This window comes from Melozone crissalis, unplaced genomic scaffold, assembly GCF_028551555.1.
Source record: "Melozone crissalis strain CALT ecotype California unplaced genomic scaffold, PUWL_Pcris_2 ptg000034l_1, whole genome shotgun sequence".
Lineage (NCBI taxonomy): Eukaryota > Metazoa > Chordata > Aves > Passeriformes > Passerellidae > Melozone > Melozone crissalis.
The window spans coordinates 5,383,989-5,504,265 of NW_026535812.1; the positions used below are offsets into that span (position 1 = coordinate 5,383,989).

Below are 120,277 nucleotides of genomic sequence, written 5' to 3' on the forward strand. Positions count from 1 at the left end.
CAGTGCAAATGATCCTTCAAAATTCATCTCCAGGGGTTTTATTCTGTCTCTGCACAAACAACAGACCTTTCATTGTAGTTCAGCTCATGACTCCAAACACAGCACCCATCCTCAGAGAGCTCAGTCCTCTCCATGACTTCCCCTTTCCCTTGGGAAGCCAGCAGAGCAGCAGTTACAGACTGATGTGGTTGTGTTTTACAGGTCACTTATGCAAGTGTTTCCCTGTGCTCTGGCAGTTGGAGCTGGTTTATGGTTTACCACGTTTTTTCAGAGCCCACACACAATACAGGAATGGAGATAATTAATTGTAGGAGTCACTGTATCCCATCCTTCTTTCACAAAAGCACAATTGGAGCATTTGCCCAGGAAGTGGAAAATATTTATGTGACTTTCTCTCTGAAAAAGTATTAAAATCCCCGTTTTCACTGGGATAAATGAGAAGCAGAAAGACGTACTGAGCAAATCCCACACCCTCTAGAGAAGAGATTGTGGAGCCCCTGCATCCACCAAAACTGGAAGCAGGAAAAAGCAGGACTCTCCCACTCCTCTGAGGGCTTAGATTGCCCTGGGCAGCAGCAGCAAGCCTGAATTTCTTCAGGTGGCAGAGATCTAACTCTTGTCTCCCATTTTCTGTGCAAATGGCTTTACAATTCTTGGAATGTCACCAGCACCAGCCAGCAAAGGGGCTGGGAAGCTCCAGGTACCTTTCTCTTTTCCCAGAACTGAGCAATGCTTTTGCACACTGAGCTCACCTGGACGCTTTTATTGAAGATAAATATATTTTACTTCTAAAAAAACCAGATTCCTCTCGCTGGTATATTCTCATATGGATAAAAATAGATGGATTTTAATCATGCTTACATTGCAGATCCCACAAGCCAACTATTTTAATAGATTCAGAGTCCTTTTCTTTGGGCTTGGAACAGGCTCAACACCAATAAACCAAAAGACTTAGCAGGATGTTTTTGCCTCATTAAAATGCTTTGTGCCTTTGGCTCTATTCTGTTTCTTTCAGTGCTGGTGTGTTTTCATAGATCCTCATCTTGAAATTGTGGGAAGAGTCAGGAAAAAGGCTCTGGAAAGGCAACCTGTCCTCCTCCCATCCAACCATTCCTGGGTGATTTCAGAATCCTGGCCAGACCATTTGCTCTCCAGCAGCTCCCACCACATGGAGCCCTGTATACCTGAAATTCAATGAAAACTTTCAAAAAATAAAAAAATCCAAAATATTTTAAATGCTTATGTAAAACCTGAGGCATTCCCACGTTGACTTCTGTGCTAAGAAATCTTTTAAAGCCCCAGAGACAGCGAGAAGGGATCCTGGAAGCAAGAAGTGATCCTGGAAGCAAGAAGGGATCCTGGAAGCAAGAACCGGCATGGGCCAGATCTTGCCCTAGTTTGGATGACAGCTGCAGGATCCTCACACATTTTCACCAGCTGATTTAAATTTTGTCTCCATTGTGGCAAAAATCCGTGGGCATTTTCTTGCTTTGCGATGACTGTACTCAGCTGTTTTGCTTGCATGAGTAAAATGAGCTGCATTTCCTTGGGATTTCCCTGTGAAGAGGAAGTCTGACCTTGAACCACTTCCATAGGTCTTATTTCAGCATTTTCTTGAGCTGTGGGTGACAGGGCTGGACACTGATGGGTCACAGCAATGAATTCTGTCCCGTTTCCTACTGGAGGTATCTCCTTGTGGGGCAGGGTGAGGGTTAGGTCAACTGGAAAGGAACTTAATATCTCTTGAACCTCATGAAAAGCAAAAGGCACATCTTGGAAAACCATCCACAAGCATTTTTATGGGGTGAAAGCTGTATGGATAATTTACAGCCATGCATTTCACTCACAAAATTGCATTTAGATTGGTGATATTTGCATCTCACTGCCCATACAATGAGATTATCCCTCCTGGACTGGGCAATAGATCCCCTCTCCCTCATTTCTAAGCTTTGTCCTGAACATGCAACAGGATTGTCATTAAAGACTCATTATTGTGAGCAGAGTGGAGCCAGCCAGGGAGAAATGTTCCTGAATGAATCATGGGGAAAAGGCCTCGGCTGGAAAACACCACTGCCATGCTCTGCTGTGGGGAATGGGTGACTAAACACAATATAGAGATGGACTCATAGACCCATTTAAGTTAGAAAAGCCCTGTAAGATGAAAGAGTCCAAGAGTTCCCCCAGCACTGCCAAGGCTTCCACTGACCCCAAGTGCCACATCCACATGGCTTTTAAGTCCCTCCAGTAGTGGGCAACTGAACAGACTTTTCTATGAAGAAATTTCACTTCATATCCAATCTAAACTTCCCCTGGCACAACTCAAGGCTTCTTCCTCCTCGTCCTGTCCCTGTTCCTGGGGAGCAGAGCCCGATCCCCGCCGGCTGTCCCCTCGTGGCAGGGAGTTGTGCAGAGCCACAAGGTCCCCCCTGAGCCTCCTTTTCTCCAGGCTGAGCCGCTTTCCAGCTCCCTCAGCCTCTCCTGGTTCTCCAGCCCCATTCCCAGCTCCTTTCCCTTTCCTGGACACGCTCCAGCCCCGGGATCTGCGGGGCCCGGGCGGGGGTGCAGGGGCGGCGCCGACCGCCAGGTGTCGCTGTCGGAGCGGGAGAGGGGAAGGGAAGGGAAGGGAAGGGAAGGGAAGGGAAGGGAAGGGAAGGGGAAAGGGAAGGGGAAGGGGAAGGGGAAGGGGAAGGGGAAACGGAAGGGGAAGGGGAAAGGGAAGGGGAAAGGGAAGGGGAAAGGGAAAGGGAAGGGGAAGGGGAAAGGGAAGGAGCTGGGATCACCTTACTGCACCTTCCAGAGCTAAAGGGGATCTGGGAGAGCTGTAGAGGGACCTGCACAAGGGCCTGGAGTGGCAAGACAAGAGGAAATGGTTTCCCACTGCCAGATGGGATACTGGAAAGAAGTTCTTCCGTGGGAGGGTGGAGAGCCCATGGCACAGGTTGCCCAGAGAAGCTGTGTCTGTTCCATCCTTGGAAGTGTTCCAGGCCAGGTTGGACAGGGCTTGGAGCAGGCTGGGATAGTGAAAGGTGTCCCTGCCTGTCTCAGGGGGTGAAGATAGGGGATCTTTAAGGTCCCTTCCCACCCAAACCTGATTCTCTGATTTTATCCCTTGGGAAATTGTTCCTGTTCACCTCCAGCTCCAGACCAGCTCTTGCATGTGGTCAGACAGCTCTGGCACTCCTGGCATGGAGCACAGACCATGGCACCATCGTTCCATATCATGTAATTAACAGTGGGAATCCCAGGAGAGAATAAACATTGCTGCAGATCCAGATTCCTCCAGGAGATACGGGAGCCAAAGGTGCCGGATCATTGCAGGGTTTTAAACCCAGCTGGATTCTGGCATGCCTGTGGCTCCCCTGTGAACTCCTGCTGGTACCACAGGGATACATGAGCCAGACTTGCATCACCCTGGCCAGAGTGGGAACTCCAGGCTCCCGATGCTGTGCACTGCCTCTGCATGAGGAAGGGAGGCTTTTCCAGAGTGCCACGGACACCAAGCACAGGGAGCAACCCATGTGTCTAAACCTGCTCATTAAAACTGCCCACAGAGTGGCTTTAAATACCCAGGGCACTGATAGCAACAAGCCCCTCCAGGATGAGGGGAGCCAGGATACCTCACTGGCTGCAGGTGTGCCTCTCACCCTCACTCAGGCTCTGCTTGCTGCTCAGCCCAGCTCCATTCTCACCCTGCAGCCAGCCCTTGCCTGTCCTTGCTCAGCCTCTGCAAGGCTCTGATCCTGTAACTTAAGGGTTGATATCCCACTCTGCTGTTTGCCAGCTCTGCTCTGGGTCCTGATCTCAGGATCCAGCCCTGCTCTCAGGATCCAGCATCTCCTCTGGAACAGGCTGCTCTCCACATCCAGCAGGGATGTTTTCCTTCCAGCCCCTCTCCTGGAGCCCGGGACCAGCTTTTAACAACGTTCCCGAGCAGTTCGTGGTGCTGCAGAGCCCCAGCTGGTGCCAGGAGTCATGGTTTGAATAACACACAGTAAATATTGGAACGGCCTGTGCTGTGGAAAACTCCTCAGACACCAGTTTCTAAGGATGATCTAATACATTTCTTGGACTCGCTCGTCCTTCTCATTACTCTTCTGCATTTTTCCCCCCTCCTATTTTTCTTCCCTCCCATCGAAATGTTTTGGTTTTCTCCTTTTATTTTTTTCCCTGCTTGAGTCTCTGAAATATGCAGCCATGGCAACAGGCCGGAGGAGCGAATTCCCCTGCTCCGCCTGCATGTCCTTGGGGTCTGCCGGGGAGCCAGGGGTGAATTCCAGCCATTCCCTCTGGCCGGGAGCGGTGTTTGGTAAACACACGCGTGCCAACCCTGCCCGGCTCTGCCAGCCTGGCAAAGCCAATCCTGCCTTTTCTGCCCTGATCCCCCCCGGAGCCAGGGGCACCCTCCGGGCTGGCATTCTTTGGGAGCAGCACCGGGGAGGAATGCGAGCCCCTGGCGTGCGGACAGGAGCTGACTGACATTCCCGGGCCCGGGTGAAGAATGTGGACACAGTGTCCGCTCCAAACTCCAGCAGCACTGCAGTTCATTCACCCTGCGTGGAGGAGGGGGACGCTGGAATCTGAGCGGGGCTCGGCCCTCGGTGACCAGGCTGCCGTAACCTGGGGCTGATGTCTTCTCTGTCACTTTTTGTCGCTTCCAAGGATCTCCCCACGTCATGCCATGGCATCTGGGGACTCGTTTCGTCCTTGTTTTGGTGGCGCCGTGGCCTCTGCCCCTCAATGTGCAGCTGCGTCAGCTTTTTCTTGGAAAAGCTGGGGGAACATGAGGATGCTGCTGGTTGAGGAGTTGGGTTCAAGGCAGCAGGCAGCTCTAGCTTTGGAGAAGCCAAACCCATCCTCAGTGAGCTGCTGGCAGGGAAGGAGAGCAGCACTTGGGGACCAGCACCCCATTTGATGGGTGTTACTTAAAGACCTGGACAAAGCAGTGCAGGCTGGATGTATTAAGCAAAGCCAATCTGTTTTAGCATCAGGAACCAGAAGTGAGTGTGAATTCAAGCCCCAGGCCCATAGCTGGCTTTCAGCTCATCTTTCCAAGGCTGCTGTAATTCCCCCTGCCCCTCGGACACACCCGGCTGGGGCTATTTATACCCTTTACAATGTTACACACTGCTTGGATTACTGCATGGCATCCAGGCTGCTTGGAACAGGGTCCCACCAGCATGAATTCAGTTCCCACCAGCTCCCAGGTTTGTCACTGGGTGCAGCGGGGTTACTCGCTATTTACTCCAACTGGATTGTGTGGGGCTTTGTGGATTAAAATAGCAAAACTTCAGCACTAACAGCCATACAACATGGTTCAGGCTGAAAGATCCCCACTGATTCACCACCCTCTTGCATCAGCATTTCAACACCAGGAAATGCTGCTCATTCCACAGGTTTTGGAGGACTGCGAAGCCCCGAGATTGCAGCGAGGCTGAGAAAGTTGGGGAGTTTTGAAAGAATTTGTGGAATTTCTGCACAGAACCTGAATGCAAGAGGAGAGTTTCCCCCAGCCCATGGGTAACTGTTTGAGAACAGGATAAAATAAAAGAAAATATCACAAAATCTGCCTTGGTTCTGCTCCTGGGGAGGGGGTGAGTGCAGCAGCATTGCCAGCCCGCTGTGCCAGGAACCTCACAGTGTGGGACCACAGGCTGACCCAGCAGCATTCCCAGCTCAGGCTCCCATCCCTCCCTACCTGCCAGCCTCTGGAAAGGCTCCAGGTGTTGCACAAGAGCCCAGCAGCAGCAGCAGCAGTTTGTTGCAGAACCTGCAGGAAGAGGCAGCGCTTGCCTGGGCACGCTGGAGCCAGCAGCACTTTCTAGTCATGCTCTGAAAGTCTGGCCTGGGGAGCACACGGGGTTACCTGGCAAACTCAGTCTCCAGGAGGGAATCATTGAACCCCAGAGGGGTTTGGGTTGGAAGGGATCTTAAAGCACATCTCATTCCACCCCCCTGCCATGGGTAAGAACACCCTCCACCATCCCAGGTTGCTCCAAGCCTTATCCAGCCTGGTCTGGAACACTCCCAGGGATGAGGCAGCCACAGATTCTCTGGGCACCCTGTGCCAGGGCCTCACCACCCTCACAGGGAAGAATTTTTTCCCAATATCCCACCTAACACTGCCCTCTGACAGCAGGAAGCCATTCCTCCATGCCCTTGCTCAAAGTCCCTTTTCAGCTCTCTCAGAGCCCCTTTAGCCACTGGAAGGCTGCAGAATTTGGGTAACCCCAAACCTCTCTCTTCTCCAGACTGTTTTATGGTGGTAGAGCTCACCCTGGAATGCTCCTGCTTTGTCATCCCAGGGTTTTGTTCCTTGGCCTGTGAGTGAGATGTGGCAGTCTGGGGCATGCAGAGCCATGCCTCGGTTGTGCAGCACGTGACTGTGTCTGTGTGTCTGTGTGTCTATGTGTCTGTGTGTCTGTGTGGGCAGCCAGAAGGACCCACAGCACAACAGGAGCCTGGATGCTCAGGATTCCATCCCTAAGTGTCCGTGCCATGCTCACCCCAAGGATCCCTAGTTCTACCCCAAGTGCTGAAGCCAGGAGAGGTTGTGGAGCTGGAAATGCTCCAGCCCTGGGGTTGTTTTCAGTGTTCTCCCACCTGGCAGGGCTCCAGCCTTCAGGGAGCACTGGGAGTGGAGATGGACCATGGACTGGAGATGGTCTTTGGACCACGGGAGTGGGGATGGTGTTTGGTGGAGCATGAAGAGCCTGTGGTTTGGAAGGGCTGGGACTGGTTCTCCTGCCTGGACGCAGCAGAGGCTGAGGGGGTGGTGTGATGGGATGGGATGTGATGGGATGACTGTCCTGCCTCACCACAGAATGACACTTTCTCCAGGCTCTCTCCAAGCCTCCCAGGCCAGCCCATGGTGCAGCAGTCTCCAGGGAGATGTCCATTCCCATTCACTCCTGTCTTCCTGACCACAAAGCCATGAGCTGGCTCCCTGAGCTCTGCTGCAGCCGTGGCACACATCCCTCTTTTCCATGGGTTTTCTCCTCCCTTCCAGCTGTTCTGGACCTTGCAAAGCCAGAGTGGATTTTCCTGCATTGCCTGCCCAGCTTCCCTCACACTCTCCTGGATGCAGCAGCTCTGTGGCAGGGTAGGGAATCACTGCCAGCAGCAAATGCCTGGCATAGAAGAGGAGGACAGCAGGGATTACACCCTGCAAGCAGCCGTAAACAAGAGAGCAGAGTGCAAAAAAAAAACCTCCTGGAATTTGCAATCCAGTCTTCCTGATTGCCCTGTGCTGGGTGCTGGGCATTCCTCCCCAGTGATCCATGGGCATTCCCAAACCATGATGGCTCCAGGCACTGCTCAGCCTTGGAGCCAGCTGAGCACGGGGAAGGAAAGCAAGGCTGCTGATTAAACAGACACAGGGAGATGGGGAGAAAAAAGGATGGAAGAGGAAGGAGCAAGGACCAAAATATTGGGGCTTTGGGGCAGGATGAGCTGTTTGGGTCATAGGGATGGAGCCAGGCGGGTGCTGCAGACACATTTAACTCTGCAGGGACACAACCCAAAATAGCTGTCATGGGTAATGTCTCCTCCATGGGGGCTCTATTCCGGGATGGAGCCGTCCTGGTCTGGGCATGGGGCAGCAGCAGCAGCTCAGGAATAGCCTTGGCTGGTGAGGGCAGCCCCACGAGCATCTTCCTTGCTTGTATGCATCCAGCATTCCTCAGGGAGGGTCCAGGAGAGGGACCAGCCAGCCAATTTTCCATCTGATTTCATTTTCTTAGAATTTCCTCTCATGGTTCCATTTTTTTTCCCCTCTCTAATTCCACCTTTTTTTTTTCCTTTTTTTTTTTTTTTTTTTTTTGAGGCAGCTGGAAAAAATAATGTTTTGGTTGCCTTGGAAACACGCTCCTAAACTTTTGGTGGATCCAAGACATGCCTGGAGTTCCAGGATGGCCAGTCAGGGTGGTGGGGGCTTGCCCTCCCTTCCCAAAAGTGGCAGGAGCTGCTCTCCAGAGGCTCTGCACACACGTGGCCCTGACCTACCCTCTGTCCCGACCCCTGTTTACTCTGCAAATACAGCATTGCTTACAAATTCCTGGGACATGCCATGGGAGCTCTAGGCTGGGTAGTGTTACTTCATGCTGGACCCTGTGCAAGAGGAGGGAAAAAAAAACCAAAAAAAAACAGGATCGCACTTTAAGGCTGTAAAAATGCGGGTGGGAATATTTTCCAGGCTGTGTCATTTTCCATCAAGGCCAAAATTCACATTCTGCCTTTCTCTGTTTGTGTTTTTCTCCCTGAAACTTGGAGATGATTTTTTTATTATTATTATTCTCCAGCTTTCTCGAATGAAAAATTAGGAAATTCAAGGAAAGTGATTCTCCCCCTCACCATGTTTCAAGGAAAATTTGTACATATACAGTTTCAAGTGTCAGGAGTTAAAATCTTTCCTTTGGCCTGAAGCCAAATGTTTTCCTGAAAATTTCTGTGATTTTCTGGGAAAGTGGGATATGGGCCCCTTCTCTTTCTTTCACCAACACACATTCTTAAATGCTTGTTTATTCAGAAGAGTTTCAGCTCCAAAGCGGGGAGGAGAGGAAAGGAAAATCACAATGAAATGTTTCCCCTGCAGTGGGCAGAGAAACCAAACATCCAATTTTTTCCTGGAAGGAAGAAGACAAGTTTTTTTCATTAAAAAGAAAAAAAAAGAAGAAAAAAAAAAAGGGGAAAAAAATAACCAAAACACCCCAAGGCACTTCTGTATGAGAAAACACTTGAAACTGAAGTTTCACTCGAAATGGCCTGAGCAGCATTAGTGTGCAGTGACTCTGTACTGGGAGAGAGAGACCTGGGGAATGAAGCTGGGTGGGTTTGAAAGGCTTTCCCTGCCTGAGGTGATGGCTCAGCCATCTCCATCTCCTGCAGCTGGATGTCGTTTCCCCTCCAGCTGAGGAAGTGCCCTTTCCAAGCCCCTTTGCTTCCAAATGAGCTTCTAATGACCACAGTTTTGCTCCATCCAGTTAATTAATCCCTGGTTCCTTCCAGATATTATTCCAGAGCATGCTGCAGCACCCTGTGGTGGGACATGGCCCATCATCCCAGGGACCTGCCCTTCACTCCATGCTGCATCCAGCCCTGTGTGCCAGGACCTGCCACAAACCTCTCAGATTTTCCAAACTCAGCAAACAACCAAAACAAAAAAAGGAACCCATTAGATCTAGCAGTATGTTCCTTTCCTTTCCTTTCCTTTCCTTTCCTTTCCTTTCCTTTCCTTCCCCTTCCCCTTTCCCCTTTCCCCGATCCAGGAAAAGTTTTCCAAGGGAGGATGAGGATGCAGGAAAGGGAAGGAAGGAGTCTCAGACCTGTCAGGGGACCTGTGGAGGGAACCAGGGAACACCTGCTGCCCGCAGGGCCTGGATGGTCAGGCTGTTCTCATGGCCCTCTCAGCTCCCACCTTCCCACACCATCCCCGGAAAAACCTCCCAGCTCCTGGGGATGCCAGGTGAGGAGGCAGCACCCCATGGCCCTGTCCCAGATGTCCGTGTGAGCTGCACCCACCAGAGTCCCACCCCCACCAGTGCCTTCAGCATCCCTGGGCACCTCCAGCATCCCCAGAACCTCAATGACCCCCAGAAACACAAGGATCCCCAGCATCTTTGAGCATCCCAAACCTCCTTGAGCATCCCCAGTGCCTCCAACATCTCCAGCACCTCCAGCATCCGCCTTCTCAAGCATCCCCAGCACCTCCAGCATCCCAGGAACCTCCAACATCCTGAGAACCTCCAACATCCCCAGCATCTCCAGCATTCCCAGCACCTCCAGCATTCCCAGAAACTTCAGAATCCTCAGTGCCTTCAGCATTCCCAGCTCCTCAAGTACCCCCAGCACCTCCAGAGTCCTCAGTGCCTTCACCATCCTCATCCTCCAGCATCCCCAGCACCTCCAGCATCCATAGCATCTCCAGCATCTGCAGCACCTTCGGCATTCCCAGCTCCTCCAGCATCTCCAGCACCTCCAGCATCCCCAGCTCCTCCAGCATCCCCAGCACCTCCAGCATCCATAGCATCTCCAGCATCTGCAGCACCTTCAGCATCCCCAGCACTTCCAGCATCCCCAGCACCTCCAACATCCCAGGAGCCTCCAGCATCCCCAGCACCTCCAGAATCCCCAGTGCCTTCAGCATTCCCATCCTCCTCAAGCATCCCCAGCATCCTTGGGCATCCTCAGCACCTCCAGCATCCCAGGAGCCTCCAACATCCTGAGCACCTCCAGCATCCTCATCCTCCTCAGGCATCCCCAGCACCTCCAGCATCCCCAGCTCCTCAAGCATCCCCAGCACCTGCAGCACCTCCAGCATTCCCAGCTCCTCAAGCACCCCCAAGCTCTTCTGGCATCCCCAACACCTCCCTGAGCATCCCTAGCTCCTCCTGCAGGGAAGGAGATGAGCAGGATGCCTGCCCAGCGCTGCGCCACCTCCAGGCTCAGCCCCGAATCCCGTGGTTGCCGGCCACGGGGAGCAGCGGGAGCGGCTCGGGGAGCGGGTGCGAGCACAGACAGCCGGGGAGCTCATCCGCCTGGTTTTTCAAGGTCACAGAGGTGGTGGGAAGGAAAGAAAAGAGAGCGAGGGAAGAGAAAAAAAAAAAAAAAAAAAAGTTGACTCAGAAACCGCAGGGAATTTTTTGCCTTTTTAGAATACTGGGAAGAGAAAAAATAGCCGCAGTTATTCAAAGCATCCAGGATAATAACAGCCTGTTTACTGTTTGCATGCAAAGATGGCAGGCAGGCAGCACAGCGCAGGGAACAGGAATGAGGAATTCACCGTGGCTCCGACCGCTGCTGCTGAGCCCAGCAAAGCAAACCCTGCTTCTGTGAGAGCAGGAGCTGGGCAGCCCCACCGTGACACCTGGACAGCCCCAAGGGTCCTGGAGGAAGAGTTTCAGGGGGCCCTGGGGCTGGGGATGATGGGGAGGGAGCTCCCAAGCTGGAATATGCTCCAAGTGAATGGAGCGTCCCAGAGGGTGCCATGGCCAACCCCTAAATAATGACCCCCATCCTGCCATCCCATCCCTGCCACAGAGGCACTTCTGATGCTCAGCAGGCATCTCAGCCACCCCCTGGCAGGGCCATGGGAAGCCAGGGGGACAGGGGTGCCAGGATTGAGGACACACAGATACAGAGATCAAAGACAGAGAGGTGCAGGGTCAAGGGAATGCAAAAATGTTCCTGGTGATCCTGGCTGTGAGAGCAGGAGCTGGGCAACCCCACTGTGACACCTGGACAGTCTCCACCTCCCAAAGATCCTGAAATAAGGGTTTCAGGTGGCCCTGGGGCTGGGGACGATGAGGACGAAGATCCCAAGCTGGAATATGCTCCAAGGCTGAGTGGATGGAGTGTCCCAGAGGGCGTCATGGCCAACCCCTAAACAATGACCCCCATCCCATCCCATCTCATCCCATCCCATCCCACCCCATCCCATCCCACCCCATCACTGCCACAGAGGCACCTCCAATGCTCAGCAAGCATCTCCAGCCACCCCCTGGCAGTGTCATGGGAAGCCAGGGGGACAGGACACTGAGGACACACGGATACAGAGATCAAATACAGAGGGGTGCAGGGTCAGGGGAATGCAGAAATCAAGACATGCTGGCGCTCTGAAGGGAGGTGACACGTCGGGGTGGCTCATTCTGCAATGGAATGCAAATCCCGATGAAAGGAATTCGGGAAGGGAGCGTTGACCCCCTGGCAGAAGAAAGCCCGGGGGGCACCCCCCAACAAGCTCTGGACACAGAGAGGAGCCTGGAAGCCCGGGGGACCTCGGGGAAGGGGGTGGGATGAGAGAGGGAGGGAGGGGGAAGGGAAGGGTTCAGCAGGACCAGCGGGGAGAGCTTCATTCCTGCCGGTCCGACGAGCAAGCCGGGACTTGAGGCGAGAGAAAGCACCCGGTTTGCCTGGCTGGTTTGCTGGGAAGAGGCTGCAGGGCTGGCCCACAGCCTTGGCAGACTTCCCCCACCAGGATCAGGGTTATTTGGAAGGGGGAGGGGGGGTGAAATTCCCTTTCTCCCAAATTCTGGTGAGGATTTTTTTTGTTTTTTAAATTTTCCATAAGGAGAGTGTGATGAACTTGTCTTTCCCCATTCAGCTCTAGCATTCAGCAAGTGGAAAAGGAGTGGGAATGCACAAGGAGGTGAGGAGGAAGAACCAGGGCCCACAAAGGACATGCCAAAATTCAAGGATGCTCCAAGGACCAAGTTCCAATGTTCTCCAAAGAGAAATGAGGAAAAGCGGGAACCACAGCTGCAGAGAGGCTGCAGTGGTGTGGCACCAAGGCAATGAGGTGCTCCTGCCTGGGAATAGGGCTTGGTGGACAGCCAGGGAGCCCCAAGGAAATCCTTGGCTTTGTCCCAGCCCACTGTGACCACAGAGGGACCAGAACTCCCCAGACAGCCCTGGGGCAGCAGAGCCATCTCCCTGTCACCCACAAGAGCTGCTGCCTCGGGATGGGGCATCCCACCCAAAGCCACCAAAGTGACACTTGGAGCAGAGCCTGCTGGCCCTTCCCCATCTCTCCAGGGATGTAGATGAGGATGACAGGAGGAGTCTCATGGACCCAGCCAGCAGCTCTGCAGGCACCTCCAGCATCCCCTGCCAGGGCATGGGATCTCTGTGTCCTAGACAGGATGCAGGGATACAGGGATGGAGAGATGAAGGACACAAAAACAGAAGGACACAGGGCTGCAGGGACACAAGGATCAAGGACGCAGAGATCACAGAGATGGGAGCAGGAGGTTTGGCTCCCACCTGGTGTTTCAGCTGTGCCATGGTGACAGGGACACGGGATAAAGGACAGACACGGGATAAAGCACAGACGGGATAAAGCACAGACACGGGATAAAGCACAGACATGGGATAAAGGACAGACATGGGATAAAGGACAGTGGGGCCAGGCAATGCTGATGGTGAAATCCAGGGAGACAGAGTGGGAAGGGCAGGCGGAAATGCCTGTGGGGACAGAGCAGGTGATAACCCACCCCCACAGCAACTTCCATAGCCAAGGTGTGCAGCTCCTTTGGGATGTTGCTCTGGCTGAACAGCATCCTAACAAAGCACACAGCTCCTCGAAAAGCGTGGCAGGAGAAGCTGGGACCTCCTGTCTACCTTCTGGATTTAGGAATTCTCTCCCTACAACCCAATTCCTGTACCCACAGGTGGGCTTTGTGCTTTTTTCTGACTGCCAGAGGCTGAGAGCCCTGGGGGGTGAGGATCAACAGGCAAAGCTCTCAACAGGAGCCCATTCCCTGAATCCCTGGTCTCAGAAAGCTCCTTGCAAACAGCCAGACCTGCAGCCAGGCCACTCTGCATCCGGATTTGGGTAAATAAAGCACGGGGTGTGAGAGCTGTGGTATGCCAGGAATGCTGCCGGCCTTCCCGGGCTCTGGAGCAGGGAGCTGGGGGAGGCAGGGCAGGTACAGCCCTGGCTGGAGGCCACCAGGATCCCCCAGACATATTCCCGACCTCAGCAGTTCCCTGTGAGCTTCCCACCCCGTTCTTCCCATCCCTGGCCCCGTTTCAGGGTCTTTTTCAGCCTTCTGCATGGGCAGAGCTGATTTCCCTGCTCACAACACCCAGGAGAAGCCATTGGTGCATAGGAGGATCCCAGCTCCAAGCTTCACATTGCTCCAAGCCTCCCTAACCTGCTCCTCAGGGATGGAGACCTGTCCTGCAGCCACAGAAAGACCCAAATTTTCAATTTTTAGCCATACTTCTTCCAGATTCCTGAATGGGAAGGTTGGGGCTCAGCTGGGATTCAGCATCACTGTCCCACCAAGACCAGTGATCAACTCAATGGAGTCCTAAGGCATCCTGCCCAGGGAAGGGGATGGAATCACCATCCTTGGAAGGGTTGAAAAACATGTGGATGTGGTACTTGGGGACATGGTTTAGTGGTGGCTTTAGCAGTGCTGGGTTAACAGTTGGGCTTGATGATCTTGAAGTGCTTTTCCAACCTAAATGATTCCATGGTTCCGTGGAAGAGCTGGCAGCAAAACTGATTTCTGATGCTGTTGTTCCACATAATCCAAGCTAAACAGCATTGCCCAGCACAAGAGCTCCCGGTCCCCAGGGAGAGCAGGATAACAAAGATGAGCTCCCAGTTAACGCCAAGGGGTGGCACAAAGGGAAAGCCTTGGCCTGGCTGGAGATGGCAGAGTCCTCAGGGATGTTCCCTGGGAAGCATTAACACCACAGTTATCAGAAAATAAAAGTCCAAGTCATGGAAAACTTCTGGTCTTCCGGAAGATCAAGGAGCCAGGCAGAGTGGGAAGGGCTTGGAAACTGCTGACAAAGCCTAGGAGAGCTTGGAGATCAGATCCATCCATGCTGGAAGACATCAGGGATTCTTTTAAACAGTTTTCCATGTGGCAAGGGCTGAGGAGGGCAGGAAGGGGTTTTGTGAGGAAGATCCCATCAGGATGTGGTTATGGGATGCAGAGATCAAGGACAGCAGGGTACAAGGATGGAGGACACAGGGATACAGGTTCATGAGGATGCAGAAACCAAGGACACAGGGATGCAGGGATGCCAAAGTAGGAAGGAAACCACATCAACACTTTCAGGCAACTCCACCCTTTTCCCCCCATGAAGATGAGGGGAATGGCATCCCAATGGGATTTTGGGGAATGCAGAAATCCTCCTGAGCATTTTTCCCCTCTTCCATGCAGCTGCACCCCAAATCTCTGCCCTGGGGAGCTGGGAAGGACATGTGAACCAAGGGGTCAGCACTCCCAGACCCTCTTCCCCTGGGGGCACCTCCATCTCTCTGCATTGCATGGAAAAAAAGAGAATCCACGGATCAATATTTGGGTTTTTTTATTAAAATATTATGTTGTTATACCAAGTGGAATGCTACAGCAATCTCGGTATAGGGTGGCATAACGAAACAGCCAGGTTTATGTTTAAATACTTAAAGATAACTTAAAACGCACAAACGAGAACTTGTCGTCTTTGGCAGGAAAAAAAGTTCACAGCACGAAAAAAAATACTTAAAAAGAAATACCAATATTAATATAAAATATATTAAGTCATGGGGTTTGGGTTTTTTTTTTCCTCTTTCATAATTTTTTGTTTCTTTTCCATTTTGTAAACAATGCACGAGAACCGAACGCATTTTTTACGTGTCTGGGGAGAGAAAAATAAAAAATGCAGTTGGCCAGCAAATGCACATGTTGAAAGGGGAAAGAAATAAAGAAAAATATATATATTTACATGAAGGGCAAGGATGGGAAGCTCCAAGGAGCAGGATGTTGGCGCTGGCTACAAGCAGAAGCCAGCTGCCAGTAGCCAGGGGACGCAGCCGGAGAAGAGTGGCACATCCCGCTGCCTCCATCCTCAGAGCCTTTCACCTCCACTTTTCCTCCACCCTTCATCCCCTCCATTGTCATTTTTGTTTCACTGTCACCCCGTCACAAAGCCTGTGACAGGCAGGATGCAGGTGATGGGAGTTTGGTGCTCCCAGTGCTTGGCTTGGCCACGTGGATCCGGGTGGTCGATGGGACGCGCAGAGGATCCCTCCCAGCTCTGCCCTCGTGCAGAGAGTTCAGCTTGTGGGTACAGTTCGGGCCATCAGAGAGGGATTCTGCAGTTGGAAGCCAAGCACCTGGCTGGGTGCAGATGGCCAGGACCCGGAAGTGGGAGCTGGGATGGGGATGAAGTTGGGATGGAGCCAGGATGGGGATGGAGCCACCGCGGGGTCCCCGGGCTCCAGCGCGCCCTGCGCAGCCAGGGACCCGTGTGGGCACTGAGGGGACAGTGACCCTGCCACATCCTGGAGTCACTGCTGAGACCAAGGGGACACTGCTGAGCTCCCGGCTCGGCCCCTCCTTCCCAGACACTTCTCCATCCCAGCATGCTGGCAGGAGGGGTGGAGAGACCACCGTGCAGCCCTGGGTGGCCTTAAATCAGGATCTCCACCATGTCAGACAGGTCTAGGGCTCTAGCAGTGGCCGAGCTCTCTGCGAAGAAAGAAAGGATTTACAGGGATTTGCAGGGATTCAAACACACCCAACCCAACTGGGGCCTCAAAAATGCCTTAAAAAATTGCTGATTTTGTGCAAAGTCCATCCCAGGGATGCTAACCCCACATGCTGGGCCATCCCAGCTCCCTGCCCTGTGCCATCCAGGGGGACTCACCCAGCACTGCGGTGCCCTCGCCCTGCTCGCTGCTCCCGGCCGCTCCGTCTGTCTGCGTGCTGCCGTCCTTGCTGCCGTGCTTCGAGTGGGACGGCAAGGGAAGGGCAGTGGACACTGCTGTCCCTTCAGTGGCAGCTTTGCCTGCTGGAGGAGACTCTGTTAGGGATTCAAGGCAAGGGATTCGAGTTTTTAAGGCCAGATTAGACAGTGGAAGGTGTCCCTGCCCATAGAAGAGGGTAGAACAAGATGAGCTTAAAGGTCCCTTCCAACCCAAACCATTCTGTGATTGCTGGCTGATCCTGGAGGAATCACCCCTCCCCAAGCTCTCCAACTCCAAAACCACAGGAGAAAATTGCAAGCAGGTCCCCAGTGCCAAGTGAAGGTAGGGAGCGGGCAGGTGTCCCTATTTACCTGTGCTGCCACGGGAGCTGCCCTCGGATGACCGGTCACTCTGGCCAGCCCCTGGCCAGCTCGGGGCGGCGGAGGCAGCGAAGATGGAGGGCACGGATTTGGCCGGCCGCAGGGAGCCCTGAAGGGCTTTGCTGGGGTCCCTCCGCGAGCGCTGCTGCAGGACCTTGATGACAGCATCCTTCTCCAGGATCTGGGCATGAAGAGCTTTCAACCTGGAGAGCAGGAAAGGCAGAAGCTGGAAGAGGAGCTGGATGGGGAGAGGAGGATCCAGGCACTGCCCAACCAAAAAGTTTGATGCCAAACGCCTCTGGCAAGGTGGAACTAACCTGTTCTCCATCTCCTGGTGCTTGTGGCTGGCCAGGAGCAGGTCCTCGTTGAAGCTGCTGTTGGGGGAGTGCCGTGGCGAGTGGCTGATGAGGGTGGTGTCGCGCTGCGCGGCCGCCGTGGCCGCGGCGTCCATGGCGAACTGGCGCATGGTGCACTCCTCCAGGTACTTCTGCTCCCACTTGGTCATGTCGGCCTCCAGCGCCAGGATCTTCTCCTCCCTCTCCCTCAGCTGCTCCGACAGCGTGTGGGCGCTCAGCTCCGGCGTCCCCCCGCTGGCCGTGCCCGCCTGCCTCTGCAGCAGCCAAAACAGAGCCCCAGTGAGGATGGGGAGGTGCTGGGAGCACGCAGCACCCGCCGTGCCTGGCTGGAGCCGCCGCGTGTCACAGACATCTTTTATGGAAAATCTTTTTTTTAAGCTTTTTCCTCTTGAGAACAAAATGTAAACAACGGTTATCAGCTGCTGTGGAATTCAACAGGTGGATCTTTGATTGGCCCATGTTAGCTGTTTCTAATTAATGGCCAATCACAGTGAGCTGGCTCGGACAGAGTCTGAGCCACAAACTTTTGTTATTATTCTTTCTTTTGCTACTCTTAGCCAGCCTTCTGATAAAATCCTTTCTTCTATTCTTTTAATATAGTTTTAATATAATATATATCATAAAATAACAAATTAAGCCTTCTGAAACATAGTCAGATCCTCATCTCTTCCCTCATCCTAACACCATCACAGCTGTGCCTCGCCAGCACCCACCTGCTGAGCCCGCAGCATCTTCAGCTCCTGCTCCAGGCGGGTGCGGAGCCGCAGCTCCAGCTGCTCCCGCTTCTCGCAGGCGGCCTGGAGCTGCCCCAGGGCTGCCTGCAGCCGCTCCACCTTCTCCACGTAGGCTCGCTTCTTCCGCAGCTCGGCCTCTGCCTTGGCCGCCCGCGCCTGGGCGCTGCCCAGCGCCTGCTCCAGCAGCTCTGCCCGCCGCCGCTGGTCCTCGTTGGCGCTGCGCAGCAGGGACACCTCCCGCTCCAGCTTCTCCTTCTCCTGCTGGTGCTCGTAGCCTGAAAGGGAACCCCACAAATCTCAGATATTCCACTTCCCTACAGCTATGAAGCACAGTGGAGATTCTTTGCTTCCCAACATCTGGCCATGCCACCCCTTCCTCCAGATCTTCCATCAAACGGGGGTCAGGGGCATTCCAGCCGCTTGGGCAGATGGCCAGAAGCCTCCACGTGCCACATTCCAGCCTAAATTTTATCTCGGGAAGGGTGAGACCTGCCTGGTGTGAATCCAGCCACCTTGGGGAAGGGCATGGAATTCTTCCTACTAACACGAGTATCACATCTCTCTGCTAAAATTTAAGCACATTTTCCCCCTCAAAAAAAGCCCAGGCTGTCATGGCTGCGAAGCGCAGGAGGGAGGAGGGAGAGAACGGCCGGGCTGGCGTGGGGCGGGAGTGCGGGCTCGGTGCTGGAAGAGCCGGAGCCGCGGCAGGAATGTGGGGAATGCGGGTCACGCCGCCGGCCGGCCGCCGGGATTAATGGCTCGAGTCCAGCGCCAAGAACTGCTCCATCCTCCCTGGGGAAGGGCGAGAGCTGCCTCCCGACACCCGCCTCCTCCTCCTGCAGCCGAGCCCTGCTCGCAGATGCCCGGGGAGCCAGGCAGGGATGGGTGTCCATCCCCCGGGACTTACTCTGTGCCAGGAGTTTGGCCACGCTGCCCTGGCTGCTCTCCTGGTTCTCCTGGTTCTTGCTGGCCAGCTGCTTGTTCGCCGATTCCAACCGCTCTGATCCAAAATAAAAAAAACCTCAATTAAGATTTAAATACAAGATTTGGGCTGGAGGAAGGAGAAAAAACCTTGTTTCCCATGGAAACAGCTGGAGAACACAAAACACCCACAGGGAGGAGGACACAGAGGGTGCCTCACCTTTCAGGTCTCGGTTGAAATCCTGTAGCCGTCGCATCTCACAATCCCTCTTGTTCCTCATGGCTTTCTCCAAGGCTTCCCGCTTGGAGGACGCCTTGACGAGGTTTTCGTAATCCTCCGAGATGCGCTGGATCTCGCTCTCCAGCTGGGGCGGAGGAAGGGACAAGCCAGGGTTAGATATTCATGGAATGAGGAAAGGCACATGCCAGCCAAAGCCCAGCCGGGGTGCTCAGCCCAACCTGAGCTGCCAGAGGAACTCAGTGCACCCCAAATGCACTGTTTTGGGGGGAAAACTGATTTTTTTTTCCGGTCTTTTCTCTCATGGAAGAGTTTCTCCGCAGAATTTTGGCTCTGCCACAGCCCAGCCACGGGGAACAGCCGCCCCTTATAGACGGGCACACAAAGGGCTTTCTGTGGCGGCCGGGATGGGGGGACAGGCGGAGGGAGAGGGTCACTGGAGAATGGGCTCCTTCTCCCCAACCCCGGCTGCCGTGCTGCAGCTGCTCCGAGGGGAACGAGCCGCCAGAGGGAGGAGGAGAAAGGATTTAATCCTAAATCACTAAAGGGGGTGAGTTTTCACAGCAGCAGCTGGTCGAGCATCCCCCGGGCAGGAAGGCACACGGGAAGAAGCTGCCACCTTTCCCTCACCTTCTGGATGCGGCTCGCCTTCTCGGCACAGCTCTCCAGCTCCCGCCGCAGCCTCTCGTTGTCCCGCTGCAGCCTCTCGTTGTCCCGCAGGACGGCGTCGGCCCGGGCCAGGCGGCTGCCGGCCGACACGGCCTGCGCGCTGACCAGCGCCTCCACGCCCGCCGGGGCCAGCGCGCCCGGGCACAGCGGCAGGAACGCGGCTGGCACCGAGGTGGGCAGCACCCTGCGGAGAGCCAGGAGGGGGGGTCAGGGTGGGCAGGGTGGGAGAGGTGGGTGCAGCTCCAGCATCCCATCAGGCACGTGCTGGCGTCACCTCAAAGGAGGTGGAAGCGCCTATCCTGCTTTTTAGAACTGGGAAGGGCTCGCTGTCTAACCACACATCCCATCTTGCAGGGATGCCTTGGCTTGACCCCTCCAGCACCTGGCCAGTGGGTCTGGATGGGCTCCCAACCCTCCAGGTTCCTCTCTTGCTGGGAATGCTGCAGGCAGCCTGGCATAGGATGCACCTTGGAGGCCGGCATTTTCCTTATTTTCTGTGCAAACCAAAGGCTCCTGACCCAGGTCCCCACTGCCAAACTGTGGATGTGTCCTTTTTATATTCAGAGAAGCCAGGCCAGCCTGGCTGCCCCTTGTGCCACTGCTCCAGCATCCCAGCTCACCATCCCTGCTGGAATCCCTGAGCAGGGCCCGGCCCCGCTGCGCTCCCCCGCGGGCTGCCCGCCAAGGGCTGCATTCCTGCGGGATGATATAGGAGCAAGGAAGAATAAATACATCTTCCCCACAGCTCCCCTTCCCCTCTTTGTTCCCTGCAAGGAGAAGGTTTTCCTGCTGGAGATGCTATCGCTCTCTGCCTGGATAGATCAGCAGGACTGGGAGCAGTGTGTCCTCACATTGAGCCACCAGTTCCCTTTTTCCCATCATTTTCCACACTGGAAGAGGTGGTTTCCAGTCCTCCTCAAATTCCAGGCAATGCCTGGACCCCCAGATGTCCATCTCACAGTCACCCTGGGGCTTAGCCAGAGGCACTGAGCTGCCAAAGGGACCACAGACCACCTGGCACCAGCCCAGGCTCTGCTCAGCAGCAATTCCAAGTATCATGGACATTCCCAGCTCAGGACCATGGCATGGGTTTCTGTGGAGCAGGGAGCATATTTGTATTTCATCCTGCCCCATACCTATTCCACATTTAGCTGTTTCCTGGGCTGCTTCCAGCTCCTGGATTATTCCCTAAGTTACCCCCAGCTCCCTCCTGGTGCATGGAGAGGAGGCAGGGTCTGCTGTGGGAATGGGATTTTCTTCACTGGTTGGAAAAGCCCAGCCATGCTGAGGGAGCTGGGGACTGGAGCAGAGTGGGGGGCTCCCTGCAGGCCTGGGCCAGTGAGGACAAAAGCAGCTGCTCTGGGCCCCCGCTGCCCTTCCAAGCATCCATCCTGAACATCCCTGAGAGGCATCCAAAAGCAGAGAGCCCAGGGGTCACAGCTTTACCTGATGTCAGGATGCTGAAATGCAGGACCTTCCCGGGAGCAGGCTCGGGGCTCAGCCAGGTAAGCGTCCTGGGCAGGGATGACATAGGGATACTCCGGGGGCGGTCCCCGCGGCTCGGTGCCCTCGGGCTGCTGCCCGCGCAGGGGGACGAGCTGCCGGGAGAGCTGCGGGAAGCTGTGCGACGCACTGATGGGGCTCTGCGCCTTGGCCCCGTTCCTCTCCAGCGACATCCGCATGAGCCGCTCGCTCAGCGACCGCACGTGGCCGTGCTTCAGCTCCTTGAGCCCCTCGTCGGGGCGCCGGGCGCCGCTCTCGGCCCGCGTCCCCGCTCCGCGCTGCGATGCCAGCAGCTGGGAATGCGCCTTGGCCTCCTCGTAGGTGGGCAGCTCCTCGCCCTTGGGCGGGCACAGCCGGTAGACGCTGTTCTCCAGGTAGACGTGGTCGGAGTGATGCTCCTGGCCCTGCGGCTCCTGCCGCGTGGATTGCTGCACCATCTGGCTCTCCTCGGGGCTCAGGCTCTCCAGGGAGGAGCGGGGGCTGCCGGCGCCGCCGCCGCCGCGCAGGGCTTGCTGCTGGATGGCCAGCAGAGTGCGGTTCTCCGTGAGATTCCCATAGCGCAGCTGCTCCTGGATCAGCCGGTGCAGCACCGTGCCGTTCGAGTCCTCCGCCGTCCTCATGTCCGTCCGTGCCGGCGGCAGAGCCACGATTCCACCCGACGAGGGGAGTCCCGGGGGACCTCAACAGCGACTGGGCACGCCGAGACACCTGCGGCAGGGAGAAACGGGATTGTTGGGAGGCAGCCGGGGCAGGACGGTCCGGATTCTGATGGACACGGGAATGTTTGCCAGGAATCCGGCCCGGACGTGCCCGTGGCGGCACTTGGAGAGCGGAGCAGCCCAGCACCGGCACCGCATCTGGGGCTGGCTCGGAGCTGGTCCCCCATGGCCTGGGATAAAGCGGGGGATAAAGCGGCCCCACAGGACCGGGTACAGAGCCACCGGGAGATGGATAGAACCCCCCATCCCCGGACCCGGAGGTCCTGGACTTGTAGCGGTGTCCCAGTCCCGGTGAGGGTCCTGGGATTTTTCCGTGGGGAAGGGGGAATGTTCCGGTCCCGTTTGGGAGGGTTCCAGGAGGGTTCCCAGTCCCTGGGAGTGGATCCGGCATGGGAGAGGGTCTTTTCCCCGGGACGGTCCAGGTGCCGGGGGGGAAGAGGCGAGTCCCGGTCCCAGGGAGAAGAGTCCCAGTTCTGGGAGCTGGGGGCCGTCCTTTTCCCCTGGAGGGATCCCAGTCCCGGCTGGGGCCTTCCTTGGGCCAGGGGGGTCCGATCCCGGTCAAAGAGTCCCAGTCCCGGCTGGGAGGATCTCGGTCCAAGGGGGTCTCGGTCTCGGGATTGCTGGTCCGGGTGGGTCCCGGTGCCGAGGGAGGGAGGTCCCGATCCCTGCTGGGGAATTCCCGGTGCTGGGGAGCGTCCTTTCCCCAGGGGCATCCCCGTTCCGGGGGGGTCCCTGTGCCGCTCGGGGGTCCCGATCCCGGTCGGGGGCGTCCCAGTGCTAGAGGGGTTCCCTGTGCCGGGGGGGAGGGGGTGCCAGTACCGGGGAATTCCCGGTGCTGGGGGGTCCCGATACTGCTCGGGGGATCCCGGTGCCGGTCAGGGGGGTCCCGGTGCTGGGGAATTCCCGGTGCCGGGGGTCCCCGGTGCCGGTCGGGGGTTCCGATGGCAGAACTCACCGTGGCATGGCGGAGCGGAGCGGTGCTGCGGCGGCTCTGAGCGTCCCGGGGCCGCGGGGGCCGGGCCGGGCTCTGCTATGCCCGGAATGCGGGGCCGGTCCCGCCCCGCTCCGCCCCGGGGCCGCCGCCGGCGCAGCAGCGCGGCCGGGAGCGGGAGCGGCAGCTGCGGCCGGGGGGGCGGCTCTGCCCGCCAGCTGTCCCGGGCCGTAAATCTGCCCCAGCCTTTGTCTGCGGGGCCGGGGCAACCCCGAGCCTGCCCGGCCCCATCTGCTCTGCCCCCTCGGGCCCCCCTTCCCGCATCCCCCCTCTTCGCATCCCCCCCGCCTCGCATTCTGCGTCCTCGCATCCCCCCTCCTCTCATCCCCCTTCCTTGTGTCTCTCTCCTTAACATCCTCCTTCTCACATCCCCCCTTCACATCCCCCACCTCACACCCCTGCCCTCTCATTCCCCACCTCACATTCCTCCTCGTGTCTTCCTCCTCACATCCCCCTCCTCACATCCCCCTCCTTATGTCCCCCTCTTTTTATTTCACATCTCACTTCTTGCATCCCCCGTCTCGCATCCCCCCCTCCTCGCCTTCCCCCTCCTTGCATCCCCTCTTCACATCCCTCTCCTTGCATTCCTCCCTCCCTGTGTCCTCCATCCTCACACCCCCTCTGTTTGGGGATGCCAGCTCCCTGTGGATGCAGCAATTCCGGCCAGCTCGTGTCTGCCTCTGCGTGTACCCTGCTGCTCTCCCAGCCTCAGTTTCCCCTTTTGGGCTCTGCCACCCCCTTACCTGTGGGGACACAGGGATGGAGGAAGCCATCAGGGGCCAGACTCCCCCTTCAAAGCCCCCTGGCTCATCTCTGGTGGGACACTGAGCATCCCCAGCCCCAAAGCAGTGGAACACCAGCCCCATCCCAGCCCCAGGCTGCCGGTGCAGAGCCCACAGACCCCGAGAGAGACGGCAGATGGCCGGAGGGGAGGCGGTGGGGAGAGGCAGGTGCAGGGGAAAATTGCTTATTAGCTCCGGGACATTAAGCTCCCATTCTTTTGAGGGAGCTCAAAAAGCATCTTCTGACTGGCACAGAGCCAGGAGGCTGATCTGGGAGGGGGACATGGGGGTCTCCAGCCTCCTCTCCTTGTTTTTCTGCTCCATCACACGCTGGTATCACCCCCGAGGCACGCAGGGTGCAATAGCAGGAATAGGGCTGCAGGCACAGCTCACTACCTCTGAGTTATCTCCCAAAAAATGGGGAAAAAATAAATCTCCAATGTGTAGCAGGCACCAGACTCAAAGCAGGGGAGCATGGAAAGAAAATGCAGAGAGATGGAGTCAGTGCTTGGAGGAAGAGGAGCACCTAGAAGCTCAAGAAACACATTTTCCAGCCCAGTTTTCCCAGTGACAAGTCAAATCCTCATGGATGAAGGTTGAAATGTGGGAATTGGCACCCTGTAGCCCCAGTGAGGGTCTAGTTTGGTGTGGGGAGGAGACGAGAGCACAGCACCTGTCCCTTTGTCCCCAAGCATGTGCAAAGTCTGGAAACTAGGCCCAGCACCTTGGGATGGATGGATGGATGGATGGATGGATGGATGGACAGGACTTGGAGAAACGTGGTCTAGTGGAAGATATCCCTGCCCCAGGCAGAGAGTGGAACAAGATGAGCTTTAAGGTCCTTTTTGACCTAAACCAGTCTGTGATTCTATGGATGAACAGATGGATAGATGGATGGATGGATGGATGGATGGATGGATGGATGGATGGATGGATGGATGATGGATGGACTCCAATATCCCAAGCCCAGCAGCAGCATCTCCAAAAGGACCCAGCAGTGGTTCTGCCCTGCTCTTTCCTGGATGGATGGGGCTCCCACCTGAGCTCCAAGGGAGCAGCCCAGCTCCCCCAGCACCCAGGATTCCTCTCCTGGCTCGTCCCCCTGGCCTTATCCATGTCTGTGTCACCCTGCTTCCCTTCCTATCCTAACACTGCCCTATTTCTGGCGGCAGGAAACCCCTCCTGGGCTGATAACACCCCTTTGGAAAGTGATCTGAAGAGTTTCCTCTCCTTCTTTCTAATACTGAAGGTAAGAAAAGTCTTAATCTTTTGGTTTTCCCAGGAGAAGGCGAAACAGCAGCTGGCCCTGGGGGCAGTGGTGGGGGCACCTTTGGCTGCCTGCAGGGACCCTGTTCCCAGGTGGAGCATCCCGGAGGATGGGGCAGGGCCTCGGGGACGTGGCTGGAGGCAGCGCAGGTGCCGCGGTGTCCCAGGCTGGGCGGGGTGACACACGGCTCCGCAATGCCAGACCCTCCCACTGACCTCAGCCCAGCCTTATCGCCGAGGCGGTGGAGCCGGGAGAGGGAGCCAAGAAAATACTCGTGGGATGAGATCACCTCGGCTGTCTTCAGGCTCCCAAAGTGCCTCAGCCCTCGGCCGTGCTGAGCCTGGAAAACTGGGGCGTTGTGGGCAGAGGAAGGTGCCTGGCATGGAGGGGAGGTTTGCAGCCTCAGCACATCTCCCAGGGAAATGGTGACACTGGTGACAGCATCCCGTGAGCCCCAGTGACAGTGTCCTGTGACCATGCTGAACCCCTCAAACCTCTCCATGGCAATCTTCCTGCTAAAGCTTCCTCCAGGTACCTGCTGCTTCTGTCCCAAACTCTGGATTCAGAGTGCAGCCAGGAGTTGGAGTTGAAGGAATTGCACAAGTGATGTTTCCCCATGCTAGGATTCCCCAGGCTGCCCCCAAAGGGAGTTTCATCCCCATGGGGAGGGAGCCAAGGCAGCAGCCCAGCCCCTCCCCTGCTCCCAGCATCCCATCCAGAGGGACCCTGTCCTCATGGAGATACCCCACAAGCCAGCAGGCCTGAGGCCAACTCATCCTCCCTGTCCTCTCTCTGAAATCTGCATCATTTTGGGGTGTCCAGGTCTGATCCCCCCTGGGAATGTGTGACCTGGAGTGCTGCTGTGCAATTTGGGTGAATTCCCTTCCCAAAACCCCAACAGGGAACACTCCTCAATGTGGGCAGGGCATGGGTGGGATTGGGATCCTCCTGGTTGTGCCAAATCCCCTCACTCTGCTTTGCTGCTTTGTGGCTGATATGGCTCTTCCTCGGTGGAGGAAGGAGTGGAAAGATCCCTCTCCACCGAGGGGAATGGGAAGGAATGGAAAGATCCCTTTCCACCCAGGGGAAAGGGAAACAAAGGAAAGATCCCTCTCCACCCAGGGGAAAAGGAAGGAATGGAAAGATCCTTCTCCATCAGAGGAAAACCTTGTTAGCCTTCGTGGGGACACAACTCGAGCAATGAGGGCACCAGGACTGATCCCATCTGAAAGAACAGCCATTCCCAAGACCCGAATCCAGCACTGTTCCCATCACTCTGGGCACAGCCAGCTCCTCCAAACCTCAGTCTCTCCCAGGATCAGATCCCTGAGATTCCCCTTTTTTTCAGGGGGATGCTGGATCTATCCCAGGTAAGGATCACAGAAAGTTGGAGTGCTCCTGTTCCTCCCCTCCACTTTCTCCTGGGTTCTCTTCTCTTTTGTATCTGATCTGTAGATCCCATATGGGTAACCCAGGGCACATCCCCACCCCCAGGACCTCCTGCCACAGTTCTTCATCCATCAAACACTCAGGGAGGTGATGCCAAAGCCCCTTCTTAGGAATTTTAAAAGGGAAAAATGTGGCTGAAAACAGGGCCAGGACCCTCCTCTTTCTCATCTCCCCTGCATTTTAATGCCCCTGAGTCATTTCCATTCCTGGATGTTAAATTGTTCTTTTCTGCTTTCCTTTATTTCCCTGTTTCCTGCGAGGGGTTTGTTCCTGACCTGCTAGCCCCAGTGGGACCCGGTCCAGGGGACGCTGAGGAGATGCCAGCAGGGACAAAGGTGAAGCCAGGAGCCACCACCCCCAGGGGACACAGCCCTGCATTTCCATAGCAAAGCCCCTCACTGTTGTTTTGCCGCCTTTGAGGAATTTTCTCTTTTTCCTGAGAAATTCAAAGGGCTGGGTGTGATTTCCTGCCCACCTGGGGAGGCTCCACCTCCTGTCCCGGAGCTCGGTGGGGATGTGGGGGGACACAGAGACACCAGGGAAGTCTCACAGTGCCACCAGCAGCACCTCCTCACTGATTCCATCTGCCCACCTGACCCTGGAGCACATCCAGGTGGGTGGGTGGGTCTGTGCCCCCTCCCCGGGGCCATGGGGGGGGATTTGCACCCCAATTTGGAGTCACCCCTTGCAAAAGGAGGGGGCAGAACTCTCGGGTCGGCTGTTAATATTCTCTGCCCTGAGATGTGCAGGGTGTCTCTGCTTCGGCCTGCGCAGCTGAAGAACGAGCGTGGACTCTTCAGTTTTCAGTCTTGAGGTTGTTTATTAATTCTTATCTATAAAATTTTATTTCTGCCCAGCCAAGATCTGCTCAGCAGGGCAGCCACAGGCACTCTGACCACCCTTTCCAGTCCAGCCAAGCTGGGAAGGTTTCGTTGGGATAAATGTCCTCCTTCCCAGCTTAGCCAAGGTGGAAAATTTTGGTTGGAATAAATGTCCCCCTTCCCGGTCCAGCCAAAGAGAGAAGATCTGGTTGGAATAAACATCCTCCTTTCCAGCTCAGCCAAGCTGGGAAGGTTTGGTTGGGACAAATCTCTCCCCTGTCAGCTCAGCCAAATTGAGAAGATCTGGTTGGAATAAACGTCCTCCTTCTCAGCCCAACCAAGGTGAGAAGGTTTGGTTGGAATTAACATCCTCCTTCCCAGCCCAGCCAAGGTGAGAAGGTTTAGTTGGGACAAATCTCTCTTGTCCCAGCCCAGCCAAGTTGGGAAGGCTTGGTTGGGACAAATCTCCTCTGTCCCAGCTCAGCCAAACTGGAAAAGTTTGGTTGAAATAAACGTCTCCCCTCCCAAACCAGCCGAGGTGGGAATGCTTGGTTGGGACAAATCTCTCATTTCCCAGCACAGCCCAGGTGGGAAGGTTTGGTTGGGGCAAATCTCTCTTTTTCCAGCTCAGCCAAAATGGAAAGGTTTGGTTGGAATAAATATCCTCCCAGCCCAGCCAAGATGGAAAGGTTTGGCTGGGACTCATCTCTCTTTTCCCAGCCCAGCCAAAATGGAAAGGTTTGGTTGGAATAAACATCCTTGTTCCCAGCCCAGCCAAGGTGGGAAGATTTGGTGGGAATAAGCATCCTCCTTTCCAGCTCAGCCAAAGTGGAAATGTTTGGTTGGAATAAATGTCCTCCTTCCCAGTCCAGCCAAGCTGGGAAGGTTTGGCTGGGACAAATCTCCTCCTTCCCAGCTCAGCCAAAGCGGAAAGGTTTGCTTGGAATAAATGTCCTCGTTCCCAGTCCAGCCAAAGTGAGAAGATTTGGTTGGAATAAACATCCTCCTTTCCAGCTCAGTCAAGGTGGGAAGGTTTGGTTGGAATAAACGTCCTCCTTTCCAGCTCAGCCAAGATAAGGAAAGAAGAAGGTTTGGTTGGGACAAATCTTTCCCTTCCCAGTCCAGCCGAGGTGGGAAGGTTTGGTTGGGGCAAATCTCTCTTTTTCCAGCTCAGCCAAAATGGAAAGGCTTGGTTTGAATAAATATCCTCCTTCCCGGCCAAGATGGAAAGGTTTGGTTGGGACAAATCTCTCTTCTCCCAGCCCAGCCGAGGTGGGAAGGCCTGGCTGGCCACGGCGCGAATCCCTGCGAGCGGAGCCGCGTGTTTTATCCCGATGATACAATAGAAAATGCCTGTGAAGTCCCGGCCCTCTGGAGCATTTCCTTAGCTCTCTGGAATTTCCGCTTGGTCCTTCCTCTCCCAGGCTCTTACCGAAAACCGATGTCACCGCACAGCTCTGGAGAGCAGCCAGCCCGGGGGTCCCTGCCCAGGTCCCCACCACCGTGCTGGGGCTTTGCAAGGAGCTCCTGGAGGGTGTCAGCCCCGTCCTCGTGCCCCTTGATTAATCACCAAAGGCCACCCTGCCAATCAAGGAAAGATTTACAAGGCAGGCAGGAAGCTCTTGTTTTTACAGGAGTGCCTCAAACACACGCACACAGTAGGAAAAGCAAACATTCCAGGCATACCAAGGGATCCACGGGATAAAAATTCCCCAAACAGCCCAGATTAAGATACTTGGCTGCACATGGAAACACTAAAACCTGGGCTCAAGGATTTAATTGTCTTATTTAGCAGCGAGCCCTGTGGAACAACCTGAGTGGCCTGGGAACAGCCAGCCCTGGGGGGCAGGGAGTGGGGTCACTGGTGCTGCCCTCCCTACAATAAAGGTCAGGGCTGGCCCCCACCCCTCTCCCAGCTCCATATGGTCACCAGAGCCTTGTGGCAGAGTTTAATGCGAATTTTTCCTTTGGAAAGGCTCAGCCCAGCTCCTGGGTGAGTCAGGCAGGGTCGCTCTGAATCAACAGAGAGCTGAGTCCCAGCCCAGGGGAGCAGGGGGAGCCTCTGCTCCAGCTCCAGCCCCGACACCCCCGGGCTCAGAGGGGTGCTCATGGTGCTGTGTCCATCCCTGCCAGCTCCCATCCTGCCCTGAAGGCTCTGGAGACAGTGGGAACACTCCCATCTTCTCCAGTCCCACATTCCAGCCCAGAGAAGCCACAACTTTGCTGTCTGACAGTGACATTTTGGTGTATGGATTTTACAGGACCATGAGAAAGGCAGGAGGGAACTGCTGGCCCTGGAAGTGTCCAAGGCCAGGCTGGATGGGGCTCTGGACAGCCTCTTCTGGGGGATGGTGTCCTGTCCCTGCAGGGTGAGAAAGCAAGAGGGCTCAGACATTGTTGTGAGATGGAAATATCCTCCCTCTGGAAGGGTTGGGGCTCCCAAATATCCTCCCTCTGAAAGGGCTGGGGGTCCCCCAATATCTGAAAGGTTTGGGGGCTCCCCAATATCCTCCCTCTGGAAGGGTACAAAGGCTCCCAAATATCCTCCCTCTGGCAGGGTTTAAAGGCTCCTGTCTCATCTTTCTGCAAACCACACCACAGAGAGTGGAACTGGACCTCACCTGTTACAGATGGTTTGTCCACTTCTGCCCCAAATCCAGCTGCCAGTGGCTTGTCCCAGCAGGATGCTCTGCTTGCACTCATGGATGGCTTCTGGAAGAGCAGAGGGACTGGCAGGGAAATAAATCCCCTGGTCAAAATGGGAGTTAAAGGGAAGCCTGTGCTTGAGATCACAGAATCATGGAATGGTTGGGGTTAGAAGGGGCCTTAAAGCCCATCCAGTTCCACCTCCTGCCATGGGCAGGGACACCTTCCACTATCCCAGGTTGCTCCAAGCCCTGTCCAGCCTGGCCTTGGACATTTCCAGGGATAGCGCAGCCACAAATTCCCCAAGCAACCTGTTCCTTATCCCGAAGTGCAGCCCATGAGTGGAGCTGCCTGCCCCAAAATGTCACCCCAGCCCCTCTCCTGCAGCCCAAGCTTTCCCAGAGCTCCCCATGGCTGTGGGGATGCTCCATGGGATACAGGGGTGGGATCACGGCTTGCATTGCAGCACATCATGTCATTCCTGTGAGCAGCTCCTTGTGCTCCTCCTCTCTTTCCCCTGCTCATCACCAGCAGCAGCCCAGGACCAGCTCATGGCTGGGGCATGGATGCAGCCCTTCAGCAGTTGGTTCTGTCCCAGTAAACATTAGCTTTTATGTGGATTGTTTCAGCATTCTCTGGACACTGCCAGGGCTGTTTTGAGTGTGCAGCCCTTTCCCAGAAGCCAGCACCTTCCCTTTCCGGGGCTTTTCCAAGTGCTCTGAGGCTTCCAGCTTGGCAACTCACATCTGAAGTCACTGGAGAAGCCGTCCCAAGGGAGATGAGCACCACAAACAGCTCAGGGACCAGGGATCCAGCAGCTGTTGGTGGAACAGCATAAAGAGTAGCGGGTCTGGAAGGAAGTGTTGGTGAGGATAATCCCCTGGGTCAGGGATAAATTCCCTGGAGTGTGGGGTTCAGGAGAGCTGATGTCAGGGGGGCCATTGCTGTCACCCAGCCCGGACACTGGGCAGGCTGGAGGAGTCTGTCTTCACACCAGGAGAATTCCCAAGGGCTCCCAAGTTCAGAGTGGTGAAGCCTTTGGGCTCTTCCAGGAGATCTCTGGCATCCTGGGCATCTCCTGCCTCCTGGCTGGGAGGGCCTGGCAGTGGCAGGTGGGGAAATAATGGGGCAGGTGGAACTTCCATCCTGTCCTCAGAAAGGGGTTGTGAGGCCTGCCCAGGCTGCTTCACTTGCCCTCTGTCCTGCCTTGCCTTTCTTTACTTTGCCTTCCCATTCCTCCCCATCCCCTGCCTTTCTTTCCCTTGTTTTCCACTCTCTTACCTTGCCATGCCTTCCCCTTTCCCTTGTTTTCCCTCACCATGCCTTCACTTCCCTTCCTATCTCTTGCTTTGCCTTCCCATCACTTCCTTTGCTTTTCTTTCCCTTCCCTTCCCTTTCCCTCCCCTCCATCCAGGTTAACCCCCTGCCCTACAGGCACAGCTGTTCCACCTGCACTCGTGTAAAATAAAGGGATTTAAAAGACAGATTAAGCCTATTTGTCTTTGTATCACTAAAATCACCTGTGTGCCTAGAACCACCCACCACTTCCCAAATTACCTCCCCAGTGGAATTACTTTGTTATCCCAACAATTTGGGACTGGAACCCCACTGCAGTCACACGAAAGCTGCACTGAAGGTAGAGAGGTTTTGAGCAATGCATAAATAATGAGCCATCATTAATAAATATTTATGGAAATTCTCTGCTCCCCCTCTGCTGTAGGAGATGGGACAGATGTGATCCAGGTCTGTTGAGCAGCCAGGAACTGGATTTTGGTTTGCGTGCATCAAATATCATCACTTTGAGTCACAACACGTCAGTGCTCTGAGCAAGATGCTCAGGGGCAGAATCGGGATGAAGTCATGGAGGGAACCAGCAGCTGCAAAAATACAGGGATTGGGAAATGCAGCCGACGTCAAACTGCTCTGGGAAGGCATGGCAGGAGTTACAACACAGGCACTCCTGGTGTTTTTTGGGGGAAAAAATAAAAAGGGGGAACTTTTGCTGCACGGAAAGCAATAAAAGAAGAAAGAAAAGAAGAAAGTTCTCTCAGTCTGGTGACATTGTTTTCATTAAGGTTTAATTTATTCATGTATTTGGTTATTGGTGTTTCAGAGATTGTGATAGTCTGCACATCAACACTGCGGAAGAGAGAACCAGCTCATGTAATTCCACATTCGTTATTCTGTGTTTGGGATAAACTCATTCCAGCTGCACAGGTTACCGGGACGTGGATGTGCACTGATCACTCCCACCCCACGGACACAGTCTCCGCCTCACGAAAATCCAATCACAGGCGTTAAAAACAATTTGTCAGCCCTAAAATCCTTCTCCTTTCTACTGTCCCGGGAGAATGAGGAAGGGATTGAGGGCGGCTCTGCAGGTCCTGCGTGAGGCTGCCGTGCCCTCTGCTGGGCTCCGCATCCAGGCTCAGCCTCCTGGAAATTAAACCCCAAAAATAACCAGGAAGGTCTGTTTAATTGTGAAAAAATGCATTTTTCACATTAATTAACGCAGACCCCACCCTCGTTTAGATTCCCTGCGGAAGCTCCTGCGGGCAGAGCTGCCCCAAAGCGCTTCAATTTGCCCCTTTTCCTCCCTGCTTTGCTTCAAATAGGCTTTTTGCTCCTGAGAAAAATGCTGGAGCCAGCTTGCAGCCAACAGGAAAAGCATAAAAAACCCCTTTTGCCACCGAAATTCGGGAATAAGGAGCAAGCATTACTGCACGGCTGGCTGTAGTTGCTACACGTGCTTGTTAGCCAGGAGATACCAATCTATCAGCAAAGTGTTGCATATTCCCGGGCAATTTGTTACTTTTAGGGCCCCTCAACTGGGTTGGGCTCCCAAAAAGGTTCCTTCTCCGTGATGGGCAGCACATGGACCATTGGCACCCCATCAACGGGAATGACCCAGCGGCGCCGTTCCCGGGGCGCCGCCCGCACCTCGCGCTGGAAGCCGCGGCTCGAGCCGCTCGGTCGCGGGTCAGTCGCGACAGCAGCAGCGGGCGAGTGCGATGCCGAGCAGGGGAACTCACCGATGCGAGCCCAGCGCCGCTCGGTGAGCGCCGGGGAGAGGATTCCGCACCGGGGGCACACAGGGGCCGGTCCCTGCTTTTCCTGGTATGCCGTGGGTTCTGCCCTCCGGGGAAGAACCAGAGCGCCGGGAAATGGCCAGCGAGTCCCCACCAAAGCCCGAGGGCCGAGTGCCGGAGCAGGGAAAGCTGAGTGTGCCAGGGCAGAAGCTCCTGACCCGGCAAGGGGACAAAGCTCTCGACTCTTGGAGTAGGGAAACCCCTTGCCTCTGGGAGAGGGCAAAGCCCTGACCCAGCCGTGGTAACACTGGGGGAGAGAAAACGGGGCAGGAGCAGAATGGGCAGAAATGGCCCAAATTGTGGCCGGGGAGTGTTGTAGAACACGCGCGCACGTGGCTCCGGCCCGCCGGGCGCGGGAGGGGCGGGGCGAGGCCAGCAGGGGGCGGGGCGTGTGTGATGTGGGCGGCTCCACCAGGGATGTGGGCGGGGTGTGTTGGGCTGTGGGCGGGGCTGTCGGGGCGGGGCGTGTGTGGCTGTGGGCAGGGCCATCAGGGTTGTGGGCAGGGCGCCATAAGTGCTGTGGGCGTGGCGTGTGTGGCTGTGGGTGGGGCGTGTGTGACTGTGGGCGGGTCCATCAGGGCTGTGGGCGCGGTGTGTGTGTCTGTGGGCGGCTCCATCCGGTTTATGGGCGGGCCCCGTGTGTCCGCGGGCGGGGCGTGGCCGCCGTTGGCGGCGCGGGGCGGGGCCCGGCGCCGGAAGTGCGCGCGGTCCATGTACCAATGGCTGCTCGCGGTCCTCCGCGCCCTCCGCGACGCCGCCCGCCAGGCCCCGGCCTCGGCCCTCGCCCTCAGCCCGGAGCCGCCGCGCCGAAAGAAACCGGCCCCCAGGTCAGCCCTTCCCTTCTCGCCGCGCTGCTGCCCCGCTGCCCGGCCCGGTCAGCCCCCTCACGGCCCGCCGCTCCCCGTGTGGGTGTGGGCAGCCCCTGATTAAGCCCAGGTGTTGCCCATGAAGCGGCCCGCAGGTGCGGAGGCGATTGTGGGTCGCACACACCGGTGCTCGCTGGCTGTGGGTGCCAGGTGTTCCCAATATCCCTTCATTCCCTTTCCGCAGGCACGGGGAGCGGGGCTGGGCATTTAGGGCCGGTGTATTGGGGAGCAGGGCACACACACACAGCCGTGGGTATGGGGGGCTGCGGGCACGCCATGGATCGAGGCTGGGGGTGGATAAAAGGATGGTGCCTGCCCACATGTTAACCATTGTGCTGCCGGCGGCGATGGCCGAAGCCCCTGGGTGCCTGCTGCTCTGTGGGATGTACGGACGGCACTGTGTGCTCTGGGGCTGGGGAAGGCGGCTGCTCCCTCCCTCCCTCCCTCAGTGCCCCAGGACAGCGACAGAGACCAGGGAATGTCTCTGCAAGGAGCCCCGCGTTGTGCCCGCAGTTTGCACCGAGGAGCAGCTCGGAAGGAATTAGCTCTTGGGGAGGGGGGAATAAAAATAGGAACGTTCTTTGTGCTGTGTTCCTAAAGGAGACGTTTTTAACGGACTTAACGATGGTATCAGCCGGTGAAAATCCTTGGGTGGGAAAGGGTGAGGCTGGGGATTGTTTCAAGGGTTTGTCCCCGAGCTGACTCAGCAGGAAGCTGCTGGAGTGGATGTGAGCAGGGCTGGCATTCCCACCTCGCATTTCCTGTTCTGCCCAAACTTTCCTTTGAGTGGCGTGAAATTGGATGGCTTAGTGACCTCTGGAGTGCTTCTTTCCTGGAGGAAAAGGGGAAGCATTGCATATTAAGGCATTTTTTGGTGGTAGAGGCAAACACAAAGCACGTGGAGGCATTAACAGAAGGAGAAAATGAGGCCTGGTCTGCTTTAGTGGGGTGATCAGCTCTCTGGGAGGTGATGTTGGGGAAATAGGAAAGCCCCCTTTGGAAGTTGAGTTGTGCTTGCAAAACATTGTTCTGTCTGTTCTTCCCCCAGTGTTCTGTCACCTGTGGAAGATCCTGAGGAGATCCCTGCAAAGAGGCCAAAAACAGGTATAGCCCCTCACAGAGAGGTTTTATGTGCCTGATTTTTGGGTTTGGGGTACCTTAGGGAGCTCTGGATTAGGTACTTCAGGAAGCTGTGGGTTTTTGAGCCTCTCCTGTGGCTGGAGGGACCTGGGCCCATCGATGATGTGGCACTTGGGACATGGGGCAGTGGTGGCCTTGGCAGTGCTGTGGAAACTGTTGGACTTGATGCCCTTATAGGGTTTATCCAACCTTGATGATTCTGGGATTTTCAAACCAAGTACAAGATGGGAGATCCTGGTCAGATGAAGGCAGGAGGAGAAGCAGGGAACAACTTTCCATCCTGGGAGGGCCATGGATAAATCCTGGCAGGGCATATCCCAGCTCTTCCTGGCACTGAGCCCTGCAGGGCAGCACAAAGAGCATTTTCAGTCAAGGCTGTTGCTGTTCCGTGGGGGATGTGGAGCTCCCTGATTCCTACTTGGGAGCAAGATCCTGGGGTGCTGCTGGGCTGTTGCAGTGTTGTTGAAATGAGTTTTCTGCTCCATGTGGGATCAAGGAGCTGGGCTTGGGTGGAAGCAGGAGTCCCAAGCCCCATTTCCAGTCCCATTCCTTATGGCCTGGTGGTGTGGTTTTTCCAGAATGTCTCTCTGGGACTAACAAGGAGCCTGAAGAGGTCTCTGTGGCTGCCAAGTTGCCACAGAAGGCAACAAGTAGAAGCCAGGAGACTGAAGAGAGAGATGACTTTTCCTTCTCTGAGTCTGAAGATGAGGTGAGCAGGGATTTTGAGCAGGTGTGGGACCCTGTGTTACAAAAGTGGTGCCATCAGTGCCCCTGCCTTCTGCTGCACCCCATGGGCAAAATCATGGGCTCTGAGTCAGAACACAGCTGGCTGGATTTCAGGAAGGGGAGGTGCTTGCTTGGATTCACATTCAGGTTATGCTCACCCTGGTACTTGCTTTTATTTCAGGTTGTGTACATTTCTTCTGACTCTTCGTTTGTAGCATCTGCAGAGGATGAGGACGCAACAGAACCTGGTAGGGCTGACAGCAAATCCTTTACTTGTTCCTTTCTCCTGGTGCTCTGGGGGCTGGTTGCTGAAGGCAAAATATCTGGGTAGCACCCAGGAATAGTGGAGGGTGAGCTCTGTTTCTTCCCTGCATCCTCTGTTGCTTCTGGATTGGAGCCAGGGCTGGGAACAGGCTCCCCAGGGAATGGGCACAGCCCCAAAGCTGCCACAGCTCCAGGAGAGTTTGGAAAATGCTCTCAGGGATGCACAGGGTGGGATGGTTGGGGTGTCTGTGCAGGGCCAGGGGTTGGGCTGGATGATTCTGTGGATCCCTTCCAAGTGGGATATGCAGTGGTTTATCCCAGGATGCTCATGTGGTTGTGGATCCTGGATATTAACTGCCTTGGATGCAGTTCTAGTGTGTCCCAGTGCTGGCTTGCCAGAAAGAAATTGTTGTAAATGCTGATTTTAGGTAGCAGAGCCTCAGAACCCTTCTGTATTAGGCGTAGGCTGGCGAAATTCTGTAGTTGCCAATATGAAAATATCCTGAAGCAACATAACACAAATAATATTAGAAGTTGAGGGATGAAATGGGAGTAATTTATCTTTGGTGAAGCTCTTTAAATTCACATAACTCCTGTTTTCCTGACCACTTGCTGAGGCTTGTGCTCTTCTCCCACAGACGAAATGCCTTGTGACACCAACCCGTGCATGACTGAGGAATCACCATCCTCTCTTTGTAAGAGAGTTCCATATCTGAGGTAAAAAACCTTCTGTTTTCTTCCACTTCTGCTTTTTAGGGTTTCTTGCCTTTCATTTTCATCCTTGAACTTCCTCTGTTGCCCAACATCCATATTTGTGTCCACAGAGCAACATTTTTCCATATTCTGTGACTCCTCCTGGCTGCCATACTGAGTGAGATCTTAGTTATGTTCTTGCCTTTGACCAATTTTAAACTTTCCCTTTAAATCCAGACAGTTGATGGACTCAGAAGATCAGAGAAAAATGAACAAGTTCAACACTCTCACCCCCTGTGGTACGAGGAAGTGTTGAACTTGGGAAGAGGCTGAGACCAGGAATGCTAACAGAAAAAACCCACAACTACAAAAAAAAAAAATCCCCAAAAACCCCAGAGAATTTCCATTTCCCCAGGGAATTCCATTGGGAAACCCTTTTATGTTTTTCCTCTAAGGATGTTCAGCTACTGCCACAAGTCACCTAGAGAGATATTGGAAAACCCTCCCCAACATGGTCCTGGGCAGCCTGCTGTTCCTCCTTGAATCAGGAGGTGCTAATTAAAACCTAATTAATAAATCAGGAGCTTTGAATGGTCTCTTAACACCATTTCTTCTGCCTTTGTTGTTTGCAGCCTGAGCAGGAATAACCACATCCGAGCTGCTCCTGAGAGCCCTGTCACACCCAGGCCCCCCATCAAGGAGCCAGGTCCCCACTCTCCAGGAGTCAGTGGCACCAGGAGGCCTTTGTGTGCTGCTGAAGAGGTAAATTGGGGAGCAGGGAATTGTTTTGGGATGAAACAGCTGTGGAGTTGCTGTACAGTTAGGCTGAGACAAAAGGAAGGGCTGGGAGTGCTTGCTAAAGTCTCTTTTTTCCTTCCCTTCTGCAAGGATGTTCAGCAAGCAGAAAATAAGAAATACAAAGAGCTCTTGAGTCTGTTCAAAGAGAAATATTCTGGAAGACTTACTTCTCCACGATCAGCAAGACTCAACAAGTAATTATGAGCAAAATAACCCTTAACTTTCTGGTGGTGAGTTTGTTGTGTGTGGAAGGGGAGGAGAATTGATCTTTCCTACTCTCAGGGTTCTGGACAGAATCAAATGTAATGATTGGAATAGTGGAGACAGAAAATTTGACTCTTGTATGTTCAGTGTGTCTGAGCTGAAAGTGGCCAAACTTCTGGATGTAAACTCCTCAAAATGCCCTTTGCATCTTGTCATGGAACCAGTGACAGCATGGCTCTGTTGAGGATTAAACAGCCTAATTTTACTTTATATATTTCTGTTGCTTTCATTTAGCCAGTTGTGTACAAATAGCCGTGTGCTCTGCAGTGAATTGAGGTGCACTGGTAACAAATCACCTGTAAAAACTCTGTCCTTTTCTTCTGCTACACCCAAGAGTTCAAACCAAGGAACCAGGGATGACTGGGAGTCCCCTGAAAGAGCAAAAACCCAGAGGTGCCTCTCCACCTGTGCCACAAAGGACCAGTGAGTATCCCCAGGGCTGCTCAACTCTTGGTACAAGTCCAGCCCAAACAGGGCATTTTCCTCATTATTGGCTAAACTGGCTTTGTGAGGGTTTTACTGAAGGGCAAGAACTGGTTTAAAAATGGTATTTGGGAGCTGTGGCAGTGCAGTTTGTAGCTGGATGTGACCCCACTGCACAGGAGAAGGTTGTACCACCTGTTTTACCTGCTTTTTTTGTACCAGGGGAGGGGGATATTTGACTCTGCACCCTCAGAGCTGCACTGTAATCCCTTTTTAGTGCTAGACAGGACTATTTCCATAAAAGCAGAGCTTCCAAAACAAGTAACCTAATTACTTGTATATTTAATATTGCCCCAGGGTTTTTTTTCCCCCCCTGTTCATTACTTAAACACTTTTTCATCACTAACTCTTTCATATCTTGGACTTTGTGACATGATCATATGGGGATTAAAATTATTTCTGAGCAGGTGCCAGGGTTTGAACTTCGGAGTTGAAAATGCTGATGAAATGTCTGTGATGTCACCCAGAAACTCAGAGCTCTGTGCAGCTTCTGGATTGGGAAATCACCTCTCTGTTCTCATACTGCTGCTTCTCCCTGCAGGTGTCAAACATGGGGATGTTTTCAGCCCCCAGCTGCCTCAGAGGGGTGTCATGATCAGGTGAGAGTCTCTTCTAAGCATGGCTCTTGTTTCTTTTGGCTGTGTCTGCCTCCAGCAGCCCAGTCCTGTCCAGTGTCTCAGTGCTGGGGGAGAGGAGCAGCTGGTTTGAAGAGCTGCTCACAGCCAGTTGTCCCTCAAATCCAGTTCCCCTGTCACAGCTGGGCAGGTGTGGGATGTGCTGGGTGTTTTTTGGGAGAAGGAAGTGGGGGGTGACAGCCCAGGTTGTCCCTGGGTTTGCAGAATTGGTTTTTGCTCCCCAGAGTCTTTCTGCCACACCATGAATGAGCTGGCTTTGCATTTCCTGTGCATCCTGAACAAAAGGAGTAGGGAGCTTGTAAAACCTGGGGGACTGAGGCAGTTTTTGAGGCTTGCAGGATGCCTTGGGTTGGAGTGGATCCAAAAGGGAGCGTTGCTGTCCCCCAGCAGGGGCCAGTGAATTCTGGTGGCAGGATGGGAGTACAGGAGTGAAGGGAAATGGACTTTTGGCTGCAGCTCCAGGGAGGGATTTTGCTGTGGCTGCTTGGTGCCATCCTCTTCCTCCCCTCAGAGTGCAGATGGGGGCAGAGAGAGGTTTGGTTGTGGCAGGTGTGGTTTGGGGTGATTTTGTCCCTGTTCTCTTTCCCTTAGACACGAGCACTGTATTGAGCTGTGCATTTGTCCTGAGTTAAATTGTCACTGTCCCCTAAGCTCAAGGGAAGAGAGAAAATAACTTGTGGAGTGGCATTTGTCACCAGGAGATCACAAAGCACTTGATAGAGGAAGAGCTGGTTGCTTCCCTGTTTTCCAAAGATTAAAACTGAGGAAAAAAAAAAAAGGAGTTTGGCACCTGATGGTGGCAGAAAGTTTGTGAAGCTTCCAGCTCTTCTTTTGTCCTGGTCTGGCTGCTACAAAAGGAGTGGGGAAGGAAACTGAGATGCTGTCATGTGTCAGAATCAGCCTTGAAAAAGCATTTCTTATGCAGAATTTTGGAGAATTTCATGGGGCAGTGTGGCTATCCAGCTCATTTCTCTTTCTTTTCTTACAGTTACTACACACCACCAGAAGACTCTCGTGGTCAGGGAAAGCGAGAGAAACGAGCTGCTTCAGTGGTAAGCTTGAGTTTAGTCACTGCTTCACTTGGCTTTCTGGAAAATATAACTCACCTCTGCTCAGGATTGAGATCCAAAATAAAATTTTAAGTGTGGAAATCAGAAATACTTACCTTGATCTCAGTTTGATACCTGCATGTGGAGGCTTTGTTGGGGATGTTAATCCAAGCCCAAGGAAAACCCTGCCTCTCTGGGCACTGTGGGAATGCAGTCACCAGTCAAATGTGACTTTGGGGATTGCTGCTGGGATGTGTTCACACAACCCCTTGTAGTTTCTTGCAGGATTCTCTGCCCTGTCCCCCCAACAAAGCCCTTGTGCTTCTCTCTGATTTCTGTCCTTGTGCCTGGCAGGGCCAGCGTGAAGCTGAGGTCCCCCAAAGAAAGTTGTTCCAGTTCCATGTGACACCTGTCCTGTCCAAAGACCTCTTCTTTGTGGACAGTGAGCCACTGCCATGCCTGGAAAAGCCAGGAGATGACCTGGCTCCTCTGACAGAGGTACCTGTGCTCAGCAGCAAGCCAGTGCTGGGGCTGGTTCAGCCTGCAAGGCTCCTTGCTCTGGCACTAGGGCTGCACTTGGAGCCTTCTGGGGGGCTGGTGTGCTCCATGTGCTGCTCCACCAGCCCTTCCCCACTGAATCCTTTCTTCCAGGCCATGGAGAGTGAGATCTCTGCTGCCTTTGACAGTGGTGAGCCTGAGGACATCCTGAGCAGGGCCTTCAAGCTCACTGTCACCCGTGAGGACATCTGCACCCTGCAGCCCCTGGGCTGGCTCAACGACAGGGTATGGGATCCTGCACTTGCTGGGAAATCCCCCCTTCCCTGGGCACAGGAGTCTTCCAGGAGCTCCACTGCAGAGCCCAGAAATAGCTGTGCACTCCTTATTTTGGGTACTGTGTGGGCTGCTGTTTCTGGAAGCTTTCACTTGCATGATGCAGCTCCCAGGAGTCAGTCTGGGTTATCAGAGTGGGTGTGGGGGCTTTAACCAGCAGCACAAGTCCTCAGTGTGAAATTCTGGGAGCAAAAGCTGCCAAGCTGGAGTTTTCTCAGCTCAAGGGTGGCCAGCAAGGATATGTTGCTATCTTTTTAATTTAGTGTCTTATCTCACATCTCACTTTGCTTCTCTCTGTTCCAGATCATGAATTTCTACATGGGTCTTCTGGTGGAAAGAAGCAAGAAGGAAGGATATCCAGCAGTCTATGCTTTTAATACCTTCTTTTATTCCAAGCTGAGCTCTACTAGCCACAAGGGAGTAAAGAAATGGACTAAAGGTGTGGATATCTTTGAGCATGATGTCATCTTGGTGCCTATTCACCTCAGAATTCACTGGACACTGCTGGTGAGTCAAAGTGGCTTTTTATTTAGGGGATTGGGAGAACAAAACTAGCAAAGTCCTTTAGTGTTTGGGGTGTGCTTTGTCTAAGTCACCTTCTCACCCCAGGTTGTAGACCTCCGAGAGAAAACCATCAAATACTTTGACTCCTTGGGACAGAAAGGAGACCACATTTGTAAAACTGTCTTGTGAGTAGCTGCTTTTGCTTTTTTTATCCCTTTTGCTTATTTGTAAGGCCTTTTCCCCTCCCCATGTGAAGTGTTTGTGCCCTGTCCCATGGTGCTCCTCACTTTGTACCTCTTCTGTATAGAATCCTCCAGAGTGTCAGAGGTACAAGTTCTCACATGTGCTGCACATCCTGATGTGTCTTTGTCACTAAAAGCCCTTCATCCAGCAGCTTTGTAGGGTGAGAGCAGGAGAGCAGCCTCACAAAGACAAATCCCAGAATCAATGAGGTTGGAAAAGCCCTCCAGGATCACTGAGCCCATCCCATGACTGATCCTCACCTTGTCACCAGCCCAGAGCCCTGTGCAGAGCCTTTCTGCCCTCCCCACTCCCACCCAGCTTGGTGTCACCTCCAAAGGCACTGAGGGTGCCCCAGACCCCTCATCCAGGTCATGGATAAAGACATTACACAGGGCTGGGCCCTGGGGAGCCCTGCTCACACCCCTCACTGTGCCTCTAAGATTGGAATTTTCCCTCCACATTCCTTAAATCCTCTGCTGTGAGGATCCTCTGGCATTTCACTGCAATTTATCTTCCTGACACCTTTCAACAGCTTGTTGTTTTTGTTGTTGTTGCCCTAAATTAGGGAGATGAAAAGTGATTTTTGTGTTGTTTTCAACAGAAAATACTTGGAAGAGGAAAGCAGGGAAAAAAGAAACATTGAATTGACTGCTTCTGAGTGGACTCTTCACAGCATGGGCACAGAGGTATGGGAGCAATGCCTGGATTTGGAATGGGAGCTAGCACTCCTTGTCACAGAGGATTTAACACTGCCCAGGCAAGCAGAGGGAGATGATGTGCAGTTAACTGGGACTGTTCCTTGGGTTTGGGAGTGGTAAAGGGATTGTAGAAATAGGTTTTTAGGAGTAGGTGTGAGTAAAATGTGTGCTACAACCAGATTGCTGCTCTTTCAAGACAGATAAAAATTCTCCATGTTTTTGTATTCCTCAGGAGATCCCTCAACAAAACAATGGAAATGACTGTGGAGTTTTTGTTTGCAAATTTGCTGATTTCATCTCCAGAGACAAACCCATCATCTTCACCCCGGTGAGAGGGGGTGTAAACAGCTCCAGCCTTTCCCACACCCATGTGGGAGCCAGGGAAGCTGCACAGCAGCTGGGGCAGGGGCTGAGGGGTTGTTCCTCATGTCTGGTGTTTGATTCTTGGGCAAAATCGTGGAATCCCAGGGTAGTTTGGGTTGGAATGGACCTTAAGGACCATCTCATTCCAATGCCTGGATGCTGCAGCCAGGGGTTTAGGATATCTGGCCTTTGTAGCTCTTGGGTTAAATAAGTTTCCCCCTTGGAAAACTTCCCCTTGGTTTTTTTGCCAATTATTTGCCAATGTGGTGATCTTTAAATGCCCCTGTAAAGAAATGTGGGTGTTTGTTGGGTGGTTCTGTCACCCTGGTATGAAACCCACCCTGTACCCAACTAGCAGGTGCTCAAAAGCAGCTTCCCACTCAAGAATTTCCTGGGTGTTAATGGAGATTTCCTGCCTCTTTGTCCCCTGGCTTCCCATGTGATGGATTTTTCCTGTTTCTTTTCAGGAACACATGCCTTACTTCCGCAGGAAGATGGTGTGGGAAATAATCCATCAGCAGCTGCTGGGAGACATGCACTGTTAGGGAAACACTGTTCTGTGAAAGAGTAGTATTTATTTCCTATTGTTTAGCTGAGATAAGATAAATATTAACTTATGTAAGAGCCTTATTGTATGGGAGGTTACTTGTTAATAGAGTAATTTATTTTTTAATTGAAAACTGATCTGCTGTCTCTGTGCGGTTTTTAACTTGCTCCCCATCTGAAGAACCGGGGCTGTCTCCTCTCCTGGTGGCCCTGGGGACATCCTTGTGCTGCTCCTGACCCAAAGACCCACAAGGTCCCTGCAGCGGGGCTTTGTCTGTCTCTGCTTTCACTGATTGTGCCAGATTGAACCAATCTCAGGGCAGATTCTCCCAAGAATGAACTCGTGTTTTATCCTTACAAATAATTAATCAGGGATAATTAATATTCCCTGAGGATGCAGAAGATCTGAGCATGAGGATGCAGCAGCTGGGAGTGTTTGAGGTGTCCTTTCACCCTTCCCTTTGGTTCCTCCTGTTTGGGGCTGCAGTTTTGACTGTCCCAGCTGCCACCAGAGCAGCATTCCCAGTGCTGGAGGGGTGGGAGGGAAGAGCCTGACTCTGGAGCTCATGGAGAGGAGTCCCTCATTGTGGCAACCTGTCAGCATCCCAGGCAGTCCCACCCTGCCCCCAAAGGCCATCCCAGCCCCATTTGGTGCCTTTCCCCACTGGATGTTCCATCGAGGGAGGGAGAGGTGGCTTTGTGATGGCCACACTTCCCATTCCCAGGGTAAAACTACACCTGGCAATGCCTACAACCCCATCCAGCCCTTCCCTCTCTGGCAGCGGGGAACTGGGCACCAGGGAGGAACTCCCAGCTGTGACCACCACAAGGAACCCCAAAGAAAGCAACAGAGAGCAGGCTCAGGCTCTGGTTAGCTGGATATATTTCTCTTTGTTGGTGTCTCAGGTTGGTTTTCACAGAACACTTTGCAGTAGAGGAAAACGCGGATTCGCAGCCCACGGGAGCGGCGCTGGCACCGGCACCTCTGCTCCCATCCCTGCTCTGCCCGTCGGCTTTCACCGCTTCCATCCATCACCTGGATTTCCTTAAACCCTTTTTTTTTAATTGTGTTTGGCTTTTTTATTTTTCCCTTTTTTTTTTTTTTGTTCTTTTTAACCATTTCTCAAGCTTTCGCCGAAGGAACAGCCACTGGCTCTTGGCTTGCAGGAGACTACGGAAGAGCTCTGGGACACGGGGGATGGTTTCCTTCTTCCACCTCGCAGCTGACTTGGTCGAGATCATTTTTCCAACTCGGTTTTTTTTTATTACAAAAATAAAAAAATGCTCCAACTATCAGTTTTACAAGGCATACAAAAATCTCTAAAAGGGCAACACAAGCGCAAGGTGCTGAGGTACGAAAACCTGAGGTAGTTTTTCTGTGTGTGTGTGTGTTTGGGAGGGTTATTTGGGTTATTTTTCATTTGAAGCCAATTTTGCTGGTTGGGTTTTCCAGCCCTGGGCTGACAACCTCTTGTAAATCTGGTTTTGTTTTTTTCACCCATTTCCCTCTCCTCTCCCTGCAACAGGGATCTTTTCCCCAAAGATCCCAGTCCAAAGCGGGCAGGGCTGCTGCTGCCCATCATTCTCCAGGGATGTCAGTGCTGGGCAGTGATGGAGAGAGGACAGACAGACAGAAAGGGGGACAGAACAGATGCAAACCCCGCTTTTGGAGGCCAAAGCAAAGAGGAAAGGGTGTGTGAAGGAGAGGAACAATTCCTACATGAGGAATCTTCTTGGCTCCTACAGGCCCTGCTCTTCTCAAAGCCCTTCAGAAATTGCTTTTTAACACTTATTCAGTATTTTTTTCCCTGCTGGCGATCCTACAGCTCTGCTCTACGGTGCATTAGAGAACCAATGAACCAGCTCCTGCCATTAAACCTCTAGAAAAGCCTGCTTTTGCTAAAAACAAACATCCCCCCCTCCCCCAAAAACTTTTTAAAAAGTGAGTTAAAAAATAAAATCTTACAAAACTTAAAAATCGGCGTTAGTTCCGTTACTGATATATTAATTCTAAATTAATGAGCGCCGCGGCCCCCCCCAGGCCGGGCGAGCTCCTCGGGGGTGGAATGGGCAGGTTTGGGGAGAATTCCAAACTAAAAACCACCTCTCTCTCTCTGCCTGGGTTAGTCCGACTGACCGGCGGGGAGCGGCGCGGGAGGTGGTGGAGTAAGGCGGAAGCTGCGGGCTGGAGAGAGCCCCCCGTGCCCCGGGCTGCCAGCCGGGGGGCTCGGGGGTCTTTGGTTTGTCCCCTGACCTGCTGGGGCCGGCGCTGGCGGCGGGGGGTTACATTCGTCGGGCGGTGCTGGCGGGAGCCTCACTTGCTGTGCTGCGAGGCCGCGGCTCCCTGAGCGTGTTTGTGCTCCTGCTGCTTCACCTGCTGCACGATTTCCCTGATCTTGCGCTGGGCAGTCTGCAAAGGGGGCAAGGAACAGGGGTAGCAACACCAGAGCTGAGCCCCCACCAACCCTACAGATTCTAACACCAGGCCAAGCACGTAAGTGATTCTGTGATACGTGAGGATGTGCTAAAGCCAAGCTTTGGCTTGTTTTTCCATCACTCCCTGAGTGTGTTTGTGCTCCTACTGCTTCACCTGCTGCACGATTTCCCTGATCTTGCACTGGGCAATCTAGGAAGGGAGCAAAAAACAGGAGTAGCAACACCAGAGCTGAGCCCCCACCAACCCTACAGCACCACAACCCTACAGATTCTAACACCAGGCTAGGCCAGGCATATGATTCTGTGATACTTCTGCTTTGCTAAAGCAAAGGTTTGGCTGTTCTTCCATCACTCAAGATTTTGGGGTGTCGTCATGCCCTCACAGTCATGAGCCCAGCCTGGTTCGATGCACCCAAGTGGGATGCAGGAGCCATTCCCACCCCGTGTCCAAGGCACAGATTTTGGCTGAATCGAGCCAATCTTTAATTTTAATGCAGCCAAAAACCCTTTCACGGCATCCTGGGTGCACACTCAGAGCAGCTCAGGGGATGCTGTGCTCAGTGGCCTTCCTCAAAGTGGGAATGCTGGGAGAGCCATGGCCAAAGCTTACCTGACTGGCAAAGAAATGCCCAATGATTTTGACGACGACCTCCTCGTTCTCATCCGGGGTTTGGTCTCGCGGCACAATGACTTCTGCGCTCGTTAAGTTCTGCAGTTCATTCACCTGAGCAAATGAGAGATCCAGGTTTGGCTGGGGAAGAGACAAAATCCTCCACTGCTGGTGCCACTCCAGCTCTGAGCCATGGCACCAGGCTGCTCACACCCTGTCCCCTTGGAATGGCCATCCAAGAGCCACCACCAGGACAAAGGGACTGAGACATCACTGATAGCACAGAGCACCCGGCCAGAGCTGATGGGATGGATAGGGGATGGATGGGGGATGGATAGGAGACGTCCAGCCCTCTATTCCCAGGCCAGGTGGGACCCCACACACCCCACCTACCGTCTTGCCACCCTTGCCAATGACACGGCCGGCGGCGAAGGAAGGCACCTTGATGTGTGCTTCGAGCTTCACTTCTTCTTTCGGGTTAAAGAAGTTCTCCTCTTTCAGCTTCCCAAATATTCGCCCCTGGGCCTGGAGAGGGCACAAAAGGGACATGGATGTGGTGGGCAGCAGCCTGGAGGCAGCCTGCTGTGCCCTTCATTCCCACAGGCAATGGTGTGGTCCCAAAACCATGGTGCCAAGCTGAGAAGCCCTCCTGGCATGGTGGGGACCAAAGGGATGCTCTCACCTTGCTCCTACCATGTCCCCAAGCCAGCCCCCACCCTGTGGCCATCATACCTTGAACTGAGCCTCAGGTGGCCCTGTGATGATCACCATGCGCTCGCTGGCATCTGGACCTTCTGCTGGGGCAATCTGCAGAGGGATGGGGAGGAGTGTGAGTGTGACCCCTCCTTGGGCAAGACCTCACCTCTGTGGGACACCCCCCATTCAGGGACACTCCCCTACCCAAGCAGTGGTGACAATCAGGATACTGCAGGACTGGGTTTCTACTCATCTGGGTAGCAAAACCGTTCACCAAGGCCTCCCTGCTATACCTTCAGCAGTGGGAAGGGGAAACTGAGGCACAAAGCCCTGATCCAGCCCCTCATTCCCGCTCACCTTGATGGAGGCACCAGCAAACCGTGCCAGCTGCTTGATGTGCTGCCCCTTCTTCCCAATGATGGCTCCCACCGCCTGTGTTGGGATGAACAAGTTCACAACCTCCTGCTCCAGCACCTGGAAAGGGCACAAAGAGCCAGAGGGTCAGGGGGCTGCTTCCCCCTGCCAGCATTCCAGCCTTGAAAAGGTGGTGGGCTGGGTTGGGTTGGGTTGGGTTGGGCTGGGTTGGGTTCTCTTGAGTCGAGTTGTGGTCCTGCCCTGCCACAAGGTGCCCAAGGAAAAACCTCATGGCAGGAGGTGCCAGGGCACTTTTGGGGAAGGCAAACTTACGGGGTGCTGGTGGGGGAAGGCTCCAGCTGGGGGGGCTCCGTACAGACTCGACAGATAGGCTGAGGAGCCCTGCGGTGGGAGAGAAAATGAGGGGCAGTGACATCAGCGATGTCCTCAAGGTGCCAGCCCCTTCCCAACACCCCCACCCTGACATGGGGAGTGTGTCACCACCAGGAGGAGGAACACAGAGACCACAGGCACATCCAAGGATGAGCTGCAGCCCGGATCCTGTGCCTATGGCACAGCACGAGGCTGGGAAGGGGAAGGGAGCTCCTAGTAAACCCCAGTCCCTCCCCACTGCTGCTGTTTTGGCTTTGTCCTGCTGATGTTTGTATCAGAAAAAAACATCTCCTTCTGGCCTCACCAGGGGGCTTGAAAAAGGCCACATAAAGCTTTGTGGTGAAGGACCCCACACCAAACACTGCCCTTCAGGAGACCTGTCCCGCTCCTCTCCATCACACCCCACATAAATAATTCCCACAGCTGTCTCCCCAAGGTTGTGGATACAGACACAGCACCCTCCCTCCACAGGCTGAGAGTGACCAACCAACCCACCTGGAGCCCTCCAGAGCCACCCCACACTCCCCACATACCCCCAGCACTCACCGTCCTCCTCCGCCCGCTCTGCTGCTGGCATTGCAAGGAGAGAAAACAGCACAGGTAAATTAACCCACAGCTCAGAACAAATTACTTAGGGACCAATGGAGGCAGCCCACGGTGCCTGAGTGACCTGAGATGGACCTTCTCCACCAGCACCTTGGCCCTCCTGTTCTCCTGGCACTGCACCATCCCTGCCCACTGTCACCTCAGGCCAGTGGTGGCCTTGGGGTCAGGACTGAAGACCACCTACATGGTTTTTCCATGCTCTCATCAAAGAGCAGCACCCTTGGGACACAGCCAGTCCTTAAACACTGGTGGAACCCAGGTCAGCACAACCCAGAGATGCAGCTGATCTTCTTGGTGGTTGCCACCTTCACTCCCTGTCCTCTCCACTTTGCTCCTTCAATGAGCATCCTCCCCAAAATGGCTGAGAGTCAGAACTCCCCATGAGGTGGCTCCCAAACCCAACAGCTCCAGGCACCAGGAAAATGCCACACTTACTGCAAAGGGGTGGTAGGGGGTGGCAGCTGAAGCCCCCCGGGCCCCGGGGGTGGACGGCAGCATGGACAGCCCTGTGGAGAAGATGCCCAAAGCACTGAGGTTCAGCCCTGGGATCAGATTGGCCTGTTGCTGGGAAAGGAAAGACAAGGAGAAAGGTGTGAAAGGTGGAGGAGTATTGGGCTTCTCAACACAGGCAAGGGCGAGGCCCAACCCTTGTGTAACACATTAACCTCCACTGTGAATTTTTGTGCAGTGGAGCAGGCCCGGGGAGGGCTGGGCTTACGTTGACGGCCACCACGTCGCTCTCGTAGGCCTCGCGCAGCTTCTTCATGATCTCCACCTCGGCGTTGGAGCAGGCCTCTGTGCTGCCCTTCACCGTGATGGTGCGCTCAGGGTTGTAGATGGTCAGGTCCTGCAAGCTGCCCCACGGGAAAATCCAGAGACATGGTCACATCCCTTCTTCAAGTCAAGGAAAACCCCAGGAAAACTCAAATCACAGCTGAGGGTTCCCCACAGGACAGAGTGAGAGCTACGCGCCCTCTCCCTGCCCAACACCTGGGATGAGGAACATCCACCTGGGATAGGCAATGCACATGGGAGGGCACAGCTGCTCTGTTTTCCAGCTCCAGCACTGCCATGGTGGACAGAATGGGGTGGCCTGGTGCTCACCAGGACTTCACGGAATCATGGAATCATGAAATGGTTTGGGTTGGAAAGGACATGAAAGCGCATCCAGTTCCAGCCCCTGCCATGGAAAGGGACACCTCCCACTAGACCAGATTGCTCCAAGCCCTGTCCAACACTTCCAGGGATGGGGCAGCCACAGCTTCTCTGGGCAATCTACCACCCTCACAGGGATATTCCTTCCCAATATCCCATCTAACCCTGCTGTCTCACCATTCCCCCCGGTCCTGTCACAGGAACTTACGGGGAGATGGTGATCTTGGTGCCCGTGTCCTGCTCAATCTTCTTGAGGTTGCGGCCCTCCTTGCCAATCAACCTCCCCACTAGGCTGTTGTGTGCCAGGATTTTCAAGGGAATCTCTTCTGCTCTAAAATGGATTAAGAAAAAAATAAAATCTAAAGGTCCAGCCAGTCAGGCAACACAGAAATCTCCAGCCACAGGCACAATGGATGTGTTGGAAAGAAGGACCACCACCACCACGGTGTCCCACCACGCTGTGGCTGAGCCAGGAGTACTCACGATTTTGTTTCATCAGCCTCCTTCTGCATGATGTCCAGGATCATGCGGCATGCTTCCGAGCACCCCTCTGGCGTGGCGTGGATGGTGATGGGCTTCTCAGCAGCGCCGGCGTTCTCCTTGCGATGGATGTCAACCCTGTGGTGAAACAACCAGCACAGAGGAGCCCCTCAGATGGGCCTGGGGTCACACAGAGGGTTCTGAGAGCTCAGGAGCTGAGAAAAACTCATTTCAACACTTGCTCAAGCTGTGGGGTGAGCCTGGGTGTCAGCTGCATCTACCAGCACCTGGCTCACGCAAGCCCAGGCAGTGTTTGGTTTCGGGCGGTTCGGATCGGATTTGGACCACGTCCACCTGTAGGACCCGAGGTCCTGGAAGCTGAGGGGCGTCACAACATGAACCAATGCATGGAGGGGGCAGAACAAATCCTCAACTGGACTAAAGCCCTGAGCAACCTGGTCTATCATCATCATCATCATCATCATCTCTGCCGCCGGCCCCGCTTGGAGCAGCAGACGGGATCAGAGGCCCTGCCGAGCTCCGCCTCTCTCTGCACAACACCCGAGGCTGTCCAGAGACCTTGGGCACAGAGAGCACTTACCCGTGGGCAGCGTCTGTCTGTCCCGACACGGAGGCACCCGGCAACAACAGCGCTGGTACTCACGCCCTTCCCGGGGGGACCAGCAGGCTCCCGTGCGCAGCGGCAGGGACCGTGCTCTACTCCTCTGCTCCTCCCTCAGCTCATGGCTCATGGCGCGAGGAGGCACGGCCTCCAGCTCGCTCCTCACGCTCAACCGTACCTGGCAAAGCCCTGAGAGAGAGGGAGAGAGGAAAGCAGGGTAGGAGACTCCCGCACCTCGACCACACGCCTTGGGCTACAGGGGGAGGAACCCTTGCGTCTTCTCCGCACGATGATGCGCGCGCTCTTCCCGCCGGACGGTGATGCCGTGCTGTGGCCATCCTGCCATGGGCCACCACCTTGGTGTCCCTGCCACTGCTGAAGGTCTTCCAAGCAGGTGTGGAAGTGGCAGCTCTGGAATGCTGCCAGCACTCGGGTGCCCTCCGGCCACATCTGCGAGGTCCTGTCCTGATGGGATCATCCAGAGTGTGCTGCACGTGCCAGGCCAAGGGCTGAGGGGCAGAGTCAACACACAGTGCCACGTGGGGTCCAGGTGGGTTTGAACAGGTCAACTCTTCAAGAGCCAGCACGTTGGACCATGGATGGTGCAAGGGGAGCAGCTGGGAGAGCCTTCCCTGGGAGAAGGGACTCCAAAGGGACCCAGAGTGGTTCCATCAAGCACTGAACAGGGAGGGAAGACAGCGTGATTCCCTTCGTAGGCTCCATCTCTCCAGATCTCCCGTGGCTTCAGTTGGTGCTCCCAGCCATGGAGCTCCCTCAGGCTCCATTCCCAGCAGGTACAGGGACACTCGCTGCCACCCCTTTGACGGGAACAGGGTGAACGCACCATGATGGCCACACGAGGCAATGACAGACCAGACTGATGCTCCCAAGGTAGGGGGAATTGATGAGGAATCCCAACAAACCCCACAGATGGGAACCACACAGCAGCTGAGGCTGGTGGAGAGGAGAACTCGGCTGAGCCTTCATGCCAGAGAGGGACCAAGTGTCAGGGAAGTGCTGAACGGAGGCACCGAGGTGAGGAGGAGCTTGGACAAGCCTCAGAAAGGGGCACAAGCCAGGTTCCAGGCTGACCAACCCATCCCATGGGATCACCAGGTTCAGGATGATGAGCACAGGAGAAGACACATCCCCCATCTGGATGTGTGGGCACGATCTCACTTGCCAGAGAGAAGGAGGGATGCCAGGAAGGGGTCACTGCTTTCAGGCACATCCCACCACAGAGAGCTGGAGAAGGGAGAGCTCTGGAGCTGCCAGCACATCCCAGTGCCACTGCTGAACTGCTCCATTCCAACAGGAGGATGGAGAAGGGGACATTCAGTACCTTCACCCCATCACCAGGCGCTGCAGGGAGGGATGACCAGGGCTGGGGGGACAGGGTTTGCCAATGGTGCAGCAGGAAAAGCTTCCAAGAGACCTTAGGGTGGGCTGGGAATGCTTCAGGAGTGGCTGCCATGAGGGACAGCCCTCTCCAGGTGGACAACACAGTGTGCCTGTAGGGTTATCTCAGTGGATAGCCATGGTAGCCATGATCCTCTCCTCATGGAGCTCCAAGGGATGTGGAAGGTCTTGGTCTGGGTTTCCTCATGGAAAAACACGGCTCAGCTTGGGCAGAGTTTTGCCTCCTGGGACTCAGAAGCACCTTTGGGATCTCTGTGAGTGGCACCAGGGGTGAAATCCAACGTGACCAGAGGAATCCAGAAGCCAGCGTCGCTCTGGGAAGGAGCAGGGGCCGGGCAACAGGATGTCACCCTTGGATCATCACCAGTGGATGAGGGTGGCCTGGGCAGGGACAGAGTGTGGGATGGCACCCAAAGTGAAGGACAGGGCTCCTGTGGCTGCCTGGGATGGATTCCTGAGGGTTCCCTTCACCCCAGCCTGCAGGCAGGGCAGGAGAGGGCAGAGCACTGAGCAGGACCTTCCTCCATGGCCCAGGTCTTCAGGGCAGGCACACGGAGCCACCCCACCAGGAGGGACAATTCAGGGGCAGAAACTGCTCCAAGCAACAGCATCTGGTTTCATGGTTGGGAGAAACTGGCATCTTCCCACCTTCCTTGCTAGGCTCAGGGCTTGGAAAGGGATAATTTCGTTCTTGGGGGGTGAGGAGACAGCTACACCTGCTGCTCATCCCACCAGGACTCACCTGGAGAAGGGCTTGCAGCCAAGCAGGATCTGCTCAGCAGGTGAGCAAGCCAGGCTCCAAGAGCTCCTCTCCCTACTCCTCTGCCCCCTTTCCATACAAACCTCCTCCTGCCAACCCAGCACCAGGGTTTGGCTCCTCTTCCTACCTCCAGCCACACTAGTACCAAAGATTTGCCTCTAAAAACTCCTCTGAGTACTGGGATGCTCTGGGACAGGACTCCTACGTCCCATGGGATCACCAGGTGCAGGATGATGAGCACAGGAGAAGACAGCTTAGGGTTAAAAACAAACACACCTGGGCAGGAACAAACCATGCAGGAAAACCATGCAGAGAATGAGCGGTGAGATCAGGAGAAGAGCAACAAGAGAAACATGGAAAACTTCGGCAAGACACCCCCACTTTTTTGGTTTTTTTTCCTTTTTTAGTTCAAAAATAAACACGTTAATAGCTAAAAAAGGCTTCAAACAGTTACAAAAGCCCATCCTTCTCATGGCAGTGCTCCCAAAGTGTCCCTTTCCCCTCAACATCTCTAGCCCATATGGGATGAGCAGGATGAGCAAATCCCATAAGAACCAAGAGCACTGCACTGAGGATTCACCTTTAGGATTTGATGCCCAAACTTGCCATTTCTCCCTAAAGCCTCATCCCATAAAGCTGCTCTCATGAGGCTTTAGGAACTCATTCCAGGCCTTTTTGCAGTATGCATCCCCCTCCTGCAGCACCCAGACCACCCTGGCCAGCAGGAACGGTTCAGCACCTGAGCTCTGTCACCACCCCAAGAAACCAGCAGTGGCTGGCACTGCAAAGCCCCCCAGTGCAGGGAGAACCCGAGCTGGGACCTACAGCACCCTAGGGAAGGAAAACAAAACCATTGCAAGTACTTACTTGGACTGGGTTTGCTTAGTAAGGTTCTTTATGGTCAAGCCCTCCTTTCCTATGATCGCACCAACAAACTGCGTGGGCACCAGCATCCTCAGTGGGAACTCGAGCTGTTTGGGCTGTGAGGAGCCCCCTGGGGAGGAGCCCCGCTCCCTGGAGGAGTGGCCCCCGCGGCGGGATCGCTGGGGGGGCGGAGGGGAGCTCACCTCTTCATCCGGGATGTAGGAAATCTTGAAGGAACAGTTCTCTAACTGCTGGTCGCTCAGCTTCTCTATTGCTCTGCAAGGCAGCGAGGTGCAGGGGGTGCTGAGGGGCTCCCCAGGATACCTCCAGCACCCCCACCACATGCAGAACATGGTTCCCAACTTGCATCTTCCTCCCTCTCCACTCTGGAGAAAGCGGCCATAGGAAGCCAGAGCCCCACACTTTTCCCACCAGGAGCAAGCCCCATAACCTGGTGGGACATCATCCCCTTCCACGTGGGCCATGCCAAAGCTGGCACATGACTTTTCCCCCCAGCAGAGGTGGGATGGCAGCCCAGGGACCTGCTCCTTCACCTGGAGCTACCACACAGCATGGGGATGGTCTCATGGGCTCTTTGGACATGGCAAAGGGGACAGAGCAGCTCTGAGCCACCAGGGAGAAGATGCAGCACGTGGTGTCCCCTCTGTTGGGAACTCCCTTCCCAGCTGGATGAGGCTGGGAGGCAGCACCTGCACTCTCCATCCCCCAAGCCCCTCCTCAGCTGTGATGTTTGGCCACTCTGGCACCTGCCATGACCCTGCTGGGCTCCAGCTTTCCCTGCTCCTACCACATCCCACCGCTGACAGATCACAGGCAGCTCCTTGCCAGAGAATTCCACATCCTCTGAGGACCTCTGCAGCTCCACCATCCCTTTCCTAAACACAAAAAAGCCTCTTATCCCAAAGCATTAAGCACTGCTGCGCAGGGGAAACTCTTTGTCTTCCTTTATTCCCAACTCTCAAGACCATGGTGGATTTTTGGGGCTGTCCTGTGCAAGACCAGGATTTGGACTCAGTGATCACTGTGGGTCCATGATTCTGAGACACTCATGTCATGTTTATCTGTGGTCCACAGCACATCCAGCCAAGGCTGGAGGCACCAGAAGGATTCTGCTCTGCCCTCCTGGACCAGCAGATCCCTGTCCCCATCTCTGTCCTCACCTACCCAACACCACAATGGGTCAGCTCAGATGGGAAGCTGGCAGAACATCCATCAAGAAATGGACTCACAAAAGCTCTTTGGGGCCTGGGATCTGCTCTTGACCATATCAAAAACACCCTGGCCACTAACAATAATAAGCTCACTATTTACTGGCTGGTGTCCAGCACAGGGCTGAGATCTCTAAAAGACTGGAACAAAATAATTGTTTGGAACCATGCTTCCACTTCTGAAATAATGTGTACTACCCCATCTCCCATGCCAGGGGACAGCTCAGGGGTGGGACAGCTTAGAGAAACCTGGAAGACACCTGGGACTCCTTGGGAAAGCTGGTGTGGTGTGAAATCATGGGCAAACCAAACCAAACTAAACCCCACTCACACTTTTGCCTCCTCCTTGGTGGCGTAGGTCACGTTGACAACGGCAGTTTCTGTGTCTGTGTTCACTGTGGGAGCAAGAGAAGCAGAGTTGGAGCAGGGCTGGGAGAGGTGCAACTGCTGCTCTCAGCATGCTCCAGAGGGGGGGATACACCTGGGATGGGGGGACAGAGATGCCTGTCCCATGGCATGCCTGGGCACCCTGTGTTTTCCTCTGGACACCCTGTGTTTTCCCCCAGCACAAGAACTGGGCTGGATCCAAGACTGGATCCAAGCAGAAGGCAAGGCTGGACATTCCTGACCCACCAGTGGATCCCAACCTACACTCAGCTCATTTTTGCTTTCAATTTTTCGGGGACCAGGGGCATTCCCAGGGATGGTGGACGGATGGCCCACATCATCCCACCAGCAGGGTTTGTGTCCAAAACCCATTTCAGACCAGTGCTGCTGGTCTGGTTATCCAACTAGGTTTCATCCCAGTGAGTTTCCTGCAGCCTGGGCAAAGCTGGGGAGCAGCACTGGGAATTTTGCAGGGATGAGGACCATGCTGGACCATCTTACCTTGCTCTACATTCTCCACTGTGCCATACTGAGCTAAGAGGCCATCCAGCACCTGGGGACAGAGCAGCAAACAGGGCAGGTGAGGCTCCAAGCAGGGCAGGAGCCCACTCCACCCACAAACACCCTCCAGCACCACCCACCTGCATCCATTATCATCCATTATCCCAGAGCTGACCCAGCACTCCAAGCTGGCCCCCACCCAAAAGCAGGCAGGAGCTGGAGCCCAGTTCAGGCTCCCTCCCTGCATTTCTGGGAAGTTAAAGGGTGGCCCATGTGCAGGCCATGTGCTCCAGCAGCACAGCTCATGCTGCTGGAGAAGGAGATGAACGGGATGTTTTTGGGGTTTTTGGGATCAGCCACTTCTTACCTCCCACTGTAGGTGGGGAGGGATGTTTCGGATCTGGATCTTCCTGCTCCTGCAAAGACAAAGCCCTGGGTTAGGGTCTGCAGGCACCTCACAGCACAGGGAAAAGCCTCTCTGGGAATCACACAGCAGCTGTGACAGCTTCCCAAAGCATCCCACCTCCCCACAGCGAGCCAGGGCAGCCCATCCCCAGGGAGAGCCACTTCTCCTCGCTGTGCCCTGGTCACCACTGGGCTGGAGCTCTCTCTGGAACGCTCCCTCCTCATGCTGGCTGTCAGGTTTCCAAGGAAACCTCCTGAAAGGAGCCTCTGCAGAGCCATGGCCGCACAGGGATGCACAGACAGCCCTGCCCACGCTGCTCCGGGCTGGGACAGGACCCCAGCCTGGCCAGGCCAGCCCTGCTAAACCCTGAGGGGAGCTCTCCAAAAGCACATCCAGCTGAGCCTCACCACTTCCCAGCAATGTGGGGCTGCTCTCCTTGGGGAAACCCAAATAAATATCCTTGTAAGCCCAAGATTGGAGATGGGTGTGTGGGCCAACACACCCAGCCTCGTCCAGCGGCACTTCCAAACTCACACAACAACATGGCTCACTCCCAGCCTGGCTGTGGCTCCATCCCCAACCTGGACATGGTTTCATTCCCAACCTCATTATGGTTGCATTCCCAAATTGGTGAAGCCATGGCTTCATTGCCACCCTGGCCGTGGCTGCAAAGGAAGCCCTGCCAAGGCTTCCCAAGGGTAAAGAGCCCCCAGACATCTCCTCAGCCTGGCTGTGGGATGTGCTCGGGCAGTGACAGGTTCTGACACAGCCCAATCCATGCAGGATCCAGCCAAGCCTTGAGCCACGAGCCACCCTGCTGCCATAAGGCAGGAAAATCAGATAGAAAGGCTTCAAAAACTCAAGGCTGCTCTCCTTGTCAGGCTAGCCCTTTGCAAGCTCCCATGTGAAAGCAATCCTAGTGAGAGCTGTTCATCAGCATAACAATCTATTCTTAGTTGAAACACAACTAACACCTGTATAAAATGTTTCTACACTGATAGAAAAATGAAAGCTATCTCTCACAAACAACTTTTCCTACTTTGGGAGTTGGAGTGACCTCCAACAGACACATCTCACCCCTGAGATGATGGGTGCCAGGCTGTGAGGCCACAGGCCCTGAACAAATCCCAGCGAGTCCCAAACCATTGGAGAGAGCTGGACACGCTGCCCAGTCACCCCCAGACCCAAACCCACGGGGGCACCTTCATCCCAAGGTGCCCCTGCTCAGCTCCCAGCCAAAGCACCACCACAGCCACCCTCCTCCCCATTGTGGGATGCCTGGGGTGCCCCAGGCTGGACCACGGAGGAGCTGCTCTCCATTTGGGGTTCACTTGGCTCAGCCCACCTGTCCCCAAAGCCCAGGGGCCCAGGGGACACAGGGCACTTGGAAGGGGCACATCCAAGAGAAACCAGCACAGCAGCTGCACAAATCCCTCTGCCACTCCTGGAAAAGCCCTGCCTTGAATAGAATTGCTGCAGAGCCATAATTTCCCTACTCCTCTGCCAAAGGAGATGCCAGGGGAGATGCCAGAGCAGCCCTGGTCTCCCCAGGTGCTGCCTCACCCTCCCAAAACACCCAAACAGAAGAACCACAGCAGGTGCCACAAATCCCCACTTCCCAACGGGACACGACAGAATATTCCCACTTCCAGCATCCATCCAAACCAGTGCACAGCATCCAAAGACACCCAAAGGGCACTCAGGCTTCAGCTCCCATGGGCAGCATTCCCAGCAGCTCAACATCACCACCCAGCATTGAAGACAAGGTTATTGCTCCTCCTGGGTGTGCTCATGGCTCTCGTAACTGCACACCTGGGTGAAGCAGTGCTGGACCACACACAGCCACCACTGATGGAGCCAGGGATGCACATCTGGAGCCGTGACAGGTGGGTGAGTTATTCCCAGGGGCATGGGAATAACTCATCCATTCCTAACACCACTTCCAGGAGAACTTTGTGGCAGAAACCCCCTTTATTTTGATTTTTGTTTTCATTTTAGTTTCATTTTCCCAAACCCCGGGGGTTGACTCCAGGGCACGCACACAACACCAGCACAGGAGCTGACGATGGCCACGTTTCACCCACCCTGTTTTGCAGCAGGCTGGTGGGAATTTAAGGAGTGAAATAAATCCTAATAACCAGATGGGGGAAAAACACTCAGCTGTGTGATGCAACTGGCCCTGCTGTGGTGAGCGCCCTCAAATAACCTGGAGAGCTGCATCCCTCTGCCTCTTCCTCCACACACCCACCTCGCTGCCTCAGCAGCTTCAAGGGCTGAAGAAACCACGCTCAGCTGCTTTTTTCCCTTCTAAATTGATCCCAAACTGGTCCTGCTCACCAGCAGCTTGAGGAGGAAGCAGCTCCTCCACCCCAGAGCAGGGTTTGGGTGCCAGGAGCTGCCGGCAGCACAGGGAGGATCGAGCAGTGAGTGAGGAGGTAAAGTGGGCTCGTGAAATAACCCAGGATGGGGCTGTGTGTCCTCTCATGCACCCACCAGAGCAGAATCACGGGGTGGCATCACAACCCTGCAGGGAAATGGGATGGAAAACCAACCCCCAGCCATCCACGCCCTGCCAGCATCACCACTGCCACCTGCACTTGCTGAAACCATTCAGTAAAATGCAAAGCTTTAAAACTTGGGGTTTGTTCCCCAGGATCAGGAGGATTGAGGGGGTTTTTGCACAGTCCCCCCTTTTCCAGCATGGCTTCCAGGGAAATAGTGGGTAGCAACCCCCTGGAAATCCCAGGACACAGAGAACAAGCATAAAAATGTCAAGAAGTTGTGAAATGAGAATGAGCCACCAGCTCCCTGCCCAACATCCACAATCCTTCCTGGATTTTCCCTGTTGGCCCCATGGATCTCCCACCCATCCCTTAGCCAAGGTGAAGCACCAGAGGGGCTTTGTCTCCCACAAATTTGGGAATTAGAAACAAGCTGGCTTCAATATAAGCTCTATAATATAATAATAAAAGCTCAACAAAATAATCCAATAATAAATTATTATTGTGATATAATGCTATATAATAATACCATACAAAATATAGAAAAATAATATATAATGGTATCTAATTAATACAGGGGAATGTAAGGAATGGCTTCAGCACTCTCTGCCCTAAAAAACACAGATTTTTTTTTCCTACTCATGCTTTGTAATATCTTACTATAAAAAAGCTTAAAGGGATTTTATCACCTTCCACCTCAGATCAGTGCTGAGGGCAGAGAAAACACGCTCTGCCACCTCCTGTTTTCCATAAAAATCAATTTTCAAGAGAACTGGGGAAAAAAAGCAAAGGGAAAACATGCTGAAAACCCAGTGGGGGCTCTGCCTGCTTTATGAAATATTTGTCCCAGGCAAGAAAACATCTACCAAAAAAAAATTCCCATCATCAGGCAGGGACCAAACTCTGTCCCAGCTGAATTTTCCAGCTCGGAGCCTGAGCCAACAGCCCCCTGAGCGGGCAGGGAAGGAAGTGGCTGCTGGATTTGCGATTGCTCATTATCACATTTATTTTCTGGGTTTGCTGGGGCTGTCCTGGAGGAGTTTTGGTGCATCCCAAGCCCACCCAGCAGCAGCTCCACGAGCATTAAAGAGCTGCCCCAGTTTCCAGCAGTTGCCAGGAGGCTGCGGCTGCTCCAGCTCCCCTCCAGCCCGGGGGCTTTGCTCTTAAGGAATTAAAAACCCCGGGATGGAAAAGGGTCCGGCCCCGTGCGTGGATCAACAATGGGGATGGAGGGGAATCGGGAATCCGGCCCATCTGTCACCATCGGATCGCGGGGAAAACAAAAGAGGGAGGGGAGGAGGAGGGGGGAAAAGGAGAAGGTACAAAAAAAGAGGGGAAAAAACAAAGGGGGAGGGGGAAAATTATGGGGAAATTGATTAATGGGAGGAGTGGGGGGATGGAAAGAAGAGGGGAAGGAAAGAGGGGGAAAGAAGGAAAGGGGATAAAAGATAAGGGGAAAAGAAGAAGGAAAGGAAGGTGGGGGAAAGGGGGAAGAGAGGGAAAAAAGGAGGAAAGAAGAGTGGAAAAAGAAAGAAAGGAAAAGGGGAGAGGGGAAAGATGAGGGGAAAAAGAAGGAAAGAGGATAAAAGATGAGGGGGAAAAGGAAGAGGAAAGGAAGGTGGGGGAAAGGGGGAAGAGAGGGAAAAAAGGGGGAAAGAAGAGTGGAAAAGGAGAGAGGGGAATAAAGGGGGAAAGGAAAGTAGAAAAGAAGGGGGGAAAGGAGAGGGGGGAAAGAAGAGGGAGGAGAAAAGGGAAAAGAAGAGGGAGCAAGAAAGGGGGGAAAGAAGGTGGGTGGAAAAAGGGGAAAAGAAGGTGGAAAAGAAGAGGGGGAAAAGAAGAGTAGAAAAGGAGAGAAAGGAAAAGGAGAGAGGGGGGAAAGGGGGAAAGGAAAGGGGAAAAGAAGAGGGGGGAAAAGGAGACGGGGAGAAAAGGGGGGAAAAGGAAAGGGGGAAAGAAGAGGGAGAAAGAAAGGCAGGGAGAAAAAAGGAGGGAAAAAAAAGAGGAGAAAAGAAGGAAAGGGGATAAAAGATAAAGGGGAAAAGGAAGGAGGAAAGGGGGGGAAGGGGGAAGAGAGGGAAAAAAGGGGGAAAGAAGAGTGGAAAAGAAGAGAGGGGGGAAATGAGGAAATTAAAGGAAAAGAAGAGAGGGAGAAAAGGGAAAAAGAGGGGGAGAGGAAAAGGAAAAGGAAAAGGAAAAGGAAAGGAAAGGAAAGGAAAGGAAAGGAAAGGAAAGGAAAGGAAGAGGAAAAGTGAGAATGAAGGGAAAAAGAAGGTGGAAAAGAAGGGCAGAGAAGAAGGGAAAAAAGGGGAGAAAAGAAGAGGGAGAAAAGAAAGGGGGGTAAAAGAAGAGGGGGAATAGGGGAAAGAAGAGGGGAGGAAAAAATGGTAAGAAAATAAAGGGGGGAAAGAAGGAGGAAAGAAAGAGGTGGAAAATAGGGGGGGAAGAATGGGAGGGAAAAGAAGGGAGAAAAAATCACGGAAAGGAAATGGGGGTAAATCAACAAGGGGAAAGAAAGGATAAAATATTAATGGAAGCAAAGACCCACGTGGAAAGGAATCTAAAGAAAAGCAAAACTCAAACACCACCAACTCCCAGTTCACTCACACCTGCAAACAGAAATGAAAATAAAATAAAATAAAATAAAATAAAATAAAATAAAATAAAAAAAAATAAAATAAAATAAAATAAGCACTGGAGTCACCCCTGTCCAGAGCCAGCGCTGCAGTCTGGGAAAGGATCAGTTCCAAGGGGATTCTCCTGGCCAGCTCCATTGGGAACAGCATCCCAGACCTATGGGAAACTGGGCTCACATCCAGTGGGCAGCAGGAGGGGGGTTTCCCATCCTGGATGTGACCAACATTGCCCTGGCAACTTTATAAGTATGTCTATATATTAAAAAAAATATATATAAATTCTCTTTTTGTACATAAATATGTCTTAAAAAATTTTATATACTACATAGGAATATTTGTGTATTTTATGCAATTTAGTATCTTTATATGAATGTTTCATATAAACATACATAAATATAAAATCATAGAATGGTTTGGGTTTGAACTTTAGAGGTCATCTAGTCCATATATCTCATAGAAAATTAGGCATTAGAAGTATATTTTTATACTTATAAAATATATATTTATGTACCTTTTATACACGTTATTATATATATATTATACACGTTATAATATATATTTATGTACTTCTTTATACACGTAATATCTTTTATTTATATCTACATAAAATATACCAAATACTTAAAACACACCACCATACATTATTAATTTGTATCAATACATAACATATTAAAAGTTTTTAAATGTATCTGTTTAAGGATACAGGACTCGGTCTGAGAGCAGCCCCACTCCTAGCGCCCCAACTTCAATTTTCTGCTCCCCGTGAGCATTTCCGGGCACACGTGGGGAGGTTCCAGGGGCTTTTCCTGCCAAAGCAACGGGAATTCCTCTCTGCTAATTAAGCAGCTCACTAACGACAAGCAATTATTGATAAGGAAAGCAGAGATGGGGTGTCCAGAGGAAGAGCCAAGGCCCTGGATGTTCATCACCAGCTTTAACATCACCAACACTTCTGGGTTGAAAAGCACAGGGAAATAAGTAAATAACCAATAAAGCAAAACCACGCAGAAATGAGAATTGAATTGGTGCTCAAAAGAGAATTATTTAAGGGTAATTGTATTTGAAACAGGAGAAAGTGCCATAAAATCACCCCCAGCAAAGCCACTCGGGCAGGCACCAGCACCTCTCCCCCTCCAGCCACCTTTATCTGGGACAAAACCACCTGAGTTTCAGACATAGTGAGGGATTTGTATACAATAATTAAATATTTCAGTGATTTCCAGGCTCCCCTCACTGCTCTTCACATCTCCCTCGTGCTTTCCTTTCTCCTTTCTGACAATTATAGGACAAGCACAAATCAAAAGGCACCTTCACAGCCAAAACCCCCCAAATTTGACTGGTTTGGGGACAAAAACTGGAACTCTGCTACTTTTTAAACTCCTCATGTTAATACAATTCTTGTATACAAGTCAGCACTGCCTTAGCTGAGTTTTACTTCCCATTTTTCACTTTTCTAAAATGCCCTTTCTTTATATAACTTTGTATGTTCTTTCTTTTCCATCTTTCTTTTCCATTAACACGATTTTTTAAAGATTTTAGGAATGCACAACCAATCTTTAAGATGCTGCTGCTTCCCCCACGGCCACCCTCCAAAAGCAAAACACTCCTGGAGTGGGATTGCTTCAAGCCAATTTAAAAAGTATTCCCTACTCCTGCTGAGCTCAAAATCAACTTTAAAATAATTTAAAATTTGAAAATGTTGGTTAAAATATAAAGTGATTTCTTTTTTTTTTAATTCCCCAAGGCACGATATACAAGTGGAAACAAAATTTTTTGAGGCTGTTGGATATTTCCTAGAGGAGCCCAGACCATTGGGATGGCACAGAAGGGCTCATTTGGAACCCGTGGGAGATGAATCGATGGGCTGGGCAGGATTCAGGCTCCTTCCCACCACTGTCACATTTAATTCCTGCCTTCGGAGAAACAGAAACAACCCCTGTGCCAGCGCCTCCCCTCGAGGAATTCCCTTCCCTGCTTCCCGTGGCCAGATCTCCCAGGGGTTTTCCAGCCAGTTCCTTTTCCAAATGTGTTTACATGTATATAAATCTATTGACTGGATTATATATACATTAGATTTATATATTTGTATTAGATTTAAATGTAAAAGTTAAACATTCCAGGTGAAGTCGGGCACGGAGGGAACCTCCTCACATCCCCGTGACGCAGGAATGCCGAGGGATGGGAGCCAGCCCAGCTCGGGTTCTCCAAACAAAAAACCCCAAATTCATCTCAACAACGGGGGGATTTTTACCATTTCACTCCCTGAAATCCCAGCGTCTCTCCGGGACTCAACCACCACCATAAAAATTGGATTTTCTACGAATTTAAAGAGGGAGGGGGGAATAAACACGACCACGTGAGGCTCCGTCCCCTGCCAAAAAATCACATTACAAAAATAAAATCTATAATCGAAATAAAATCTATAAAACCGAATCAAGGCACAACCCCCCCAAACTGGGGATATTAATATAAATTATCAGGGTAGATTTTTTTTGAGCTGGGCATAAAAAGACACCGGCTTAAATTAGATCTCAATAATCGGAAGAAACTTGGGAATAGAAAACTTGGAGCCAGCTGAACACAGAGCGATGTAAAATAAATCAGTATTTATTTCTGGGCCGGTTAAATGGCTTTTTTCTAATTTTAAAACTCGGGAGGGAAAGCAGGCGCACCCCAGCCCCAGCCCCGACGGAGAATTTAAAGATGAATTCCTTGTTTACATCCCCGGCTACACGGTAAAGGTCGAGCCCTGGCTGCGTACTACGGCCCCAAACTCCCAATTTCTGCCTCCACCCCTCTTCCAAAGTCACCGCCGGCCCATCCTGAGGCTGCTGCGGGGGTTTGGCCGGGAAATGCCACACCTGGGCGTGCCTGGGGGGCTCCTCGGGATGGTGTTTTGGAGGTTGGGAGCGTGCAGATCCCTCGCCGAAGACGAAATCCCACTCCGGCACACGTGATGCCGGGCACGAGCCATTCCCCCCCCGTAAGCCTCAATTACACAACAGCATTTCCAACCCCCCCGTCATTTCCAAATTAATACCCCAGCAGCAATCCCGGGCCAAATCCGGACCCCAGCTCCCAGCCCAGGCCAAGCCTCCGCGCCCGGCCGAGCCAAACCACCCGCCCGGAGCAGCCCGTGGGGGTTTTTTATTTTTGTTGTTGTTGCCTTTTATCCCGACACATGACGAGGGGAAATAAACCTCGGGATGAGGCTACGCCACACGGAGCCGGGTTTGTTTTCCCTGCGGAACGCGTGTGCCCATCAGCCCGGCCTCGGGCACCTGATGGGAATGAGAGGGAGCGCTCGCCGCGATGCATGAAATAAAAAACGCTTCGTGTTTTGGGGTTCTCCGGCTGGATAAAGCGGGGAGACGAGGTGTTTGGAGAGGGGAAATTGATTAATTACCGACTAAAGATAATAAGCCTAAGGGTGCGGGTGGCTGCGCTGCCGGGAAAAGCTCCGTCCGCGCCGCGGGAAGTGGGAGGAAAGGGGTTTTCTCGTGTTTTCCTGCTAAATTAGCGGCTGTTTCCCCGGCAGCGTGGGGTGAGGGGGCATCACGGCGGTGCCCACCGTGGGAACGCGGCCGCGGGCCGGCAGCTCCTTCCCCCGCCGCGCCGCGCTCCGGAGCGAAAGTAAAACCGACGGGGCTCCGCCGCCCCCCCCCGGCCCCCGCATCCCGGAGCGCCCGGCGCGCCCCCCGAAACGCTGCGATGGACACGGGCACCGGGGGGACACCGGGGGACACGCCGTGGGGTTACCTGAGCTTTTTGGGCACGGAATAATCCACTTCCATCACTTTGCCGTGCAGCTCCACTTTCCCTGCGGAGACAGCGGGGCGCTCAGCATCCCCCCGGGATGGGGCACGGCGGCATCCCCCCGCCAAATCCCGTCCCACCCCATGCCACCCCATCGTGTCCCACCGCATCCCGAGCCGCCGGCCCTCCCGGGCTGTCCCCGCGCCCCCCGCGCCCCCCGGCGCCCCGGTCCCCCCCGCTCGGCGCCCCCGGGGAGTTGGGGCTGGGCACCTCGTAATCGGGTCCCCGGGGGGGCGCGGGGGGCGGCGGGGCGGCGGGGCCGGGGGCGCCGCGCCCCGGGGGCTCCCAATAAAATCGGAGAAAAAAATCAGCGAAAAATAGAGGCGAGGTCGGGAAGAGCCGGGGCGGGAGGAGGGAGGGAAGGAGGGAGAGGAGGGAGGGAAGGGGGGACCGGGAGATGCCCGGGGAGGGGGCGGCGAGGGGGGTGATGAGGGGGTCGCGGGGGGGATGCGGGGGGCGCGGGGGGGGGGTCGCTCACCCGAGAGGGTCTCGATGGCCCGGATGGCCCAGTTTTGGTCCGGGTAGTCCACGAAGGCGTAGCCGGACTTGAGGAGGACCTGGCCGGGCAGGGGCAGCTGCCGCTCCCCGAAGAGCTGCCGGAGGTCCTGGGCGGTGGCGGCGGGGCTGAGGTTGCCGATGTACAGCTGGTTCATCCTCCGGCGCCTCATCGGGAGCCCCCCGGGCTCCTCCCCGGGAGCCCCCCCGGCTCCTCCCCTCCCGGGAGCGGGACGGACGCGGGCTCGGGAGGGTCCCGCTCTGCGCCACCGGCCCCGGCCCGGCGGAGCCTCCGACAGCGGCGGGCGGAGCCCGGCCCGGCCCGGCCCCGGGGCCGCCCCGCGGGGGGGCAGGTGGAGCCGCCAGACCCCCACGGGGACGGGATGGGCTGGGGGGACCGGCCCAGAGCCCCCCGCCCTTCTGTAGGGGAACGCACCGCACCCAGCACCCCCGAGCCGCCCACCCCGCACCCCGATCCCTCTGCCCTGGGACCCATTGAACCCCATTGCCCCTAAACCCCCGCACCCCGTCATCATCAGCACAGAGCTCTCTGCCCTGCACCCCATCGTACCCCATCACCCCAATCCTTCCCTCTGCCCTGCACCCCACGTACCCATCACCCCCAATCCCTCCCTCTGCCCTGAACCCACCACCCCACACCACTCCAAGCCCTTTACCCTGGAAACCACCACAGCCTCAACCCTTCAGGAGCTCCTTCAGGGAGATGAAAACCTTTTCACTCAGGAACCAAAGAAAATAAATAAGAAATACATCTTTGTATTTATATATTTATCTACATAATTACCTAATACAATTAAAACAAATACACAAACATGATAAATAATATAAATAATAATGTTTTTACAGTGCTTTTTTTTTGGAAAACAAGAATGTGTGAACCCTTCCCAAGCCAGATCCAACCAGCCATCCCTGCGTGTGATCCCATTGTCGGAAAGGCTCCAGGAGATGCCGAGCCTGTGCCAGACACTCCAGCCATGAGCTGTGCATGTTCTCTGCCCGCTGGAGATGGCTCCTGCAGCCTTAAGGGTGTCCTCAGGTCACCAGGAGTTGGTGTCACCATCTGCCTGCAGGTTAAGTGACATTTTTCTCTCTCCTTTCGAGAATAAAAGCATAATCCTTGTGGAATCGCATCGAGGACATGACTGGAGGCAGAAATAAGGGGCAGAATAATCCTGGCTAGGTGGGTGACAAGTGGCCTTGTGCTCTTGGAACAGAGCGTTGTGTGCAGGGCCAGGTGTCCCTTCCTGTGCTGGGGGGGATGAAGGGCAATAATCTGAATTCCCCAGATTTTAAGGCAATTAAGGACACTTAAAGCACTGCTCCTCCTGCTGCTCCATCCCACTGCCAGTCTTGCCTGGCATACGGAGATGGATGGAGTAGGAATAGCGGTGACGGGTGCTCAATGCCATGCCTACAGCAAAAATAGATGTGGTTGGGCTGCGATGATGCAAAGCCAGAAGAATCCTTCTCCTCCAATTTCTCCGGCTTTGCTTTCAGTGCAGCTCCTGCCTGGCTGTCATTTGTCACCGGTGCTCGCAGCTCCTCCATCCCCAGTACATTTTTTTGGGGTAATTTTAGGCTGAAATTGGTTGATAAAATCCTTTTCAAAGATCTTGCTCAGGCCATTCCTGACTCCTCAGGGATGAGCTGTTGACAGGAATGGGGTAGGAAGCTGCTGGTTCATTGTGTGAGGTCACTGCTACTGGGAAGCAGTGGGAGAAACATGAGATTTTGGGATTAATTAGTGCCCACGGGATGCAATACTCATTTACTACTCCTCAAATCAGCCTTCTGCTGGAGCTGGATGTAACAGAGGAGTTACCTGCAGGAACTCATCCTTCCTGCCCCTGATTTCTGACTTTGCAGAAAGAGCTCAACAAACTCCTGCAGATGCTTTCCCAACCCTATGGAGCTGATACTGTTTCCCAGTTTTGGTGGATCTGTCTTGGTCCAGATGTGATGTTCAAGGGAAGTCTGTGTTTTGGGGAAGAAGATTTCAGAGCACTGGTACAAAACAGCTGGAGAGGTGACAACCAGATGGAAAAAAAGGTCCTAAAAGTGGTGCAGGATCCAGCAGGAAAGGGAAAGCATCTTCCAAGGGTAGCCTTGTAGGCAAAATCATTCCTCCCTGGAAAGAGATGCTGGCATGGAATGAGTCTGGAATGCAGCAGCAAGACTGATAAAATGAGCAAAAGGCCATGAGAGGTTGAAGGAGGGTTTGTTTAGTCTGGAGAAGGACAGGATAACCCACTGTGTGTGAAGGGCTGCCTCGAAAAAACAGGACAAACTAGGAAAAAAAACAGAGTGTTTGGTCGACTGGACACGGGAGGAGCGGGAGATGCTGTTCCTCAGCTGGAGGTTTTGGGAGGAGGTCAGGCAAACATCTGGGACTACCAAATCCGTGTTGGGGCCAGCCTGGGGGGTTCCTGAGTCTCCTCCCAGCTCAGGAGAAACAGTCTGGCCCACAACTCCATTTTATCCCAAGCCTTTGGTAAGCCTGTCTCGGAGCAGGCAGGCTGGGATTCACGAGATTCCATCACTCTGTTCTGGCAGACTGGTCTTACTGGGACTTGCACTCAGGGTGGGCTCCTGCTAATGGAGCACCTGTGTTGGGATCTCTCCTTGGATCCCACATCCCCAGAGGGTGTTGGGAACAGGACAGAGAAAGGACAGCAGGGGGAGGGAGGATCCTGCCTCAAGCCAGCAGGGATCTGGTGCCTCCAGAAGTTACCTCAGGAGGCAATCCAAGAGGGAAAAGCTCAGTGACCTGGCCCAGGAGGAACCCACCTCACCTCTCTGACCTGTAAGTTTTCCCTGAATCCTTAAGGATCTTTTTCACTATTCATCATACAGAGAATCTCAGGAGAGCTTCATCCCACCCCTGCACTGTTGGGATTGGGAACAAGGTGGGAATGCAGCTGTTCATTGCTCCATGGGGGACACCTCTGGCTGCAGAGACTGCACAGGTCAGGCAGTGCCAAAACAAAGCCCTGAGTAAACCCTGTCCTACAAATGAACCCATTTCCTTAAGGAAAGGACTTGGTTTGCTGTCCTTTGTTCTCCCCAGCCTGTGGCAGAGATGACTCTGTGCACAGTGGGACTGGGACATGCTGCCAGAGCAGCTCCCACCTGCCCCTCACCACTCTGAGCAAGCCACCAGGCAGCTCCAGGCTGGGCCTGATCCCACATTTCCCTCATGTGCTGGTGATGAACTGTCTGAAATGCTGAAATGCAATTTTTGGCTTTTAGAAACCTCCCAGCTGGAGAATGGTGCAGCTGCTATGGAGGAGAGGGAAGAACATGAAGCACTGGCATGGAAGCAGCCCACCTTGGGAGATGGGAAGAGCAGAGCTGAGAAAATAATTCACAATTTGGTTGGAAAATGCATCCATGCTTTTCAACCCTTTTGCTCACCCTTTGCTGGGACATGAGTGAAAATTTACTCACTACTCACTGGATTTTAGAAGTTTCCAAGTCTGCAACAGTCAGGAATGCTGAGGTGGAGGCACTGGCATGGCTGGGTGATTAGTGTCTGTGTTAATTACAGCTGTGCTGGGGCTGAGCATGTGTGAGACATTAATGATGGGAATGTTGGACAGGCACCAGGAGCTCCAAGCTTTGCTGACTCTGCCAAGGTGATGCCAAAGGTATGGATCTGTGGGAACACGGTGTGGAGCACAGGGCAGGTGACAGAGATGGGCACTAAGGAGGCTCCTGTGGAGCTGTACACTTCCTATCCAAGCAGGAAAATGAAAGTATCAGCTTCTCCCAGCTCCAAAGCAGCTCCACTGGGATGGATGGGAGCACCTGCATTTTATGTGATCAATCTGCAAAATAAATTGCTTGGACCCCAGTGAAGGAGATGCAAGGAAAAATGGGATTTTTAGGAGCTCATGGAATTCCATGAGGAGCAGTGCAAGGGGTGCCTGAATATACTGAACCCACAACTGCCTCCATACTGCACAGCTCCCTCAAGCTCCACAATCCCTCCAGGGCCCCTCCCCGTGCCCAGGAAAAGGCAGGAGACGCTGCAGGGACAGGAGCATCCCCTGCACAGGGAGAGGCTCAGTCTACCCCAGAGGAAATTCCACCTGCATGTGTGGGGAGAGGAGAGCAGCACAAACAGCTCCTGGTTTCCTTTTTCCCCTCCACGTGCTTCCAAGGTTTTTATCAGTCCTCTGCTGACAGGAAAGCAGGTCTGGAAAGGGCACAGCCTGTCACATCCAGCCAGCAGATGCTGCTCCAGCAGAGATTCCCTGCTGCCCGGGTGGGATCCACGCTGGGGGTCAGGGCAGGCTCCCCCTGCCATGGATGATTCCTGCCTCCCTGCTGGCAGAGCACCAGGCCAGTCAGCTGTGGGTTCCAGCACACATCCCACAGCCTCCTGCCAGCCGTGCCACAGGGCAACACTTCAGCCTGGGAGCATCAGAGCCTGGGCTGTTCCTGGACTGAGAGCCCTGGGAATGATTCAGCAGCAAGAAGTGCTGGACAGGCTCTCCTCACCAAGCCAGCTACAGCAGCTCTTCCCCAAACCCTCAGAACAGCTTTAACGTGGATTATGGGGTGCACCTCAGCAAGCTGCTGCTCACAGAAAACACCCATTTCCTCTGGCACCCTTGGTGGGATTTTCATCTGGATCTGAGCCTTATCAGCACCCCCAGTTCTCACGATGACATGGAGGGGCTGGAGCGTGTCCAGGGCATGGAACAGAGCTGGAGCACCAGGAGAGGCTGAGGGAGCTGGGAAGGGGCTCAGCCTGGAGAAAAAGAGGCTCAGGGGGCCCTTGTGGCTCTGCACAACTCCTGACAGGAGGGGACAGCTGGGGGTGGTCGGGCTCTGCTCCCAGGGACAGGATAAGGGAAAACAGCCTCAAGCTGTGCCAGGGCAAGTTCAAGCTGGACATCAGAAGGAACTTCTTCCTGGAAAGGGTGGTCAGGCACTGGAAGGAGCTGCTGAGGGAGGTGGTGGAGTCCCCATCCCTGCAGGGATTTAAATATGGCTTTTGGGGACAGGGGTACATGGTGGCCTCGGCAGTGCTGGGGAGTGGTTGGAGTCCATCTGAGAGGGCTTTTCCAAACAAAATGATTCCATGATGCACCATGGCCTTGCAATGCTCACAACCAAGCACAGACCTGGCACAGGGATTTGGGACACGCTCAGCACAGGAGCCATGTGACATTGCAAAAAATGGGTCACCAGGAGCAGCCAACTCCAAAATGTGTCACCAGGAGCAGCTCAGACCAATTACAATAATTACTGCCATGGTCCTGTTGTCCACTCTGGAGAGTAAAAACAGGGAAATTTTAACAAATACCTGGATAATTTTTAAATCCCTAAGACACCTGGTGTGCTGCTGCTGGCCACTTCCTCTCCAGGCAGCTGAAGGAGGTGGGGCCTGTTCCCTCAGTCTCTTCCTTTGCATGATGGCACACCATTCTCCTTAAACTTTGTTCCCTACATCCATAGAAATCATCAGTTTTGAGTCTAGAAACTTCCATTATTTCCACAAAACCCCACATTCTCACCACAAAGCAACGTGGAAAGCTCCTCCAACACAAGATTAAAAAATAATTGGCTCAGAGATCCAAGTGCACAAATTCACTATGTGGTATGACAGATACACATGAAGTGTTGGCCCAAAAGCTTTTAAATACAAATGGCAACAGCTAAACACCCAAATAAGGGATTCAGTGCTCATTTCACAAGTGAGAAATGGACTTGAGAATCACCTCAGATGCAATTTACTTGTGGATGTTTACATCAAAAGACTGGTTCTTCCTGGAAGGAGTGGATGGCACTTGCCCTGGGATTACCTCCATGCTTTTGTTTTCTTGGCAAAAAGAAGAAGGGAAAGAAAAAAACAAACGTCTTTTTATTTTATTTTCTCACTTTTGGAAAGCATTTTACACAGGTTTGGATCTTGAGAATAACTTGGAATCAGTAGAAAAAACTTACTGAACAGTTTTTGTCTTTACAATAGAAACCTTTCAGGAGTCAAAATGGAGACTAAAAAAATACATGCAAAACATACTCCTTTCAAAACACAACTGGAAACAAAGCACCAAACTACACAAATATGCAGAATGAAACAGCACTGAACACCACAGAAGTTGTCTTCATAAAAGGTGTAAAAGTCACCTAATTCACTAGGCACTGTCACTTGGTTAAACAGAAGAGACAATAAAAAAATATTGTCCACAAACTTGCAATTTCAACTCAAAGGCTGTAGCTAGAAATTCCTCTATGTGTCATGCTTTAATAGCGACCTGAAAGACAAAAACCCAACAGTCAGACTTCATGGATTGAGAGATTTCTGGCTAAATCCACTGCCTCTCCTCAAACCTGCATCAGATCTGAGATGATGTCCTAGAGGTAACCACTAACTCCTGTTTTAACAGAGTTGTGGAGGAAGAAACAGGATCTTACACTCAAAACAAGGGCTGTTATCTCACTTGATTTTTCCTAAGTATTACTCTGCCCTCAAGGTTTCTCAATGAAGCAATAAAGGAACTGTGGCTCAATAAAATATCCACACCAAAGTCCATCTTAGTGGACACACCAGCTCAAAAGAAGTTCAAGGAATGGCAAATTTACTTTTGAGACATGAACTCTGTGACTGGGCTAGGCCCAGGTATGGTAAGGCTGGAGGGGCTTGGTGCAAGCTGGTCTATGAAAGGTGTCCCTGCCCATGGCAGGGGGTGGAATGGGATGAGCTTTAAGGTCCCTCCCAACCCAAAGCATTCCCTGAGCCCATGGCTACTTACGAGGTGAGTAGGACCGGGATCTGGACCGGGATCTGTAGCCCCCTCGGCTGTAGTACGGTGACGGTGACCTCCTCCTGTGACAGGGGTGACACAAACAATCCCCTTGCTGAGTGGCACAGCTTTATGTGGGTAGCTCTAACCCCATCCTGGTCTCAGGAATGCTAACAAGTATGGGAGACCTGATCAACGTTTCTACTGGGTGCAAAGCAAAGATCTGAATTCTTTTTTTTGTTACCAGTATTATTTTTGACTAACACAACAAATACAAGCTCTTGCACTCACAATATGCTTTCATGTAAACTTAGTTTGAAGCCAGGAGCATCCCACACAAGCAGGGTAAGCCAAATCCACCTTCACTTTTAATCTGAATTACTTGTCCAAGGTGAAGATGTCCTTGACTTACAGTCAGTGCTACAGCCAGGCACCCCCAAATCCAACCCAAGCACTCCCAGGTTTTGTGTTTCCTTGTCCAGTTCCACTAATCCAGTACATACCTGTAAAACTGATCCCTGTCCTGAACAGCTCTCCAGCCTCCTCCGCCGCCACCACCTCCTCCTCTGTGAAAACAAAAGCAGAATGACTTTTAGGAATTTCAAAAATAACAAGTTCACTGTACAAAACTCCTCCATCGAGTAAGAAAATCATGTGAAGATAAGACAACATTAGTTCCTATACTGGGTGATGCTGAATTACTTAATTTAACATTGATTTTTAAACACCTATTCAAGGAAAACCCTCTTACTTATTATTTTCAAGCAGCAAGATCAATTCACTATCCAGAAGAAAAACACTGATTCCAAGGTGGAGGCAGGGAAAAACCTCCTATCCTGACATTTTAACACTTTAGAGTCATATTTAAACAAGAACTGTGATGTAATTTCTTCTGGAGAACAAAAACCAGACCTTACAGCATTAACACTGAGTGGTTGCACTGGAACCTCCTCAGATTCAGATCAGCAAAGCTTTACCAGGAGACTAAATCAAGTTTAAAGTCTTCCCCAGTTGTTTTTGGAGGATTGCTTTTTTAAAGTTTATTCCCTTATTTACAGTTAGTTTTCCAGGCAAAATTAAACCTCCCACTGCAACAAGGAGAAACTGAAGTTTTAACAGAACAATTCCCATCTGACACTGCATTTCCCTTAGGGCATTATTTTCACACAGGGCAGGGAATGCAAAGGAATTGTTACCAATGGAATTTTTAGGGTGGGGTATGCAATGCTCCACTGCATCTTGAACAATTCCAACTCTTTCTTCCTCAGGGAAGCCCTGACAACATAGCAACACTTCTCTCTTCCTCAACCAACCCATGTCTGTAGGAGGGGAAAGTAGTACCATGACATTTTTCAAGTAGCCACACACGAGTCATTTGTGGCTCCATATTTCTTCACAGAATCCCAGAATGGTTTGGGTTGGGACCCTGAACACCACCCAGGGGCACAGTGCTGCCACAGGCAGGGACAGCTCCCACTAGAGCAGGTCACTCTCACTGGCTTTCTCCTGACCCAATAACAGCTTCTGGTAACATCCACAAACCCTATCAGAAGGAAAAGGCACCACTTAAGACTTGGGCACATTGTAACTTTAACACAGAATTCTGCAATTGCAGGAATGTTTGGTAGTACAGACAGAAAAAATCAACTCTTCTTTTTGTGTTCAGCTTAACAGTGTCCCAGAAATTGTGAGGATTTTGTAGGGGACAAGGATTTTGCTGGAAAATGCTGTCACCAAAAGCAACCGTGATTACACACACATTCAACCTGACAAGGGGTGTTAAAAAAGCCTTTTAATGCAGATGTCCAATTCCTTATTTTTGGCAATAGTTGAGGTGCCATAATTATCAGCAGGAGATACTGGGGACCACAGAAATTTCCCACTTTATATCTACTACACTGTGCTCAAAATATAAGTTGACACTATAATGCCAACTCAAATATTAATCTGCACTATTTCAGCGCTAACAGATGAACCTAAAGAATCTAAAATAAAGAATCTAAAATAAAACTACAAAGAACAAACTTTGTTTTTTAAAGCTTCAGTGCAGAAACATTTTGGACTAAGCTAGGCCACAGGTCAAACACCATCAAGTATTTCTCAATCCAACCAACTTGATTTGTACTGAGCAATCATTTTGGTGGAAATGTCACAGGAAGATTCCAGAATGACAGCGAGTGCAAAAATACTCTGGAATACTTATGTAGGATGAACTGCCTAAAGCTTGCACAGGCAGATGAGAAAGCAGAGTTTAAAAAGCAGCAAAATATTGCAAATATGCTCACCTGTATGACCTGCTGTAGTAGTCACGGTCATCGTAGCCTCTGTCATAGCCTCTGTCGTAGTAATCTCGTCGCCGTGAGCTGCCACTGCAGGGAGTGAAGGAAATTGCATTTACTAAAATACAAAACTCTAACTTTGTCTGCAGTCTGGTAAATTCACACTATTTACACTGGATTGTATCATTATGTCGCATCCTTACAGTTGGAAGACTGTGAGTAGTCCTGTTTTCCTACCAGTGCATGTGGGAACAGGACTACTTAAATAATTGCTTTTTAAATGCTTGAACTTTCAGTTGTTTTCCTCAACCATTAGGTATCACAGGGACATGAGGAATTCCATTCTGAGAAGTCACTTTTAACTCTGAAAAAGCTCCTGTTAAATCAACTGACTAAAAAAAAATCAGAAACCTGTAGTCTTAACATCACCATAACCATCAATAAACTGAAAGTCTTGGGAAATGAACGGGGAATGACTTGGGAAAACAACTGACACTACTGGCACCTGAAGTCAAAAGTGCAGTGAAAAGTGTGTGAACATAGCAAACTACTACGCCCTAATGCTAACTGAGCCACTCAGCTCCTTGACCAGCACTTGTTCATTCACTCTTGAAAACCTGAGCTTGCAAAGGACATGAATATTTGAAGGTACACAGGAAAACTACTTGAAGTAATTTAGAAATTGTCAAAATGTCTTCCTGTTGACACAAGCATTACTACTGATGCTCATGTCTAGTGTTTTCAGTGTACAGCACAGCAGCCATGAACAAGAGAACACAACTTGTGCATTAATGTGGAAAACCACTCAGAATCAGGTCTCAGAGGAGAAAGAGGAGTTTTCACAAAATCCTGTACTGGTTGGGAAGGAAAAAACCCACCCAAACCACAGATAAAACTTACTAAGTGGGTCTTCCCATATAGATTCCAGGGGTAGGTGTGTGAGGTCTTTTTGTTATGGAGAAGTCTACCCGGATCCTTCTTCCATCCAGCTCCATTCCATTGGCACGTTCCTTTGCCTAAGGAGTGACAGAAGAGCATTAGCTGTAGGTATGAACTTCAGCAACAACGCAAGTTTCCAACCACTGATTTAAGTGTTAAAATGTCTTAAAACACCACTCAGTTTGAAGGCAGGTCTGAGTGTCACATCTTGCAGTGAATGTACTGTGTAAGACAACTCTAGGCCAGCTGGATTTCAGTGCCAGTAACCACTGAAAATGTGACTTTTATGGCATTAAAATCCTGAAAGGAACACCACTGGGCAATTGTTTCAGTGTCTCTGACATGACTAAGAGCAATCTTTGAACATGCTGATGTAGGGAGATATAACTACTCCATCACACAACATAAAACATTTAAAGGTTAAAAGAACATCAATAAGGTATTCAAATACATCCTTCAAATTACCATAACCTTGAATATAATACCAGAGTTACAAATAAAAAGTAAAAAAACCAAAACCAATTGTGCTTTTATTTTTGTCTGGCAAGTAGAAGGACCTACATATCAGGCTGTAAACCAAAATGGAAGACTTCATGACCTGGAAAAAATGTGGAAGAGATGTGGAAAAACCTGGAGATTCTCTGGAGTGGAGTTTATGCAGAATATAAGCCTTGTTCTAGCCCACAAAGGGTAGCTTTACAAGGATTGGTACGAGTGTAGGATTCTCTACTTTTTGAGAAGTGATTACAGAATTCCCAATTCATTCTGCAGCACTGGTAAGCCCAAATTCCATGATTACAAGACTCCAAGTATTTTCCAGGCTATGGGTTTCTCCTGGCTATACCCTGTGACAGAATAGACACCCCAGGAGCTCAGAGCCCAGCAAACACTTTATAAATACATAATGAGAAGCCCACACTGTGCACCCCAAGCTACCTCCTTGGCATCCTCGACGTTCTCGAAGTAGACGAAGGCGAACCCTCGGGAGCGCCGTGACTGCTGATCGTACACGATGGAAACGTCGGCAATGGGGCCATACTTGGAGAAAACCTCCCGCAGGTCTCGTTCTGTAGTGTACAGACTCAGCCCAAACACTCCGAGACAACAGTTTGGATCAGGATTTGCCTGAAGGAAAGGACACAGATATTAAAATCAAATTGGGTTCATCTGCAGTGCAACATTTTTCTCAAGTTGTGACTGTCAGAGCTTCCAGAAGAAAACAAACTAAGATGGGGCTGAGATTTGGGTCATGTGAAAAATGCCAATCACTTGTTTTTTTAAAAGCTTAATAGTAATAAAATTGTTATAAAAATAGTAATATAATTAGAGTAATAATAACTTGGACAGTTTGAATTAGGACAATATGAGACAATAGAGACAAAGAGTTACGGACATCTGGGTACCTTTTTTGGGCAGCACGAGCCTGAAAATAACAAAGGATTAACCCTTAAAAACAATAGCCTGTTGCATATTCACACAGTTCATACATGATGCATAAATTCCATTCAAACACAGGATTCTGTCTGGTCATCCCCAATGTCTTCCTCTGAACCCCAACAGCACCTTCAAGGCAGGAAGAAGTTCTTTTCTTCTGATAAGAGGGCAATAAATTCTCTTTCTCTGAAAGATTCAGGTGTCCTGTGGCTGCTATCTCACTGCGAGTCCTTTCTTTAAAAAAATTATCCTACATAGCACAGTTTCTATTTTAACATTTCTTATAACCTAAAACTATATTTACCACACTACTTAAGAGAATTAACACAGCATTACCTTCTAACACAACACATCTAATATTCATTTAAATATCTGTGAAAAGCCAATCATAAAATACACATTTTTCACAGGTCACCTGCTAATAGACAGCAATACATTAAACCTACAGGAGCACAAGCATTTCACAAAGCCCTTTGTGTTCCTCAGGGCACAGAGCCCGTGACTCATGGCTCACACACGTACCCTGTTCCCAATGTGCCGTCTGCGAGTAGACATGGGGGAATGGCTGTGACTGTGCCGCCGCCGGTAGTCCCGACTGTACGACCTGCTCCTGGATCTCCTGTGCGAGCGCGACCGCGAGCGCGACCTGGTGTAGTGTCTGCGGGAACTCCTCCTCGACCTAGACCTGAGGGAAAGAACAGAGAGGTACAGTGCTGGGCTTGTTGGGGTGTTCAATATTTTAAAAATCCAGCAGACAGTCACAAAAAGCTCAAATAATTGTTTTCCAAAATCCTGCAGTACCACATACCTCAGCTATAATCCATTTACTCACTACTCTCTACAGATGAATCTCTCTACTCTCTGTGTGCTAAATCTTTACTATCAGATTACAGCAGATAGTCTCAGGGCATTCCTGCTGCAGTCCAGGAACTTGTACTTGATCACAGTCAGCTCTTCCTTTAACAAAGCTACTGGGTGCAACAACTTAGGGCTTAAAATATTCAGTGTTTAGGTAAAAACAAGTGGGGTGGCTTTCTTTTCACACTAATCGGTCAAATATGCTTTAACACAAAGCATGCACCACTAAGGGGGGCACTCTCTTTCTTAGTGCTGCCTTGGGTGACACTGAAAAGCAAATGTCCCTGGAACAGAGCTGAACACAATCTGAAGAAATCAATCCTGAGCTGGCTCATTTACCTGCTGGTATTTCAGCAGTTATTTGGCACTGTTTGTTCATGAATATTTACATGTTCTGACTCTTAAGCGCATTTATGCAACTGCTCACCAATTCTTTTTCCCCAAAAATATTTTCTTACACCATGAGCTCTGTGGACACGAGGGTCTGAAACTCTTCAATTCCTCCTCCCAAAGCCTCATCCCTCCCAACACAGGCAATCATAGAGGAGAAGCTGGGCACTCACACAGGGATACTACACCTGATCTTGGTCTGCTGATGGCTGCACTGAGTAACCTGTGCTCCACACCACTCCAAAGGAAAACCCTCAAGGCTAAGAAGTGCAGTAAACAGTGTAACAGTCAATGGATCTGAGTCACAAATTCCAGATTTTCAGGCTTTCATGTCTTAAATGTCCCCTTCCTCTACTTCCACAGCAGCACCACTCCACTGGTGTGAGGGAAGCTCTGAACCTGAACTGCTTTTACTCCTGAGCATTTAACAGCTTCTTCCAGGATTTCTCACCAAGTGTCACCAGGCAGCCAAACTGTTCAATCTAGTTCCTCAAAAAACACCTCCAACCCCATCAGGAGACAGTCAGAGCAGCTCAACTTAAAATGCATATTCATGTCCAGGAGAAATTAATTCAGCATGTCCCATTACAGCACTTCTCATTATGTATTTATAAAGAAAACATTATTTTTGGCAACAAAATAAAAAAAAAATAGAGAGGGAACTTCCCTGAAGCTGGGAAAACAGTAAAAAAAGAGAGAAAGAATATAAAATAAAAAAAGAAGCTCCACACATGCACACAGCCACATTTTAGACATTGATATAGGAAAAAAAAATTAAGGCAAACAGAACTGGTATTTCAGGTACCAGAATGGTATCAGCCAAAGATAGGAACGACAAACATCAACAAAAGTGATTTTAAAATCAAGTATATCCACACGCCAACTGATAAAAACACCAGGACACAGGTTGGTTCCCAAATCAAAGTTTAATTTATAAAGCTTGTAACTCAAAAATACATTTGAAACAGAAACTACCAAGAAATAAAGAAGTTATCACAGGGTTATTTCTCTGGGGAAAGCCAGAGTTCAAAGATCTGCCCATGACCACAGCTCAACATGTGACAGCACTGAACAGAGATTAAAGTATGTTGTTTCTAAATATGTGCCTCGACACAATTCTGTCCAAATCTACTAATCAACACTAACTCTGGCACGTAATTCCATTATTTCCAGCCAGAGGCACCTTCAAGATAGCTGTTAAATGCTCAGGAAGCCATGGTAGTTATAAACTTCTACTGTTTGGTGATCAAAAGTAAAGAAACAGTTGCCAGGGTATTATTTAAACACTGTTTATTGCAAAAGTAAGATTTACCAGGTCTCTCATAAATTCTACATCTTCTATTTGCTTCCTCAGAATTGTGTACCATCTGTGACTGTATTTTTACTCAGTGTTGTGGTTATTCTGTAAGTGGGAAATATTTTAAGGAGTATAGAATCCCAGGAGTCATATGGATTAAAGGGCAGGAGAATATGCTGGGAGGGTGTAGTGACTTTGTTGTTTTAATATTAAAAGGTTTCCCCAAAGGTGTTCTACAGCTTCCCCGCCCTGAGGTTTTCAAACCCCAAGTGGATAAAGCCCTGACAGCAGGGTCAGAGCCCAGAGCAGGACCTGGGACTGGGCCCTTCCTGAGCTGCCCCATCACCTCTGACTGCTGGCACTCCCACAGGACACTCCAATTCCACACTCACTAAGGGTACTGCTCTAACAAGTATTTATTCCTTTTATTCAACACATTTCTTCTTAAACTACAGGGACTGCCAGGTGCATGATATGACACTTGTGACTGTGCCTGAATTAAACAAAAACCTTCATTCTTCTGCTGTCACAGCTTCCCAATCACATTCCTTCTCACAAAAGCCTTTCTGTCTGATCTTGCAAGATTTAACACACTACTTGATTATGTTTTCAACCCTGGGTGATTGCTGACAGCACAGTACCTTCCTCCAGCCTGCCCCCCAGGCTTTGGCAATTCATTGCGTGTTCACGTAAGTCTGTTGTGAACAGCTCACCTGAAAACCACACTGCTGAAACCTCGCTTTTTTTAGCCTGAATGTCTACAAATGAGTAAAGAAATTCTCAATACATTAGTTTCTGTAGTCAGCAGTCAACTTTCTACTTTTTTTAAGAGGAATTCTGACCCTGCACACAGCTTGTTTGGCAGGTGATTATCAGGAGAGGTAATACAGTGCAACAGGCACGTGGATGTTTGTACTGCCACATAATAAATACAATAAGCAAGTTCTCCACAACTTTTGTGGAGAGCTTGCAGAGTTGTCTAATATTTAAAGCTTCCTACCCTGTTAATTTTCAAGTTAAATCAACGTATTTAAAATGTCAGACTGTGAAATTTCCATTTATCTCTACTGCTTCTTTCCACTATTCCAGGAACATCACTGCTTCCAGTGAAGAAATGTAATACAGGAATGTGGCTTAAAATGGGAAATCTGTTGATGCACAAAAAAGCTAAGATCTAAACTCCAGGCTCAGACACAAGTTAGCTTGCCAAGAGATAAAAGGCAGGCACTTCCAAAATGTATCAGCAAGGATACAAAGCTCCATAGCTATTTAACTATTGGAAGAAGCAGCAAAAACATCTGAATTGATATAATCTGGCTTTCCCAATCCTGAAACCATGCATGCCCCTTTGCAGTCCATGTCCACAGAAGAGTCACTAACTCTGGGAACAGAACTGGCTAAGCTGGGCCACCTCTGACAATCATCTGAGTCGTGAGGAGGAGGAAGAGGTAAAAGAAGCAAACTCACCTGGATTCAGACCTGGATCTAGATTTTGACCTGGAGCGCCTGGAATCCTCCTTAGAGCGAGATCTTGCAGGGGTGTGCCTCCCCGACTTGCCAGACCCATGAGCACTTCCGCTTCTGGAAGCAGAACGGGATTCCTGCACGCAGATATTGAAAGCCTAATTTGTACACAATTCCTTGTTCACCTAGGGGCTGTAAACAAGCTCCAGTGAAATCAATGGTAAATATTCATAGCTATGTGTCCGGGCAGTCGGCATTAGCACTGCCTAGATTTTTAAGGAGGTTTTATTTTTTTTTTTTCCCTGGTAGACACTTCTTTACCCTGCATGTACTTTTGCTATTAAACAGATAATGCATGCATGTTTAGCAAAATATACAGGGACACATAAACAGACTAGTAATTACTTAGCGTAGTGCTTTCAGATTCCAGATTACTTCTTATCTTAACTTCATTTTTATTCCTTTTCTTCATTCTTCCGTTTCAAATTCTGACTTCTTTCATCTTCCCCACTTCACACAAATTGCTCAATATTCTACAAGTGGGACTTCTGGTCTGATAATTAGCATGCATTCACTTTCTTTTTTTTCAAATTTCAGCTTCACTTATTCCTGAGCTTCAAATAATTCTCATTTATAAAACTTGTCAAATGGCGACTTCCGCATTTTCCTTCTTCAACATTAACCTTAATAGAAAAAGAACAGGATGAAGAATATTTAAGAACTCCAGGATAAAATCTAGTGCCAAAACTGAAACTAGAAAAAAAAAATTGTGGACTTTTACTATAAATGCAGTTCAAGAATTGAATCTACCAAAGCCCTATAATTTTATCAACAGGTTCAGTCAACTCAGTTTAACTTAGCTCTAAGTAGCTGAATTTGCTATTTATGTCTGTATTTAACAGTAAGTGCAACTGGATCAACTAAGTACCTACTAAGGAATTGTAGCATCAGCAAACTCTAAATAATGTGCACTATCAGCCACACACTGAGACAAAATCACCAAGGAGTGACTCCAGTGAGGTCCGGCTGTGGTCACTGCTGGATGCGCAGAAAGCACAGCATTGGTCACTCCATGAACTCCAATTATCTGAATTTTGGGCCCCTCCTGCAGTTTGGCAGCCCTGGTGTGAAGGTTTAGGAGCACACACCCCCAGCTGCCTGCACAAGTGGCATTACATGTGCAGGCTTTGTGTTTCCACAGAAATCTGCATTCCCCACTGACCAGAACTGCACTGGAGCCCCACACTCAAACTGCTCTGGACTAACACCCCACCTGCTCTGTTATATGTTGGCAATCTCCTCTGGCAGTGACATGACCTAATTAGCAGTTTTAACTTATGTATTTTTATTTTTAATTCAGTAAAATGCTTGGTTTTAGTCATATGCCTTAAACACACTAGTAGAAAGTATTCTTCATTTCAAGATATTAGAGAAAACTTAAAATTCAGCAGAATTATACTTCTTTCTAAAAACAATCCTTAATTTAGCATAAATTCTGATGAAGAAAGCTCACCAATGACATTGGATACCAGATTTGTTTCAAAAATCCCGTTTTACTTTTCTAACACCTCTTAAACCTGAACACTAACTTAATTGGAATCTTGTACCAAGCATTCAGAAATTCATTTGCTAACAAGAAATTTACACACTTCAATCACTTCCATACAACTTCAACCAAATGTTACCATTTTACAATTCCCTTCCATACAGGGGAAAGAAACACGATGCACAGGACAAAGCAGGTTTGCAATTAATCCCAAGAGCAACAGAAATAGCACAGAGTTGGCCAAAGCTGTATTCCTCAGACAGATGTTTAATGTTTTGCTCTAAACTACAGTTTCCCCATGTACTAACACTGCAAAGGGCAGGGGGAATGTTTAGGAGCAATTTAAGTTACAATTAACTAATTTAACCTAAATCCATTAGTAACTTCCAAAGAAAACACTCCACAGAGATGAGTTCTGAGTTAATATATTAATTTTGCCTTAAGAAGTCTTAGCTCTATGACAAAGTTAGAGAAAGCAAGATTGAAGAAGGATTAAAACCCAAACCAAGGCTGCTTTTCACCTGAGAAAAAATAATTCCATTCACAAAAGATAATCTGGGCTAAACAGAAGGAGTTGTATCCAAGTACAGGTGGAGACCAGAAAGAAAAGGAGAAATGCAAGATTGGAGGGAAGCAGTTGGGAGGATTTTGCCCACAAACACACACCAAACGCTTTTTCAGAGCATTGAAAAGTCAAAAAAGCTTGGAAGAAATGAGTAGAGAACAGGCAAATCTTCATATATTTGGTACATTTTCAGGCAATCTTTGCTGTACTATCTAAGGTTGATATGGAATCTGGACACTGAGGAGCTGAGCAGAAACTTGGGAAGAAAATGTCTTTACGACAAATATCTACCAAAACATAAACAATTTAACAGCTGGCCCATTTTCATTCAACTCCTTTGCATTTCAAATTTTCGAGTCTTTAAAAATCCACTTTTTTTCCCAGATCATCCTTCAATCCACCCATTTTACAGGATTATTGCACTTCTTTATTCCAGCCTTAAAGGAATTCAATGCACCTCACCTGCTCTGGATATCACCAGGATTGGTAATAACCCCAAACTTACCACGTTGTCCCTGTTTCACCCCAAGCCCCAGGAAATCCTCCCTTACCCAAAACTCCAAGCACCAGGGGCCTGCAGCACTGCAAATTTATTTTACACCCTTGAGGGTTCACATCAGTCACTCCCACAGCTTGTTTCTTGCATCCTTTTTGGTTGTTCTTTATATTTCCTTTTCCTACTCTTTGCTCTTTCACTCTGTGAGTTTTAAGTTATTGAAAAATGCCCAAGTGTGCTCCTGGCATGACATGGGGAAGAGGGAACAAACAATCTTCTTTACCCTGCCTATATTCCAGCAGTGCTGGTCAGCACATTCAGACTTTTATTCACTAAACAATAACCATTTTCCCCCCTAACCTTGTCAAGTTGAATTTAACCTCCCTCCCCACATCCCTTGGTCTTTATCAACAGCTCTTCCCCTTCACCAGGCACTTCTGGAATCCACGTGGAAGCCCTGAAGTCCAGGCCTGTGGATTCCAAATGGTTCATTCCAGACCTTGAGTATATTCAAACCAAGTGCTGGGATGATTGTAACAGCTCTAAGCACATTCCCAAAGAGCCTTGCAGCCATGTACTCTGAGCAGGGAATGTCCCAGAGCAGGATTATTTGGGGGACAGTGGGTGGGAAAGGTTTCCATGGACAGAAGCAGCTGGAAAGTAGATGATGGCCACAGTTCTTTGTACTTCTGAGATGCAGGTTTTCCTCACAGGAATCAGTTACAGATTTCAGTCAGTAATGTAAGATACAGAGAAATAAAAGTATTAAGGTTTTATAATCATATATTCCTATGAAGTTATGTATTTCCACTTGTTTCCCTAAGGAAAGGGGCTGCCTCACATGACACTATCAGACCTGCAACCTCTTTATTCAAGGTGTCACTGTGCTGACTGCACATTCCCCAACCTCTCCCTGATGGAATTTGCCTCCCTTCCCCTGAGGGACATGAGATCACTGCTGGGGATTCACTGCAGGGAGAGCAGAACCATCCCTTTCCACAGGTTTCCAAACCCCACACAGAAAGAACACAGCGTGTTCTGAAAAAGCAGGCCACAGCTTCCTCCCACCACCTCTGCCACTGGCTCTGTGAGCTCCTACAGTGCCCAGGCTGGAAGGAAATTAATCCACCAGCAAAACCCAAATTATCTTCAACAGGTGTGGGCACTGAATGAGCTCCCCAAGAGGTGCCATCAGGTGCTAGCTGGTGAGGGAGGAACACAGGGCATGGTCCATCCTAGGGTGGCACTGAGTGATCAGCTCATCTCTAATCTCAAACTGCTTCCTCAGACCTCCTCACACAGTTTAGTAATAAAAACCACTCTTTCCTGAAAATACACGTATTAAATACCTTGTAAGTAATCTGTAAACTAAGCCTTTATACATAAAAAAACCCCCCACTCTGACTTGCATATTGAACACCTTCTGCCCATACACCAAGCCATCACTATCATAATTAACTAATTCACAGGGTAGGATTCATTAATTTGGCCTTTGTCTTTTTCCAACCCCTCCATGCCTGAATCCCACGAGCTTCAGTGAGAAAAATTTCAGTGAAAACAAAATTGAGTTGGAAAACCATGACATTGCAGCGTAACAACAGCATCTCAAGCATAGTCCTGTATTTAACAATTTATAGTTTCTTCAGTTCATCCCCCTATGGAACACAAGCTGTGAAAAGAGAAATAAAGTGGGGATTTTTTCTTTTTATCTTTCCTCCCCCTTTTAAAAACACCATAATCCAGAGTAAATTCGTGCTGCTGCTTAAACAAGTCCCGTTCCTGGCAAAAGCACCTGGAATTTCTTCATCCCCAAAGCTGCCATGAGGGCTCAATCAAGTCAGGCCTGCAAACCAATGCAGCTGGAAATGGAGTAAAACAAGATCCAGCTGACTGAATTCCCAGATCTGACTGCCTAAGGAACACCAATAAAGGAGAGAGCTCAATTCCTCCTGGCAGCCTGCACCTGGGACAGTTTAAGACAGCTGCAATCATATTCCAGATTATTTATCCAAGCACTAACTCAAGTCTGCAGAGACTCCAGCTTGGACAAGCACAAAAGGCACTGACTCAGTAAAACATAAGCCTATAGTAAGCAAAAAAATCCATAAATAACACTGACAAGAGCAGAAGGAAAACCAATCCCTGCTCCAGTCTGGAATAGCACGTGTGCAGCTCTATGGTTTCATCTTTACAAAAACATCAATTTCAAACAACTTATCTATTTAAAGGTCACAAAAGTTCACACATAATTCATTCCTAGGCACTGGCAAAGACTGCCTACAAATGCTTTCATACTTTTTTTATATTAAAAATATAATCTGCACAATTGTTTCACACAAAGAGACTTTGTTATAGAAGCTTTATTATTTTCACTCTTTCTGACCGAAAAGATAATGCAGGTTATCCTGGCAAACTTCATTAAGACTACACGGGCTTCCAGTCTGACCTTCACAATAATTAAAGCATCTTTAAAAAAACTAACATAAAAATAATTCACCCTGAGCAAAAAACACCCCCTCACTAAAAAAACTTCAGAGTGAATGAAGATACCAATGAAAACCCCGGTGCTAGAACGAGCCTATTCCTACATCCCTGTCTTTCACCATTCATTCCCATTTTTAGCTCCCTGGAGACCAATTTTTTCTATTTTTACCTACCTTGAAGTAGAAACACTCAGACATAACAGCTTCTAATAGTGAATTAATTAGACAAAACCATATTCTAAGAAAGACATGGCTCAAAATTACTACGTTTTCTAAAATTTCTTGCCCCCTCTAATTTAAAACTTAGGAACTTATCACCTCCAGAATTCCCTCCGATACTGCAACAAAATATTTGAATTATGCTAAAAAAAATCCCCAAAACACAGTAGTGACCCTAAATAAAGACATCAAAAGCTGATCCAGTAAACAAAAACCAACTACAGATGTGTATCACAAACGTGAAGCTTAGCAAGGCATCTATTTCGACATTAATAAAAACTCTTTTGGACAGTGAGATCTTTCCGAAGCTAGGAGCCCTGGCAGGGATCTGCTGCAGGTTTCACAAAGCCAAGGGGTTGCCTCCATTACCAAAATTAAATGAGAGGAGAGCCCGAGACACCCGGACGCCAGGCCCGAGAGCAGAGTTATTGTTACAGGGCAGATGCAGCGAAAAGCAGTCTAAATAAAAGAACAACTCAAGAGTGGATTGCGAGGCGGCTCTGGAGGGAGGATGATAACAGGATTCCCCCTCCGCAGGGTGGGATGGAGGGCGAGGGGCCCCGGAGGGCCCGGGGCCGCCATTTTGTCCCTCCCGGGCGCGCGGTCCCGGCCCAAGATGGCGCCAGGCGCCTCATGCAGGGAGCGGCCCCTCCGCCATCGACCCCGCAGCGCCGCCTCACCCGCCTCTCCGCTCCCGCGGAGGCTCCGCCACCCGCAAAAGGGGACACGGGGAGGACACGGGGGAACCGGCGCCACCCGAAGGCGATGGAGGGGTGCGTGGGGTTGGGAGGGAAAGGGGGGGCCCGGCCGCGCAGCGTGCTCGGGCTCTGTGTATTACCCGCTCGCCGTAGTTTTGTTCCCCGCTGTCGCTCATCGTCTCGTCCCGCTGCTCCCGACACCGCCGCCCGAACCGGACACGACCGACCCCGGCGACAGCGCCGTCCGCGCGGGAAGTGACGAGACCGCGGGGCCGCGCGCGCGCGCTCGGCAGGACACGCCCCCAGGGGGCCATCCCTGAACGGGAGACCGCGCCCCCGAAGCCACGCCCCCAAAATTAGACCACGCCTTACGAGAGGGCCGCCCATGCGGCGAAACCACGCCCCCTACGCGGCCACGCCTCTTCGACCACCCCAAGCCCCTTAGCCGTCACCGCCATGTGTGCCATGGCCAGGCCCCTCGACTTGAGGCCACGCCCCTGACGTCAGCAGTGAGGCGACGGTCACGCCCCGCCCCCACGAAACCCCGCCCCGTTGAGGCCCCGCCCCTTTCCCCCTCAGGTGAGGCACCGCACCCTCGCCTCAGGTGAGGTCGTGGCCCTCGCCCTCGCTAGGCTGCGAAAACAGTTTAAAAATGTGATTGCGAAGGAGTTTTTTTGCGTGTTAAAGCATTAGTTCAGAGCACGTGGGCAGGGAAGAGCGGGATATTTCTTAAGCACCCACTCGAGGGCAGCAGAGTGTCGCTGAAATGGCGGGTTGTCCTCTGTCCTTCGCATAGTTTCTCCACAAAATATGCGCAGCCAGGAAAACCGTCACAAACACCTCCATTGTATCTGTTTTATGTCACAAGCAGCACCAGTAAAGGGCCAGGACTGTGCAGGGATTAGCAAAGGACACCCACACAGAGAGGACCACTCGGATTTAAAACACACAGCTGTGGTTTAACCAAAATATTGAATTCTTCAGCACTTTTCAAACCACAACACTGCACAAAGCTTGGAGTTGGGAGACAGGAGGAGACATTGCGCCTGCTCAGCTCATCCCAGGGAGTCCCAGAATTGGCTAATTTAGACATAAAAAGCTCATCCATTTCCACTCCCTTCCACTAGCCCAGGAGCCTCAGGTGATCAGGAGTTAGGGAAGCCTCCCTCCCTTTGGGAACACCTGAGCCCGCTGTGCCTGGCCCCTGCAGCAGTGACACAGAGATGTGAGAGATGATCCCAAGGAGATTATCCATCTCCCTGCCCCCAGCAGCACCCAGAGAGGCAGCCTTTTGTGCAGGGAGTGCAGTTGGATTGGAGAGGCATTTTTCTGTTTGCTTAGGCCACTTCCAGCTTGTATTGCAGTGTCAGTCTGGGTTTGGGGGCCTCCTGGCCATGGTCTCCACAGATATATTCCTGCCAGAGTTTGTGAAACACCTTTTGCAGTTAAATTAACAGTCTCACCTGTGCTTGGATGCTGTTTCCTACAGCATTCTCCCTGAGAAACTGGCTGCTCATGGGTGCACTGTTTGCTGGTCAAAAACCTGGCTGATGGCTGGGCACAGGGAATGGTGGGAATGGAGTCACATCCAGCTTGGGCTGGGCACCACGGGGGCACCCCAGGGCTCAGTGCTGGACCCAGCACTGTTAAATACCTTTATCCATGGTCTGGATGAGGGAATTGGCCACCCTCAGTTCGTTCATAGATGACACGAAGTTGGGTGGGAGTGTGGAGGGCAGGAAGGCTCTGCACAGGGATCTGGACAGGCCCTGGGGGTGCTGGTGACAGCAGCCAGACACGAGCCCAGGTGTGCCCAGCTGGGCAAGAGGCCAATGGCCCCTGGGCTGTCCCAGCCAAGGTGTGTCCAGCAGACCCAGGGCAGTGACTGCCCCTCTGTGCTGGGACCTGTGAGGCCCCTCCAGCCCTGGGGACAGCTCTGGGCCCAGCAATTCAGGAAGGGCATGGAGGGGCTGGAGCGTGTCCAGGGAAGGGAACAGAGCTGGGAATGGGGCTGGAGCCCCAGGAATGGCTGAGGGAGCTGGGAAGGGGCTCAGCCTGGAGAAAAGGAGGCTCAGGGGGGACCTTGTGGCTCTGCACAACTCCTGACAGGAGGGGACAGCTGGGGGTGGTCGGGCTCTGCTCCCAGGGAACAGGGACAGCATGAGAAGAAACAGCCAGGTGGTTACAGCTGAAATGCTAAAATCAGGATCAAGCTCCACTGCACCCAGTGCTCTGTAGAGACAGTTGTTATCAGTTCCTTTTGCCAATAGCATGCATCCTGTGAATACATTTACATGGGAATTGGGATCCTGCTGATTTGCAAATCCAAGTAAAATATGATGTTTCTTTATGCAGAATGTGTGATGCTGTGAGATGCACAGGAAGGAGCCTGGAGGGATGAGGAAGATATGTCCCTCCCTTATAAAAAGACCAAAAAACATGGGAAAAAGGCAGAACATTAGAGTCAAGGTGGGCCAGGAGGCTCCCTCTTGCCTTCCTCCTTTCTGAGGATTTAGTGAAGGGAGCCCAAACAGAGTGGGAACTGTAGGGAATTAAAAAAGGATCTGGAGAAGGGCACAAAGAGGCACAGGGAGCTGAACCAGCACTTTTCTCCACCCAAGGATCTACCAAGGACAATGCTGCTTTGCAGCCAAGTTGTTTCACCTCTTAATCCTGTTCCTTCCTCACACCCCCCTTAGGAGGTCAGTGTCATGCAAGAACAAAGATTAAGTGACGATTAAGAACATGTAAGTGAAGATTAAAGATTAGGAACAAAGGGTGAGTGAAAATTCACGAGGAGAAAATGTTTGTGGCTCACAGCTGCTGTAACAGCTCCCAGAACAGCAATTTCCCTCTCTCCAGTTATGTGTAGTCCCTAAAATTGATCCCAAGTGAAGACTGGCTCGTGCCTACACTGTTGAGGTCTCTGGGCTGCTCTGACCGCATCCAAATCAACTCCTGGTGGAAACCTTCCAGCTGTTCCTCAGCTGAGCAAAGGCTGAAGTACATCCATAGGTCCTGCTAATCCATGCTAATTGAGATTGAACTTTGAGGTTAATTTTTTCAGTGTTTTTTTCAACAGGTAACCAAACAGAGAAAAAAAAATCCATAAAACCCATAAAAACAAAGATGGGAATTACTTAAATTCCTGATTACAAGTCCATCTTGGAAGTTTCAAAAATCCACTTGCGCAGTTTATTCTCAGGATCGCTGGAATGAGTCACCTGCTATGTTTGCCATGTTTACCATGTAAAAGGCAAACAGGGATGCTCAGCTGGGGGGGTTGTGGCATTTGCCTGCTGAATTGCAGGCTGATAAAGCCACACTTGTGAAGTTATGGAAAGGATTTGTTTGTTCCAGCAGCACACGTGTGCAGCTGCAGAGCCAGCCTGGCAGCTCCTGCTGCCCTCAGCCATTTCTGCCCCCACACCACCCACACAGCACATGGACAGGCTTCCAGAGCAGCAGGAACCACAGGAGGGAGTGAGCCAGCTCAGGAATCAGTAGTGAATGTTGGTGGCTCTGCTGCTGAGGGGGACAGACCAGGCTCTCAAACAGCTTTTCCCTGGAGCATGTGTGGCGCCTTTTCCTTGTCAGCTCCCACTGCAGCCTTTCCTGGCTCTGTGCTGCCCACAGCTCTGCCACACCCAGCACCTGTGCAGCTCTCTGCTGCCGGGGGATCACAGAAACCATCCTGCTAGGAGTAACCTTTAGCCTCAAGTCCCAGCTCAACTTCCTGCCAAAAGAGTAGAGGGAAGTGAGCACAACAGAATCATTTAGGTTGGAAAACTCAAGTTCAACTGAAGCCATGATATTTTCTGAAAAATCCTTTCCTTAGGATTTTTTCTCCTGAGAAGCTGAGGCCTCAGGAACAAAATGTAAACAATGGTTATCTGCTGCTGTGGAATGCAACAGGTGCATCTGGGATTGGTCTCATGTGGTTGTTTCTAATGAATGGCCAATCACAGTCAGCTGGCTCAGACTGTCTCAGTCAGTCACAAACCTTCATAATTAATTCTTTTTCTATTCTTAGCTAGCCTTCTAATGAAATCCTTTCTTCTATTCTTTTAGTATAGTTTTAATATAATATATATCATAAAATAATAAATCAAGCCTTCTGAAACGTGGAGTCAGATCCTCATCTCTTCCCTCATCCTCAGACCCCTGTGAACACGGTCACATTCAACCATCAACCTTACACTGCTAAGTCCACAACTTGTTCCCTGGGAACTGAGGCAGACTCCTGACCCTGTCAGGAGTTGTGCAGAGCCAGAATGTTCCCCCTGAGCCTCTTTTTCTCCAGGCTGAGCCCCTTTCCCAGCTCCCTCAGCCCCTCCTGGTGCTCCAGCCCTTTCCCCAGCTCTGTTCCCTTCTCTGGACTCATACCAGCTCCTCAATACTTATTTTATGCTCTTGGCTGTGATTTCCCTTTAGTGTGGATGTCTGTCTTGGGAATTTATATTTGTTGGGTGAGACAGATCTTGTCTGTTGGGAAGTTCCTCATCCTGCTCAGTCCACTGGAGCTGTGCAGTGTCCCCAGGTGGCTTCAGGTGTGGCTGTGGTGTCTGTAGAGCTGCTTTCTGGTGAAACAGTGTTAGTGCTGGTGTCATCAAAGGACAACAGAGGGAGCAGGAGCTTTCCTGGAAATCCTCTCCAAAGCTTTTCCCCAGAAATTCTGCAGAACCTCCTCTGTTAATTTGGCACTGGAGTGCTCATCTGCCTCCCTAGCTCTGGAAGTGTCTTGTAGAGTAGACACAGGTGTTCCTCTGAGCTGGCTCTTCAGAGGGAATAAGAGGGGATATTCCCCAAAATGAAAACTGACAGAGCCTGTATGACGTGCCTGTCTCCATCCATACTATGACATGATTATTTTGTTTGCTCTTGCCAAACTTTGGCATTTCCTGCACACGTCTAAATAGCGATTGCACACGATGTTCTGGACCCAGGGCAGTGACAGCAGCAGACAGGGAATGTCCTGTGGGTGGAAGAGCTGCTGGAGAGCTGCCATGAGCATCCTCAGAACTACAGCATGGCCAAGCCTGCCATGACCCCACACTGCCTCATTTCTGAGCAACAAGTTGTTCCTGTAACTGCTGCATTCTCAAATGCATGAGGCTTCTCCAGGGAAAAGGAAAGGGCAAGGAGCAGAGCCCATCTCAGGAGGGCTGAGCACCTGTCCAGGATACCAGGAAAATAAAACTGTCCCAAAGCTATGTTGCTCCTCCTATCCTCTTTAACATCTTTTCCTCCATCAGGATGGTTCTTGATAGGAATCAGCTTCTGGAGCACATAAAGCTGCTGTGGAGTTGCACCAGGAGAGGTGGCTTGTCACAGACATCTTTTATGAAAAATCTTTTCTTTAAGATTTTTCTTCCTGAGAAGCTGAGAAGCCTCAGGAACAAAATGTAAACAATGGTTATCTGCTGCTGTGGAATGCAACGGGTGCATCTGTGATTGGCCTGTGTGGTTGTTTCTAATTAATGGCCAATCACAGTCAGCTGGCTTGGACAGAGAGCCAAGCCACAAGCCTTTGTTATTCATTTTTTCTTATTCTATTCTTAGCTAGCCTTCTGAAGAAATCCTTTCCTCTATCCTTTTAGTATAGTTTTAATATAATATATATCATAAAATAATAAATCAAGCTTTCTGAAACATGGAGTCAGATCCTTGTCTCTCCCCTCAACCTGAGACCCTTGTGAACACCGTCACAGTGGCTCTGGTTGCCCTCCCAGCTGCCAGGACTCAAGAGGTGTCTCCATACAGGCACTGCCATCTATGTCCATCTCCACAAAGGGTTAGTGAGATCTGACATGGCCAATGCAAGAGAAAACCACTCCATGCAGGACCTGAAGGAATGTCAGGATGTTATGCTGAGGGGAGATTTGGGTTGGATAATAGGAAAAAGTTCTTCCCCTGCAGAAGTGGTGGAGCACTGAACAGGTTCCCAGGGAATGGGCACAGCCCCAAGGCTGCCAGAGCTCCAGCAGCATTTGGACAATGCTCTCAGGGATGCACAGGGTGGGCTTGTTGGGGTGTCTGTGCAGGGCCAGGGGGGCTGGACCGGATGATCCTTGTGGGTCCCTTCCAGCTTGGGGTATTGTGTGATTCTATGATTCCATGATACCTGGGAGGGCAGACAGCCATCAGACAAGCCAGACAAGCCTGGAGAGCAGTGTGGATGTCAGGCTGATACTGGCAGCAAGGGCAGTCATCACTATCACTGGCAGCTCCCAGCTCCTTCAAATTCCCTGTGTGTGACCCCCACTCAACAGCAATCCCACACCACATCCAGGTGGTTCAGTTCAGTAACCAGGACACTTGGGGGGGGGTTCCACCTTTTCCTTTCTGAGGCTATTGTGGGTGAGCTGTGAGACCCTGCATAAAGGAATCACAGATCACAGCAAATGTCCTGGTTGGAAATGAGAGGAAAAAAATACATACAAGGATTACATGCAAGAAATGGCTTTCCTGCACCCTCCACAAAACCATTAAACAGGTTCTAGTAGGCTCATTTTATAAAGCTGGAAAAGAAATACAAAGCTGGTAAAGAAATGTGATGCTGCTGCGTAGTACAGACCTGACTGAAGGTACTTCAGATATGAGCCTAAGTGTGCAGAGAGCTTTTTGCTCTCTGGCTCCCACAGACTCAAAAAGTGACCCCAACCCACCACCAGGAATTAGGGGGTGAGGTGGGGCCTCATCAGGGCCATGGGGATGCCTGACCCCTGCTCTGGAACATTGAAAGATCCTTTAGTGGCACTGCAGGCTGTGAGCAGGATGTGGATGTGCCATGGATTGTAGGTGATCCTGTGCAGCCTGGAGAGGCCACGTGCTCCCAGGCCTCAGGGGTTCTCCTGTTCTCTCCATTCCCTTCACAAGCCTAAATGCATTATTTAACTTCTCTCTAAAAGGCTGGGGCAGAGGTTTGCCTGAAATGATTATTGCTACTGCTTGCAGAATTAAACTGTGGATTAAAATAGGTTTTATTTAATTAACATGAATGAAATAAATGTTTGTGTCTGAATCAGTCTCAGGAGAGGTCCCAGATCAGACAGTGCCAGTAAAACTGACTGACCTGTGCTTTTTCCAGCAGGATGAGCACAAAAATCTCTCTGTGGCATCTAGACAAGATTTCTTAATCTCCTTAGCCTGTCTCAGGGACAGGCATAGCTGCCAACAGTGCAGGGGCTGGGATTGCAGGGCTGGGTGGTTAAAATTGTGCTTGGGTTCCATGTTCTAGTGGAAGTGAAATCAGCCTGGGATTGGGTGAACAAAGTACCACAAAGTCCTGGATATTGCTCTTCCTCAGGTCCTGCTGCTGCCCTCACTGACACACAGCCCAAGTGCCCCAATCCTGATTATCCTCGTGCCAGCTGGCCTGTGGACAGCTGCATGCAGAAAACCTAAAAATTCCAAGAATTGCTCCATCTGAGTGCTTGCAAATCCAGCTCTAAAATCCTCATGCACCACTTGTGTCCTGGCTGTCTGTGGGTGTGATGGCAGCTAAGTGCTGAGGCAGAGAGAAGGAAGCACAGTGGGATGATCTGCCAAACCTGTTTATCCCACATTTTTCCTGAAAAGTGTGTGCCCACTGATCCCAAACAATGCATCCCTCAGCCCTTCCCTTATCTTATTCCTTTATGGAAGTGTGGCAATCAAGAGGGGAGGGAGTTCAGTGCCACCCATCTCCTCTCCCAACACAAGGCAATCACCATGAACCAGGGCTCACTTCCAGTGTGTTCCATAGAATCATGGAATCATTAAGGCTGGAAATGCTCTCTAATTTCAAGTCTAACCATTAACCCAGCACTACTGTGTTCACCACTGGCTCAGATGAGGAACAGAGTGTCCAGCAGGCCCAGGGCAGTGACTGTCCCTCTGTGCTGGGACATGTGAGGCACCTCCAGCCCTGGGCCCTCACAGCAAGAGACACTGAGGAGCTGGAGCACATGCAGGGAATGGAACAGAGCTGGGGAAAGGAATGGAGCACCAGGAGTGGCTGAAGGAGCTGGGAAAGGGACTCAGCCTGGAGCAAAGGAGGCTCAGGGGGAACCTTGTGGCTCTGCACAACTCCTGACAGGAGGGGACAGCTGGGGGTGGTCGGGCTCTGCTCCCAGGGAACAAGGACAGGACAAGGGGAAACAGCATCAAGTTGTGCCACAGGAGTTTCAGGTTGGACATCAGGAGGAATTTCTCCACTGTAAGGGTGCTCAGGCCTTGGAAGGGGCTGCCCAGGGAGGTTTGGAGTCCCCATGCCTGCAGGTGTCCAAGGAATACCTGGACATGGCACTCAGTGCCATAAGCTGGGTGACACAGTGGGGTGTCACAGCATATGTTGGAGTCGAGGGGGCCACAATATACAGAACATCACCACACAATTTCAGAAAGCTTTAAGCATTTGCTCAAGCAGAGTAACACCTTACCTCATCAGAAAGCTTCAGGCATCCGCCCATACAGAGTAACACTGTGTCACTCCAGAAAACTTCAAGCAGCTCTTTGCTGTTTTACAGTACAACCTTTTATACTCTTCATGCCACATGCACTGCACCTGTGTGCCCTCTGTTCCCTTTGGTGGTTGGTCAGTGCCCCTGGGCACTCCATGGCTCATTGCTGTCAGTGCTGCTCACCTGCTGCTCACAGCTGTGCCCATTGGGGCTCAGCCCCACTCCCAAACACCACAAACTCTGTGCTTACAACACTGGGCATTGGTCACAGGTGGGACTTGATGAGCTTGGAGGTGTTTTCCTCCCTCAATGATTCTGTGATTTTGTAAGCTATGTCCCAAAGTGTCCCATTGACACACCTGAACCCTTCCTTTTGCAGCAGCACCCAAACACCCACACAACCAAACAGGGAACACCCAGTCTCTATCCTGCAGTTGTTTCTGTTGCCAAATCAGGTGGAAACACACAGAAAAACGCTGGGAAACTCTGCATTAATCCCTTTTTTTGACTAACCATACTGCTTCTCCAGATCTTTTTATTCCAGCTTTCCCATTTAACCACCTGCTGCTGTTACATCCCTGAAGATACAAACCAGAGGTTTCCCTGCACCAAATCATACGGTGGTGTAGAAACCCAGCAGTCCAGAACATTCCTAAAGGACTTTGGCTCTGTAAAAACGAGTCCTGAACCACTTGAGTCCCAAGGCTGAGTCAAAGGTGAGTGTTAGTTTTCTTATTGCCACATGGGATAAGAGGAGTAAGAAACTGTAGTGCTGTATTAGTCATTCTTGAGATAGTCATAACTATTATTTGTACAATAGTTCAAGGGCTGAACTATAACCTGTTGGAATGTTTAGGAACTGATTGAGGAGAGGGGAGCAGACAGGGAGCAGGCAGGGATAGGTGAGAGGGCACAAATTGTATATTTATTATAGAAAATGTAGATATATTTTATTTATGCATGTATAGATAGAGGGTTATATGGGGGTATATGTGTAAAGTCACATAAACCACCCATGAGTGTATGAAACTATACAGTCGTGTTATTCCAGGGCAGAATGGATTCAAATTGAAGGAGTAGGTTTATATTAGATATTAGGGGGAAAAAAAATTCCCTGTCAGGGTGGTCAGGCCCTGGCACAGGTTGCCTAGAGAAGCAACCTGTGCCCAACTCTGGACGTCTTCAAGGCCGGTATGGACGGGGCTTGGAGCAACCTGGGATAGTGAAAGTTGTCCCTGCCCATGGCAGGGGTTTGGAATGAGATGGGTCCAAACTATTCCACGATTCCATGGTGATCCTTCCACATAAGAATACACCCACAAAGGCGCAGCTCTGTGTACAAAACATTCTCTAATAAACCATAATTAGATGGCTAATAGCATTTACCCGTAAACACCAATAACCACCTGAACTCGCGCCCGTTGCGGCAGCGGCGGTGCCTGGCCCGCGGCGGGGCGGGGAGGAGGCGAATCCAGCCCCGGAGCTCCGGCGGTGCCGGGGAGGAGGAGGTGAATCCAGCCCCGGAGCCGCCCCGGCCGGGCGGGGCCTGGGCCCAGCGGAGCCGCCCCTGCAGCCGCGGCCCGGCCCGGCATGAGGCTGAGCCGGGCGGCCGTGCTGGCACAGGCCAAGGCGGCCGCGCTCGACGGCGTCCGCCGCCTCAACTGCTGGTGGGCGCGGGGACAGCAGGGACAGGGGGCCGGGGGACGGCAGGGATGAGGGGGGGACAGGCAGGGGTGAGGAAGGAGGACAGGCTCGGGTGAGGCTGAGAGGACAGTGATGGAGGAGGGACAGGCAGGCCTGGGCTGGGGGCACAGGCTGGGATCAGGAGAGGGGACGGGCAGGGATGGATGAGGGGTGGCAGGGCAGGATGGGGAGGGGACAGGAAGGGATGGAGGTGGGATAGGCAGAGCTGGGGAGGAGGGACAAGGATGAAGGGAGGGCAGGAAGGAGGGAGCTGGGTGTCAGGGATAGGGAAATGGGACAAGGATGGAGGGAGGGAGCTGGGTGTCAGGCAGGGATGGGAAGCTGGGACAGGGCTGGGTAAGGGCACATGGGCAGGAATGGGGAACAGGCAGGGCTGGGGAAGGGGAGGCAAGGCAAGGCCCATGGCAGACTGTGCTGGAGCAGTTTGGTGGGGCCAGGCTGGGGGCTGGGGCTGTGAACCCGGCTGTGGGGGGTGCAGGGGGAGGCTGAGCCCTGCTGTGCTCTCCCTGACTCCCCTCTCCTCTTGCAGGGGCAGCCACCTGACGGATGTAAGTACTGGAGGAGCCAGAGGAGCCTGGGCCCACAGCTAGAGTGGGGACACCATGGAGGCCATGGGGTTGGCAGGGCACTGGGGAGGGCCTGGCTTCGGGCTGGCCTGGTGCCTGTGAGCTGCAGGGCTTTTCAGGCTTGATTAGCATCTCACACCATTGAAAAGGAAGTGATTGCTGCTGTTTCCACATTGGAAAATTTCTCTCCGAGGCCCAGCATGGAGTCTCGGAGAGCAGGACCCTGAGTCCTGCCTCTGGTGATTTTGGATGAGGTTCTGTTGCTAGGGGAGGGCTGGCAGGGGTGGGAGGGAGCCTTTCTTGCATGTGGAGGCTGCAGAGTTGCTGGAGCAGAACAATGTGACACTGGCTGGTATCTGCACTTCCACTCCTGAGCACAGGCTGGAGGAGCTGCCGACACTGCACTGTGTCAGAAAATCTCTGATGTTGTTAAGCTCAGGTTAGACTGAAGTAAACCCAAATTCCTGATGGTGCTTTTTGTGATTTCAATTTGGTTTATTTCTATTGTCCCCCATGAGTGCCAACTTGTTGTTTCTGTCTCTCCCTGCCCAGATATCAATATGCCGGGATTTGCCCAACATCGAGGTGATCACGTTCAGGTGAATGCCAGTTTGCCAGCTTTGGAGAGAGCAGGGAAATCACCTCACCTTTTCCTGGGGATGGCTTCTTCCCATGTTGCTGGGCTTGTGTGTGTGAGCTGCCTGGCGCTTTGTGCCCTATTTCTGAAACAGCAGAGATACAGACAGGATTATTCCTCAGCAGCTCCTCTGCACTGCTCCCTGTGCTCTTGAGAAAATATTCTCTGTTTTGACGAGTGATAAAACCCCTTAGGATTGTTGCTTCTGAAATTCTACTCCATAGTTTCGACAGGGATCTTCTTGGCCTCTCTATGTGGCCTGTTTCCAAAATACTTGTTGAAATATTTAGTGGATCTCTCAAAGCTTTCCCTTTCCATAATATGCTCAACTTTCACCTGTCCTGGGGATCCCATGGAGTGAATCTCTGTGAATTGGAGCCTTTTCACTTGGGAATCTTTCGTGAGTTCTCCTTGGGTGGGTCTGAGGAGCTGCTACAGAAAAGGGGGCAGGTTTGGGGGAAGAAGAGGCTCTTTGTCATCCTCAGCAGGGTGGAGCAAGGGCTCTTTCAGTTCTTCCCTCTGCTGACAAAGATGAAATGCCACAAGCCGTGGGCTGAACGCCCCTTGCTGTGCCCTGCTGGGGTGAGGCAGTTGCAGGAAGGGGCATGGGGCAGGATGGGCTCTGACTGTGTCTCCACAGCGTGAATGGCATCTCAGACCTCGAGCCGCTGCACCAGTGCCAGAACCTGAGCGAGCTCTACCTGAGGAGGAACAACATCAGGAGCCTGGATGAGCTGTTTTACCTGAAGACGCTGCCGCGGCTGCGGGTGCTGTGGCTGGCAGAGAACCCCTGCTGCGGGCCCGACCCGCACCGCTACCGCATGACCGTGCTGCGCAACCTGCCCTGCCTGCAGAAACTCGACAACCAGGGTGGGCTCTGTCCCCTGCACACAGCCCTGGGCTGCCAGGGTGGGCTTTGGTCACCTGTACACAGTCCTGAGCCACCAGGGTGGGCTCTGTCCCCTGCATGCAGCCCCGGGCTGCCAGGGTGGGCTTTGGTCACCTGCACACAGCTCCGGGCCACCAGGGTGGGCTCTGGCCACCTGCAAACAGCCCTAGGCCAGTGCCACCTGGGAAATGGGGATGTGTTGGCTCCTCTCGAGGGCGTCCTTTGGGTTTTGCTAGTCAGGGGATGTTAGGGGTTAAGTTAGATCTGGCGCTTCTAAGCTGTTTTCTCTCTGTCTTCCCTTTTCATTTATCTTCCCCTTTCCCATCTGCCTCCTCTTCCTCCTTCCCTTTTTCCCTTCCCTATCCCTATCCCCTTTTCCCTCTCCCCTTTTCCCCATCTCCTCTTCCCCATCCCCTTTTCCCTATCGCTTTTTCCCTTGCCTTTTCCCTTGCCTTTTCCCTTCCCTTCCCTTCCCTTCCCTTCCCTTCCCTATCCCTTCCCTATGGTAACAAAACCGAGTGCCTCATTATAGCTTGGACAGTACCACTAATTAGTGGTTTTTAGAGCTCTCTCTTTGCTGTGGCCAGACAAAGGTTCTATAACTGGATCTGCTGCTGTAGAAAAGCTTCTCTGTTTTCTTTTTCTTCCATCCAGTAGCAGAAATTTGGTTGCTTTCGGAGCCTTCTCCAGAGACAAGAAATAGTAAAGCACGTTTGCATCCCTCCCTGATACCCTTCTCGCTTTGGGAGGCTGGTGATTGCTTCCAGCATTCTCCTGCACTCTCTGCAGCAGCAGAACCTGCCCTGCTAGAGATGCCATCCCCTTGGGCTGCTGCAGTTCATAGCAACAGGCATTTGCTGTGTCCCTTGCAGCTGTGACAGAGGAGGAGCTGTCGCAGGCGCTGGTGGATGGCGTGGAGATCACGGCGCCGCCGGCCCGCAGCCCCGTGGAGAACGGCTGGTCCAGCACCGCTGGAGCCACCACGGAGCCCCAGAGCCAGCTGCTCAGCTGCTGCCTGGAGGACACCAGGTGAGGGCTGGGCAGCTGCCAGCATGGCTGGGATGCTGAATTTGTGTGTAGCAGGAAAGGAGCCTGAGGTTCCAGGGGCCAGGCCCGCAGCCGGTGCAGCTTCCCACTGTGCTGGTTGCTGCAGTGGAGCTGTGCTGGTTCTCTGGGGCTGGTTGGGGGTGGCTTGGGCTCATCAGCTGCTTGTGCAGGCAGGGCTGGATCCTCTCCATTCCCTGGGGTCCTGCAGCTGGATTCTCCTTGCATGGCTGCCTGTGATGAGGAAAGATCGGCCTGGCAATTCTCCCACCTGGTCATAATAACATTTCGTTTTCCTCCCTTTTTTTTTAGCAAAACTCAGGATGAGCTTGATATGAAGCTTGTTCCCAGGGATAAATACTCCTCCTTTTCCACTCAAGAGACAGACTGCAGCTGCAAGAAGAGTGTGAGTATCTTTTAAAGACCAAATTGCTTTTCCTTGTACACGGGGCTGAGCCCCAGCGTTAAAGGATGTGAAGAACTTTGGATGTCCCCAGAGGAGGGGAACAGAGCTGGAAGAAATGTCCAGGAGCAGCTGAGGGCTCTGGGTTTGTTTGATTTGAAGAGAAGGAGGCCAAGGGGTGACCTCATGCTTCTCTGCAGCTTCCTGAGGAGGGGATATGGGGAAGGGGTGCTGAGCTCTTCTACCTAGGATCCAGTGGTAGGAAACAAGGGAATGGTTCAAAGCTGTGCCAGGGCAGGTTCAGACTGGACATTAGAATGTGTTTCTTTAGCAAGAGGAGGGTCAAACCTTGGGAAGTGGCTGCTGAACAGGAAGCTTAAATGGTTCCTCAGCCCCCTCCATCATGTAGCCTTGGATGAATCTGGATTTTGGTGGTTCAGCTGGGAATTGCAGAGTGCTGGACTCGGTGCCATTGCATCAATCAGCAGAGCAAGATCTAACCCACACTGCCTCACTCTGCCATAGCTGCCTAGAGTAGCACCACAAGCTCTGACCTTTAAAAATGGGGGAAGTGGCCCCCCATTGCAGCTGAAGAGGTTCAGGTTGGATGTTGGGCAAAAGATTCTCCCTAGAAGGACAGCTATTTAGGCTGTGGAATCTCTCCCTGGAGTTCTTCAGGACATGATTTGACAGAGCCACGACCTGGCATTGGCACTGGTCCTGTGGTGGTGGCAGGGCTGGGGAGTTTCAAGGGTCCTTTGCAGAGAGCACCAGCTCTCCTCATTCCTCAGAGCAGGGCTGTCCTTTCCCATCCTACACACACTGAGAGCGAGTGCAGCCGCTCCTGGCTGTGCCTTTCCTGACAGAAGGCAGGCTGGAGCGTGGCCGGCAGCCAGAGGCTGTGGGCAGAGCAGAGGATGGGTTTGTCCTGCATTCCAGCCTCGTCACGTGCCTCTCCCTGCCTGTGTTTGCCCCGAGGGCTCGGCTGTGGGTGTTAGTCCCGGTCCCATGGCTGCAGGTGGCTGCTCCAAACTGCTGCCTGTCGTGGTGGCGGTGGCGGTGGTGGTGGTGGTGGAGGAGTTCCTAGAAAGAGCAGGGAAAATGGAGTGTCCTTGTCCTGGCTGGCTGGTCCAAAGCACTGTGTGCCTTATCCCAACAGAACAACGTCCTGGATGCCATCCTGCTTCTCATGAAGGAACTGGACGCAGAGGAGCTGGAGATCATCCAGCAGACGGTGGCCAGGAGGCTCCAGGCCTTGCAGAAGAAGGAGCTGCAGGAGGAGTGACAGCAGCCATCCCCCCTTCCAGCCTCCCTGGAGCCCCAGCCCCACGGTGCTGTCCTGCCCACACCCCTGGCTGCAGCCGAAGCCTCGGGCATGGCATGGGATGCTGCTTCTCTGGAGATTTCCTGCCACTGCAGCAGGCTCTGACACTGTGCCCTGCATGGCTGGGGCTCTTGGGTGGGAGCTGCAGGCAAATCAGCAATGCTGGAGGGAACAGGGCTGCAGCCAGAGGTGCTGTGTGATCCGAGGGGGAGCAGAGCCTGCTGATGGCTGGGAGGGACTCTGCACAGCACCTCTGAGGGCAGTTTGTACCTCAGAGATCCTGTTTGGTGGAGTCTGACAGGGAGACGTTGCCTGAGATGGTCACCAAGACCTGTCTGTGCAGGTAGTGAAGGTCAATGTCCAGTTATTAATTTATTTTCCAGCTCCTGGCTGACTTCCTCAGGTCCTTCCTGGTGCATGCAGTGCCTGCCGGTCAGGCAGCCCAAAGGGAAGCTCAGAGCAGCCTTGGTGAACCAGGAATGACTCCCACATCCTGAATGCTCAGCTGTACTCTCACCCCAGCATTCCCTGCAGGCATTAGAGCAGCTTAAAGAAACATCCCAGTTAAAAGGCCCTGAGCATTCTGCCTGCTTTGCACAGGCATCAGGGGCGGGTGTTGCTCTTTAACTGATAAAACTGCATTTACCACGTTTTGTAGAGCTGTTAAGAACAAACTAAACCGTTGTGACATACCAAATAAACCCAATTATCCCTCAAGGCCGTGTGAGTGGTGGCTGGAGTTCAGCAGTGGCCTGGCTGGGGGCACTGCTCCATTACCTCTGGTTCAGGGAGTGCATTGTGAGCCCTGTGGAGGAGGAGGAGGGCTGTGCCTTCCCGCTTCACTGCGCCTCTGGAACGGTGAGCCTGCTCCCAGCACTGCCTGCAGGGCCACTGGGCTGCCTTACAACCTTCCTGCAGCCACAGCAAAGGCAGGCAGCAAAAGAGGTGCTGAGCAAAGCAAAAGAGGTGCAGAGCCACCTGGGCAGGATGTGTCCCTCAGATACAGGACACGGGGCTTCCGTGTCTCCCAGTGCTGCACTGGTGACGTGGCTGTTCCATGGCCCCCTGTCCCTGTGCAGTGTCCAGGCTGTGCTACCAGGAAGGAATGCTCCTCAGGGATGGTGACAGCCTGCTTGTGTCCACAACGCTGTTTGCCTGACCTTGGTGGGAACAGGCACAGCTTGACCCTCATCACTCAGGGGGAGATTTGCTGATGTCTTTAACTCCTCTAAAGACCTTTGTTCTTGCCTTTTGCGTTAAACCCAGCTGCGCTTGTGTGATTTATGATGTCCCAGACTTTGACATCCAGGGCCTGGGAGACTCACCCTGCTGAGTGCAAGTCTTCTCCCAGGCCCCTGGCCTGTCCATGTCAAGGAACAAGGGAGTTGCTGTTGGGGTGAGCTGGATCCCCAGCTTCTCTGGGATGTGAGTGATCAAAGGAAGTGTCCATCAGGACCTGGTCATGGGGCTGGTGGAGCAATCACTGTGCCCTTGAGGCCACACTGACACAATTCCTGGAGAAGCTGGGCTGTTTTTTGCCTATGTGCTCGTCGTCCTTGGCTGCTGCTGGTGCTGCCCTCGGGGCTCCCAACTGCTCCTTGCAGCATCCCAGCAAACCCCAGTGGGAGCTCAGCCTCTCCAGGGCCCTGGCAGCCTGCCTTCCCCTGCAGGATGCTTCTGGAGGCTTGCTCTGCCCTCTCTTCAGGGTGGGCTGGATGTGCTGGGAATCTGGGAGCACAGTCACGCCCCTCCTGCTCATCCTCGGAATTCAGTGGCTGTTCCTGTCCCTTTTCTCCCAGGAATTTGGCCCTCCAGGTATTTTTTTTGGTGGAAATGAGGTGTGGGGGCTGCAGTGACTCCTGTCCCTCAACATGCAGCTGGTCCCCATTCACACCCTAAACCTGTTTGCTGCAGGGCAGTGCTGCAGACAGATTTTCCACATGACCTGCTGTCACCCTGCCCTGCCTCCGCTGGGAATATCGAGCGGTGAATGCAGACAATTCCAGCTCTGGAAAATGCCAGCAGCTGTACTGAGCTGTTCCTTTCAAACCACCCTCAGAGACCAAGAGGCTGCTGGTGAGGCAGGTGTGAGGTCCACGGCTGAGGGAAGGAGTGGGCTGGGGCTCCCCCAAAGTGGAGTGGCACATGGGAGAGTGGAAGAGGCCATTTCCCACCCAGGAAATGGAGCTCCAGGAGAAGCCAGGTCTGCCTGGGGTCTCCAAAGCAGATAGTCATTTACAAGAGCAGCAATGCTGCCTCCATCAGCAAGGTTTGCTGCTACTTATGGGTCCAGAGAGGAGATAAAAGTGACCATCTTCCTCCAGAGCCTAAGATGGGTTTAGTCAGGGGAAAAGCACTGAAATAATGGAATGGTTTTGGGTGGGAAGAGACCTGGAAGCCCATCTCATTCTACTCCCTGCCATGGGCAGGGACACCTTCCACTAGCCCAGGTTGGTCCAATCTGGCCTTGGACACTTCCAGGGATGGGGCAACCACAGCTGCTCTGGGCACCCTGTGCCAGGGCCTCACCACCCTCACAGCCAAGAATTTCTTCCCAATATCCCATCTAACCCTAACCCACTGGCGGCAGTGGGAGGCCATTCCCCCTTGGTGTGTCACCCCAGGCACTTGTCCAAAGTCCTTCTCCAGCTTCCTTGTTGGCTCCTTCAGGTACTGACAGTGAGGTCACCCCTCAGCTTCCCCAGGCTGAACACTCCCAGCTGTGCCAGCCTTTCCTCCCAGCAGAGCTGCTCCATCCCTCTGCTCACCCTGGTGCCTCCTCTGGGCTCTCTCCAGCAGCTCCAGCTCCTTCCTGTGCTGGGCCCCAGGGCTGGGGCAGCTCTGCAGGTGGGGTCTCACCTGAGCAGGGCAGAGGGGCACAATCCCAACCCCTTTCCTGCTGCCCACCCTGGGATCAGCCCAGCACAGGGGGGTCCTGGATGGGGCATGGCCAGCCCTCACCACCTGCAGCCCCAAGTCCTTCTCCAGGGCTGCTCCCTCTGCTCATCCCCAGCCTGGATTGATCCCAGGGGTTGCCCTGACCAGGGGCAGCACCAGCACTCGGTGCTGTCGAACCTCAGGAGATTCCCATGGGTCCCTTCTGGAGCTTGTCCAGGGCCCTCTGGATGGCCCTGTCCTTTGGGAGTGTCACTGTCACTGCACCCTCAGCCTGGTGTCACTGCAAACCTGCTGAGGGTGCCCGACCCCTCTGTGCCAGTGATGGAGACCTCAAATATCACTGGTGCCATGGGACATCACTGATGGCCACTGTGAGCCACTGCCCCTCTGGATGTGACCATCCAGCCAATCCCTGATCCATGTGACAGCCCATCCATGGAACCCAGCTCTCTGCAATGCAGACAGAAGGATGTTGGGTGGGACATAGAAACCCTGTATAGAAACCAGGATAAATGTCATCCATAACCTTTCTCTTGCCTCTGCCTCCATCAGAGAAAGGGAGGGGGCAAGTCAGGGGCAACTTTCACTTGGGGACAGCTCCATGGGGAGGACAAAATGCTTGACCCCAAAGGCTGTGATGCATGCTGATGCAGTCCCACAGGCTGGAGCCGTCAGCCAGCAGCCCCAGGAGGGAAGTGGCCTGGGAAAGGGGCTCCCTGTGACCGTCTGGCACGGCCTGAGCATGCAGAGCTCGGCCAGGCCAGCACGCTTGGCCAGAAGTGTGAGAAACTGCCTCACAAACAAGCACAGCACCACCCGAAAGCACTTGCGTGGTTCCCTGGAGGTGGGAACCCAGTGATTTTTCTCTGGGATCACAAAGCAGTTGCGAAAGGATGCTGACCTTGCACCCACCATGACTTGGACAGGGAGGAGAAGCCGCCTGTGGTCCCACTCTCCCAGGCTTTGAGGATGCACAAAACCAGGGAATGTCTTGGTCCAATGTAGCAGGCACAGGGCCTGCTAGGGCCCCGTGGAAGGCAGAGGCCTGAAGATAAGAAATGCCAAGCCCATTTTCCACCTTTCAGACCCCAGCTTATCTCTCTGTAACCCCACAGGTCACTTCTCCTTAACCCCTCTATTGGACAATTTTGGATCCCCCTCTATCCTATGTAATGAGCTGTTTTAGCCCATTCTGGTTAGAAGAGCTGTTGCTGGAACCCTTTGCAGGACATCCAATAAAGACATCACTGTGGAATGCCAGAATAGCCTTCTTCTCTCTCGCCCTGAGTCTGCTGGCCTGCCTGCAGTACCTTGCAAGCCAGGAGCTGGAATCTCAAAGAGCTGATAATCACTGAAAGAGCTGAGATCCCTTAAGCTTGCTAAGGTTGCCAGCGGCTAAGAGCTGCTTGGGTTTTCAGGAGTCTGTACCCATAAAAGACTGAGCTATCTGGCCTTGCAGCCTGCCTGGGGGGCAAACCAGCCCAACATTAACCCAGCTTGGGAAACCCATCAGGCTTTGGTGTTCCCCCCACCCCAGCCCTGTCCTGCCACCTGTTCCCCCCACAATGACCACTCCAGGAGGCAGGTTTGGCTCCAGCAGGTTTTATCTCTAGAGGAGAGGAGCAGCGCTGCGGGCGGTGCAGGATGCAGGGTGAGGTGACGGACACGGCGCCCACAGCCACGCGGTGACGGTCGCAGCCAAGCGTCATGCAAGGGGACAGGGGCTCGCCAGGACCCCCGTGCTCAGCCCTCGAGACCCCCACGGGGGATGGAGCTCCACAGGAACACCCAGAAGCTCCATGGAACCGCTCCAACCCACTCTGGAATGGCTCTGCACCCTCCTCGCTCCCCTCCCGCACGTGGGGCAGGCGACTACAAGCAGCAGCAGTTGGCTCAGGCGGTCAAGCCGCTAAATAAGGACTCAAAATACCCCAAGATTAAATAATAATAAACTATTAAGGGAAGATTAAGGGTCTGGGCTGCACGGCTGGCTCAAGCAACTCTTCTGCATCCACACGGGGACCAGAACCCGCAGCAGTGATTGTGCCGTTCTGGGACACAGCACCAGGCTCTGCCTGCTGTAAGGGGTCGATGGCAAAGCTACAGGGCTACTGAGAACAGAGGGGACACAGTGCTCCCCCAGCAGCATGTGGGCACAGAGAGGACACGGCGGGGGCTGTGGGCCAGGCTGGTGGGACTAGAAGCCCTTCTCGATGCTGAGGGTGCGCCGGGTGACGTGCTCCATCTGGCCTGAGATGTACTCGGTGAGGCTGATCTGGTAGTTGGCGAGCATCTTCAGCATCAGCCGTAGGTTCAGCCACCACTGCTCCTGGGGCAGCCTGTGCCTGTGCAGGGGACACAGCTCTGGAGCAGACACCCCAGGAAGGTTCCCCCAGGAGCCGGTGAACCGCTGGGGCATGGGGACTTACTCAAAATCCGTGACTTTCTTGAGCTCTGTCACAGGGCTGAAGGCCACCACCTTCTTCCGCAGCCCGATCACACAGGCAGTGTCTCCAGAGTTGGCAAACACACGTCCTGGGAAGGGGACACTGCTGACCTTGGCCACCTCACTGGGGACCAAGCCTGGAAGCCTGGAGCAGCAGCCACCAGCCTTCCCTACCCCCTGTGGGATCCCCAGCCCTCGGCTCACCCTTGCTGTAGACTTGCTGCAGCTTCTCTGACATCCACAGCACCGCCTTCACTCCCAGCTTGGTCCCATAGTTCCGGTCAAAGGGGGTCGGGGCTCCCCCCTGGGGACAAAGAAATGGGCATGTCAGGCCTTGCCCAGCTCTCAGGGCCAGCAGGACCCTTGCCACCCTGTCCCCTGTACCTCTGTACCTGCTGGAGGTGGCCCAGGACATTGATCCTGCAGTCGAAGATGCCTTTGCCCTCGGAGGAGTAAAGGTTGTAGAGGAACTCGGTGGTGTAGTGCTCGTGGCACTTCTCATTGCTGGGGAGCAGAGGAAGGGTTTGGGGGGCTGCTCCTTCTCCTGGCATGACCAGGAGGTCTCCCTTTGTTTCCCATAACACCTTTTTTGTGGTGTTTTGTTCTCCCCGAGGCCCAGAACCCCAGTTTGTGTCCCCAGGACGACCCAGGGGCTGGAGAGGCACCCAGTGTCTCCAGGGCCAAGTGCCAAACCTCACCATGCCCAGGACCCCTCTCTGGCCACGGGAAGGGCTCAGCTCCAGCCTTGCTCCCTGCTACAGGGCTGGGGTTTGCAGTGACTGTCCCCAGGTGCCCCCAACTCACCGCAGCACCAGCCCTCTCTGGATATCCGTCTTCATTTTGTCAGTCAAGTGCTCCACGTTGGCCTGCAGGATGAACACCAAGATGCCAGCACCCATCCCACAGCCCTCCTGTCCTGACACCAACCCAGCACGGCCACGTCCTCCAGCTCCTGCCCTGCTCTGGAGCCCTCCCTTCTCCAATTTTCCTTCTCCTGCCCGCCCACCTTTAAGTCGTGGATAGTGAAGGGATCCTCATAGACGTAGGCGGCGTCGGCGCCCACGGCGATGCCGGTGACCGTGGACAGGTACCCGCAGTAGCCCCCCATGGTCTCCACGATGAACACGCGGCGCTTGGTGCCCGAGGCCGACTGCTTGATGCGGTCACAGCTCTGCGCCCAGACAAGGGGAGGTCACACCAGGGAAAGCCACCTTTCAAGGGACATTGGCCGCTCCAGGCCGTGATGGAAGGTGGTGGAGCACAGTGAGCTGTCCCTGTTGGTGTCCCTCACCTCCATGGCGGCGTTGACGGCCGTGTCAGAGCCCAGGCTGAAGTCGGTGCCGGGCACGTTGTTGCTGATGGTGGCGGGGATGACGCACATGACGATGCAGAGCTCCTCGTACTGCCCGCGTGCCTCCACCAGCTGCAGCACCCCCTCGTACGCCTGCAAGCGGACAAAGGATTGGGAAATGCTGGCCCTCCCTGCAGCCAGGTCTGCATCCCAGAAAGATTCCTCTGGGATGCCCACAGCCACCATGGTCCCCACTGATTCACCTCAAAGCCCCCAATGACCAGCAGCCCCTGGATGTTGAATTTGCGCACGTTCTCCACGATCTTCTCCATGCAGGTCTTGGGCAGCGTCCTGTGGCGGGGAAGGGGAGCAGACAGTGGGGTGAGGATGGTGGGGACACCCTTTCCCTACGTCCCTGTCCCCAGGGCTGCACTCACCGCTTGGTGCCCAGCATGGAGCCACCACGGCCCAGCCATCCTGCCACGTCATGCCAGCCCACCTCGCGGACCTGCGGGCACCAGCCACAGGTTAGGGTGGGAAGAACCCCCATCCCCAAGCCCAGTCCCATCCTCCAGGACATTCCAGGTTCAGGGTGCCCCTTACCTGCCCCTTGGCCAGGCCCTCGAAGCCGTCATTGACCACGTAGATGGTGTGTCCCTGGCAGATGCCGATGCGCACGGCCGAGCGCACCGCAGCATTCATGCCGGCGGCCGGCGCTCCCACGTTCAGAATGGCCATGCTAAAGGGGCTCTGTGGGGACAGGGATGGCAACAGCACATCCCCACATGTCCCCAGAGCAGGGATAGTGTACCCTCCTGCTCCCCGTCACCCCTCACCTTCTCCTGAGCTGGCTTCTGGTGAGCCAGCAGCTTGTAGATGTTCCAGTTGTTCTCAAAGCTCCTGCAAGGACACGGTGATGTGTCTGCAAGGCACGTCTGGGAGAAGGGGAAGTCTCCCCAATGCCCCTGGGTGTGACTGGGGACATCCTTCTGGCTGCAGGAGCCAACAGCTTCCCCACAAGGAGAAGCCCCTGTCCAAGAGGGATGTCTCCCCTGGTCCTGGTCCCTGCTCCTCACCTTCCACGGAGCTGGATGGCTTCATCAAACCTCTTCTCATCCATGGCCTTCTGCACATCCTTTGTCTTGAGGAGGGAGAAAGATGCAGCACCATAACACCCACATTCACAGTGAGAGGAGTGAGACCCCCAGCCAGCTTCCCTGGTACTCACCACCTGGACACACTCCATGAGTGGCAGCCGCACCGACTGGTTCCCGGAGTGGCTGACCACGCAGGCCGGGGTGTCGGGAGTGGCCTCCAGCAGCGCCATCACCGCCTCCATCCCCATCTTGCTGCTCTGCAAAGGGACATGGGCACCCCTGTGACACTGGGGCCACCAGTGCCAGCTGGGTGGGATGCTCAGGGATACTCCCACAGGCTTGGAAACCATGTGGCTGCTGATTCACTGCTGGAAAGCTGATGGGTTTATTTAAAAATCCATGAAATTTGGAGTAAATGAGGAGAAATGGTTGCCGGGCTGAGCCCATGTGAGCCTCACCCCTTTCCACTGGGCAGAGGGATGGCAAAAGCAGGGTTCCCCCTCTCTGTGTCCTCCCCTGCACCTACCAGCACGCGGTCGAAGGCGGACGGGGTCCCTCCGCGCTGCACGTGGCCGAGGACGGTGACCCGCGTGTCGAAGCCCAGGCGCTGCACCACCAGCTGTGGGGAAGAGGGGACACCGCGTTGGGGACCCGCCGGTGTCCGTGAGTGCCAGGGTGGTGCCGGGGCAGTCCCTTACGTCCTTCACGTAGTTGGAGGAGATGGGTTTGCCGCTGCGGTCGATGGCGCCCTCGGCGATGATGATGATGTTGAGCCGCGAGCCCCGGCTGCGTGTCTGCCATGAGGGGAGGACAAACGGCCACCACCTGAGCCATGTGTGAGCACCCTGCCCTCCCCTTCCCGCCCTCTGTGCTGCCCTGGGGGTGCTCAGGTCACGGGCAGCCGAGCCCCCAAGCCAGCGCTGTCCCTGGCACGCGAGGGCTGGATTTGCGCTCGGCTGAGTGCCCCGGCTCACAGGGACAATGGCGGCAGCTCCCGAAGCTTCGCAAGGGCCGGGCACGGCTGCAGGGTCAGCCCAGGCCCCCGTGGGGACTCCCCGGGGGGAACAGGGCATGGATGGGATGGGATGGTAGGGACTACCCCTCACCTCCCCAAGCCTCTCGCACATGAGGTCCTCCCAGCCGTCCTCCGGAGGGGATTCAGGGATGAAGAGCCAGTCAGCGCCCGAGGCCAGGCCGGACACCAGCGCCAGGTACCTGGGGGGACACAGAAGTGGCAGCACTGGCCCCAAAATGTGGCATTCCCTCCCACCAATGGCTTCCCCACCCACCGGGGCTTACCCGCAGTGGCGACCCATCACCTCCAGCACGAATGTCCGCTGGTGGCTGCAAGGACACAGGTGGGAAGAGAAGGTGAGTGGGTGGGTGGGTGTGATGGTTGGGGTGTTGCAGCCCCCAGCCCCCCATCCCCCTCACCTCTGTGCCGTGGTGGTGATGGCGTCCACGACCTCCATGATGCGGTGCAGCGCAGAGTCGGTACCGATGGTCATGTCGGTGCCGCAGAAGTCGTTGTCGATGGAGCCCACCAGCCCCACGATGTTCAGGTGGCAGTTCTTCCTCGCCACCTCCTCGCTGATCTGCCCTGGAAGGGAGTCACAGCCACCACACTGGTTATTTCAGGGCACCATCACGGGGCTGGAGCCCAGGCCTCCTTGGGGTCACGGCACTGGGGTGACCCTCTGGACCTAACCACCCCAAACAGGGGCTCACCCACCGTCTCGCACCAGCTCCTCGAGCAGCCCGGCCCACTCAGAGCGGAAGATGTCGGCCCCGGTGAGGCTGCCGTCACCGCCGATGACGCACAGGTTGGTGATGCCGTGCTCCACCAGGTTGCGGGCGGCGCGGAGCCGGCCCGCCCGCGTGGTGAAGGCCTTGCAGCGGGCACTGCCAATCACCGTCCCGCCCTGGGGACAGAACGGGACACGGGGCTTGTCACACACCTCTGGGGGGCTGGGAGCTGGAGTCCCGCGGCCCCATGGTGGCCCTCACCAGCTGGATGATGTTGGAGACGCTGAGCCAGTTGGCTTGCTTGATGTTGTCACCCCCCTCCACCAGCCCCTCGTAGCCCTGTGGAGAAGCAGAGGGTGGAGGTGAAAGGTATAAAGGTATCCTGGCACGGGGGGGGGTATGGATCCCCCCAGCCATGATGGGGAGCAGAGGGGGAACCCCAACCTCGTAGATGAGGAAGACCTTGGCTCCCACGTATATCCCCATGCGGGTGACAGCGCGGACAGCGGCGTTCATGCCTGGAAAAGTGATATGTGAGTGGAGCATTCCCATGGAATCCTGCAGATATAGGATCCTACAGGTGACCCTGAGGTGTCCGTTCGAGCGGGGGGAACCCCATGGGACCCTGCATCTCACAGGGAATGCGATCCCATAGGTGACCCTGAGGTGTCCCCTTGAGTGGGCGGGGAGCCACGTGGGCTGAGACCGGGGAAACTCAGCGCACAGTCGGGGACGAGAAACAGCCCGGGAGCGAGAGAGTTGCTCATCCCGGGGGGAAACGGGGATGGGGACAGGGACGGGCACATCCCCTCCGTGGGGCTCCCCCCGTGGGGCCCCTGCCCTCCCACGGCCCGAGGGCGCCGGGGACGGGGACGCGGGGCGGGCACACGGCAGGGGGGTCCCCATCCATCCGCCCGCCCGGAGCAGCGCGGGCCGCGGGCTCCGGCCCCGGGCGGTCGCGGTCACGGGCACGGACACGCGGGGACCCCGCGGGCCCGGGCCGAGCCCCCCGCCCCGCCGGGCGCACCTTGCGCGTCGCCGCCGCTGGTGAGGACGGCGATGGCCATGCCGGCCCCCGCCATCCGCAGCCGCTCCAGCTCCGCCGCCGCCGCCATCGCTGCGCTCCCGGTGCCGGCGCCGCCGCCGAGGACACGCCCCGGGACACGCACGGACCGGCGACACGCCCCGAGCCAGGGGACACGCCCCGGGACACGCCCCGGCCGCCGCCACGGAGCGACAGACGGCGGGACACGTCGCTCCGTGTCGCGACGTGGTGCGCTGTTATATCGTGCCGGGCAGTGGGGACATGCCCCGCCGTCCCGCACCGCGCCATCCTGCCGGAGATCCGTCCTTGAGTCCTGAAGGATTTGGCTGATGGAGTTGCCCAGCTGATCTCCAGGATGTTTGGAAGGTCCTGGGTGTCCGATCAGGCCCAGGTGATTGCAAAAAAACGGAGAGGTTTTCCTTGTCCCCATCTCCAAAAAGGGTGGAAAGGAGGAGCCTGGGGCGCGGAGCTGCCGGCCGCCAGCCTCCCCTCCGTGCTTGGGAGTATCCCGGGACAGACCCTGCTGGGAGCTCTGCTGAGGCACGGGCAGGGAGGACAGGGGTGACCCGGGACAGCCAGCACCAAGGGCAAGTCCTGCCAGACCAACCCAGTGGCCTTCTCTGATGGAGTCACTGCCTCAGTGGGCAAGGGAAAGGTTATGGATGACATTTATCCTGGTTTCTGTACAGCCTGGACACAATCCCACCCAACATCCTTCTGTCTGCATTGCAGAGAGCTGGGTTCCATGGATGGGCTGTCACATGGATCAGGGATTGGCTGGATGGTCACATCCAGAGGGGCAGTGGCTCACAGTGGCCATCAGTGACCAGTGGTGTCCCAGGCTCTGTGCTGGGACCAGTGATATTTGAGGTCTCCATCACTGGCACAGAGGGGTCGGGCATCCTCAGCAGGTTTGCAGGTGACACCAGGCTGAGGGTGCAGTGACAGTGACACTCCCAAAGGACAGGGCCATCCAGAGGGCCCTGGACAAGCTCCAGAAGGGACCCATGGGAATCTCCTGAGATTTGAAAGCACCAAGTGCTGGTGCTGCCCCTGGGTCAGGGCAACCCCTGGGATCAATCCAGGCTGGGGATGAGCAGAGGGAGCAGCCCTGGAGAAGGACTTGGGGCTGCAGGTGGTGAGGGCTGGCCATGCCCCATGCCAGGACCCCCCTGTGCTGGGCTGATCCCAGGGTGGGCAGCAGGAAAGGGGTTGGGATTGTGCCCCTCTGCCCTGCTCAGGTGAGACCCCACCTGCAGAGCTGCCCCAGCCCTGGGGCCCAGCACAGGAAGGAGCTGGAGCTGCTGGAGAGAGCCCAGAGGAGGCACCAGGGTGAGCAGAGGGACGGAGCAGCTCTGCTGGGAGGAAAGGCTGGCACAGCTGGGACTGTTCAGCCTGGGGAAGCTGAGGGGTGACCTCACTGTCAGTACCTGAAGGAGCCAACAAGGAAGATGGAGAGAGAATATTCCCAAGGCCCCTGATAGAGGGGAATGCCAGAGGACAGGTTCAGATGGGATACTGGGAAGAAATCCTTCCCTGTGAGGATGCTGAGGCCCTGGCACAGGGTGCCCAGAGAATCTGTGGCTGTACCATGCCTGGAAGTGTCCAAGGCCAGGCTGGACAGGGCTTGGACCAACCTGGGTATCCCTGACTATGGCACGGGATGGAATGAGCTGGGCTTTCAGATCCCTGCCCACCCAGAGCATTCCATGCCTGTATTCCATGCCAGGCCATGGATGCCATTATGTGCCACCCCAGGGTGTGCCATGCTCTGCCAATGAGACAAGCTGGAGCTTTTAGCACAAATTTCCCATTTTAAAATTTTTAATTTATAATTATTTTAGATGTAATTAAAAAAACAAACCTATGGAGATTTGGCCCTGCCATTGATTTCTCCTCCCCACTGCCCAGCTCAGCTACGCAGATTGTCACCCCTTTCCAGACAGGGGGGTCCTGTTGCTGGATGCCCTCTCCACAGGGGATGGGATCCTACAGGTGACACCCTGAGGTGTTCCTTCGAGCAGGGGGAACCCCATGGGACCCTAAACCCTTCAGGGAATGGGATCCAGGTGGGTGCAGTGATGTGCTGGGAGGCTGCTCCCTCCAATGGTCCCCATCCCCGTGTCCCCTGCTCTCCCACATCCCCCAAGGGAGTGGGACAGCGCCCTGTCCATGGGGAAACTGAGTCAGGTGCTGGCAGCTCGCCCAATTCCCTCTATGCCAGGAGGAGCTGGAGCCTCATCCTGCATCCTCAGGCACCGCGGGGCCCGGCACATCCGGCAGGGAAGGGGTGGCTCGGCTTAAGGAAATGGGAGAGACCTGGCCGGAGTCCCGCTCTCCTCCCCCCGCAGCCCCACCTCCCTCCCCGGCCCGCTTAACATCCCCCGGGCCAGCAGCGGGAACAGCAGCGCCAACCGAGCCCGGAGCGGTGCCGGGGCTGAGCTGCGACCCGGGACAGCAGCAGGGACATCAGCGTGTCCCCAGCGCCGTGCCAGGGCTGAGCTGCGAACCGGGACAGCATCAGGGCCACCAGCGCCGTGCCAGGGCTGAGCTGCGAACCGGGACAGCAGCGTGTCCCCAGCACGGTGCCAGGGCTGAACTGCGAGCCAGGACAGCAGCAGGGCCACCAGCGTGTCCCCAGCGTGTCCCCAGCGAGGTTCCCGTCCCCACGATGCTGCGGCTACTGCTGCTCGCCGGGATCCTGGGCTGCGGGGCTGAGCAGGCAGGTAAGGCTGGCTGGGGACAGCGGGGCTGGCGTGGGGACACACGGGGCTCAGGGAGGGTGACGGGACGGTGGCTGATGTCCCGCGTCTCTCGCAGCTCCGCTCGCCTTCACCATGCTGCAGCTGACCCGCGTCTACAGGGGCAATTCCATGTTCCGAGGGAACGCCAGCCTGAATGGGCAGCTCAGCCATGTCCTGGAAGGGAATAATGTCACCCAGGTGATCCCGCTGGAGTCCCCGGACGCCTGGGCCCGGCGGCAGGACGAGGTGATCGCCTACCTGGGGAACTTCAGGCAGCTGGTGATGCTCTTCAACAAGGAGAGACCCACTGACTGTGAGTGGTGCCCGGGGGACGGGGGTGGGTGCCCCGGGGAATGGGAGCCTCTTCCGTGCTGCCAGGGACAGATGGGCGAAGGGATGGGGACAGGACCATGTGCAAAACCTCCCTGTGGGCAAAGGGAGCCCTTCTGCTGAGCCGGGAATTTCTTACCCGGAGCACACCCTGGGAACGGGATGATGCTCAACCTGTTGCTGCTTGTCAGGAAAAGGGCTGGGGGCTGCAGCCTGTGGGGTGGTGAGGTGTAGGAACCCTGTCTGCTCCCTGCCTGTGCTCTGCCTGCATCCCACCTGTATCCCACTGACACCCTGCCTGCATCCCGCCTGTATCCCTCAGCCTGTGGGAGCTGTGGGACGCTGCTGCCGATGGTTTCGTGCTCCTGCTTGCTCTGCCCCACAAGCCCTGTCACCTCTGCTGCTCCTGCCTGGGCTGTGTTTTCCTTTCCTTTCCTTGGTTATCCCCAAACCGGTTTTGCCCCAGCCCCACACTCCTGTACCCTTGGGGAGCCCGGTGTTACCGCAGAGTATCTGGCATGAGCTGTCTCCCTCCTCCTGGTGTCCCTGTCCCGGTGTCTTGCTCCATCCAGAGCCTCCCTCTCTGTAAAACCAGAGCTGTGCTGTGTGGGGATAAGGGAGGGGAAAAATTAGTCACTGCCATGCTCAAACCGAGGGGAAGCAAAGCTGTGGCTGGTGCTGAGGCTGGGTGAACTCCGTGCCCAGCTTGCCGCTGGTGCTCCGGGCGGGAGCATGGTGACCCTGTCCCCTCTCTGTGTCCCTGCAGTCACCCATCACCTGTGCTGCCACCTCGGCTGCCGCCTCTACCCCAATGGCACAGCCCAGAGCTTCTACGAGGTGACCCTCAACAGGACGGCGTTCCTGAGCTTCCACGTCCCCAGTGCCACCTGGGAGCGGCGCTGGCCCGGAGAGCTCCCGGTGGCCGCCTTCGCCCAGGAACAGCTGATGAAATACCCCATAACCACGCAGGACCTGCAGTATTTCCTCAACACCACCTGTGTCAGCCTCCTGCAGGCTCAGAGCGCCAGGACAGGTCCGTGCTGGGCTGGGGATGGGGATGGGGACATGGTGGCGTGGCCCGGTTGTCACCTCTGTCCCTCTCGCCTCTTGCAGGAAGAGTCAGTGGCCGATCGCGCACCCCGCTGGTGCTGGGGCTAGTCCTGGGCAGCCTCGGCCTGCTGGGCATGGCCCTGGGCATCTTCCTGTGCACGGGAGGGAGCTGCTAGCGTGGGCAGATGTCCCATGTCACCCCATGGACACCGGGGATGGACCTGTCATCTCCTCGTGCAGCCATCACCACCCCATGGAGGCAGGGGACAGACCCATCATGTCCCTGTGGAGGACGGGTGGAGATGGATCCGTCATCTTCCCAAGGATCCAGCAACTCTCCATGGATCCATCATCACCCCAAGGATCCAGCAACTCTCCATGGATCCATCATCACCCTGTGGAGGCAGGGATGGATCCATCATCTTCCCAAGGATCCAGCAACTCTCCATGGATCCATCATCCCCCTGGGGAGGCAAGGATGGATCCATCATCTTCCCAAGGACCCAGGAACTCTCCATGGATCCATCATCCCCCTGGGGAGGCAGGGATGGATCCATCATCTTCCCAAGGATCCAGCGACTCTCCGTGGATCCATCATCTCCTGTGGAGCCAGGGATGGATCCATCATCCCTGCATAGAGACAGAGAGGGATGAAAGCCCATCAGGGGACCAAGACCATCCCTGACAAGGGATGCATGTCCCCATTGCCGCAGGCTTTTCTCCCCAAGGACACCAGTGGCTTCCTAGTCCTGTCCCAGCTGGGCTGACCTCTCCAGCAGCCCCCAGCCCTGTGGATGGTTCTCACTTCAGGCAATGCACTGAGGGTCCACACAGAAACCCTGGGCATGGATGGGAAAATGTGGGGGAGAGGAGTGGGGGGAAAGCAGCAGGAGAAACAGCCATGGAATGGATAAAAGGATGGTGTTAAACCCTCATTCATCCCTGTTCTAGAGGGGATGGAGGGAGGATGTCACACCTTGTGTAATAAAACCACCCATCAGCTCCCACCACACCTCTGGCTGCTCTTGTTTCCCTTGGCAGCACTGATGTGGGTCTGTGGATCCATTCTGGGCCACGGCTGCTGGTGCTGGGTGGGCTCGCTGGTGTTGCCAGCCCCTGTGCCAGACCCTGGGTTGTGTGCTAAGTTTTCCAGGTCTCTGGAAAGACACTGGTGGTGTTTGCACCTCCTGCGCTCATTTCAACCCTCTCCTAGCTTTGGTTTGACTCATTTGAGTAATTTTCTCAATGTTTTTAATTTCCTTGCTCGATGTGAGATGCTGAGGTCAAGTACACACAGCTGTGAGGGGACAGTTTTCCACAATCCAAATCTGAGCTAAAACCTCCACTCTGACTGTTTAAACTTTGATTGTGTTGATAAGAAACTCTTGGCCACATTTCCCTTTCACCCAAAAGTGGATTTTGAGCTCTCCTGTGCGTCTCCACTGCTCTGGCAGCAGGAAGGGAGCCAGGAGCTGGCTGGGGACAGCACAGGAGAGAGGCTTTCCTGGATTAGCTTCCAGCTCTTCCTTTTCTAAACACCCTGCAAGAGAGGGTGGGATGAGGGAAGACGGGAAAAGAGACGAGGGACAGAAGGGATGCGAGGATGACCTTAGGGGTTGGAGGGATGGAGGAGGAGGAGGTCACATCTCATCACCCTGGCCCCCAGCCACCCCTGGAGCAGCCCCCGCCTCCCCCAGGCTCCTGGGGCAGGGGCTGGGGCGCTCCCCACCCTTGGCGGGCTCCGAGAGGCTGGAGAATCCAAAACAACACGGCCGAGGCCCGGCAACGTCATGGCTCAGCCCTTGGAGCAGCGCCCTTGGCAAGAGCTGTGCTGTGGGCTGAGTGCTGCAGGGACATCCAGGGACACCAGGGCAGTGCCCAAGGTCACACGTGCTGCATCTGCTGCCTGCACAGGGATGCAATCCCTTCCAGCTGGGAGGAACCGCTGCATTCCCAGCTCTGCTTTGAGTTTCACATTCAGGGCATCTCTGCTGCCTGCAGGTGTTGCACTATGGTCCCCAAAACTTGGAGGGATTCCTGATCTCAGTCCCCTCTCCCTGGGCTGCAGCTCCTTGCTCTGGCTGGGATGGCTGAGTGTGGATGCTGTGGGGTGCCCGTGGCTGGGATGGAGCAGGGATGGCACTCACAATGGACAGACCCAGGTGGCAAACACTGGGGGGGAGGCCTGGAACAGCAGAACTTGCTTTGCTCCAGAAATGTGTCATCTTTTGGACAGATGAGCAAGTCTGAGCTTGTCCACTTCACACAGCTCTGGAAAAGCCTTTTTCCTCCCCCTGAGCTCCCTGTGTGTGTCTGGAGAATGCTCCAGAACAGAGCTGACCCTGCTGCTGCTCTTGAGTTTCCACAAGGGACTGGGCAGTGGGGATCCTCCAAAAGTGCAGAACCCCAAGGAACAGCTTCATCTCCATTGGTGTCCATGGGCAATGCACCCAAACCTGGCACCTCCACCCCAAGGCAACTCCCTGGCAGTGACAATCAGTGTCTGACCTGGATGTGGTGGCCAGCAGCAAAGGGTTATGGTGGCAGCATCCACCTCCAACACATCGTAGCCCCAAAATTTCTCTTCCTCTCCCCAAAACCCTCAAGTGCCTCATGGTGAGGCCTGTCTGGGTGTGGCAGCTGGGGACAGTAGCCCAGCTGCCTCAGAACACGGAGCTGGGCTCCTGTTCCACACACACTCCAACAGCAGCCACATGCACAGCTTATCCCTTCCCAATTTTGGTTGCTCTTCCGCTCCAATCACAGCTCGGGACAGGCGCCAGTGCGTATCCCATCAGCGAGGGATGGTTTCAATTTTCTCCTTGGAGGACTTCTGGGCTCTGCAGGAGGGTGAATGAACCCACATGGAAGCCTCTGGCAGCTTTAGCCAGCTCCCAGAGTGACCCATCCCTGTTATCTGCAGGGATTGCCAGGCAAGGCTTTGTTTTCCATGCATGGTTTCCATCAGCCCGCTCTGCTGCTGCTGTCTTGGATAAGGGCTCAGATAAGACACCCAAGCCTTGATCCAGCAAGTGATCCTCACTTGTTCCAGTGAGGCAATGTCCTTGTGCACCAGCTCTTTCCTTCACCCATCCCATGGGGAACTTGGATGGGATGGGCAGGTCACCCCATTTCCTTTAGGACATCAGCTCCCTCTGCAAGGCTGATATCTCTACCTGTGTCCTTTGGGAGCTGCTGTGCCTCAGGACAAAGGGCTGGATGGCTCCAGGAGCTGCCCAAAACCAGGCTCTGGTGCCTGCTGCGGCGGGAGGGGGGGAAAAAGTGGGGCTGATGGGATCCATCTGGAAGGAAGCGGGATTATCCCTGTAAACACCTCTTACGCACTCGGCGCCTGCACTGGTGTCATTGTGGCTTTTCAGGACTAAACAAACCCCATCCTTACAAATTCTCAGAGGTCACAGTGTCACAGCCACAGATGTTTGAATTCCTGACTTTGGGACGTGCCTGTTAATACCAGGGGCTGCACTGGGGCTGAGGGAATCTGCCTCCCAGAGCCTCCTGCTCCCACATGGAAAGGAGCAGCTCCCTGGAAAGCCTCTGAGCACAGGGAAGGGCTGTGCTGGCCACTCCCTCCTCGCAGGGCCATCGGTGCCCAGCGCTGCCCTCTTCCCTTCCTGCTCACCTCCCAGGTCAGCAGGAGGAAAGGGGAGGAGAGAGCTGGCTGCTGGCCAGGAGCAGGGAGAGGTGGCAGGCAGTGGGTATCAGCCATCCCACACCTCTGCCCTGCCCCTGGGGGCTGCTCCAGCAGCTCCTGCAATGCAGGGAGCAGGGATGGGATGGCAACTCCTGGCTGGGAATCACAGTCAGGATTCCAGTGAAAAATCATTGCTTCACCTTCTTTCCCAGCTGAAGGTTGCCACTCCAAACCCAGCAAACTTCTCCTGGCACCAGTCCCTTCTCCCATCTTCCTCCACTGCCCAGCCCTGGAGCAGAAAGGCTT

At 53.3% G+C, this 120,277-nt stretch overlaps 7 protein-coding genes across 10 annotated transcripts; 3 read left to right on the forward strand and 4 right to left on the reverse strand.

Moving 5' to 3' along the window:
• Nucleotides 1–14,868: 14,868 nt before the first annotated feature.
• Nucleotides 14,869–22,727, reverse strand: AMOTL2 (angiomotin like 2). 2 transcript variants are annotated; one of them, XM_054283111.1, is made up of 10 exons: nt 22,659–22,727; nt 20,928–21,692; nt 19,443–19,665; nt 18,795–18,939; nt 18,561–18,653; nt 17,633–17,928; nt 16,881–17,173; nt 16,555–16,766; nt 16,144–16,287; nt 14,869–15,965 (listed from the first exon to the last, which is right to left on the reverse strand). In XM_054283111.1, the coding sequence occupies exons 2-10, from the start codon at nt 21,602–21,604 to the stop codon at nt 15,907–15,909; spliced, it is 2,142 nt and encodes a 713-aa protein (XP_054139086.1). In that variant the 5' UTR covers nt 21,605–21,692; nt 22,659–22,727; the 3' UTR covers nt 14,869–15,906. The 2 variants fall into 2 exon arrangements, with proteins under 2 accessions (XP_054139086.1, XP_054139085.1); XM_054283110.1 differs by having other exon boundaries at nt 16,144–16,299.
• Nucleotides 22,728–33,459: 10,732 nt separating this feature from the next.
• SENP2 (SUMO specific peptidase 2) lies at nt 33,460–42,989 on the forward strand. Its single transcript, XM_054283116.1, has 17 exons — nt 33,460–33,575; nt 34,663–34,718; nt 35,333–35,463; nt 35,662–35,728; nt 36,383–36,461; nt 37,070–37,199; nt 37,326–37,429; nt 37,834–37,922; nt 38,524–38,581; nt 39,606–39,669; nt 40,021–40,164; nt 40,318–40,449; nt 40,801–41,004; nt 41,107–41,186; nt 41,846–41,930; nt 42,175–42,270; nt 42,773–42,989. The coding sequence occupies exons 1-17, from the start codon at nt 33,460–33,462 to the stop codon at nt 42,848–42,850; spliced, it is 1,713 nt and encodes a 570-aa protein (XP_054139091.1). The 3' UTR covers nt 42,851–42,989.
• A 547-nt stretch (nt 42,990–43,536) lies between these two features.
• Nucleotides 43,537–65,399, reverse strand: IGF2BP2 (insulin like growth factor 2 mRNA binding protein 2). 2 transcript variants are annotated; one of them, XM_054283115.1, is made up of 17 exons: nt 65,198–65,399; nt 64,663–64,723; nt 55,731–55,779; nt 55,364–55,415; nt 54,807–54,870; nt 53,250–53,522; nt 49,585–49,719; nt 49,310–49,432; nt 48,665–48,800; nt 48,382–48,510; nt 47,887–47,907; nt 47,281–47,349; nt 46,951–47,067; nt 46,630–46,704; nt 46,291–46,422; nt 45,898–46,011; nt 43,537–45,261 (listed from the first exon to the last, which is right to left on the reverse strand). In XM_054283115.1, the coding sequence occupies exons 1-17, from the start codon at nt 65,385–65,387 to the stop codon at nt 45,166–45,168; spliced, it is 1,836 nt and encodes a 611-aa protein (XP_054139090.1). In that variant the 5' UTR covers nt 65,388–65,399; the 3' UTR covers nt 43,537–45,165. The 2 variants fall into 2 exon arrangements, with proteins under 2 accessions (XP_054139090.1, XP_054139088.1); XM_054283113.1 differs by having other exon boundaries at nt 47,887–47,910.
• Nucleotides 65,400–71,089: 5,690 nt separating this feature from the next.
• Nucleotides 71,090–86,922, reverse strand: TRA2B (transformer 2 beta homolog). Of its 2 annotated transcripts, XM_054282668.1 has the most exons (9): nt 86,799–86,922; nt 80,655–80,788; nt 77,165–77,327; nt 76,145–76,333; nt 75,170–75,285; nt 74,276–74,359; nt 72,494–72,556; nt 72,000–72,073; nt 71,090–71,501 (listed from the first exon to the last, which is right to left on the reverse strand). In XM_054282668.1, the coding sequence occupies exons 1-9, from the start codon at nt 86,832–86,834 to the stop codon at nt 71,491–71,493; spliced, it is 870 nt and encodes a 289-aa protein (XP_054138643.1). In that variant the 5' UTR covers nt 86,835–86,922; the 3' UTR covers nt 71,090–71,490. The 2 variants fall into 2 exon arrangements, with proteins under 2 accessions (XP_054138643.1, XP_054138644.1); XM_054282669.1 differs by lacking the exon at nt 71,090–71,501 and having other exon boundaries at nt 71,992–72,073.
• A 9,748-nt stretch (nt 86,923–96,670) lies between these two features.
• CFAP410 (cilia and flagella associated protein 410) lies at nt 96,671–101,904 on the forward strand. Its single transcript, XM_054282665.1, has 7 exons — nt 96,671–96,769; nt 97,336–97,354; nt 97,925–97,971; nt 98,650–98,879; nt 99,771–99,927; nt 100,255–100,348; nt 101,505–101,904. The coding sequence occupies exons 1-7, from the start codon at nt 96,693–96,695 to the stop codon at nt 101,628–101,630; spliced, it is 750 nt and encodes a 249-aa protein (XP_054138640.1). The 5' UTR covers nt 96,671–96,692; the 3' UTR covers nt 101,631–101,904.
• Nucleotides 101,905–106,153: 4,249 nt separating this feature from the next.
• Nucleotides 106,154–112,294, reverse strand: PFKL (phosphofructokinase, liver type). The gene is made up of 22 exons (XM_054282373.1): nt 112,175–112,294; nt 111,592–111,665; nt 111,409–111,486; nt 111,134–111,323; nt 110,836–111,001; nt 110,701–110,745; nt 110,508–110,616; nt 110,100–110,195; nt 109,928–110,020; nt 109,533–109,658; nt 109,381–109,445; nt 109,141–109,204; nt 108,908–109,054; nt 108,742–108,812; nt 108,568–108,655; nt 108,305–108,457; nt 108,020–108,184; nt 107,818–107,879; nt 107,406–107,517; nt 107,218–107,317; nt 106,997–107,102; nt 106,154–106,912 (listed from the first exon to the last, which is right to left on the reverse strand). The coding sequence occupies exons 1-22, from the start codon at nt 112,260–112,262 to the stop codon at nt 106,765–106,767; spliced, it is 2,346 nt and encodes a 781-aa protein (XP_054138348.1). The 5' UTR covers nt 112,263–112,294; the 3' UTR covers nt 106,154–106,764.
• A 2,503-nt stretch (nt 112,295–114,797) lies between these two features.
• On the forward strand, nt 114,798–116,548 carry PROCR (protein C receptor). Its single transcript, XM_054283052.1, has 4 exons — nt 114,798–114,927; nt 115,013–115,249; nt 116,033–116,299; nt 116,380–116,548. The coding sequence occupies exons 1-4, from the start codon at nt 114,864–114,866 to the stop codon at nt 116,490–116,492; spliced, it is 681 nt and encodes a 226-aa protein (XP_054139027.1). The 5' UTR covers nt 114,798–114,863; the 3' UTR covers nt 116,493–116,548.
• Nucleotides 116,549–120,277: the final 3,729 nt, after the last annotated feature.

What these genes read in the sequence shown, in the direction of transcription:
- AMOTL2 (XM_054283110.1), bottom strand. Translation starts at nt 21,604, where the DNA reads ATGAGGACGGCGGAGGACTCGAACGGCACGGTGCTGCACCGGCTGATC. An exon ending in TTTCAGCATCCTGACATCAG is followed by an intron (nt 19,666 to 20,927) that starts GTAAAGCTGTGA and finishes GGCTCTCCGCAG; the next exon opens with GGTGCTGCCCACCTCGGTGC. An exon ending in CACCAGGAGATGGAGAACAG is followed by an intron (nt 16,767 to 16,880) that starts GTTAGTTCCACC and finishes CCTGCTCTCCAG; the next exon opens with GTTGAAAGCTCTTCATGCCC.
- SENP2 (XM_054283116.1), top strand. Translation starts at nt 33,460, where the DNA reads ATGTACCAATGGCTGCTCGCGGTCCTCCGCGCCCTCCGCGACGCCGCC. An exon ending in TCTCTGAGTCTGAAGATGAG is followed by an intron (nt 35,464 to 35,661) that starts GTGAGCAGGGAT and finishes CTTTTATTTCAG; the next exon opens with GTTGTGTACATTTCTTCTGA. An exon ending in AAGAGAGTTCCATATCTGAG is followed by an intron (nt 36,462 to 37,069) that starts GTAAAAAACCTT and finishes TGTTGTTTGCAG; the next exon opens with CCTGAGCAGGAATAACCACA.
- IGF2BP2 (XM_054283113.1), bottom strand. Translation starts at nt 65,387, where the DNA reads ATGAGGCGCCGGAGGATGAACCAGCTGTACATCGGCAACCTCAGCCCC. An exon ending in CCCCCTACCACCCCTTTGCA is followed by an intron (nt 47,911 to 48,381) that starts GTAAGTGTGGCA and finishes TTGCAATGCCAG; the next exon opens with CAGCAGAGCGGGCGGAGGAG. An exon ending in CACCTGAGGCTCAGTTCAAG is followed by an intron (nt 46,423 to 46,629) that starts GTATGATGGCCA and finishes TGCCCTCTCCAG; the next exon opens with GCCCAGGGGCGAATATTTGG.
- TRA2B (XM_054282668.1), bottom strand. Translation starts at nt 86,834, where the DNA reads ATGAGCGACAGCGGGGAACAAAACTACGGCGAGCGG. An exon ending in AACAAAACTACGGCGAGCGG is followed by an intron (nt 80,789 to 86,798) that starts GTAATACACAGA and finishes ATCTGCGTGCAG; the next exon opens with GAATCCCGTTCTGCTTCCAG. An exon ending in TATATGGGAAGACCCACTTA is followed by an intron (nt 74,360 to 75,169) that starts GTAAGTTTTATC and finishes CACTCCCTGCAG; the next exon opens with TGGCAGCTCACGGCGACGAG.
- CFAP410 (XM_054282665.1), top strand. Translation starts at nt 96,693, where the DNA reads ATGAGGCTGAGCCGGGCGGCCGTGCTGGCACAGGCCAAGGCGGCCGCG. An exon ending in ATCGAGGTGATCACGTTCAG is followed by an intron (nt 97,972 to 98,649) that starts GTGAATGCCAGT and finishes GTGTCTCCACAG; the next exon opens with CGTGAATGGCATCTCAGACC. An exon ending in GCAGAAACTCGACAACCAGG is followed by an intron (nt 98,880 to 99,770) that starts GTGGGCTCTGTC and finishes TGTCCCTTGCAG; the next exon opens with CTGTGACAGAGGAGGAGCTG.
- PFKL (XM_054282373.1), bottom strand. Translation starts at nt 112,262, where the DNA reads ATGGCGGCGGCGGCGGAGCTGGAGCGGCTGCGGATGGCGGGGGCCGGC. An exon ending in ATCACCACCACGGCACAGAG is followed by an intron (nt 110,746 to 110,835) that starts GTGAGGGGGATG and finishes GTGTCCTTGCAG; the next exon opens with CCACCAGCGGACATTCGTGC. An exon ending in AGAAGCCAGCTCAGGAGAAG is followed by an intron (nt 109,055 to 109,140) that starts GTGAGGGGTGAC and finishes CTGTCCCCACAG; the next exon opens with AGCCCCTTTAGCATGGCCAT.
- PROCR (XM_054283052.1), top strand. Translation starts at nt 114,864, where the DNA reads ATGCTGCGGCTACTGCTGCTCGCCGGGATCCTGGGCTGCGGGGCTGAG. An exon ending in CAAGGAGAGACCCACTGACT is followed by an intron (nt 115,250 to 116,032) that starts GTGAGTGGTGCC and finishes GTGTCCCTGCAG; the next exon opens with TCACCCATCACCTGTGCTGC. An exon ending in GGCTCAGAGCGCCAGGACAG is followed by an intron (nt 116,300 to 116,379) that starts GTCCGTGCTGGG and finishes CGCCTCTTGCAG; the next exon opens with GAAGAGTCAGTGGCCGATCG.